This window comes from Sceloporus occidentalis, unplaced genomic scaffold, assembly GCF_023333645.1.
Source record: "Sceloporus occidentalis isolate IW3139 unplaced genomic scaffold, rSceOcc1.0.p SCAF_5, whole genome shotgun sequence".
Taxonomy (NCBI): Eukaryota; Metazoa; Chordata; class Lepidosauria; order Squamata; family Phrynosomatidae; genus Sceloporus; species Sceloporus occidentalis.
Genome location: NW_028316985.1, coordinates 95,081,526 through 95,225,704, shown reverse-complemented (window position 1 = coordinate 95,225,704; position 144,179 = coordinate 95,081,526). Strand labels below are relative to the sequence as shown.

Below are 144,179 nucleotides of genomic sequence, written 5' to 3'. Positions count from 1 at the left end.
TCTATTTACCGATTACATAGCGTTCTAAATAAATGCCACTCTAAATATCACTGTTCATTATAAATCTGCCGTATGGATGAACTCATTATTAACATAGTTCTATTTTTAAGGACACTGGGCTCATTTTCTTCATGTCGCCAATTTAATTTTCAGATTTCAAAAAGTAAAATTATAGCAATATTAGCTGTCGTTGGAAATATTGACCAACAGGAACACTTCACCATGTTATTGCAAAGTAACACTAGTACTTAGATAAGTTAGCTGATGCAAGTTATATCAACGGTAGTCTCCTTCCTTAGAGGTCTTCAAACAGAGAATAGATGGCCATCTGTCGGAGATGCTTTGATTGTGATTTCCTGCATGGCAGGGGGTTGGACTGGATGGCCCTTGCGGTCTCTTCCAACTCTACGATTCTATGATTCTATGAAACTGTAGACAAAGTCAAATTGATATAACATACTGTTACTGCATACTTGTTTATAAACTCATACTTGATCCGAAAATACACGTTTCTGAGGAACCTTTGAATGCTGTCAGTTGCATACATTTGTAGTTTGTTTTTTACCTTGCAATGTTGTTTCTATTGTTGTAATCCCGCCTCGATCCACAGGGAGAGACGGAAAATATTATTATTATTATTATTATTATTATTATTATTATTATTACATAGCCAGAATCACACTTACACAGAACTATATCTTAGAACTAATCTGATCAAATACACAAAATCACACTACATGCAATTGCAATGGAGAACATCAAAATTTACAGCAAAGCTTTTAAGAAGGAATCAGTTAAATCATGCAGGGCAGACTTCAGTACACTTGAAATGTGAAGCAAACAATAAAATGTGGTTCCATAAACCAAGATTTATGACAGTGGGGAAAAATACTAAAAGAGGCAAATTTACTGTAAAAGTGAAGGCTCTGGAGTTTTTTCCACCAAAGCTGCAGGAGACTAAGGAGACAAAGCCCAAGAAGTAATGGGAACAGGGAGTCTTGGCTAGCCAAATTTAGCCAAATTCATTAAAGAGAAAGACATGTAGAAATGTTGAGAGACTGGGAATGCCCAGCAGGGACGTAGCCAGGATTTTAGGAAAGGGGGGGGGGGGGTCCAGACTAAGTGCCACCATTATATTGGGGCTTGGGTGCGGCGGCACAGGGGCACGCACCATTCATTTTTCTAACGGAAGGGGGGTCCGGACCCCAAGAAACCCCCCCCCCTTGGCTACGTCCCTGTGCCCAGGCAGGTTGTTGAAAAGGGAAAGGTGTACATACCAAAATGAGAAGCAACTAGAAAAAAGTTCCTTTTGTCCTCCCCCTATAGAAGAAGCTAAACACCAGAACCATGTCTTGGTTGGGCTTCGGATGAAAACAAAAGGTATCAAAGAACAAAAGAAGACTGGCTGCAGTCTTTCCACTTAATAACTAGGAACTGAGTAACTAGGAAACTCTGAGTAACTAGTCCACTCTAAGTGGCTTTCAACTAAATTAAAATTGCAAAATAGAATTAAAGTCACCCTACAGTCCAGCGGCCATGATAGCCTTATAATATCCTGATGCTCAGAATGGACAGAGTTCTCATAGGTACTACAATGGCAATGGCAACAGTGAATACCAACTGGAGGAAACTCATGCTGTAATGTCAAATTCAAAGGTGTTTTTTTAAAAAAGTTTTAATGGGGAATTTGTGTTTTTCCATGTGCACATTTATTTGAACACTCAACACTTTGTCAGTGTTGCTGTATGAGCAATCCTTTACAACAGTCAGAGTGCCATGAAACTGGGGAAAGATTCAGTTGCATGCTGAGAAACTTAGTGGGGGAAAGAGAGAAGGTCATAAGGACTGAGACTATAAATCCTAGAAAGTTATTGTTGAACCAAAAGTAGATTTCCTCTCCTTTTGTAATAAGCTGAACACTGCAACTGGTTAATATTGTAGCAGTGGCAAAACTATAGCTTGCTTATCTTCTACAACTTTCTATGAGTGCAGAATGAACTGCTGGCTTCCTTGATGGTATTTCTTAACCATATAAAGAATTGCTATTTTCAGTCGGTCTATTTGGACTGAGAAAAGAAAGCTTTTTATCTGGTTGAGGGGTGCAGAGGAGAAGCTTAAAGGGATCTTTGAATGAACATTTCATGATGAAACAAATGTCCCCACTGCAAATTTGGCATCAAATCAGATGTCACATTGGTGATATATTTCCCAATATAATTCTGTGAAGTTTTAAAACTTTTGGAGGGGGGAATTTTAAATTCTTTCCTGTCTGACATTTTCACCACCCAGAATTCCAGCTTCAAGTCTACATTCCTATCTGCAGGAGAGAACTGTAAGTCCCACATATCTTTTCCCCTTGAAAGAGAAAAGCATTTGGAGATACAACTTTAGAAAATAGCAGGAAGGGTTAACTACCACTCCTCCTCTGCTGCTGCCTCCCAATTGCTCCTTCCCACTTCAAAAGGAGGCATATGCACCATTAAATTAATTCTATTTTAATGTATCACTTTTGAATGCTTTTATTTGTACTATTCTTTTAATATTGTGAGCGGCTCTGCATACCAATTTCGGGGAAAGAGCAGGATACAAATAAAAATAATAATTTAATAATAATAATAATTCTGGGCCTGACCTACTGTTAGGCAGAGTGAAGTATCCATATAAGGTCGAAGGCTTTCATGGCCGGCATCCATAGATTTTTGTGGGTCTTTCGGGCCACATAGCCCAAAAGACCCACAAAAAACTATCCATATAAGGCAGTGATTTTGGTTGTTCGACAAGTACATCAAATGTATATTTGTTATGACTGCATTTTTGCTGCTAGGAAGTAGTTTTTATAGGGCCTTTTCTTCCTGGGATGTCAGAATAACTCAGCCTAGGTAAAGGAACTATGAACCCAGAATTGGAAGAGTTCCCTTTCATTATTTCCTTTCAAGCATGAAAATGTCATGGGCCAGTCCAGTTCAAGCCTCAGACTCAGCATGCACTCAGCATTCATGCTTTATTCAAGCATCAGCAATATACATATACCACAGTTGACCGACACTTAAATTGTGGTGTTTACTTACTGTGTCCATTTGTTGTTGCCTTTTTTTAAAAAGATAAATTAGGAAAACCATTTTTCTAGAAATCTATATTTTAATTTCTAATCCCTACATATCTATTTGACCATAAAGAACAGGAGTGCGGAAAGGATGATCCAGTCCCTGAGCCCACAAATCACTCTCAACTTGCCCAAAGTGGCTCAAAGGCACAGTGGTTTTGTTTTTTCCATGACCCTATGAACCCTCTGAAATGGCTGAATATAGGCCAAAACAAGAAGTGACAGCACATCATGTCTGGGATGCCAAGAAGATAGTTGTGCTTGGCAAAAGTTGGCCCCCATACCACCACATTTATCCACCCTGATATAGCTTAAATGTCTTGTTTTACTCGACGACTATCAAAAGCCTTGACTCCACAAACAACTATACATAGTCATGAAAACAGGACTAGGAAATGTGTGCCCTCCAGATGATTTTGGACTGCAGCTCCAATCAGCCAATAGTAAGGGATCATAGGAAGTCACCAGTGTACCAATTCACCTTTTCAGTATGTTATAGAAATGGTGCATTTTGTGTGTGTGTGTGTGTTTTGTTTTGTTTTTTCAAAACACACTGGGCTTCCAGTGACTTCCAGGGTGTTCTGTTTGTTTATTGGCATTTTTGCCAGTCCTTGAAGCCATTGGGAGATGTCAGGGAAACAAAAATTATTCCCCCCCCCCCCCCCCGTTTCATCCACAGTTTCCCACCCTTGCTTTATAGAATCTCTCAGCTAGTTTACTTATTTATTTTACTTATTTAGAGTATTTATTGTCAGGGATAATGGGAGTTGTTGCTCTACACCTCAGGCTGTAACTCACCACCTTGTTATTGAAGCTGAGCTGACCAGCTTTGGTCAGTGGTTATTGCTTTCTCCCAAAGCAGCAGAGTTTTCTGAGAATAGGCTGAAGACCCTGACAATCTTCTCCAAGCCTTCTCACTCTTCTTCTTCAGATGTCTCCAAACACCATCAGAATTCTGCTGGTTCTTGTATCTTCTCTCAAGACACCAACACAACTCAGTAGTCTTAGATAAAAGATCTACTTTATTCTACTATATACAGTTACTATCTCTATATGCCCAACAATCCACAATATCTCTACACTCTACCAATACTCCACAACTACCCACAAGTTACATTAGCAAAACTGGCAATTATTATAGCAAATGTTTGTTACCACCCACTAGACAATTACCACCCAGTGGGTGTGTACATTCACAATGATTGGTTGACTTTTGTTCATCCCATACTCAAGTCCAACCCATGAACATCATCTGATCACCTTGTACATGTAACAAGTCTCAGGTGTTACCAATGTACATTCCTTAATTTTGTCCTTTTCCCAAGACTTCTAAATTATATCATCCTTTACATCTGTGTGATTTCTTAATTGTTCATGCTTAGTCATTCTGACTCTCACATACATATTTTATTTCTATAACTGCATGTCCCATGTTGCATTTCCTTGACATTTATATCCTGCTCTTCAGCCACAAAGGCTCTCAGAGCAGCTTACAAATGGTTAATTAGACAGTTCCCTGCCCTCAGGCTTACAATCTAAAAAGATATGACACAATAGGAGAATGGAATGGGTTAGGTCCAGCATTGCTTCTTTCCCTCTGTGGCCTGGACCATGGCAGATGGACTGGAGGGAGGGCTCTGCTTCTTAGTCCAGGCCAGGCCCTATGGAACAATGTTCACATGGGCGGGTTACAAACCGCCATTAGGGACGTCCTGAGGATGTCCCAGTTTGGAAAAGGGGCGTCTCTTCGATATGCCCCTTGCCCTATCACGGACTCAGTCCGTACAAAATGGCGGCGCCCTGTTCATACGGGCGCCGCCATTTTGACGTAACGGACGCTCTGCGTCCGCATGTGGTGCACCGGAAGTGATGCCGCGAATGCACCGTTTGGCAATTGCGGCGCCTCTTCTGGGGCCTGAGAAGGAGCGCGATTTCCGCGCTCCTTCTCTGCAGCGTCTGGGAGCCGCGCCGTTTAAAGGCTGCAGCTCCCGGACACTGCAAGCGGCGGCGGAGCCAGACCGCCGCTTTTCAGCGGTCTATAACCCGCCATAGTTCACAATGGTCGCTTACAAAGCATAGAAAATCTGTAACTGCCAATTTATCATTTAAATTTGTATGACACTGCATATGCACGGAACCAATAGCTAGGGCTGCCAGGTCAGCACTATCCCATGTCATGAAATCCCAGGTCTAGAGTGTAAGGCCTACAGACAGCCTCTTGTGGTTGAGAGGGAATGGGTTCTGGTGGTGACATTAAGCATCAACAATAGTCACACACAGTACACTATTCAGACAATAAACACCAGTCTAATAAATGAAGAATACACACACAGATAGCACTGCTTTCCCCTTGAGATTGCTCCCCAGAAGAAGAGGGACCAGGCCCTGAGGTTTAGGAACCCTGCCAATAGCTTTGGCTTAAGAGAGGTTTTCTAGATTCAGAATTCCATCTGTTTTCAAGAGTACTATTGTTGCAGCATGCCTTCAGATCATTTATGGCGATAGTAAGGCAACTCAATCGTCCAGGGGGGGCGAGGAGAGTGCTGTACAAGGTTTTTTTTTTTCAGAGAGGGCTTGCCATGGCTTTACTTTGAGGCTGACAGAATGTGACTTGTCCAAGATCACCCAGTGGGTTTCTAAAGCTGAATTCAGACCCTGCTCTCCTGGAATCTTAGTCCAATGTTCAAACCACTACACCTATCTTGCTCATTTGAAATATATAACACACACACCCCAAAAAACAAACCTGAAGACATGTAGCTTCTTTGGAAGTGGTGGTATGATTCCTCAACCAAGACAGCTGCCTTTCTTTTCTAGTCAGGTTGGCTCTTCCAAGAGGCAGAACAAAGACACACATGATGACAACATCCCAAAGTTTCAGTGCCTGTCCAAATTCCCTCTCCTTATCTTATTGCTCAAAGAACAGTGGTAGAACACAAATGAACAGTACAAAGTTAAAAGAGGGGAGATAATAAAGGAGTATAAATTGGTGCTTAATTAAGTAAAGACATTCCATCTGATTTTTTAAAAGTCTACTTATTTGGTTGTTTGTTATTTAAAGGGCTTATATATCACCTTCCAGCCCACCAGAGGCCCTATGCATAACAGGCAAAAATATTTAAAACAAAACTGCTTATTCATTGCATTCCATTTGGTTTCATTGAGCTTTCTAGTGCTGTTCGGAGGGGAACTAAATAGATATATAGTAAATGTTATATGCATATAACCCCATACCCACAACAGGTAAGCATTACTGGTTGCATGAAAATTCACTGATCTATTGTAAAATGCTAGAGTTAGAGAGAAATTCTACATCTGGTTCAAACACATCCTCCACCTTGAAATGTTTCAGAAGCATAAACATGTGCAGTATCACAGCTTGTGAATGACCCAAGCCTGTAAACTGCAGCAGAGTAGCAAATTTGCAGCCCCTGAGAAGATACTATTACATCTGATGCATTGGGCAAGGACTTAAATTCTCACTGTGAGAATTCACTATTTTAAAGCAATGGTATAAGCATTAAAGAAAGATTTTTATCCATGGGCAACAAGTTTCCCTGGCTGGCCTAGAAAGGAGAAATCAAACCTTCCCATGGGGCTGGAGGAATAGCAACTGTGTAATAAATTATTGTATATGCTGCTTTGATAATCTAACAGAACTATGTTGTGTGAGTTAACTAAGAAGTAACTGTGCTGTATTCAGTGGGGCTTATTTCCAAATAACAGAGCAATGAGCAGGGCCAGGTGGGAGTGCCAAGGCAGATCTTCTCTTTCACTGTCCAGCCTAACTGGCACAGGCAAGACAGGACATAAAATGGGAAGGGAGGGGATCATTAGGTTTGCAGTTTTACAAATACACTTGTCCCTCCATATTTGCTAGGGTTAGGGGCACAAGACCCCCATGAATATGGAAAAACTGCAAATAAGAAAAGCACTATGTTTTTACCTAAGAGGACACCTCTCTACGAATCTCTAGGTCCTCCAGTGCAACTCTGTGATCAACGTCTGATAGACACTGATCATAGAACTGCACTGGAGGAGATACAAATGCCTAGTAGAGTATTCTCTCTAGGAATCTCTAGGTCTTTCAGTGCAACCTTTAGTTAAAGTTGACCATCGAGTTGCAGTGGAGGACCTAGATATTCCTAGAGAGAACATATTAATCAAATCCATGAATAGTCAAATCTGCAAATATCAAAGCCGCTAATATGGAGGGATGAGTGTAGTTGAAATTTTCAGTTTCTCTTGCATTGTCAATGGGAAGAGGATGAAAGAGCTACATTAGCTACTGTTGTCTATAGGGACATCTGGGAGAAATGACCAGGACTGGCTCTAGTACCAGCTCGTTCCCTTCACTCTTTCAAGTTGTTTTCCAGTGGAAGCACAAAAGAGGTTTTTCCATCCAGCAAAGAGGCAACAAGGCACTACACAAATTGTATAAGTTAAAATTTTATGTGTCTGTACTCAATAGCTGCTGGTGACTCTTGCTTGTATGTTTTACCACACTCGCTCTCTTTCTGCATCACTCTTCTAACCTGCAGACATTTTCTCTTCCTTCTCTTCATTTTATTAGACCATGTTTGATTGCGAAGAAGGATTGTAAGTAACGCTACATTTATATGTTTTACCAAGGAGCTTTTTCTCCCTCTCTGCTAGAGTCTTGCACATATGGGTGAACATGTGACTTGTTGTTTAGCTTCTGGCTTGCTAATTTGATTACTCTACTTGAGAGATTCACTACTATCTCTCACATTTCCTAACACAACTCCTCTCCTTCACTGTTGTGGAGTAGGTTTAGGATTCTTCTCTATTTGGTATTTAGACAATGGAGAGCATCAGCAGTGATAGTGGGTGGTGGCTTCCACATTTCTTCACTTTTTGGCTGTTTGGCAACTATTGGCAACATCTGGCAAGTCATCTGATTCCCAACCCTAGTTTTTAATGTCAGCCTTAATGTATTATCAAAGTATGTCCTAACATCCCCCAGCAAATGGACAGTGTGTCCAGAATCCAGTTGGTATACTACACTAACAATTACATTTTTCCAGGGCCATGTAGCACTGGCAAAGGAAGATGGACAAAATCTTCCAGCTCTGAGTAACCTTTTTCTGTAGTGCCTTCCTTTCTTCATGGCCACTGTGCCTACAGCCTTTTTCCTGGTGTGGTTATATTGGCATTTTACGCCCGTCCATGTTTTCAGTATAATTAAATATATTAATTGTTAGAGCAAATTAGATTGCAGCACCATTTCAATCCTGCCTTTCCAATGCCTGCCCAATTGAAAAACAAAACGTGCCTTCCTTCTAAAACATGTCCAAGCTTAGATAACGCTTATTTGTCCATTTTTTTATACCCAACCATTCATCCATGTGGTATTTTACACAGCAATATCGGCAAAGGTGGGCCTCTACTTACAAGAGCATACAATCAAATTTTGATAGTGTGGGGAAACAGTGGTGTCACTAGGGGGTGCAGTGGTTCAGACTGCACCAGGTGACACCCCAGAGGGTAGTACACCGGGGTTAGTACACCAGGGGGTTGTCTTCTGTGTCCTACGTAGCCATGGCCATACAGGACTCGAGAGGTCGGAGGATTAGCTCTCTTGTGTCCAGCACAGCAATGGCCATATGGGACTTGGATGGCTATGGGGGTGGGTGGGTAAGGAGTGAGGAAATGAAACAAAGCCAACAACCTAATAGAAAAGGTAGGTTTTCAGGATGGCCTCAAGGCAGAAAAAATATAAACTCCATATAGACATTATGGAAGAAAGTAACAGATACTGCTCGTGTATTAGAGTATTTATGTCATTCTTTCTATCCTTCAGCGTGATGCCCCTCAGGCAGCTAGCAAATAAAGTTGCAAAACATTACAGTGATATTATGTTAAATCAAGACAATAATAGCAGCAGCAACAGAAGGGGGTAAACAAAGGAAACATCATTTCATTTGATCTGTATGCCAGAGGCATGACTGAACAAGCTAGTTTCCCCCATATTTTTCATTTAAATCCTTCTTCAGGCATCAAGCAACATAAGAGCATAGGGAACAGTCTAGTCATGCCTTCTCGTTGCAGCTCTCTTCAGCTGGAGAACTATACAGTGGTGCCTCGGGTTACGAAATTGATTCGTTCCGCTGTCAATTTCGTAACCCGAAAGGCTTTCGCAAGCCGAATCCCCATAGGCGCTAATGGGGAAAAGCCGCGATTTGGTGTAAAATAGCGCCGAAAAGCACCAAAAGTTTTTTCGTAACCCGAAAAAACTTTCTTAACCCGAAACAGTTTTTTTAAATTAATTTTTTTCGTATCCTGAAAATTTCGTAAGCTGGGTAATTCGTATCCCGAGGTACCACTGTAGTATGAAAATGAATGTCTCTGCTACCTGTGGTTGAAGCTATTATTTTTCAGCATATTGGTTCACACTGGGGACATTCACATGTAGGAGAGGCTCTGTTTTCCATATTGTCTCTCTCCATGTACAGGAATAGCACTTTCTGGCCACACATACAAAGTGATCCTATCTTGAAAGCCTGAACAGGGGCCAAGCAAGCCTCTCCCAATAAAAAGTACAACAGCCTGGGAGCTACTTAGGGGAAGCATGTTCTGTTCACTTACCAATTGCACTTCTGTGGCTGGTGAGATAGGAAAAAGGTATCCCTTTAAGGAGTTAGGCAGGATTGTGTTGAAGGAAACAGTCCCAAAATATTTAGTTTCAGAAAAATAATAAACCCAGTAGTCTGAATTCACAGAATGAAAGGGAGTAAATGCCGATTGCACAAAACGGGGAATGAGATGGTCTGAAATTGGCCCTGGTCAAATTTTCAGCTGAAGTATTTTGTGTCATCTAGAGCTTCCAAATGTCTTTCCAAGTCATCTCTGCATAGTGTGCATTGCAGTCACCCAAACTCAATTTGGCAGGGCATGTGTGACACTGACCAGTTTCCAAGAAAGTGGTTCACCAGCTAAAGCTTGCAAAAGCCCTCTTGGACATATCCGCCACTTGGTCATCTAGGAGCAAAGCTAGGTCAAGATGCTTTCCTTCTGCTTCTTGAAGGTGAATGTAATTCTGTCCAGAATTACATAACTATCCAGAATTACTTAATAATTTTTCCTGCTGACTAAAAGCAGTTCTATCTTGTCCAGATTACACCTCAACTTGTGACCAATCAATCACCTCAAACACTAGTTCAGGTGATTCCCTGCATCCCTGGAATCAGATGGAAAGAAAAGCTTGAGTTGTGTCTCCTGGGCATCGTAATAATTGCACTACAGCCCAGTTCACCTCACAACATCTCCCATCAGACTCATATACTGTAAATGATAAACAGCACTGGAAACTAGATAGATGTCCCTGGCATCCCATAGACATAAATGGACAATTTAAGGCCCTCTAGCTGTTATTGGATTGGAATTTCCATCAGTCTTAGTCCTCATAGCCAATGGTGAAGGATGAGGGAGCATCTGTGCCATAGACCAACAGCCAAGGAGTCGAAGAGTAATCTGTCAGCGTTAATCTGTGGGAGCTCTTGTCTTCCAAGAGGGATGGCAACCTCATTGAAAATGGTGTCTCAAATTCCCATCCTGTCCATACCATCCTTTTGAAAAAGAAAATAAATAGGCAGGGTTCTTTAACTATCAAAAGGAACTGCTTTTCGCAATTACAAAACAACTTCCCGCACACCTCTATGAGTCCTTGACCAAACTTGCTGCATGGATGCTGCTGTTTAGTGAACATAGGGAGGGTTTTTTTAAAAAAAAAAAACATTATAGAGCACACGTATAAGATATTATCTCATTAATAATATCCACTGGCAAAAAAGTATCATGGATGACAACCTTGGAGTTAGGGATGGAGGTGGTAGAATGTGTTCCACACCATTCTACCTTTTGCCCATCATTCATGCTGCCATTTTCGAGTCAGGAAGGAGAGTGACTGATTCTTTCTGCTCAATCCAGCTCATGCTCACTCTCCATCAATCACCTGTTATAATGCTTTGCAGGTAGGAAAGAACCCACTTCTGCTTTTCACACAGTTTCACATAGATGAATTTCCTTGTAAAGGGGGGCAGTGCATCTTTGCACCCACTTCTTGGTCATGTTCTCCAAGAGGCAGAAGACAGGGGGAAAGATATCGACATGGACAGACATTTTCAGTAATGCTGCAACATCACAAAAACATTTGCAAGGTTTTTTTAAACCCTCTAAACTCACATGTCAAGAATTTTAAGGCTCCGTTGGCACTTCTGAAATTATTCATAGTGAAATTTTGAGCCCATCCAAGCTCCACCAGTTCACAGTAGAGTTGATACATTATGCCAAAGCCTGGCAGAGTGTGAAGAGCTCAGCAAACATATGGCTGCACTGGAGGAAGTCTAAGCTGTAATGACCAGACTGATGTGGTTCAACAAGGTCACACACTCAACCAGTTTAGACTGCTGTTTTTGTAATCTCAGAAAGGTTACGAACTCCAACCAGACAGCTGACATTATTAGAAGTATTTTGGGGTGGGGGGGGGAGATGGTTTCCATGCTGCCTACTTTTTGAGAATGATCTGTTATTTTATAACCAGTCAGATGTAAGGATATTCTACAACCACAGTCAAATTAATATATCACTATAAAGAATATAAGGTTTTCTGAACCAATCTGACTGGTGTCACACTTGCAAAATGTCTGTTTTTCAGAGAAAAGCCTGTGTGTGACTCTTTTCTCTTTCAGTCATCCCTTTCCAAATGCTAGCATAGCACAGCAGAGAAAGGTGAATCATGATTTCCAATTTTGTTCAGATCTTGCCTTTGCCCTGAACTCACTGCCCTGAATTCAGGCAAGTCACTCTTTCAACCTCAAACTAGGATCTATGATTCTAGGAATAATGGCATACATACTTCACAAACCCATTGAAGGATACTCAAAATAATGTTTTAAAACTGAAATAGGGAACCATGATGCCCCAGATATTTTGGACTTTATTTCCCAGAAGCCCCAGCCTGCACAGTCTAGGATTATGGGTGTTATAGTTTAAAGCAACTAGAAGGTCAAGGAATCAACTCCTAATTTAAATAATCCAAAGTATTATTATAAATAAGGATAACTGTTATACCTACTTCATTTTCAGTTATGTGGTAATTATGCACTGAATTATTGTAGCATGAGTTGATTAATTCTGATTAATTCTTATATTTTATGGTTGTTCTTAATCCTTAATTTCTGGGCACCAGAGGTTGTATCTCATGGAGTGATCTACATGGGGAATATTTACAGCAAGAGACAAAATTCTTTTCTACATATTCCTCTCTAGCCCCTCAATAAATTAAATGGGTGGTTTTGAAGTTTTTCTGCCTACTTGCTACCTTAAATCTCTAAACAAAGCCTCCATGGTCTTTTCTGATACAACCCATCTTAGTGTTTATAAGGTGGTAGAACTTGTGGAACTTATCAACCAGCCTGCCAAGATCAGTGTATGAGTATAGCCCTGTTTTATTAGACACTGGAAGCATTCCCATTTGGAGGTACATTTTCAAATGCATAAACCTCACTTGCTAAAATACCGCAACCTTCTAGCAACTTCTGAAGCAAAAAAAGGGCCCTTGCCCTCACCTCATACATCAACATAAATTTAACATGTACCACCATTTCGGCCTCTCCCTCTGACTCTCAGTCATAATTGCTAAATTTCTCTTCTCAGGGGAGCATTTCTCAGGGACTGCTACTGTACAGTGCAGCAAGGATCAGTTCTATTTTACTAGGAGTTTGCAGCAAAGGAAAGAAGTTTTATACAGGTTAAAACTATGAAAAAATTGATAAAATAAATAATTCTAAAGGAACCACTCAGCTTGCATTTTACTGGAGGGGGCAAAAAGGGGAAAAGAAAGCTAGCATGATACACTGAGGCAGGCAGTGCTGGCAAGCTGGGTTGGGTGGTCTCCAAGAGCCAAATAGTGTGACCTACTCATGTCAAAGATCAAGGGGGCACCCACGTTTCTGGAATGGCACAGCCTCCAACATTTCACAGATGAAAACATGATATGTATGGCCAAGCAACATCAGAATATAACCAATATGGCAGACATGAAAGAAGAAGATCACATAAACTAAGAGAAGCTGCAGCCATTTGCTTTTGCCTGAGCCTACTGGGAAGGGCAAGATTCTGTCCCTCCTCTCCTCTCCTTCCCACTAAGTTGAGTGCAAACTGCTTTGCATTTTGAGTTCAGTTTGCAGTACTTAAACTAAACTGAAAATGGCAGCACATCCAGGAGAAACCAGTGGAGATTTGAAAGCTTGCAACATGTACTATGTGCATCTTGGTTGGCCAATAAAGGTATTGCTGTTTTGTGGATTTGGGATGAGTCCCAGTGCTGGGGAAAGAGTGGGATACAAATAAATATAATAAATAAATAAATAAATAAATAAATAAATAAATAAATGTAGTTTTAAAATGAAGGGGAAAGTGGGAGACGAGGGAAGAGAGAGAAATTAAGACAATTTAAAAGTAGCTGAAAAACTAGGATGACAGAAGATTAATTAGGAATATCTCTGCCACATCAGGACAGTGGGAGGGCCTGGAATAGGTTGCTGTTAAGATCCAAATCAGCTATGGACTTTCCCCTTTCCTTTGGTAGACTTGTACTGCACATGAATCAAAGTTGTGGCCTGCCACATCTTTCCATATACTTGAGTCTGGCCTTTCTGTCTTAGTGCAATTGGCCTTTCTGGCAGCCCATGTAATCCTGGAGGATACTAAAGGCAGAAGCACTGCCCCTGGTTTCCACCTCTGTCTGATATCTACATCCAGAACTAGACTTGAAGTTAGGAATGATCACCTCATCTCAAAGTAGGTGCTTTCATGTATGACAAAGGGATACATTTAAAAGCAGCAAGCATCAAAGTGGGGAGGAAGAACTGGAGAAAATATTCCAGGAGGCAATGTGACAAAGTAACTTGATAATCCCTTTCTGACACTGTGAATCTATGACTCCCTTCAAACCTCCTCATGCACTCTAAATTCAAGGGGGAGCAGTCTCGGCTGCTGCGACATAGCACAGAGCATGGCACACCACTATAATCTGACTGCTGTCTTCCCAGTGCTTTTAGCAGCACAGGCACCAAGCAAGGAGGTGCTTTACCCTGATGTGATGAAGACAGGCGCATTCTCTGCCCAATCCAAGAGCCAACCATGTACAACTGAGATAATTTTCTTCCATACCCACATAGTCCTTCTGCAAGCCAAGTAACTATAGACTTCATTGGGGTGAGTCCTGCTCATTCTGCTGACTGGAATCCTAAGCTTCTTCTTCAGTGTGAATGCTGATGCACCAGCAAAACTGCTCAAAACAATGCAAAGTCATAGGGCCAAGGGATGTTTGTGGTGCTTCAGGACATGAACTAGGACACCCATGATCATAGAATAAAATAATGGAATCATAGAGTTGGAAGAGACCTCAAGGGCTATCCAGTGTTACCCATTCCCATGAAGGAAGACACAAAGAACCCTCAATAGATAACCATCCAGCCTCTGTTTAAAAACCTCCAAAGAAAGAAATTCCACCACTCTCCAAGGGAGCATGTTCCATTGCTGAACAGCTCTTACAGTCAGGAAGTTATTCCTAATGTTGAGGTGGAATCTCTTTTCCTGTAGTTTGAATCCATTGCTCCAGGTCCTATTCTCTGGAGATGCAAAAAAAAAAAAATTGCTCCATCTTCAGTATGACATCTCTTCAAATATTTAAACAGGTCTATTATATCACCTCTTGATGTTCTCTTTTTCAGGTTAAACATACCCAGCTCGCTAAGTTGTTCCTCATAGGGCATACTTTCCAGACTTTCCATCATTTTAGTCATCCTCCTTTGGGCACACGCCAGCTTGTCAACAACCTTTTGAATCTGAAGCTACAGATACACCACCACCACCAAGAAAGCCTCAAGCTACAGGAAAAGAGATTCCACCTCGACATTAGGAAGAACTTCCTGACAATAAGGGCTGTTCGACAGTGGAACAAACTCCCTCTGAGTGTAGTGGAGTCTCCTTCCTTGGAGGTCTTTAAACAGAGGCAAGATGGCCATCTGTCGGGAATGCTTTGATTTGGATTTCCTGCATGGCAGGGGGTTGGACTGGATGGCACGTGCGATCTCTTCCAACTCTATGATTCTATGATTTATGCTGAGACCATTCTGAACCAAAGCAAGGGAAACTCTCCCCCATCACAAGAGCTCAGAGAGAATACATAAGCTCTCCCAAGTCTCCCATGCACAAATGCATTAGTGGGCAATAGATTTCATTTAAAGCAAAATTCAAAGTAGCCTTCATGGATCCCCAGGCAAAATATCTGAGCAAAATTGAGAGAAGACAGAAGTGATTTTGGGCAGGCTTGCAACATGTATGTCCCTCTTGCCTGAAAATTCCATGGCTTGGATATCTGTTGAGTACATTCATTGATTCAAAAAAGATGAATCAGGCAAAATTGCTCCCACTACTTAATGGCAGTTTTCAGTTTGTATTCAGATTCTTTCATGCTTGAAACAAGGGTAGACATGGAAAATAAACAGGGCAAATGGAATCAGGGATATGTATATTCCTTAAATAGGAAATGCATTTTGCTACTGATGGTGCTGAAGAAAAGGCCTTTTATGAGTTTGCTGGGAAGAACCTACATTTTGTCCTGACCAGAAGAAGAAATATTCAGCTTTTAAATCTTCCCATCAATTAGCACAAGCATTCTGAAAATAGATGGGAGGGTGGCAAATAGTCCCTTGGTGGATGTTAACTGCATGGAAAACTTGTGTGTTTGAAAATAATCCAAGTACACTGGTGCATCTAAATATATCTACATTTCCAAGATTGTGTACTATTGAAGCTCCACAAAAATGTGAAGTTTAATAGACACTGTATTTAATTAATTTACATTAATTATGTGCTACCTTTGAATAAGGTTTCCAAAGTCATTCTTAAACTCCAACAGTACAACCAATTTTAGCTTAAGGAAAATTGAAACACAAAAATTAAAGGAAATAATAGCAGCCAAATTAAAATGATTAAGACATCTATCCTATATGTGCTTGCCCCTGAAAAGGCATACAAAATTTCAGCACTCTTACAGGGCAATCCCAGATAAGCATGTATACGAGTTCAGCCTAAATCAGTTTCTAAAAAGGTGTTCAAACTAAGAATATTTTTATATTTCTGAAAGAAAACAGTGGGAGGAGAATTAATAAGCTTCACCTCTTAAGTTCCATGATCGCCAGAGGAACAGTTGCACCTCTTGCTGAAGGAAACCAACAAGAGCCCATGGAAAGTGAATGCCCTGAAATACGAGGTAAATATATATTATATAAAATAAATTAAAGACTCTGAATATGAGTAAATAAGCAAATGCACATTTGTTAATCTAAAATGTATTATTATTATTGTTATTATTATTGACATTATTTATTTATTTATTTATTTATTTATTTATTTATTTATTTATTTACCTAGCACTGTCAATGTACATAGAACTTATTTTGGGCTTATTTGGGGGTTAAGAAATCCCTAAGACTATTTAGTTTTAAAGGCTAAAATCAGCATCCTAAGTAAGATCCCTACCCATTAAAAAATACCCTGGTAAAATACACACAGTAACAATAACAAAATCCACCATGGGTGGCAGTTCCCAAGTATTCCTGTATATTGCACAGTCAGAAGAAAGCTAAAAATTGAGAATATGTATTTTATTATTTTGTTTTATTTTATTTTATTTTGGTCATTTCCAGACTGGTGGCTGTAATAAACCTAATAATTGCCTAATCCAATGACGGTAAGGATGCATAAAATCTAGCTTCAATGTACTTGTCCCCTGACTCAATCCAAATTACATGTGGTGGGTGCATAATATGCTTGCGATCAGATCAATGCATAGAAACCAGAGCTTCCACCTTTGGCTCAGCAAACGATTTCATAGCAGTGAATAAATGACAGGATGGGTACACAATAGTGTTTACAGAGCCCCAAAACACACTACAGAAATAATCCAGTTTGAGACTGTTTTAACTGCCCTGGTCAATGCTAGGGAATCCTGGAAATTGTAATTAATTATGGCACCATTGCTCTCTGACAGAGAAGGCTAAATGTCTCACAAAACTACAGTACCCTGAATTCCCTAGCATGTATGGCATTCACATGGTATCTGTATGGTATATTATTCATATTTTAGAATTTTTATAGTGTGTTTTATCTGCTTTTGTGTTATTTAGATATGGCCTAAGGGCTAATCAATAAACATTGATTGATTAAATAGCCCTAGCATTGAGCCAAGGCAGTTAAAGCAGTCTCAGACTAGATTATTTCTGCAGTGTATGCCCTCTCAGTTCCCTGACATTTTGGGTAACATGTGGAACTGACCCAGAAATACAAGGAGAGATAGATTCATGAAATCACCCACCACCATCCCCCAAAAAACTCTTTTGTTGCTTTTGTTTGGCTGGTTTATTGGCACATTTACTTGGGAAGGGAGTAGATATCCTAGAAACAGGGTTCGGACTATCATGTGGCAGGAATGCTCATCTACCAGCAGAGAGGAGCTCCAATAGAGGTGGCTGCATCTATCTCATCAGCTCCCTAAACTATAATTTCCTGGAAGTACTATTCCAGCCAACATTAAGTCCTAAAGCAAGATATTCCCGAGGTGGGGAAGAGGCAATTTTGGATCCACTTGATCCAAAGCCTGCCTATACTTTAAAAGAGGCATAGACTGGGCCCCTAAGCTACACCAGCTTAGCACACATGTTGCTTATTTTATTCTAGTGAGTAAATTCCAATTAAGTAAGATCTGGCCCAGCCAGCATGGGCTATCTGGATTTCAAAAATGTGATGAGAGCCACCATGTTCTCTCTTTCCCCGATCCAGTTAGGAGTTTCTGTATTGGCATATACAGCTTAATGCAGGGGTAGGCAACCTGCGGACCGCAGGCCGGATGCGGCCCGGCGAGGCCTTGGGACCGGCCCCAGCCCGGTCCTGCTGCCGATTGCCGCTGGGGCCTTTGGCCTCTCGCGCACAGGGGCAAGGGGGGCAATTGTCTATAGACGCCTCAGAAACATGCATTTATATTAACATTTTTTTAAAAATCAGCAATTTTTTTTGCGTGTCCTCCACTTTTTTAAAAAAAGTATCCACCATTTGAAAATGTTGTTCTACATTTGTCCCGGTTTATTTATTTAATAAATTTTTTAAAGAATTGTTTATTCATTTATTTATTGGCTTCGGCCCCCCAGTTGTCTGAGGGACAGCAACCCGGCCCCCGGCTCAAAAAGATTGCCTACCCCTGGCTTAATGAGACTCACTTCTGATCAGACTGACATACAGTTACATTGTTAATCTCTGACCTACCTTATGAGACACTTTTAAAAATACATTTGCATCTCTTTCTGGCTTTTTGCAAAATACTGAGTTAGCAAACTGGAGGAGCGAATTCTTTCTGACAAATTGTGACAGATTTGGAATGATTGCTGTCATTTTGAACCTACTCCAGTGAATAGCAAGAGAGTCTGCTTTGCCTCTGCGATGGTGTTATGGAATCACTCCCAGTCTGGAAACCAGACTTTTGGTAAAGTTTTTTATTTGAATCTTTTGGATTAGTCCATAAAAGTACCTTTCCCAAACGCTTCGAAAAACACAACAGAGCCATCTGCCATCAAACGAACAAGCATTCACTGAGGTGAGATTCCAATCTAAGGCCTGGTACATACCTCATAACATGTCTGGGCTAGTGGTGGCCTTTTTTTCCTCCAGAAGGAAGCCACAGTGCCAAACCATGCGGCTTCCCTGCGGAGGAAAAAGAACCCACAAAAAGCGGGTTCTTTTAAAGCCGCAGGAGTGACATAAGAAGTGGCCACTGGTGCACTCATTACGTAAGCGCCACACGGCAATGTATGAACCATAGAATTATAGAATCATAGAGTTGGAAGAGACCACAAGAGCCATCCAGTCCAACCCCATTCTGCCATGCAGGAAATCTCAATCAAAGCATCCCCGACGGATGGCCATCCAGCCTCTGTTTAAAGACCTCCAAGGAGGGAGACTCCACTACACACTGATGGATTTTGTTCCACTGTCGAACAGCTCTTACTGTCAGGAAGATCCTCCTCATGTTGAGGTGGAATCTCTTTTCCTGTAGCTTGCATCCATTGCTCCGGGTCCTAGTCTCTGGAGCAGCAGAAAAAAGTTAGCTCCCTCCTCAATATGACATCTCTTCAAGTATTTAAACAGGGCTATCATATCACCTCTTAACGTTTTCTTCTCCAGGCTAAACATCCCCAGCAACCTAAGTCGTTCCTCATAGGACATGGTTTCCAGACCGTTCACCATATTGGTCACCCCCCTTTGGACACGCTCCAGTTTCTCAACATCCTTTTTGAATTGTGGTGCCCAGAACGGGACACAATATTCCAGGTGAGGTCTGACCAGAACAGAATAGAGTGGCACTATTACTTCCCTTGATCTAGACGCTATACTTCTGTTGATGCAGCCTAAAATCGCATTGGCCTTGTTAGCTGCCACATCGCACTGTTGACTCATGTTCAATTTGTGGTCTATGTGGACTCGCAGATCCCTTTCACACATAGTCTCATTCAGCCAGGTGTCAGCCATCCTATGTCTGTTCATTTCATTTTCCCACCCTAAGTGTAGTACCTTGCATTTCTCCAACTTGAAATTCATTTTGTTAGCTTTGGCCCAGCTTTCTAGTCTGTTCAGGTCATTTTGAATCTTGATCCTGCCCTCTGGGGTGTTAGCTACTCTTCCTAATTTGGTGTCATCTGCAAATTTGATAAGTATACCCCCAATTCTGTCATCCAAGTCATCGATAAAGATGTTGAATAGCACTGGGCCCAGGACAGAGCCCTGTGGGACCCCACTGGTCACTTCTCTCCAGGATGAAAAGGAGCCATTGTTGAGCACCCTTTGGGTTCAACCGGTCAACCAATTTCAAATCCATGTAACAGTTATGCTGTCTAGCCCACATTTCACTAGCTTGTTTGCAAGAATGTCATGGGGAACCCTGTCAAAAGCCTTACTGAAACAAAGATATACTATATCCACAGCATTCCCTTCATCTACCAAGCTGGTAATTTTATCAAAAAAAGAGATAAAATTTGTCTGGCTTGACTTGTTTCTCTGAAACCCATGTTGACTTTTTGTGATTATGCCATTACTTTCTAGATGTTCACAGACTCTCTGTTTAATAATCTGCTCTAGAATCTTTCCTGGTATTGATGTCAGACTAACTGAACAATATTTGTTGGGATCCTTCCCCCCCCCCCTTTTTTTTTTTTTTTTTGAAGATGGGGACAATGTTTGCCCTCCTCCAGTCTGCAGGGACTTCTCCTGTTGTCCAGGATTTCTCAAAGATTATTGCCAATATTACATTTCCTAGTTCTTTTAATACTCTTGGATGTAGTTCATCTGGTCCTGGAGGCTTATGTTCATTTAGATTAACCAGGTATTCCTGTACTATCTCCTTACTTATTCTGTGCTGAATTTACCCTGTTCTACCCTCTGCTCCATTTTCCTGAGGTTGAGCACCCTTTTCCTTTTCTGAGAACACTGAGGCAAAGAAGGTGTTGAGTAATTCTGCCTTTTCTCAGGCCTGTTACAGACTGCCAAGATAAAGCTGCTTCGAGTCTCTTTGGAGGTATGCTGTTTAAATGATGCATGCATCCTAAGAATCCGGAAGCTGCACCAAAGCTGCACTCCAGCGCTTAGGAATGGAGTGTGGCTTTGGCGCGACCTCCGGACTCTTAGGACCCATGCATCATTTAAACAGCATACCTCCAAAGAGACCTGAAGCAGCTTTATTTTGGCAGTCTGTAACAGGCCTCTGTCTCCTGTTAGCATTTTGCCATCTTCTCCACATAGTGGCCCTATCATTTCCTTCTTCTTCCTTTTGCTGCGGGTATATCCAAAAAGACCTTATTTGTTGTTCTTAACCTCTCTAGCAAGTCTGAGTTCATTCTGTGCTTCAGTTTTTCTCACTTTATCCCTACACATGCTAGCTATTTGTTTGAATTCCTCTTTGGTCATTTTCTCATTTTTCAATTTCTTATACATGTTAAATCTGAGCTGGACAAGCTCTTATTCCCCCCTCCCCACATGGGGCAGAGTGAAGGAATCTCATGTTGTGTATGTGGCCCCCAAACTAGAAGAACTTTGGGGGCAGGGGCAATTACACAGGGTTCCTTCACCTCAACTATCAGTTTCCACAGCATTGCTTCTAGGCATAGTGGAGACTGTTGTGGTATGGAAGAGGCATGTACACACACAAGCAACCTCTAGATCACAGTGAGCAAGGAGAGGATATTCAGGCATCCCATCTGTGTATCCTGAGGGGAGGAATGCATTGATAAGTATGTGTGAATTCTTCCCCACACAGTTGATAATGAATGGAGCCTTTTCTAGAGACCAAAGACGATAACTTGCAATACAAGATATATATATATATATATATATATATATATATATGCGCGCACGTATATTAGATGGTACATTCAGTCCTTCAAATGATCTCAAGAAATTTTTAAAATCATTTTTTGGTTCTGGCACATTTCTAAGGCAAAGGGGACAGTTGGGGGGACTAGGGGAGGAAAAACAGCTGTACTTTGCAGTGGTTTTGAGCTTTTGGGGGTGAAAAATCATCTAGATTTTTAAAAAAATGTCTGGGATCTTCCAGCGTCTATATGTCAGGGATGCAGTTTGAGTTCTAAAGGCTCCATACAGCCTATAGGCAACATTTTTCCTACCCCATTGCCTATAACTAGTTCCTAGTTCAACAGTCCCAATTAACCCTCTGCCATCTCACTTTTTCAGCTGCTTTTAAAATATTCCAGTTTCTTTCTGTCTCTCCCTGCCCCCACTTCCCTCTGTCATCTTTACTTTACTTTACATAGGCCCGGTACATACTGGCAGTGAAACGCCGCCCCTCTTTGCTGCGCAGCATTGCCCCAGCAACCAAACCACAGGGCAGTGCTGCACAGCAAAAAAGAAGTTGCCTAGAGTGGCTTCTTTTTTGTGGCGTTGTAACAGCTGCGATGCAGCCCTATGATGCCGCTTCCTCTAAAAAATGTGTGGGCGCTCAGACACCCACACATCATCTATATGCCCCACATATGGATGGTGCCACTCAATAATGGCGCCACCCGCACATCATGAGGCTCAGGAGCATGTGGTTGCTGCATGTTCCCAAGCTCTACTATCGCTGCCAGGACACCGCTTCCTGGCATTGTGTACCAGGCCTTAATTGTAAACTAAGTTCAAAGTGCAAAAGTAGGTTGTACTCAGTTAACTCAGTGGGGGGGGGGGGGGGAGAGGAGAGGAAGAAGCTGAATATTGCCCTTTCCAAAAGATGCAGGCCAAAGCAACTTGCTTCAGTCCCCCCTAGCTTGTCCTTTCTTCCTAGTTAATTACTTTTGCTATTTTGATCTGGCCTTGCTTGGCCATACGTGTCCCAAATTTCATCTGTCCCATGTTGGAGTCTATGCCTACTCCTCCTTTACAGCATGACAGTGACTGAATAATCTAATAGTGCATGCTCAAGAGCTACAGTAGAATTATTCACCTCTAGCTGAAACAACTGAAAAGAAGAGAAGTCAGGACACAGGAGTGTGCAGAGACACAGTGAGCAGCCTATTCTCTGGATGGGTTCTATTCAGCAGTTACCTTGCCACACATGCTTTGGCAATGATTGACCCAATCTCCCTCCCAATTTGCTGAACAACCATGATGGTCAGGATAGTCACTCCGAAAGTCAAAGGAAGGGTCGACAAGATTCCCCTTATATTTTCACACTGGCCTCTCCTCTCCAGTCTGTTTCTATATGATCAGGTTAGTTTGGCACAGCCTGTGTTTCACAGCGCTCCGCTGGCAGTGGCTCACTGAGTTCCTCTGTTCCTTAGTCTACAAATAAACAGAAGTCAATCTATGGGGTCTATTTTGAAGAGATAATTCTCTCAGGACCAGTTCTCCTCAGACAGCGGTCAGTGAAGCCAGCCTGAATTTCAAAATTGTTCATGCAGTACTTACAGCTAGCTAAGCTGTTGTGAAAGAGCCAGTCATAGATTTGGAGGACTCTAGGGACAGGTTATTAGAAGACAGGGGGCATCATGAGCTGCATGATAATGAGGAGGGTTTGCAAAGTACTAATGGTTTTATGACAGAACAGTGAAATGGAAGGAGAACCAAGGGAAATATTTCAACAGAATACACTTTTCTGTATTAGAGTATTAAGGGGGGAAATGATTAACTTTAAATTTATTTTATTTTATTTTATTAATTTCTATCCTGCCTTTCTCCCCAAAGCGGCCCAAGGTGGCTCACAATAACAATTCTAAAGACATAGTACCATAACACAATTAAAACATCAGCTAAAACAATATAAAATTATAAACACTAAAACCACAATACCCATCCCATATAAAACCCATCCCATGTCTAGACATTAAAAGCCTGCCTGAACGGAGCCATTTTTACTTGCTGATGAAAGGCAAGCAAGGAGGAAGCCAGCCTTGCTTCTCGTGGAAGGGCAGAGGGCAGGAGCAGCCACCAAGAAGGCTCTCTCTCATGTCCTAACCAGGCGTGCCTGTGATGATGGAGAGACCGAGGGAAAGCTTTCCCCAGAAGATCTTAGGGCTCTAGCAGATTTGTATGGGGAGATACAGTCTCTCAAATAGTCTGGACCTAAGATGTGTAGGGCTTTATAAGTCATAACCAGCACTTTGAATTGTGCCTGGAAACGAATCGGTAGCCAGTGAAGATGTTTCAGCAAGGGAGTTATGTGGTTCCTGTAACTGGCCCCAGTCAGTATTCTGGCAGCGGCGTTTTGCACACACTGAAGTTTCCAAACAGTTTCCAAAGGCAGCCCCATGTAGAATGCATTGCAGTAGACCAATGAGCCAATATATACCAGGCCAATAACATCTGTATTCCAGTCCCACTCATTTACAGAGGAACAAGGCTGCCAGCCCTATATAGAGCACTTGAATATGGGTAGGTCATTTAAAAGAAGGTTTCTTGTAAGATAGCAATGACCAAAGGCATCCTAACCCAGTAGAGTAGGGATGGAAATCATGTGGTCCTACAATTCCCAGTAACACTAGCAAATGGAGATGAATGGTGGGAGTCATAGTCAGTGACATCTGGAAAGCCATATTAGTAAATAAGCTAGTAAAATGTGGGCTGAACATCACTACTGTTAGGTGGATTTGACCAACTGAACCCAAAGTGTGCTCACCAATGGTTGCTCTTCATCCTGGAGAGAAATGACTAGCAGGATGCCACAGGATTCTGTCCTGGGTCCAGTGCTGTTCAGCATCTTTTTCAGTGACTTGGTTGATTGAATATAGGACATGCTTATGAAATTTGCAGATAACACCAAATTAAGATTAAATCAATTAAATTAAATTAAATTAGGCTAATACTGCAGTGTACAGGATCAGAATTCAAAATGATCTTAAAAGATGTGAAGGCTGGGCCAAAACCAACTATAATAATGCTTGGAAAAACATTTAAAAGGACATGGTGAGGTGGACAAAGATAAAACTCTTTTTAGGAAGAATAGCTGCAATAAAAATGTCAGTATATCCAAAGCTCAATTTCCTATTCACTAACTTACTCATAAAAGTTACCAAAAAGCCTTTTATAAGTTGGAATTCAGATTTTTTTAAAAAAAATCATTTAGGAAGAAAAAAAATCCGGAGTAAGGTGGAAGACACTAACAGACACAAGAATCAAAGGAGGATACAGCCTTCCCAGTTTGGGAACCTATTATCAAGCTAACATTCTAACTAGTGTCATGGAATGGATTAAGCTAAAGAACAAGAAACTTTTGACTCTAGAAGGTTTTAATCATTGATATGGATGGCACACATACCTATGGTATGGGAAAGCAAAAATTCACAAGAAATTTAAATATCATTTCATACATAATCAACACGTGAGAAGAGATTAAAGGTCTTTTTTTTTTTTCAGAGAAAGAGCAGGCTGAGTTTCATCCCAAGAAGCTTTCTTTGGAAGGGATAATAAAGCAAATAACTGGTTCAGATATAAAGATATCATAAAAAAAGAACAAACATAACTACTATGAAATAAAACTAGTAGATGAAATAGAAGTTACACGGACATCAGAAATCATTGGGTTTTGTATAAACAACTGAAAGAAAGGTTTAAAGTAGATCAAAGACAAGGAGGATTTGCAATCAAACAAAATTGGAAGAAATACTGGAAGGAAAAGAAAATAACATTTAAATTATACAAAATATGAATGGAAAGGAAGATAGAACAAGAGGCCATCAAAGACAATATAATCAAATGGGACATTGAAATAAGCATAGATATCTACCTGCAAAGCTGGCATCAAGCCAGGGAAAAAACATTCCAATTCACAAAATGTTAGAATATTTGAGAAAATTATTTTAAAATGGCATTTTTCTGGCACTTAACTCCAATAAAAAATTGTTAACATACATACAAATGGACAGAATAAATGTTGGAAATGTGAAAAAGCAAACAATTCTTGGTTCCACATGTGGTGGAACTGCCCACAAGCCAAAAGATCTGCAGAAATCTTCATTTTAACATCTGTAAAATTTTGAAAATAAACTATCATATGACACCTGAGACTTACCTATTAAACATGACAGATAAAATAGCAAATCATGAAACCAAAAAATGGCAACAAATACTTTGTATGATTTCAGTAGCTAGAATAAACTTTGCAAAAAAAATGGAAGGGTAGAGATACCCCAAGCATAGATGAATGGTTAATAAACCTTATAGATGTGATTGAAATGGCCAAATTAACACAATGGTTGAACGGAAAATCATTGGAAGTAGTGGGGAAAGAATGGGAATTACTAAGTGAATATTGTAAGAATAAATGGGTTTGAAAACAGAATAGAACAGTCATAGACAGGATAATAGAAATATATTAATAAGCAGACATGAAGATCTCAAAGGAAATTAAGGCGCGTTACAGACCGCCCATTTGGGGCGGCCTGTATCCAGCCCTTTCCCCGCTGGATCGGGGCCTCAGCTGCCACAGTGGCAGCCTCTGAAGCTCTGATCCGCTGCTTTCCAGGCCATGGGGAAGCGGCAAAAGGCCGCTTCCCCACTGCCTGGAAAGTGGTGTCCTTGGGGCTTCATGCCCCAAGGACACCTGACGGCAGCAGGGACGCTGAGAAAGGGGCCGCTTGGTCCTTTTCTGCTTTGTGTTGGTGGCACAGCTGTCTGAAGGTGCCGGGATGTCACTTCCATGCCACCCCATTTGGAGGTGGCATGGTGGTGACGTGCCCATGTAGAATGGGTGCCGCCATTTTGTACGTCCCCAGGACGTATTAGGGTTAGGGCGTCCAGAATGGACGCCCTTTCCTAACCCTAGTACGTCCTGGGGACATACTTTACGTCCGTCTGTAATGGGCCTGTATTAATCTAAATGAAGCTATATAATAATGAACAAGTAGAAGTAGATAAATATAGGAGAATAATGTTGCACAAACCGGAAAAAATAACAGGATCAATGTGAAGTCAAAGGCTTTCACAGCCAGCATCTATAGTTGTTGTTGTTGTTGTTGTTGTTTTGGGGGGGGGGAGGTTTGGGCTATGAGGCTGTGTTCTAGAAGAGTTTTTTCCTGACATTTCACCAGCAGCTGTGGCTGGCATCTTCAAAGAATCCTGACATGGAAGAGAGTGGGGTATACACATATATACTCAACTATAAGTCAACCTCATGTATAAGTCAAGGGCAGGTTTTGGGGGCAAAATTATGGATATTGATATAAGTCGAGGATAAAACTTAGGGACATGCAACAAAGGATCTAAATGATGAAGCAAAGGAAAATAATGCCAAAGAATCTACAATATTATAGCAGGCGTATCCATTTTGTCCCCCACTAAAGACTGGATGGAAGAGAGAGTAGAGGGAGGTCAGTGCTTTCAAGACATATTGCACTCTTGCCTTTCACCAGGGGATGGTTCCCTTTTAAATAAGAGTTAAAGTATAGTATTTACTCTGACCCATTGGGGTAAATTTTTGGACTAAAATTTCTGGACTTATACATGATTATATGCAGTATATACTGTTGGTGGAGAGGAAGTGATTTATATGTTAATCTGTTCAGCAACAGTACAATGCACAGATTAACATGCATATTGCTTCCTCTCCACCAACAGTAAATATACCCCACTCTCTTCCATGCCAGCATTCTCTGTTATGTAAAACAGAATTATCAAATGTAAGAACGTATGTGCATAAATGACTGTTATAATAAAAATTAAATTAAAAAAAGTGTCCTTTGGTAATCTAATAAGAACTAAGGGCAAAATTCACCAGGAATTTCCATTGTTTGGTGGATGATTGGAGAGGCCTGTGGTCCAGGTCCAGGTCCCAAATCCCCAATAGAAGGAATGATTCAATGGACTCTTAAAAGCAGTGCCTCGTGTACCGTTTTTGTAGAACTCACACTTCTGCATCACATAGATTATTTTTCTTGCCCATGATTCCCCGGTTCCTTTCTATTCTGATTTCTCAGAATCTCGACACTGTTGTTTTTTGTTTTAATAATATGCAACTTAGACGCCAAGCCTTGGGCAAACAGCACATTTAACTACTTTTTCATGGCAATAGTCATTAAAGACATATCAAGAAGTGAAATCTATGGCCAGAGGTTGTTATTTTCAACCAAAGAATTTCTAACAGTATGGTAGAAGTGGCGAGAGACACAAGGAAAGGATTGGTTTTGCATTCTTCAAAGGAAAAGGGTGTAAAATAAATAGCAGACAACCGTGAATACACAGAAATTTTGTGGATGTGTTATACTGTATAATTTTAATGACTGATGGTGCCAGTTTATAAACTCAGCAGGCTCAAATGGTAAAACTTTTTCTGGTCTGTGCCATCTTCAGGATAAAAGTTAGAAAGCTGTAAACTGGAATGTTTAATAATCCAAAAAGCTCTCTAACACAGAATAACAGCATACTGAGAATATTCAGCCAATGTGTTCTTCCTGACATGCTCTTTTTCTGTGTGCGATGATTGTGACGAAAGGATCTTTCAAACACATACTCACCTGCAGCTTGGACTAGTTCCATCCCAGAAAAGAGTTACTGTCCTTGTATTCAAGTTTTATAAACTGTCCTTGTCACACTGTAGAATCCCTCTATTGCAAAATCAAACCTGCAAATATTTACTAAAGTACTAAAAGTCATCACATTTATCATTTTGGAGTAAAGATTTACATACAGAAATAAAACGGATATCCATATATGGATATCCAAAAGGAAAAACAACTACATCCCAACCATTTTAATGTTAAGATTTTTCAACAGCTTTAATTTAATTCTGAGTTAGTGAATCATTCTCCTTCTTCCTTCTTCATAAAGCAGGCAATGAAGAGAAGTATGTTCCAAACTCCTTACTTCACTTTGTGATACAAAAGCATTCATTCTGCAGAATCTTCCAACATTTATGCTGAAGACATATGGAAATATCTTTAAAATATAGATTTTTTTAAAAAAGAATAGGGAGCAAATGTGTTTTTTCTTTAAGTCTGCAATGGGACAAAATGGTTCAAAATGCATTTTGGATCCTTTGGATCCAAAAAAGTTGCGTTTGTCCTGTGCTTGGAAGTCCTATTTGATCATTGTCTCTTCAGTTAACCAACACAACCAACACACCATTTTTGAGGTAATTATGAGATTCTGCATAGAGCAAGAATTGTAAATACACAACTGCTAGTTTAAAAAATGGACACAGCTTCCAAAAAAAAATTTCCCAGCATTTCTGTTATTTTATTATCCTACCTTTAACCACCTTGCCATCCAATGGCCCAACTAGTGCCCTTGTCAGTTTCTTCCTTCTGGTATGTTGGTTTATTTATTTTTTAAGGTTATAGTCTTAAAACCATTACTAGTCCCAATTAGGGAAAAAACATTCTGATCTAAAGCAACAGGATTTACTAAGCAATGGGGTTTTACTTGGGACTTACCAACCATTCAGCTATCTGTTCAGTAGATAGATTCTAACTGAAACTAGCAGCTGGATTAGAGCCAATGTTATCAGTGATGGGCTCCATCAACTTATTTCATAAGACCCATGAGAGGAGAAACTTTTGTGTACCTTGAGGCAAGCATGCAACAGCAAAACAACCAAGTGCCCTTAGTGCTGAGACAACATGCTTTAGCCATGGCTTACTCACACTTAAGGCACACTTCTCAGCAACACCATCAATCCTGTTCGGCAATTTAAATTTCACAAGAGTAGCAGACTGGTGAGGACATTGCTGTTTACATTACAGAACTGGACTCTCTCTCAGCATTACAGTTTGGGCATTTCCTGCAGGACAAGTTGCAGGATCTCCTGCTGTCTGGAACTCATGATGAATCACTTTAGCAGAGCCCCTGGACTGAGCCAAATTTGATATTTGCAAAGCTCAAGGAAAGGCATTAATCAGTGAAACTGCATCACTGAATGCCCAGGGAGTAGCTACTAATATAAATTCCATTCAAGCAAGCAACCAGACAGTTCTTGGCAGCAGAGTCAGCAGAACACTCTACTGGAGGTTCCTACAGGGAATGCCCTACTAGTCACACCTGCATATAAGATCCGAAGTGGGTTGGGACATGCTAGTTCCTGCTTAGATTATGGAGTCTATTTGTAGGTGCAAGAAGGATGAGTGCAGATTTTGCAAGATGAAGGGACATCTTAAACCAAGTAGGCTGCTTAAAATCCAAGAGCATAAAGCTGTAGAAATTGTAACAATCATTCACATCAGCCACTCGCACCATGTTGTCTTGTCTTGACTATTCCCATGACAATTAATAGTATCACACTCAGAATGTTCATACTGAGGGCCTTTATGTTTCTGACTTGTTTGGAATAACACTCCTCAATATCCGTAAGATCAAAATAAATCCTGACTCTTCTGCTGGGGTACTGATAATCAATGAAGATGCCTACCATTATTTTGTTTCCACAACAGGCTCCCTCAAAGTTGCTGAGCCACAACAAATCTACTGGTCATGATTATATAAATCTATGTACAGCACTGCATAAAGTAAGCTTCTACTCATCTTCTCAGGCAGTGCAAATGCCTCTTAGGAAGGATTAGTTGTCTCAGATATGCATGTCATTAGTGTAAAGTTAGGCTGTCACTGAATTTCCAAGAGGAACTGAATGATTCCAAAGGGGGATCACTTCCATTCCGTCTGCATTCAAATATTGCATCCAACCATTCCCATTGCATCAGTTCCCTTCCATGTCAGGAATGTGTCATTGGTGTGTATAAGAAGACAATCAATCTAGCAATGTTACTAGAATGGGTTCTAGTCCCCACTGTGCCATGAAATTCACTAGATTAACTCATGCCATTCAGTCATCTACCTGAGGCCTCTTTCCCACAACAGTCACAGCACTTCAATATCAGTTTAACTGCCATAGCTTTCTCAGACAAATCCTGGGATTTGATGTTGCATGCAATATGAGACTATTCTGCCAGAGAAGTCCCCAAGTGTCCCACCAAACTACAAACCCCAGGATTCCACAGGATGCAGCTGTGTCAGTTAAAGGGGGATCGTAGTACTGGAACTAAATAGTGTGAAAGAGACCTGAGAGAGAACTGTTGTGGAGACAAAGTGCAAAAGCAGAGAGTCATGTGTGCCTCCTTGGGCCTATTGGAGGAAAGACAGGATATGCAAAAAGAAAGAAAGAAAGAAAGAAAGAAAGAAAGAAAGAAAGAAAGCTTGCATATGTACATGGTGGGGGGCACAGTTTGCTTTTCAGTAAAACACAGGCAACCTTCATGAATAGTGTTCCATTCATTAGTCTGTCTCTTCACAAAGAATTAAACCAGAGGCTTGATGCTTATTCGCCTAAAAATATACAGAAGCACAGCCCCCCACCAACACTGTTTTTCAAACAGTGATAATAGCCTCAGAACAAAGATGACAGATTTTACATTAAACAAGTTCTTCTCAGTCTGTTCCTCTGCTTTCGCTTCTCCCTCTCTCCACCCCTCATTCTCCTCTCTCTCTATCTCTTGTTTATTCAATGTTTGAACTCCAGGAAGCCCATTCCTAACCTGCAATATCTCAATTCCAAAAATGACTAAACTGGGGAAATGATTAAACTGAGAAAATATTTGCGGGGTTTTTATTTTTTAACCTCTTAAAACATCACATTGTAAAAATTTAAATAATCAGAGCAACACTCAACAACATTGCATGTTATCAAAAGTAAAATAGTAGCCTTTAAGTGAAGTCCAGTTTGTTAGAAGACAGGCTGCAAATCTATCCCTTAGACAACACTGTGCAAACACGTTATTTAGATTACATTCTGCACCTGATTAATGATAGCAGGAGATCAAATGTTAATAGCTTAAGAATCTCCTCTGCTCTGTGCACATAAGGAGTACTTTAAAGTGCACCATAATTTCACAGTAATAAATAAGAGCTCTCACCTAAATTATACAAGCATTGTCCTTTGGCTGCTGCAGAAGTGTCCATTTAAATGTGGAGATTTTATTGCTAGTTTGTTAGGTAGAAGATTCCCATATATGGCTGACAGGAGAACCAGAGTCAAAAATGATGTTCTTTGCAGGAACTTTTCATTCACATTCCTAGCCTACTTTGTGTACAGCTTTGGGGCGCAATGACAATTCTGTGCTCCGGTCTATACGGTTTATAGGGGCAAAAGATATATATAAAGATTTGCATTATTAGTGCAAATGGTACAGAATGCCTACTTCAAACTAATGTTATAGGATGAGACGTTGAGTGCTGGCCAAATGAAATAAGGGGCATTGTATTATAATCTGTAAAGCATGATTACACCCATAATGAAATGTTGTTTTCTTCCAAGGGCTTGTGGTAACTGAATGAGAGAAACAAAAATTGACAGACAGCTTAAATCAAAAGACAAAACTGAAGTGAAAGTAAAAATACATGATATTGCTTAAGGTCTTATCCCATTTAGCATCCTCCAGGCCTCTCAAAAAACATGTGAGTTAGAATGACCCAACAGAAACGGTGTATTTGGCTTTTCAAAAAACTTTTGACACTCAACTATATCATAGGATCTGAGAAGAGATCCTATTATGGCAGGGGTCCACAATCCATTCATCTCCAAGGGCTACATATACTGTATATACTCATGTATAAGTCTAGAAATTTCGGTCAAAAAATTGACCCCAAAAAATTGACTTGACTTATCCATGGGTCAATGTAAGTACTGAATCTTAACTCTTATTTAAAAGAAGGAACCATCTCCTGGTGTAAAGCAACAGTATAATATGGGAAGCATTTAGCATCCATCCAGTCTTAAGAATAAGCACAAAGAGTTATGTCTGATGGAATTTTATAAGTTCTTTGACATTGTTTTGTTTTGCTTCATCCTTTAGATCCTTTGCTATATGCCCCTAAATTTTACCCTCGACTTATCCACGGGTCATAGCAAAATCCATAATTTTGGCCCCAAAACTTGCCCTCGACTTATAGTCGAGTATATATGGTAATGCTGGCTTAGGCATCAAATTCAAACACATGAGTACAAACCAGTAAATCTCCTTTTCTGGGAAGGAATACGAAGCTTCTTCTTACATCCAGCAGCTATCTATATGAAAATGGCTGGAAATCAGTGGTGGAGTAGGGTTAAGTATGAGAGGTAAACATGGCCCCCAGGTCACATGTCTATACTCCTGTCTATAGGTTAATAGCTGGTTAAATATCTGGTTAATAGCTGGTTAAAAGCTGATCCCCTTCCCCACCACCTCTCCCTTCTCCTTTTGTGTTGTGTCTTTTTAGACTGTAAGCCTGCAGGCAGGGAACCGTCTAACTAAAAGATTGTATGTACAGTGCTGTGTAAATTTACAGCACTTTATAAATAAAGGTTAATATTACTACTAATAAAGTAATGAATAAGTATAAATAGTCTTACAATGGACAAGGGTTAAACAGTGAATCCCCTCATATTGGGGTGGTGTTTTATTAAGATCTTTCCCAGTTCTTTAAAGGTTGTGGTAAACAATGAATTATCCACATTTTGAGCTTTCACAAAATTATTTAGAGTGGTTAAAACCAAAAGAGGCCCTGAAAGGTCTTCCCAAAATGGATGAATGGGAAACAAAATGGCAAATACTGTTCTGTTTGAACATGGAGTGAGATAGACTGGTGCAAAAATCCTAACCTGGCATATCTATGGATTGTCAGAATCCACCTTCAGTCAGTCATTCAAGGTGCATTCTGCCATGAGGTTTGTAGAGATAGATAGATAGATAGATAGATAGATAGATAGATAGATAGATAGATAGACAGACAAACCACAGAGTGGGGGTCAGGTAATAGGTTCTCACACACAAATAGGGAAGAGATAGATACACATATAGAGAGAGGAAGTAGAGATATAGATAGACAGTCATTTTGGGAATAGGGGCTGTCACCATGAGGAATGGGCTGGATGGTCACGTATTGCAGATAGGCAGTTTTATGAGGGGTTGTTGGGTAACTGATTCCAAAGATGCATACAGTCTTAGATCTCTCCTTGGTAGAGGATCTAGGAACCAAATCGTCAACACCCCCCCTCCTTTCCCCCTTAAGAACAAAGGGAGAACTTCTACATCAAAGGCTGAACCGAAGGGAAACCAACTCAAAGGGAGGAGTCTGGGGAATTGTCAAGTGCTGTCTTTATTTGGAGTTCCTCAGATTCAGCAAAGACATGGCCAGGAATGCTTCTACTTTATCTTTATAATAAACTTTCTGGTTTACCTGAAGTTTGTTGTGGATTTTTGGTCAGAGCAATCCCAAATCTCACATGGATGAGGTCTGACCAAGAAAGGGATATTTGGATTACAGTGGAAAGCTTGATCAAAATGTTGATGTTGTATGGGGCACCCATGTAAAGAGTGAATTCTAAGTTAATAAGAGATCAAAAAATACAACTCACAACTTCAGTTCTAGTTGCTACTCAACAAGAAAAAAATATTATATAGAGTTGCAAAAAATGTGTGAAAGGGTACCAAAACAGTTAGGGAACTAGACAAATGTGAAATGTTCTATCAGGAAGTATTTTAGGAGAAGAGCTAAAGGAAGGGAACATGATAGAGATACATAATCTGGGCACATGGCTGAGAAGGTAGGTGGAAATAAGGTTTTCTTTGAATCTGTGGTCATCAAGTTAAGCTAAATGGTGGGAGATTCAAGACAGGCCAAAGGAACTATTATTCCATACAGCACACTATGGAACTTGGTTCTATGGGATGTGATGATGCCCATGAATTTAGAGTTTTAAAAAGTCAATCAGACAAATTTATGCATCATACGATTACCAACAGATACTAATTGCAATGGCTGTGTTGCTATCCACCAAGAACAGAGACAACATACCTCTGAGTATCTGTTTCTGGAAAACAGCAGGAGAGAGCAGTTGTCTTCATGTCTTGGCTCATGGGTGAAATCTCCAGGGACACATTTTTAATCACATTTAAAGGGAAGCCCTCAGAGTTCTGAAATATTTAGCCTTTGCAATTGAGTCCTCTTAGAAACATCCTACTAAAGTGACTAATAGTGATCTCATCTGGAGTGTGACCTTTCTTTTCAGCACCTCCGTGAGTTTCCATGCTTGCAAATGTTTAAATTTCTCACTATTTCCTCTGTGTAAGTGAATGTTTTCCCATGTTTTCCTAAGCCTTTTGCCTTGAGGCAAAGCCCAGTGAAGCAAAGCAGAACAACCTTTCTGGAACAAAGTGATAGTAGCCTAGCTCTCAATGTCTCTTGGGTGTAGAACTTCAAATTGCAGATGAGGGCTCTTCAATGTGGAAAAAAAATCTGTACACAAGTTAGATTTCAGGAAAGGTTCTAGCCTAGAGATGCCAATTTTCTATGTGCTGTGGTTCTGTTAAAAATATTCACTTTGGTGATCTCAGATTCTCATTAACACTAAGAGTTTGTGCAATCCTCATTGGTCAACCTAATATCTAGTTGATGTTCAGGCTTTTGTCTCTCAAACGATCCTCTCTGCAATGAACTCTGCATCAGCTCTGAAATCCAAGTAGGTAACATAAAACTAGTTATCACCAATTTTATTTCCAATTCTGGGTTGCCATGAGTGGTGGTCAACTCAAGGACAGCTAACAACAACAATTTATTTTTGAGGCTATCTCTTGTGTTCTCCTTTTTGCCTCACATAAACTCCTCTTTATATTTAGATATACAATGAAACCATTTTTAAAAGGGAACTTTTCACTAAATTCATTTCCCATGTGAAGGACTGCGTAGCTGAAAAGCTATCACTTGTGGTTCAAGGACTCTTACCAGGTGTTATGATATTGTTGTTAAACTCCATATTTTTAAGCTATGGACAAGAAAATACAAACCGCTGTTCTTTGTTTTCCCTTTTCTCTTAGATCTGAGTAGTAGGGAAGGGCCACTGACAATAGGGCTCAGAATTCAGGCAACCAGAGAGACTTGGGCCCGTTGGCGCGGTTCCCAGACGCTGCAGAGAAGGAGCGCAAAAATCACGCTCCTTCCTGGGCCCCGGAAGAAGAGGCGCTAGTTGTGCACTCGCGGCATCACTTCTGGGGCACGACGTGCGGACGCAGAGCGTCCGCTACGTCAAAATGGCAGCGGTCGTGTGGAACAGCCACCGCCATTTTGACGTAGTCATTACGCGCGAGGGGCAAGGCACGTCAGGAAGCGCCGCCCCTCACGCGTAATGACGGCGCCTCATGGGCCCATCTGTAACACGCCTTGGATGTATCAAGCGGTTTATTTTGACCGGTGTCAGCTTCTCAGTAATGCTTTTCGAGAGAAACAATTCTAAAGAAGGAATCTACCAAGGCTTCTTGCTTACTAGATCTGTAACAAGAATATTCATAATACCAGGTTCTTGAATTCAGCCCAGAAAGTGTCTGGAATAATAATAATAATAATAATAATAATAATAATTTATATTTCCCACCTCTCCCTAAGGATCGAGGCGGGATTACAACATAAAATAAAAATACAAAAACACAATACAAGGTTACAATTAACCCCTAAACCCTCCCACCATTAAAATAGTAAAAATTCCAAGAATTAAAATAGTGCATCAATAACAAAATCTTAAATGATCAAAATGGAATGGACCATTATAGACAGATGGGAGTATCATTCTTTCTTTGGGGGGTCAGTCTGGGAAGGCCTGCGAGAAGCCAGTGCAATACAGTCTATGCAATGCACACCAAAAAGTCATCTGGCTCTAGCACTTTGTACCAGGTAATTTTCAAATACATTTCAAAGATAGCTACACACTGAGCATATTGGAGTAGTTTGAATGAGTAGTGACTAGGATACACATCAGTGTTGCGAGGTCAGGAAAGAACACGGCAGCTGAATACTAGCAAAGACATTCCATCCAGTGAAATACAACTGTCATGGGAGCACACTGATCCTTGAAAGCAGACCTGCCATCCCATCCACAAGAGGCTATATAAGATGATATTCTTATCCTACATAAGGCTGTTGTATTTATCATGGGGATTTCTGTCTTGTTAACCCCCATCTAATCTATTCAACTTGTTAAGCCACGTCAAATCCATTAACACATCCAAGCAGTGGTTGGAGACTTCTACAGACTCCTTAGCTTCTGCTAAAAAAATAGAAGTAGAAATAGAAATAGAAATGCAGGTTAGTAGCATCATGGTGAGATCCAACATCAAATCCCTCCTTGACCTCTTCCATGTTGTCAAAGCAAAGAAGCTGAAAAGCAAAGAAGATAAAATAGCAGCCTGAAGAAACCCCAACAGCTGGGAGAAAAGTATCAAATGTCACTGCGAGGTCAGTTCCATGTCCAATTCTAGTTGGAGGCCTCACTCCAAAATACCCATAAATGTTTCAGTCCAAAACAAGGTCTGCATGCAGGTTGGAAATAATACATTTCACCCAAGAAAACTAAAGTTGTGTTGCCACCACCCATTTTTTCCTTCTTTTCAAATTTTCTTGAAAAACATCACATTACCAGACTTTAACTTTAAGCTCATAAAACTACATACATGTAAATACATTTAGGTTCTGCATATGATACTATACTTTAAAGGCATAGTTTTAAATTGTCTAGTTATTCATGTCACAATTATTACCATTACCATTGCCTTCAGTGATATACGAGAATTACAATTTATGAGTAACAGAAGTATAAAAGTATTACTAAGGATTCTGTATGGTGTGGTATGGGAGAAGCCCAAGGTGGTGGTGGGGGGGTGATACCATGAGTTACTGCACTGGGTGATGCCAACCCTAGTGATGCCATTGGTGTGGTGGCATCAAACACAGGCCCATGCAGAAAAACACAAGAGCCCTGCTTCCAGGGCAGATAGTCCCAGTTTTAATCTATAAGGTACATTTAAACAGGCCTTCATTATAAAAGAGATAAATATTATATCAATTCAGAACTTTAGCCCTAGAAAGGACCAGAGATACATCAGAACTTTTCCCTGAAATTTTGTTGTTGTTGTGTGTCTTCAATTTATTTCTGACCTACAGCATCACTAAGGCTGCATCATGGAGGTTACCCGGCAAGATTAATTCAGAGGGAGGTTGCATTTGCCTTCCTCTCAGGTTGAGAGAACTTGATTTGCCTAAGGACACCCAGTGGCTTTCTATGGTCAAGCAGGGATTCAAACCCTGGTATCCAGAGTCATGGTCCAGCACTCAAACTATTATACCATGTTGGCTCTCCCACCCTGAGCTTTTTTTCATTAAAATCCTGAGCCCTTTAAAAATTGCAACAAAAGCATGCAGGAAGCATTCTCATTTGCTCAACAAAACGGGCCCTGTTCCCTCCTTCCCTTGCTTAGACCAATAAGTAAGATTAAATGGCAAACACTTTCTGCACTGAGTCCCTCTGCCTCAGTGTGCTGCCCACTCTCCACAAAATGCATAGTTTAGAGGCCTGTATCTACTGATTAAAAAACTCTTGTATCATATACTCAAGAGAAAAACTAGAGACTTCGACACCTTCTGGCCACTTCGGAGTACAACATCCTCACATCCACAGCCCATGCAGCAATAAATCCAGATTTTTCTGAACAGTGGGAAACACCAAAGGAGAGGCTTTCCCCCTTTTTCAAGAAACTGGTGCATCGCCTCTGGTGCTGCTTGTGATACGTATTTGCACTGTAATTGAATTAAGAGTATTGTCTTCTTTTAAACTGACGTGTCAGCCACTCCAGAAGCCTTATTTAGTTGAAATGTAGAGCAAGAATATTTAAACATTTAAATTACCATTAGCATCTAAACATTTAACTAACTCATAGCTTAACATTAAATCTCCAAGGAATATATATAGTTCTTCTGATAGTCTCAAAAGCTGTACAAATGTTCCTGCCCAATTGATTGCCCTGTTGTTTAAGTGTTACTTACCTGGTTTCAGTCAAGATGTGAAGAAGGGAGAGTTTAGTCCTGAAGATGAGATACTCCTGTTTGTTTAGCTAGTCCTCACAAGAGCAAGAATGCTGGCAAATCAGGGATCTCACTGAGGAGGAGATGCTCAAATCTTACAGAAACTTCTCATTTGAATTGTCACGGTCCCAACGAGGAACAGATAATTGGGAGCATCCCTCTTGGACCTGGGTAAATATCCTAAAGATCCCAGATCCTGTCTGATCTTGGAATCTAAGCAGGGTCAGCCCCGGTTGGTACTTGGATGGGAGACTGCCAATGAATACCAGATGCTGCGTTTCAGAGGGAGGAACTGACAAAAGCACCTCTGAGTGTCCCTTGCCTTAAACAAACCCATGAAATTCATGGGGTCATCCTAAGCAGACAGGTGACTTGAAGGCACACACATACACACACACCTTATATACCAGCTAATTCCAGTTCAGTTCTTCTGTACATGTGTAACCCTGAGACATGAGAACAGAGATTTGTTTCTGTTCTATATCCCCTTGCAACCATCCAACAAAATGCAAATTGGCAGAGACAAATATCTCACAGCAGCCACCCATTGGTGGAGTACTCCATACCAGCACTCTTTCCACCTACCCACCCTTTCCTTTCCATTCTTTTTCAATAGCTTTCCCATTCAAACTCTTCAATTGCTTCCCAGCTATTCTTCTGCCAAGTTCTATTGTCTAGCAATAGAGTTATGTACTGCATTAACTCCAATCTTAATTCTTCTTTTTCCTAGGCTTTCCTGTTTTACTGAGGAAAGTCAGAGAAATAGCCATCTATTCTAATAATGTCTGGCATTCTAAAATTAGGTAACTCATTAAGGCACAAGAGTAACTCAGCATTTAACAAGAAACTTACTGAGTTAAGTGGTAGAAAAAAATGGTAGAAAAATCTAATGAGTCAATAGCTTAACAAGTCAATTGACCTGTTATTTTCAAGCTGATGGAACAGCAGAAACCTCTTAGTAATCTATATGGAGAGATATGTTTGGGGGATTTTCTGCCTCATTTGTCAAAGTAATTTGACTGGCTTTAGATACTATTCACTTTAATTTGAGTGATGAAGTGCCATTTGCTACTCTACTTCAGGCAGCAAAATATCTTGAGCCATCCCTGGGCCCATTCACACTATGAGATAACCCAGTTTCGAAACCAGGTTATTTCCGTCATTCAGACTTGCACTGATTGTACTCGATGTAATTTGCGGGGGGGGGGGGGGGGCAACTGAAAAACCCATTTAAACTGGTGCATTTGGCACCAGATCCCTTAGTAGTTCTTTTTTTTAAGAACCACAACAATCCGCATCTCCGATAGTGTGACTAAGCTATCAGATCTATTTGGATCACGTAGTCACCATTCAGGAAATGGAGGCGCCTCCATTTTGATCCTGAACGGTGGCAAATTGATTCACAGCTGCGAATCTCTCTCTCCATGCCAAAAAAAAACGTGTGACTGCTCCCCTGGTATATCTGAGCAGGGGCAATGTTTTAGCTTTATATGGATCACACAAAGATCCAAAGGTTGCTTAGCTCATGAATCTGTTCAACATTATTTTTAATACCTCACTGCCATGCAGGAATGATCAAACATGGTCTGAAACACAAAGGAAGGCAGTTTTTGGTTCTGTCCTACCTAGTACTTTAAAGAAGTGTGGAATGTAAATATGATTTTTTTTTAAAAAAAACAACACACAACTAAACACTTATATTTTCATATGGAGACAAATCCCCATTCCAAATTCTTCCAACAGTTTACTCAGAGATTCAAACTGAAGGCAAACTGCTAAGGGAAAGCTGAGTATTTCAACATTATACAGTTTATATGATAGCTGTCCCTAGGTACCAAATATCTTGCCACGGGGTTGGGAAGCCAAAGCTGTTACAACAGGAATGAAAAACACTAGATCTACATAAAGCATTAATATCTGGTAAAAATGTAAAGCAGTCATTGATTGCAGTTAGGTATTGATGTGGAAAAGTATCGCTCTTTGGCATCTTTATGGCTAGTTGCACTGGAGGTTAAGAGTGGTGAAAGAATTGAGTTTTAGGCCAGACTAGACTTATAAATTAAGATTGTATTTTCCTGTCTCTGCAGCTGTGTAATGCCTGCATAGTCTAAATAGTTATAATATTTTTAAAAGTGGATAGCAGTGGTATTTCTGTAACATCAAAGGTACCAGTAAGAGAGGGTCAACCCAGTCCCCAACTGGATTTATACACTTGTTAACAACTCATGTTTTCACACTGCTCTCCTCTCCTCTACACTGCCTTACCTTTCCCTTTCTTTTATATGGTTTGTGTCTTGAGTTTGTAAGACTAAGGCACTTTACAGACTGCCCAAAAAGGGTGGTCTGCCGGCGCCTCCATTTCTGTCGCCGGGAAGCCTCAGCCTCCAAATGGCGAGGGTTCCCGGCAGTGGAAAAAGAAGCTGCAAAAAGCAGCTTTTTCCGTTGCGCTTATGATGCCGCAAGGCACCAATGGTGCACTTGCAGCATCATAAGTGAGCCGCGACGTGCGGACGCTAAGTGTCCAGCATGTTAAGATGGCAGCACCCATGTAGAATGGGCACCGCCATTTTGTATGCGCTCGGCGCATACTAGGGTTAGGGGCATCCGGAAAGGATCCCTTTCCTAACCCTAGTACGTGCCGAGCACATACTAGGGTGCCCATGCGGAACGGGCCCAAGGGAGGCAAGTAAAGTCACTGTATAATTACTATATAGCTATAGCTAACTCCAGAATCTCGCAAGTTTATAGAAAACCAGAAGTATTTCTAAACAATTATTGCTCTTTATCTAAGGGTAAATTAAATCACATCTATGGAATACTATCTGAAAACCAAATGCAAATATCCTTATCACAGGTCATAACTTTCACCTCTTCACAAAGATGTAAATAAAGTGGTGCTTCTAATTACTATGCCTATAACATTTATCAATCACTCAGCTGGTTAGTATTCCCTTCCTTCGACAACTTTAATCAGTGTAATGATCTGTTTGACAGTTAGACACAGTTAAACGAGGAAAGATCCTTTAACAAGATGGAACTCCTAGGAACCAATTCATCTTTCTGTAATGTGTGTACTCCAACAGATGGACGAAACTCAAAGCAAGCATTTGACCAAAGGCATAAATCAGCTTGTGACATTGTTTCTCTCAAGCAGTAGCTACAGACATTAATGCCTTTTTTACAAGTCGGCCAAAGGAATTACAAACTCAGACTGTTGATTGCACTGAGTGATCTATAGTCTTAAGAATATTGCCCATGGCACAGGTAACATACCTGATTTAAAACAGGATGGATTTAAGAGCCATTAATAACCGATGCGATAATGTATGCTCCAAGAGCTTTCTGACTTGGAGAGATAACAAACACAGGCACTGACAACTAATTCCCAGTTGTAACTTACCCCCAGATAGGCATAGTGACAAGGCAACTGATCGGCTGAGCTGTTGTAGTGTTACACAGTGTCTACAAATACTACAAGCACAATGGCAAGGGGGAGCTGTCAGCAGCAATTCTGTTCACTGTTTAGCTTCTGTGGCTGAGATTAATACTTCACACAGCCAGTATGTCAAGAGGAGGTATGTGGGACAGGCTAAGGACTACAAAACTAACTGAAAGACTTCCCAGAAGAAAAGGATTGAAAGCCCATGACACAAGGTGAATTCTCTTCTCTGGATATCAGTAATATAGTAGCTCTAAATATGGAAATGTAGGATATTAAGTTAGTGGGTCAAAGTAAGTTTCTTTTAAAGTTCAAACAGATAAAACCTCAAAACTTCCCAAAACAGTGGATAAAATTATATCAAATATTAGCATTTAAAAAAAACCTCAACAATATTATTTATTTATTTATATCCCGCCTTTCTCCCAAAGTGGGACCCAAGGCAGCTAACATACACAAAACACAAGAATTACAATTGTACAATTAAAATTGTAAAAATATAAAAATTACAAATATAAAATTTAAAACATACAAAGTTAAAATTAACAATCCAAGACCAACCCTCTCGTCTCCCAATAAACCCAAGACTGCCAGATCTCAAAAAGCCTGTTTAAACAAAAATGTCTTTTATTTTATTCTTATTTCTATTCTTCAACCATATTAAATAGATTTTATTTTCGATAGCAATACATGGGATTCTCCATATAATTTTCTAACGTAAAAATCTACTACTTAATGTGCTAGAGAAATAAAAAGCAAAAAAAAAAATTGAAACCTAATTTGTCATCTTTTGCACTAGAAAAATCATTAACATTTCAGTTTGTGATTTCTAGGTGGCTTTTATTTATGCAAAGACTTCAAAAATATATTTGGCACAGATTATTTTTTACCCAAGCCAGCTGTGTAAATGTTCTCAAAAACTCTTGGGATTTAGTGTGCTTAGATGAAATAAACCAAAAGCCTGTTATTTTGTTGTCAACATAACAGTAAAAGCTAAATTTTCATTTGGGAGGAAGAGACATGAACACATCTCCTCTTTATTGATCTTTCCTTCAAACCATGTATAGTCTAATCTGTCTAAGTTTGGTCAGAATAAGAGGACTTTTAACTATTCATCTACATATGAAGGAGTGATGCAACAAGCCATGCACTCCCCCATTTCTGCACAACAAAGGAAGGTCAAGACACAGGTAAACCTCACAACAACTACCTGAAGATAGGAACACTTGCATGAGCTCATATATATCCAACCCTTAGGTTTTCTTTTTGGAAATACGTGAATCAGTTCAGAAGACAGACATTTTTGTAGTAATTGTTGGCCTGGCTCTGTTGGGTCCAAAGGATTCCTGGTTTCTGCAGGCTCTATAGATGTTATGATGAATTAAGACGGATGGCAGCTGTACAAGACTCGCATAGAATCGAAGCTTGGCATTTTGGTTGATCATAAATGCCTGACAGCTCATTTCAGCTACAATGTCTAATAGGCCAACGTACCACATTAGGCATGCAGAGAATGTAGAATCATAAAGCAACTCTTGTTGTTAGCTGCCCTTGAGTCAGCTCCGACAAATGGTGGCCCTGTGGATGAGACATCTCAAAGATTCCCTATCTTCCACTGCTTTGCCCAGACCCTGCAAGCCCTTGCATTTTTTTCCATGAACTAACCTCATACCATTTCCCCCCTTCACCTAGTGTTAAAGTGACTGAACATGCACTCTATTCCAATACAGATACTGTTCTCCAGAAATTTAACACAGGGGCTAAAAGAGAAAATTAAAAATTTACATCAATACAATTACTTACTAATATACTATACACTAGACTAGAATGAAAGCAATCTGATCCAACTTCAGAGATACAAGCATTGGTGACACTGGCAGAGTCCTCCAGGGGCTCCTTTTTTGCCAGTGATGAAGAAAGGATGGTCAGCCTGGAAGTGTTCATGAGCTTCAGAGTAACTAACACAAACATGAAGATGAACATGAACACCAAAAGTTTGGAAGGCTAACATGTACACTTGACGCAAGAATGAAGAACTCTGGTCTTGAAATGTTTTGCACTATATGTGAAGTCAAAGACTTTCATGGCCAGCATCCATAGTTTTTTGTGGGTTTTTCGGGTTATGTGGACATGTTCTAGAAGAGTTTATTTCTGACGTTTCGACTGCGACTATGGCTGGCATCTTCAGAGAACGCTATATAAATGTTGCACTATAATTTCTACAGTCCCTTAGCACTGACCATGCTGGATATGTTGATTGGAATAGTAGGACAAGACTTCTGTATTGTTTATAAAGGCCCTTCCCCTGGAACCTCCTCAAGTGACAACAACTAACAGCTAATGACTTACCAATTATATTAAAAGTAAGGTCTTATCTCCGGTCTCATAATTTTATGTTCCAGTTAGGATGTTATACAAAATAATGCAGCCTTGATACTGAATCTATTTCCTTGTATCATAAATTAACAAACTCACACAACAATTTAGGCATTTCTTTTGTTACTTCAATAAAGTGGATATTTTCAAGTTTACAATTAGCTACTTTCCAGTCTATCCAGTGCCGTAGGCCTTTTTGCATGAGAAAATGAATAAATGAATGAATGAAATTGCTACAGAAAACACTTCTGTAGGCATTTGTAGTCCAGCAGGATTCTACACTATCAACTTCTCACAGATGTTGACCACAGAGTTGCACTGGAGAGTCCTAGAGAGATGTTATCTCAGGTAACAAAATTAGTAGATTTTTTAATTTGCAGTTTTTACACTTTCATGGGAGTCCTGTGCCCTGACCCACAGCAAATGAGAAGGGCCCACTATATTCTCTTCTATTTGCAAAAAAGAAAAAAAATCCAATGCAAACATTGTGAAGTTATACAGGTGCTTAGAGTATGTGAATAGTTCAAGTATTTTGAGGGGGCAAAACCTACTGTTATATTCAATTGACATGTTATCAGTATGTAGTCCTTGCTTCACAGAGAAGCATTTTTCTGTCTCTACTAATAGTTGTCTAATTGAAAACATGTTTAATCTAAAAAATTAATTTATCCTAGCAACATTTTTTTCCATTTAAGTCACTGTGCTAATAACACGACTGGTAGGTAGCACAAGATACTTGCTGTTTTGAGGAATACAGCCGATTTCAAATGATAGGCCAAGCTCATAATTAACACCACAGGGATAAAATGGAAGATCTCCAATACCTGTTCTAATGAAATCAGAGCTAAATGGAAAATAATCAAACACGAAAACAAATATATTTTCTCTCCATGGCTTTATTTCAAGCATCACTTTTAATTTTGTATAATTTATACATTTTGCATTCACTCCCTCAAGTATTCTGACACTATATGTAAAAGGACATCTGTACACATAGTCACATGTTTTAAATGAAATATCATTTATGAGAAAATGGGTATATATCATAATTTTTCAAAGTGTGTGGTCCCTACATTTGAATCTTGGCTAGCCAAAGAAACTGCCTGCTGCTTTTCAACACACAAATGGGTACTAAGTTTTAGAAACTTCTAAATGCACCACAGTAATGTTCACAGTTAAAACAACATTCCTGGCAACCCCTCTGTCTGTGCAAAGGTAGCATGGATGCCAAGGAAGATCAATACAAAAAAAGAAAGAAAGAAAAAGAAAAAAGTTCACTGGATTGTACACATTGAGCTTCTGGGAGAGTTAACTGTTCTTGTCACGGGCTCCTGGCTATAGTTTACAATATCCGCCTTCACTACACTCTGTCAAAAAGAGAGAGAGAGAAAAGAAAAACAGAAGTTATAGCTAGAGAATCCAAAGGCAATTCTGTTCCACAGTGCTAGTAAAACATTTCACTAGTTAATGACAAGACTATGAAATATGGAACATTTTAGAAGAGCAAATATGCCATAGTCCTCTTTTCCAAGAAAGCAGGCATAAAAAATTTGGTACACAGCAGCTAGAGCATACGGCGCACTTTCCTAAATAATAGATGGTTATGATAATAAGTACTGATTCCAATCATAAATACTGATGCCTGGGTTACAAATTGGGGGGTGGGGGGAGTATGAGTTCTACCTCACAGAATTTTCTTTCAGTTTCTCTATGGCAAGCATGTGGAACCTCTGAATCACAGGCTGCCCCACAAGGGCTCCCCATCCACAGATACACTACCTACAGTCAAGGTTTAAAAGCCTATTAGCAGAAGCTTTTTAAAAACCTAACTTCAGTAGGGGCAGATTTTTAGGGGAGTCAATGCTTGAGAAGGGCTAATTCTCTCCTCCCTGCAACCTACTCCTTGCATCCGACTTTTTAAAAGCCCCATTAGTACCCCTAGAAGCAGCACAAGGAGGGGAGCAGTGTGAGTATGTACATAAAGGGAATATATGTCAGATCTGAAATGTTCATGCATGTGTATGAATGGAGTTTGAGTAAACAAGGCTTGGAACACATGCCAACAGTGGGGTCTTCCCCCACCACCACCACCTTTTGTTGGCAATACAGGCCTTGACACTCTTGCCTGGAGCCAACGCCTAAGGGGAAAGAAATAGTATGTCACTCATGAGAATAGCTTTTCCTTTTTAGTAAAGAAAAATGTTTCTCTCGTCCTTGGGGATAACCATCTGATACTCTGGAGAGTTTCACAAATACCTTCCAATCCAGCACAGAGACACTATGAGGGTTTCAGTTGCTGGCACCAATGTTTATTCCACTTAAACTCTTCTAAAATGAATTCCTGAGAGTTCATGAGCAACGAATATGTTTTAGTTAGAAAATTAATCAGAGGATCAAAATATTTAATTGTTTTATCCTTGTGAATATAGAAACCATTGCACAAGTATCACTGTTATTGTTTCATGTGAATGAAACATTAACATTTGTTTTTCAGAAGAACTGAAGTCTTTTAACTATACTACCTGAACTATTGCACTGAACAGATTTTACTCTGACAGCTGGCAGTGCTGTGTTGTTGATTATCTTCTTCAGGATACTTCACTAGTTCTGCCCTGACCACATGCTGCAGCAGTGTGTCAAATAGTAGCGTGCAAAGGATGAGTAAAAAAACAAAAACAAAGAAGAAAGAGATGAAGATCAATGATTAGAAAAGAAGAAATGGTCAACCCAAATGAGCAAGAGTAGCAAACAAAAGCCATCACATTCCACCATCATGCAAAGTGACCAGCATGCCCACTTAGCAGCAGTTTCTGTCATTTGTTGCTTATCAAGGAGAGATGGACAGCCTTTTTATGCTGAGGCCCACAGTCCTTCCAGAGTACTCAGGGGCCCTGTCTGGCAGTGGACAGAGCCAAAGCCACTGTGATCAGAGCTAAAAGTAAGTAAAATCTACCTTTTTTCCTTTTGTATTTTTACCCTCTTTTCTCTCCCCCTCTTACTCTCTTCCTTTTCTTACCCATCTATCAGGACATAAACTGATCACTTGCAATGAGCTTTGAAATTAGGTTGAGGGCTGCACAAAATCACCAGACGGCCCAGGACTAACAGGTTGCCCACTTTGGATTTGGAACATAGGAAAAGCCTCTTAAATTACTCCTCCCTCCTCCTCCATTCCTAGCAAAGGGTTAATTAAGCAAACCTATCCAGGGACACCAGTCCTCAGCTTGCACCCTTCCTCAATGTGAAGTGCTAGGAAAACACACCCAGGGAATCTACACAACATTATTGCACCAATGTGCATTCATGCATTCATGAAAGAACATGCATTCAGAACTTGCATTACAAAGCCTTCATGCAAATGTGTCTCACAAAAAAGCTTATACCAAGCCAATCAAAGCACTGAGCAGAAATTAATTTTAATGTAAGCATGAAAGATGTGGGGGGTGGGGGTAAAAGGAGGCAAAATGTGAAAAAGATGCAGAGCCAGACCAGGGGGGAGGGGATTTGAAACAGGAAAAGTATGAAAACTGTTAAGCAGGGATGCAGTGGAACCATGGCACATCAAGCTGTCATATGTGATGACTCTGCCACCGTTATTGGTTTTTAATAGTTATGTAAGTTTAAGCCTTATATTGCTTAATCTTTTTTAAAGTGCGAGATACTTTGTATATATGGATGTACTATTTTAACTGTTGTAAGCCACTTTGATTGTTTTAACAAAAAGCAGGGCATAAATAAAAGTTTTATTTATTATTATGTTTATCCACGGATTCATAATCCATGGATTCAACCATCCACTGTTTGAATTTTTTTTTAAAATATATACATTCAAAAAGCAAACCTTGATTTTGCCATTTTATTATAAAAGGGGCACACATTTACTGTGCAATTGTATTTAATGGGACCTGAGCATCCACAGCGTTTGTTATCCATGGGGAGTCCTGGAACCAAACCCCAGGGGATACCAAAGACCCACTATACTTGGGTATTGCTTTTAAGATTATTCATAATCTTGATGCAATACTGATACAAGCTATCACCACTCTCATGTTCCCTGCTACTTCTAGGTTAACTATAATAGTCACAGGATGGGAGGGGAGGTGGATTTTCCCCAACAATGTAATGTTTTGAGTTGTCCCTATTGTACTATTAAGTAGTTGGGATGTGACTTAATCCTAAACAGAAAATTAAGAACCATTAGTTTTATAAAACACCTGCTCCTGGTGGAAATGAAAACTCTGAGAAAATTTTTATTAACATGGATCAAAAGATGCCTGTATTCTTAGACTCTCCTTAGGGACCAAGCTATGGGGGCTATCATGATGAATCCCTCTACTATGCCACTGGTGCTTTGCATTTCTTTGCAATTGCAACCTATGGCTATAACTGCACATCAGCTCATGACCAAATGTTTTAACTTCCAATGTTACTGGAAATTGTTCTTCATTTCAGAAGCTGCAGATATACGTATATATTCTGCAATAAAAAGCAGGAAATTATCTTATGTCCACTGAACAGATTTAAAGTAGACTGACTTTGTAAGGATAAATTATTACAGCCCTGTTGGAAGGTTTTTTAACGGTTTGCTACAGCTATCATAGTTCTAGTATATTTAATATAAATTATTCTGAAGAACTGTAAACTATCCAGAACAAAACTACATTCAAAAGGATAGCATAAAATAGTAGGTCACAGAGGAATCACATAATTCTTCTTCTGCATGCCTTAATATTTGTTTTCTCAAAGAAGTCATGAATTTTTATTGAGCCCCTGTGAGGTTTAAGAAACCCCTTCCCCACTTTTTCCAAAAGTGTTTTGAAAGTATACCAAGCAGCCCAACAGAAAAATTAGGGAGTAAATGTGCTTCAAATGGCAGCCTTTCTGTTGGTTTCTGTTGGATTGATTTCACTGCTTATCCTTTTATGTCATTGTATAAAACTTTATTTTTGATGTATGCAACACATACATGTTTGCATATGATTAAGCACTGTTTTCAATTTATGAACAATTTTATCTAGTCTTTAATTTAAAATATATTAGTGGATACAAAACATGTTAGAGGAATGAATACTCTCAAATTCGTAATTTCTAATAACTTTAATTACGCTCCACAGGGTCCTGAAATTTTCACTGCTTTGTGTCTTAGATTTTTTTAAAGAAAACACAAGAATCCCTTATTATATAAATATTTCTTGTTGAAAATAACTTCTCTAAATTTTAAACAAGAAATGTTACTAGGGGCAGATGAAAGACATCTAAATTTATGACCTGTTGATATTCTGGGGTTGACTTTTAACTGATCAAGGTTACCTTATCTTATCAGGGAGGAAAGAGTTATATTCATTGGTTTCCAGGCCTCACCATATTATCAGAAAAACTCAATTCCATGAAGAAGTTAGCAGAGGAGCAGTATGTGCTCCTAAACAGTGTTATCTGACCTCACAAGACTATTTTGTGCACCATACTTCATGCTGGACTTAACAGAATTTTTAGACTGCCTGAGAAATTAATTGTTCCTCAAAATCTGCCTTAAATCCTATCTTGTATACAATAGCTAGGCTAGTGACCCATGGTTAAGCCATTACATAGCACAAGACTAAAACAATTGGACTTTAAAAAATCAGTTCAATTAACAGAGAAAGAGCATTACCCTTTCAGTATACTAGATAGTTTTCCCCATCTCAGAGATGTTCCCCAAGCTCCAGTTTCTGTCACTTACCAGATTCTTATGTGATTGATGTCTGTTTTATTGATGCAAAATTTAAAAGATTTGGAGGACTGATTATCTTATTTAATTGCAAGAAACAACACCGCATATTTAGTAACAAAAATACACTGCCATTATTTTATCATTAGTATTGTATTTTATTTATTAATTTTATGTTAAACATTACTTTAAAACCAAACAAAATGAAGGTAAGTAAATAAATGTTCTAATAGGTAATAAAGTGTGGAACTGAATCAAATAACCAATAAAAAGGAAGAGGCAGGAATTCCTGCCCCTTGTGGTAGCTTTGGTTATGTGAGATTACATAAGAAACAGAGACTTTTGCAAACCTCCATAACTCACTACACTTTATGGTCAAGCCTGGATTCATGTTTCTCAATCAGCTGCCCTCATGCCACATGGTAAACCCTTTTGAAATGGAGCTTCTAATGCTTTTTGTAAGATGCTATATTGGAGGTCTGTTAATCAAAGAACAATGTAAAATTCCACTGGGCACACTCAAGGTACTGGCCAGCTCAGAAATAGATTTCCAATGAAAACATAAGAGCTTTGCTGGATTTAACCAAAGATCCATTTAGCCCACATCATTTACTGCAACATAGATTACATTAAAATAATAGCCTCTCCTGCTATGACATACAGCAATTGGCATTCATCGATATTCTGCCATTGAAGTTGGAGGTTCCATATAGCCAACTTGAAGAATAGTCATCCTTCATGCCTTGTATAGCTTTGATCATATTCATCATCACCACATGTTGTGACAGTGAATTCTGTCACTGGAAGTAGTACCTCTTTTTCTTAGCCTATCAAATTTCACTGGCTGACCCAAATTCTACTGCTATAATCTAACCATATATTAATATTAGAATCAGTGTCTCAATCCCAGACAAACTCTATTTCATTTATGTCCAGAAAACTCTGAGATGCTCTGGAAGATTTTGGAGTTTTACTACAAGGAGCTTTGAGCTTAAAGGAGCATTTGAAATTGTGATTCTTCACTGACAGACGAAAGTGATAAAGTATATAGTCAGATTTCCAAATGTGGACCATAAGAACACAAAAATCCTAAATTACAGGTAAAATATAATAGTAATTCCTATTTAAAAGAAAATGTACCAGCTCATAAAAGCAATATACTCAAGAATATCACCTGTGATTGTTCTATTTCTGCTTTGTTTAATTTGACATCAAGGAGGTCAGCAGCAATTCTTTGAAAACACAGGAAGACCTATTTAAAAAAGGAAAGACTTAAGTGATTAGAAACAGACATCCTAAAGTTATTACAAATACCTCAGGAAAAAAATTCTGAACTCTAAACAGTGAAATATGGGGGGGGGGGGAATACAACCTGTTCAAGAGGTCTATCAACTCCTCCTTTCTTAATTCATGCCAGTAACTACAGTATGATTCTCTTACACAAAAAGAAAGCATTTTATAGCAAAAGCTAAATTGAATTCTAAGATGACATTTCACTTAGTTAGTTTTCAGAGTGCTTTCAAAAACGATTTTAGAATATAGATTCTAAAATGATAACATCAAGGAATTCTGGTTTCAGAAAGCCAGGACAATATAGCTGAGTTTTAAAACACTGGTTGCTCAGTATCTATAATGTACATACTTACACCAGACCACTGGCATTTAATATTATTTAAGCCTTGTTGGCAGCTAAAATTTGTTTCCTGTATTATTTAAATTAATGTAGAAAAACGAAAATATCAGAAAGAGGGGGAACATCTTCCATAAAGATCTTAGAAGTAGTGTTGTTTTAAAACTCAATTTATGTCCATTCAAGGAAAAAACTGTTCAGTGCCATTTCCATAATACACAGAGGTCTATCAGGCTGCCCTTCTCCAAAGCAGCAAGGATGGGGGTGAAGCAGACCAGTTGCTTGAAGCAGCTTCTGGTCACTCCAGCCCCGATCAGCAGGTGACTGCAGCAACCGCATGGCCCACTCTGAAAGTGGGCTGCCACCATGGTCCCAAATGGGCAGCTGGCAAGGAGCACTTTTTCTGTGCTCCTTTTTTCAGCAGTTTCAAGACGTTCCGGGGGCATATGTCATCTGTATGCCCTACCCCCCCAAAGCAGCCAGAAGCCACTCTTTTTGACCCATGTCTTTCAGGATGGCAAAACTCTGGAATGAGGGGGTGTAAAAAAAGTCCTTTTCAAAAGTGTTTGGCCATAAATTGCGTGTAAAACAATTAAAGTTTTTTTTTCTTTTGAGAATTTGACAGTAACACAGACTTCATAAAATTTGGCACACAATAGATACAGATGTCAATTTAAGACTGAAACAGGGACTGGAGTAAGCAAGCATTAACCAACTACAAACATATGTTGCTTCTATATGAATAATCATATATAACACTTACTTTCTTTTTAAGAGTTGCAGGACTCTCTTTTATTTAATATATATATATATATATATATATATATATATATATATATATATGCTTATTTATAAGTTTAAGCCTGTCCTATAAATCATATAGTGAATTGTTGAATCATTTTTTTTTAAAAAAAATCTTTTAACATCAAAGATTTACCTATACAAACTTTTTTAAATGAAATGAAACAAAATCAAATTGTGAATGCACTGGTTCTGTTTTCTAAAGCAATGGGACGAAATTATAGGCAGCTCTCTATCTGGGAACATCCCAGTTTGTCATTTGTAAATATGAAGCAACAGAAGGAAGAAATGAGCTATCCTATCTTTAGGTCCAACCCAGGCCCCCCTAAGGATCCAAAACTATCCCACCCCTGCAATTCCCAATTTAAGGGATAGATTTACTTCCCTAAACCTTGTCTTGCCAAAAGCCCCCCACCACCACCACCACCATATTCTAATACATCCCAAATAGCCATCTGAGAAGTTTTCATGCCAGCAACTGAATTGAGAAAGCGTGGGATGAAGGGCGGATAAGTACTCAAGAATGAATAATTTAAATGCTAGATGATTTCAGTTGGAGACAATATATAGATAAACTGAACAGACTTTTAAAAATGATTTAGTTTAGTTGCAAAGAAAATATTTTGGATAAAATAAAGAAACAGGTAAGATTACAGAGGTAAAGGTAAAGGTATTCCCCGTTGACAAGGTTGTCAAGTTGTGTCTGACCATAAGGGGCGGTGCTCACCTCCGTTACTAAGCCGAAGAGCCAGCGTTGTCAGAGACTACTCTGTGATCATGTGGCCAGCATGATGCGGTGGCTCAAGTGGTTAAGAGGCTGACTCTGCAAGATTGGCAGGTTGGCAGTTTGAGGCCCACGTGATGCATGATGGGAGGAGCTCCCATCACTAGTCCCAGCTTCTGCCAACCTAGAAGTTCAAAAGCATGCAAATGCAAGTAGATAACTAGGTACCACTTTGGTGGGAAGGTAAACAGCATTCTGTGCAATCATGCTGACCACATGATCACAGAGTAGTCTTTGACAACGCTGGCTCTTCAGCTTAGTAACAGAGATGAGCACCACTTCCTATGGTCAGACACAACTTGACAACCTTGTCAGTGAGGAATACCTTTACCTTTAAGATTACAGAGACAAGGAAGATGATATATTACAATGTGAACCAGAGAAATATTTAGAATAAAAATTTCTCAATACAGATCAATAGGGAGAAAGCCCTATTAAAATCAATAGCATTTACTTCTACGTAAACATTTTCCCCAGCATTTGTGTACTACTTTTTATTTTTAAAAGCCTAAAGCTCCTTGTAATAAAAACAAGTACAGTCGCCCCTCTATTTTCACAGACTTAGGATCTGCATCCCTTGCTTATGAGCGAGCAACAGATGAAGGGGGACAAAACTGGATGCTTGCTGCTATTCAAGCCAATGGGGCTTGAATATTGGCAGTTTTCATTTGTGCATGGGATCCGGAACAGATCCCCCACAAAAACGGAAGGGCGGTTGTACTATAAAATTGTTTCAAAGGACTGTACAAAAAACTACATTTTTAATGAGAATTTAGAAGACAAGACAGGAAAATGAAAAAAACTGAAAGTATAAAGCAGGGGTGGGTATATCATTATTGGACTGAAACACTCAGGACTCCTCACCAAGGGTTTTCATGGCTATGGCTCATGGAAGATACAGTCGAAGAACATCTGAACCTTGTGATACAGAAGACTACACAGCAGAATGAAATGAAATTTGAAATTAAATGAAGAGTAATATTATTTTTAAAAATTGCACTGAAAATACTGTAGAACTGATTGGGGGTATAAAATAGAAAGGAGAGGCTAGAAATTTACCTTTTAAAGAAAAGGTCTGGAATAGATTTTGAAATGGGGTTATAAAAGGAGCACTTAAACTTGCATTTAAGGCCAAATGGTTTTGTAATGGTCTACCACAGTCACCATGCCATCCAAAAACATATACCTTAGGTCTGGTGATCAGAGCTAAGATGCAGATTCCAGATAAGACAAAGCCACCATGTTTTCTCTTTTGTTGTTTTAAAAGCATCGGCATTTTCCCTAGTAAGTAAGCAAAGCCCACTGCAAGCCAAGCTGCTGGTGCTATCTCCTATCTTTATTTCTCCCAACCCGTGCTCTCCTCTGACTGACTAAGCTGCAGCATTTTAAATTCCACAACAGTACAGACCTATACATGACTACTAAAAGGTATACCCCACGGAGTTTAGTAAGACATATTATGAAATCAGCCATGAAGTTTGCACTCATGTATTTTATAGCTTGTTTTTATTTTATTTTATTTTATTTTGGGAGCATCACTCTAGTACATTGTCTAAACATGTGGGTTTTTTTAATTCTAGAAAAGACTGACTGTAGCTAGAAACAAAATATTGCTATGGGCGAGGCTAGCTGCCTATATCGTGTATCCCAGGTAAGATCAGATTAGATGCCCTACTGCATTATAAAATATGGGACCTGCACAAAAATGCAAATAGCTTTCTCATCTCAAGCAACCACGACCAATTTAACTGGGCCAGCCTTGTCCTCTTGGTAACTTTTTGTTCTAAGACCTTCTACCTGATTGTCAGACAGAAGCACTTATAATGGCTTTTGCAATGCTTGCTCAGCTTTAAGTGAATTAAGAGTGGACCACAGAGTCGGGGTATTGATCCCTTCCTTTCACCTCATTTTCTCTTGTGCTCTCTAGTTGTAGCTGTTTGAAACATTTAGTGTGGTTCCTCAGCACAGGAAAAAAATGCAATATATTAATCACTCCAGATAAATAATTGAGTTCACAAAAATGAAATTCACAGGAAATGTGTTTTTCACTCAACTCTGAAACTAGCAAATGTCTTTGGATAATATGAGTATAACAAAAGCTTAAGCTTATTTATATTACTTACAGAATCACCTGTCTTAGCTGAAACAAAATGGCTGCTAGAATGATTTTCCTGGCAAAATCGAAGATGTTTGTCAGTTTTTACAGCCCGTAGATGCTCCAAATCAACTAAAAGAAATCAAAGAAAAGGAAAGAAAGAAAAATTAGTGTAACACTGCTTTAGTTGGACACAATGAAATTATTTTCGGCTGGTCATCAACTGTGGATCACAACCTGACCAAATGTGAAGCACGCCAGAAGCATTATGAATGCCATCTTCTCTTTTCTTTGAAATACAAAGAGTCGATGGAATTAGGAGAAATACACAAAATGTAAGTAAAAAGCAGAACATTGTTCTGCAGTTTTGTGAGAGATGGCATTTAATAGATTCAGGTTTTCTCAGTCTTGCCTGGAAGCATGTCCATGCCAAAAGAACACAACAGGAAAGATAAACAGCGGCTGTCTCCAAAATCCCTTACTGATCATGTGTGAATAGCAAAGCAAGAGATAAAGGACAGATCTATCTCTATTCTTTCCATGTTGTCTCTGCCTTTGGTACAAAATGCCCAGGAACACACTGACATCATTTACTCAAGTATAACTGTATTATACTATTAAGTCAAAATTTTCCTTTAATAATTATACCGTCATCCCCTCCATTTTCACAGACTTGAGATTCGTGTACCTTGCATATATGAGAGAGGGAAATGGAGGGCAAAACGATAGAACATGCGCCTGCTGCCACCCGTGGGAGCGCCCCCCATTCAAGCCAATGGCGCTTGAATATACGCAAATGTTCATTTTGGTGGGGGTCGGGGGTCAGAATAGATCGCCAGTGAAAACGGAGGGGCGAGTGTACTCAGAAATGAAATCCACAGAGATAGTATGATCTACAGGGTTTTGTGTTTGTGCTTCTTCAGTAGAAGGTGTTCCCATATAACCAGTTGCTTTTTAAACTGAGGGAATTTTAAAAAGCAGTCTGCGATACGACATAGCATTTGCTCTTCAGGTGAACCAATAGGTCATGGGCATACGTAAATATTGTCTTTGGATTCTTGCTGAGGCATTTGAAAAATTGTTACAAGCAATTTATTCAAAAAGTTAATAAAAGGGAAAAAATTCTGATTTGAAATAAAGCATTCAGTTTTAACCTCTGGAACCTCTGGAAGTGGGGATCCTCCGTGCAAGACAAGATATCTAGGACTCTCTAACGTTTTAATGAAATAAAGGACACACTTTCTGATATGAGAAGGAGTATTTAATCTACATGTTTCCCATTTGTTTTGTTTAGTTTTCATTTTTTAATTATATAAAAATGTACAGAAAGATATTACATCTATCAAGCCAGCATTGTATAGTGGTTTCAGTGCTGGACTATGACTCTGGAGACTAGGGTACAATTCCTCGTTCAGCCATAGAAACCCACTGGGTGACACTGGGTCAGTCACATACTCTCAGCCCCCAAAAACCCAATTATAGGGTCACCATATGGTTGCCATAAGTCAGAAATTACTTGAAGGCAAAAGAACAAATATATATCTCAGATATACCATTAAAATCAATCATTAAATAATACTGAATCTTCACATCAAATATTAATAAAATTAAAATCTATACCACATTTTAAAGTGTCCTTTCTTGCTTATTATGATATACAAATCCACAGGCTTGATCAAACCCAAACTGCTTGGGAGCAGAAGTGCCTATATTTTAGACTTCTGGGGATATTTATGACTTTTTTTTCATTTGGTGTGGAATGTATTTGCGCATATATATATATATATATATATATATATATATATATATAATGGGATAGACTGAAGCTAGAGACAGAATGGTATAAATCCCAAACATAACGCTTGGCACAAATTTTCCGCCTCTTGCCATTTCACAGATGTTCTGATCTCTTTCCAGCCACGTCTCTCTCCAAACTTGCAATACGGCTCTATCTGGATTTTGGAGTATTTCAGAATTCCAGATAAGGGATATTCAACCTGTATTTGGCAGGACCAGAATATAGGCCACAGTACTCAGTCTATGAGTACTGATGACTTAGACAAGCTGCTTGGCAAGGTAAAAAAAGACCACTTGCCCTCTTGACCCCTGCCCGTCTTGTCTGGCCATTCAGGGAGGTGAGGCAACTACGAATCTGTTAAAATCTATAATTAATGCCTCCTTCAGGGAAGGCTGTTTCCCAACTAGTTTAAAACTAGCAGTGGTTACACCTATATTAAAGAAGCCTTCCCTTGACCTCCTGGATAAAAATAACTACCGGCCAGTATCTCTTCTTCCTTTTTTGGGCAAGGTGATCAAGTAGGCAGTTGCAAACCAACCCCAAGCAGTCTTGGATGAAACCAATTATCTTGATCCATTTCAAACTGGCTTCAGGTCAGGATACGGTGTGGAGACTGCTCTGGTCGCCTTGGTCGATGATCTCCGTTTGTGCATCGACAGGGGAAGTGTGGCCCTGTTGGTGCTCTTGGACCTCTCAGCAGTCTTCGATACCACAGACCATGGTATCCTTCTGGAACACTTGAGTTGGGAATTGGAGGCTCTGCTTTGCAGTGGCTCGGTTACTACCTCATGGGCAGATTCCAAATGGTGATGATGCTGACATCTAGCATACCTCAGGGTGCCATCCTGTTGTCCATGCTGTCTAACATTTACTTGAAGCCACTGGGTGAGATCATCCAGAGATATGGGGTGGGGTGTTATCAGTACGCTGATGACACCCAAATCTACTTCCCTATGTCTCGGACTGTTTCAGTGACCAAAGAGGGCATCTCCCCTCTGAATGACTATCTGAGCTGGATGAGGGAAAATAGACTTAAGCTGAATCCAAACAAAATGGAAGTACTGGTGATTGGTAACCCCAACCCGGGTATGGAGATAAGTTCGCCAGTCCTGGACAGGGTCACACATCCCCTACAGGACTGTGTGCGCAGCTTGGGGGTGTTCCTGGACTCGTCACTTCAACTGTCATCTCAGATTGATGCAATGGCCAGGAGTGCTTATTATCAGCTTTGGCTGATATGCCAGCTGCAATCCTACCGGGAGCTGCTGAACCTACAAACAGCTGTACATACACTGGTAACCTCTCATCTCGATTTCTCCAACACGCTCTACATGGCGCAACCCTTGTGCCACGTTCAGAAACTTCAACTGGTGCAAAATATGGCAGCCAGATTGGTCGCAGGAAAATCTAGGTGCGACCAAATTACACCTATCCTAAAATCTTTACATTGGCTGCCTGTTAGCTTTCAGGCACAGTACAAGGTGTTGGTTATTAACTATAAAGCCCTACATGACTTGGGTCCAGCTTACTTGAAGGAACTCCTCCTCCCATATAATCCTTCCTGCACACTCAGGTCCTCTGGGAAGAATTTACTACAGTCAAGAAAAACTAGACTGGTGATGACTTCCCAGAGGAACTTCTCAGTTGCCGCTCCAAAAATTTGGAATGACCTGCCAGAAGAGACTCGCCAGATCACATCCCTCAATGCTTTTAAAAGGCGATAAAAAAAACCTCTTCTAGCGGATCTTCCCAGACTGATCACTGCCCAGAAGAGAATTAATTGCGCATTTGATCTCACCTCCTAGGTATTGCCACTATTGTTAAACTGTTTTTAATCATTTCTGTACTTATATGGATTTTATTGTTTAATTTTGTATTGAAAGGAGTGCTGGTTGATGCGGTGGGGGGATTGTTTCTCTTGTCGTTATTTTCTGTATTTGTTTTAATTCTTGCTGTTACCCACCTCAATTCTCGAAAGGGAAAAGTGGGATACAAATAAATATTTTATTAGTAGTAGTAGTAGTAGTAGTAGTAAGGTTTTGTAACTCATCAGTCAATAACATCTGATAGCCCTCAAACAAAGGCTTTGGATTTCTGTGAATTTTGCCTTAAACTAACCTTGATTAAACTTTCCATTTACAATTAGGATGGCATTACAAAACTATAACTTCTCCTTCCCTTCAAAAACATATTTGGTCCATTTTGCATGGAACTTGGTGTGAAAATAATAATAATAAAGGATTGTAGGTGCTACCACTCAATATTTAACTCAACATCAAAAGCAATGCTAGGTAAGTATTTTGGTACTAATATCAAGTATAACAGCATACTGAACTCACAAATACAATAGCATGAGCAGACTCAACAAAAGGAGACATACCAGAAAAACATTGTATTCCACACAAAAACCTAAGCTAACAAATTGTAAATCTATCAGAATAAACAATTATTCACAAGCCAGAGAAAGACAAAATAGTAAACTATATGAATGTTCAGCTACTGCCATGAAGAAGGCTCTGTTTCTTGTTCTACCCAACTTTATTTCCACCATAGGTGCGCTACAGATAAGAGATTTTACAGCAGATTTTAATGAAAAGACAGGCTTGGTATAGAAGAAATTGTTTCCCATCTATCTTCAAAGGAAGCCCCACTGCAATAAGGCAACACAACTAACGTGACATGCCTTAACCATGGTCAGGATAGACCATGTTGGGAATGGGTTGAACTGGCACTCTAATTCAAGTTTGGCAAAAGTACTCCTGGTATTTACTCCTGGTACTTGGGCATCCTGAAGCAAGACCAAACGCAACAGCACACAGACATTGCATTTAGTGCAAAACAGGATGCAAATTCCAGAGTCTCTTCTCCAATTAAAACATCATCTCATCTGGATCAAGCTTGAATGTGGTAAATATTTTCAAATTCATTATCACTGCCAGGCAATGATTCAAAATCTCAACAAGTTCCTTGATATTAGGTGAATGGGGAAATGTGTGAAATTGCTATTACAGATGAGTTGTCACAGACAGAGTTTTGCTAGGTGAAAACAGTTTCCTTTAGTAAAACATTAGTCTGAGGATTAAAATGTTAGGTTTTTAAATTAGTTGTTAATGCTGATAGTTAGAAACTGGAAAATTCATTTTTTGTTGTTAATCGAGAATTTAACTGTTCTTATTTCTAACTAAATGGCTAAAAAAGTTGTTTAACAGGATTTTTTTTAAAAAAATCATGGGAGTTAAACAAAACAATGTTTGGTTATGATCACTGCCCATTAGCTGAACTGGCACCTTCAAAAGTGCTCTTTCTCTAGTTCTTTCAGTTCGCTTCCCCAACCTGACCCCTTCCAGATGCAATCAGATCCTACAATCTGATTGATAGCTGGGGATAGTGGGATTAGTAGTGCAAATCATCTGGCTGGGAATGGATGTCCTAAAGCAGCAACTCCCTAGCTGTAGTCCTCCAGATGTCTTGGACTTAAGCTCCCATAATTCCTGACTGTAGGCCAAGTTGGATGGGACTTCTGGGATCTAAAATCTAAAACAAATGGAGGACCAAAAGTTGGGAACCACTGCCATAGAGAATGAAATATGACCATTTGTTTTGCTACTCATCTGCATTTCTCTCCTTTTCACCCCAACTAATATATTGATCCAACATGGTGCAATGATTTGAGCACTGGACTACAACTAATAACCAGGGTTCACATGCCCACCAAGCCAGGGTAACCCACTGGGTGACCTTGGGCAAATCATACTCTCTCAGCCTTAGAAGAAGGCAGTGGCAAACCCCCTCTGAATAAATCTTGCCAAAAACTCAGAAGGCTCACAACACGAACATGCTGAATGAAATATAGTGCATTCATTCAAAATATGAGTACACTAATATGAGCAACACTGCGGTGCATCAATAAGTGGTTATGAAGGCCTGTTGACAAACCAATTCTTAATCAGAAATCTTTCGAATACCTCTGATTATATGAAGAACTGCCCTATTTTCATTTGCACTGTTGAACACCTGAATCATCTATTATTCTACAACCACTTTCCCTCCCTTGAGATCACATTTTCTAATGATAATGAGACCATGGTGCAGTACAGACCGCCATAATGCAGTGTACTCACACCGATACTAGGGTTAGAGAGCGCGCACCATCCGCACGCTCCCTAACCCTAGTACGGGACCACGCCAGCATCATGGTGGCCACCCATCTACATGGGGGCCGCCATGATGCCGGTGCTGTCACTGAGCACCCAAACGTGGCGCACAGGAAGTGGCGTCATAACGGCACCACTTCCTGGTTGCGGCGCAGCAACAAAGCAGCTGCTCTAGGCAGCTCCTTTTTGTTGTGGCACCACAAGCTTTGTTCCCGCACATCAACCAGATGGCTGCGGGAATGAAGCCATGGAATAAAGGGGCCGGGCAGCCCCTTTCTCCCATGGCTGCGCCTGTCAGGGTGTCCTGGGGCATGAAGCCCCAAGGACACCCCTTTTTGGGACCACAGAGAAGCAGCATTTTGCTGCTTCTCCATGGTCCCGAAAAGCGCCAGATTGGGGCCTCTGGGGTGCCAGTGAGGCTGCCCTGGCCCCAATCTGGCAAGAAAAGGGGTGGTCTGTACTGTGCCAAAATCTCTTATATATGATACTGCATCACAATGTGAAGAACGTTCACAATGGGGGCTTTGTTGGGGAAAGACAGAAATGAATTATTATATAGCTTACATTTTGTAAATGGCGCTTAATGTAGTATCACATGGCTATTCTAGAGAACAGTACAAATCTAAGGGGCAAAGGAGAAAGACCTTTTGAGGGAGAAAGAGAACTTTAGGAAAGTGTGGAGCTGAATAAACAGAGATCATGAGAAATGATGTAATAGGTAATAAAAGAAAAAAAGAAAAAGTGGCGAAGGCTATGATGAGTATTTCTTTTTTAAAAAAAACTATCTTGAATATTTAAAACAGGGCCTATTTCAATTGACTCTATAAAGTCTGTATCTGCTAGAAATGTAAATTATTCATTCAGGAAAAGCACATTATTCCTGAAAGAAACTTACTCATACATGGCAATTATCAGTACAAACATACAAATATCAGAATTATAACCACACCTTATATTTTATTATCACGAAATTCACATGCATTTTCAATATTTTCATTTGTACCACTATATATCCGCTGGGGGTAGATAAATTTTGAAATAACACAACTCAGACAACATGGAGCTCAGATGTTGCATGGGTTTTATTGTGCACATTCCAGTTTCTTCAAATTTAATCCTAAAGCAACTGGAAGCTATACTGAACAGTTTCTCTTTTTATTGCATTACAGTCCCTGGAAAGGTGTTGATTCTATGCTGTCAAATTATAAGGCAAGTACATTCACAAGGATTTAAGGACAACCAAGTTCTTTATGTCAACACAGGAAAAAAAGCCTTCAAGTGATTTCCTGAGGAAGGGACCCAGCTGACTTGTGAAAACTTGTAAATTTGCAAATCTAGTAAGTCTGAATAACAGTGTCATTTGATTATCAACTGAAAAAAAATGTCACATAAAATGCTTTATTTAAAAATGATACTGGAGGCTTTTAATTTGTAGGCTCAGGAGAGTTGGTCTGAGAGATTTGGGGTCTAGTGGGATTCCTACAGTTCATTTATACAGCATACCTTATTTAATGTTGCAGCTTCAGACATTTTGGCTATATTAATATAGAAGCTTAAACACTAGACGTCAAGGGGCCAACACAAAAATGGTATGTAAAATTATACTGAGCTGTTGTTCTCTGATTCATGCTTTACTGGTCATTTTACTATGTAGTCTGACTGCTAGATGAAATCCCTTCTTTAAAATGCTAGAAACATTCTTCTCACTATTTCTATGACTAATACTGATTTTGAAAATAATGACAGAGCCTCATTTGCGAGGTCTTTTAATTCACTAAAATATTATGCTACTTGAGTCCATAAGAAAAGGAAAAAATGCTCAAACTCATCACTCAGGTGAAACAGCTTTTTTATATAGCTATGGGTTTAAGGACTTGAATGTAGGAAATGTGGATGTAGCTATTAAAAGTGCAAGTGGTGGGAAGGACAGGGCTGTGGCTTGCTTGAATCAATCCACTTGTAGTACAGTGTCTCTCTTTTCCTACTGCCTTCACTTTACCAAGATTATCATCTTTTGCATTGAGTCATGTCTTATCATCTACTTACGGGCTAAATGGACAGACCCTTTGCAGCAGCTTCCTGGCGGCTTGGGGTCATGTTGTTTAGACAACACACTGCCCAAGCCAGCAGGAAGCCACCATGAAGCTACCCGACCAACCACACAGTGGGCAGATTTGCAGCACTTCCGCAGCATGGCATTTATACACTGCATGCTGCGGAATGCACAAAGACACAGCGGCGGCAGAAAAGCCAGCTTTTTAACAGTTCAAAAAGGAGCACTTTCTACCGCTTCTTTATGGGCCAGCAAAAATCTGGATCAGGCCCGCAGCGTGTGGTTGCTGTGGCCCTGATCTGGCAATCAAAGGGGCAGTGTCAAGCTGACCTTTCAGGGCTGTCTGTTTTGGTCTTTAGTCATCTTTGCATCTAATGAAAACTCAAGCTTCATTTGCTCTAAGACCCATTCATTTGTCTTTTTAGCAAATGAATGGGTCTTAGAGCAAATGAAGCTTGAGTTTTCATTAGATGGAAAATCAAGTACAGTCGGCCTTTCTTATACACTGATTTTTTATACACGGATTCAAGCATCCACAGTTTGAAAATGTTCAAAAAAAGTATAAATTTTAAATATCAAACCTTGATTTTCCATTTTTTATAAGGGACACCATTTTGCTATGTCATATTTAATGGGACTTGAGCATCCACTTACACGGGGGATCTTGGAACCAAATCCCAACGTATAACAAGGGTCTACTGTACATGGTATCCACAAAACTGTTCTTTAGCACCACATTTCAAAAGAATCATTTTTTTCCAACAGGAGGTGAGTGACCTTAGCAAATAATAGCCATGAAAAACCGTGTTGGCCATATAACAAATCCAATCAAAAATCCATCGAGCAGTGATACCTTTATTGGCATTTTACTGTCAATAAACTTTAACTATTTTAACTGTATTCATCAAGTAAAATTATCAAGGCCAGATTATTTGCAAGACCACATTATTTTGTATTACTTACCATACTCTAGTCTACTGAAATGTAGCTGTAGTGTGGCAAAGGCCTTCTCTACCATAAGGGCCACCACAAAAAATGATACCCCACTGAGCTCAGAGGTGGCTCCATCCAAGACCTATCGTATACACTTGACTATAAGTCAACCTCGTGTATAAATTGAGGGCAGGTTTTGGGGCCAAAATTATAGATTTTGATATGACCCATGTATAAGTTAAGGGTAAAATTTAGGAGCCTGTAACAAAAGATCTAAAGAATGAAGCATAGAAAAATGATGCCAACGAGTTTACAAAATTCCAACAGGTATTTGTGCTCTTTGTGCTCACACTAAAGGCTACATGGATGAGAAAGTAGAGAGGGGTCAGTACCTCCAGGACAGATTACATTCTTCCTTTTCACCTTTTAAAAAATAAATTGGTTCAAAAGTACAATACTTGTATTGACCCGTGGATAAATCAATTCGGGTTTTTGGCGTCAATTATTTGACTAAAATTTTTAGACTTATACATGAGTGTATATACAGTATTAATTTTGCCCAGACATTTTCCTGACTACAAAATTATTCTATAATTCCTAATTATCTTAGTAGTTTTAATTAAATATTTAATATCACCATTTTAAAAAATGTTTTATTGCTGTTATCTTCTGTTTTTTAACATGGGATTATTGTTGGATTGGAAGGAATGATCACCATGGAATTTCTTCTCGAATTAAAAGTCGACTAATAATAATATAAGCAAAAATAAAGGCCTCTTCTAAGATGTTATAAGTCTGTAGCACTGAAATGCCAAGAAAGCATGACTCTTGTTTGCCCAAATCTGACGCTATTTGTACACATATTTCATCATTTAATCAACAAAAATTTCCATTGTCAGTTAACTTATCAGGTAACAACTGTAGTTCTTAATAACAAAAATTGGTCAGTGAACATGTCCATGTTTCTGTGCAATCACAGGCAATGTTTATTGTATAAGTAGATAATAATCTATATAGAAAAATGTAAAATATATGATTTTGGAAAGTGTGTTTAAAAAAAACTAAAAAATGATCCCTTTGCAAAGCATTTGCAGCTGTTCATACAAGTTACAAAGTTACATAATTCTTAAATAATGAGCTATTGCGATTAGGCCACACCAATCTGACAAGTAAAACAACTTTCATGATTTATTAAATTGATCTACCTGTGCTTAATTATATACATGTTATATATATATATATATCAGCCTTTTAAAAATAAACCTCTGCCATAATAAAAAAAAATATAACAGCCTGCTGGTTTGCTATGGCACCATCAACACAAATTGTAACCCAACTAATTTGCCAAGTGAAGAGAACACTAGTTGTGACCCACCAAGCCAAACACAGCTCACTAGCTATATAGGGCAGCTGCTCAATAAATCTTTTTTGGGACTGCCAGCCTGGACTGCAAAAACAGGAAAGGAAGGATCAAGCACTTGAGAGGGCATAATATATAAAATGTGTTACATTCAGTGTGGCAGGTCACAAGTTGTGCAGGTGTGGCCTAATGTAAGCAGTCAGAAAACTGATTTTAAAAACCATGCATGGCTATTCATAGGAAAACAAATGTTGCATGACAAGAAAACTACCACAACTTTCAAACTTAATCTGATGGTTTAGGATTTCCTTTCTTCAGCAAAAAATGTATGGCTAAGCATAAATGACATGCTTCACTAGTGACTGATGTCAGAAGAAAAAAGAACTTCTCCTACACTCCTAATTACTTCTCTTCTCACCCAACCACTGCCAAAAAACCTATATTAAACATATAATTATTGTCTCTATAAACATCAGGGGTAATATCTTACTAGGGAAACCATATGAACTTATAAATAAAGAATAGAGCTTGTTTCTGAGCAAGTATGTTCAGGATCATTAGTGTGTAGTGAGAGGTCTCAAAAAGCTCATATTTTGTAGACACCTGCTGTCTATCAACCATCTTATCTCCTTATGTTAAGACTTGTGTAGAATTGCTCTTTAATTTATTTATGTCTTACCCTTCCAACAAAAATAGTCCAAAAAATCTGTCAGCAATAAAAAAGGAACAACATCACGATGAAACAACTGCACAGGACAACACCCCAAACATGTTAAACCCCAAGCATGTTAAACAGTGTGAGCTGTCAGTTGCATTCGTCCCCGTCCCCCCGTCCCCTGCAAGAGCCCCAATGAAGCTTCCAAGAGCCAACACCTTCCTCATAAGGTTTTGCCCCATGGCAAATCATGCACCTTGAAAGAGGGGTGCATCTGAGGGGTGCCTCGTCTGAGGCCTTGAAAGACCTTAAATGACCAAGTGGCCTCTTGTACAACTAAGCCAGTTTTGTGGCCCCCAGAGCCTCAAAAGCCACCATCACAAATAAATTTTTTCATTAAAAATATGTCTCTGGACTGTGTTCCTAGAAACCTCCAGCAAGTGCAATTCTCCTTTAAACAATATGCTGAGAATCAACACACCTTGTTTTGTTAACTTATATATATATATATATATATATATATATATATATATATAGTATGAAACCATAATTTGGACCTCTGGCCACTCCAGTTGTTTTGTTTTATTTTTCCTCCTCAAAGAATGGTGAAGGCCATGGAATATCCCAAGAAGGAAAACTGGCCCCTGGACTCACTGAATTGTCTCAATTTTTTTAATGCTGTTTCTGTCTCACTTACCTTTACCTTGGTTCCCACTTTTCCCCCACTCACTACAGTACACTGCCAGGAGCTAAATCTGGCAAATACACTGAATTACCTTGCAGACAGTCTTTTAGTATAGTAGCCACTCAGAATTGTTTTTAAGAATGAAAAACAATGAATATACTAAACAAACTACAGCCTTTTCTATTAACCTTTGCTAACCTCAGCTCTTGCAGAAGTAACATACTTTCAACAAAGCCCTAGTTTTAAAAGCAAAGATGCTACTAATTTGGTGTAAATCAGAACTAGGACAGATTTACACAATATTTTTAGATTATCAGGAAAGCACCTAGAGTCATCTGCTTTTGCTCATCTCAGCCAAACTATGTGTCACATTAACAGCCTCCAGGAAGTTATCTCCAATGCAAAATAAACTGTTTACACCTACACTCAGAGAGATAACATGACAGATAGTTATTGGGTGAAGACAGACAAAATTAATTTGATTGTAAGCATGTTTCTCATGTACATTCATGCTGCCCCATGCATGATTCTGAGAAAAATTTTAAATAAGAAAGACCTCCAATTTTTCACATACCGTACTAAGTAGGAAAGTCAAAATCAGCTATAAAGCTATAAAGATCAATGCGTAGCACAGTTAGGGTCCAAAGAGCTCAAGAGTAGGGCAAGACAGATAATCAAATATTCTCTATTCAGCCCTTGGTCCCACTGTAGAACTCCTGGAAGTGAAACAAAAGTGTGAGCTAAACAAAAGTACTGTTTTTTCTGAAATTATCAGTATTGGGAAAATGCAAATAAAACCACAAGTTTTCAGATTCTCAAGTTTCTACAAGAATTCTTCTGCAGAACTGCTTGCCATATATAAATTTTATTCTGACCTACAGGGCTGTCTTTCGCTGCTCTGAATTGTATATTTCTAAGAATGCCCAAAAAAATGGTTTTACAAACATTCTACAAATCTTTCATTTATTATCTCTTATATATTAAGATATATTAAGAATGTGGTTAACTTAGATTAGTCCTTGTACTTCTTTACACCAAAGAATGTACTCACACAAGGCATGACAACATCTTATATATTTCAGATCATAGTGGCAGTATTACTATTATAAACATCTAACACTAAACTATTTCAATCACAATCTGCAATCTTCCTACAACCCATTCATAATATACAAGCAATACTGGTGCATAAAGATAGCCATTGCTGCCATGGAATTTACTGTTATCCATCTGAAACACCATCGTTCAATTTTGCTTTATGACTCCACAGTGTGGTTTGCCACTCACTGCAGTTTGCCACTTGCTCCCTGTGGCAGGATTTCCAAACTTCCTTGAAAAAGTAGCAAAGGCTGTAACAAAGAGACTACCAGGGCTCTGTATCAAACAAAGAGCCAAATAATGAGAGTCACATGCCCATTAAAGAGCCATGGATTTGCTTTAGAACAGAGGGGAGGACAGAAAGATTTGCACAACCCCCTTTACTTCTAATTTTAAGAAACCTTACAACAATTGCTGAGTAAGGGACCCAGCCTAGGAAGGGGGCTGAATCCATTACTTCAAAGGTTCTCTAATCAGCACATTTCTTTATAGTGTGGATTCCCCCATGAACAACATAGAAGGATCAAGTAGGAGAGTAAGTCACCTTAATCTGGGTTGATTAATGCCCATTAAGAGATAAGATCATAAAGAGAGCCCTGCCAGCTCAGACCAATATCTACTCATCCAGCATTCTCTCTTTCCCATCAGCAACTAGCCAGATGCTTCTGACAAACTCACAGAGCATGAAAGGTGCACCAATTATCAGTAAATAACAGTCTACTTGTCCTGATGTTCTATCACAGGTATTACTATTCAGTGTATACCACTACCAATGATTAAAAAAACAAGAACATGCTTGAATTTAAAATATATTTGGAGTGCTTTTAACATTTTCCTACAGATTCATTTCTTCCTTTACAGATGTGACATCACTCAGATCTTGTGATTTTTCATATAAATTGATCAAGAAGATATTATTTATAGTATCTTAGAGGGAGAAATATGAAATTTCTTCTTCCACTTTTTCTAACAAACTTCAGAAAAATGCAAATAAAGAAGGAAGAGGAAGAAGATAATGATTATTTTACAGTAGAGATAGTTGCTGGAACGTGATTTCAGTAATGTCAGAGTGCTCCAGCAGAAGATTTTTATCATGTGACAACTTGTGGGACTGACTGCCCTTTCCCTACTCACCATCATCTCATATTCCTCTAGATCAGTGTTACTCAAACCATTGGTTGCTGGTCCACAGCAAATTTCCCAGAATCAAAATAAACAGTTTTAACCAATGGGCACAAATATAATTCCAATCCGTGGCACTGGGGGGGGGGGGGGTGTTTATTCACCACATGAGAATGCTTAGGATGTGCTTTAGGGCAAAAAAGAATAGCAATAGCCTATACATTTCTATACTGCTTATCAGTGAACTCAGCACTCTCTAATCAGTTTACAGTCAGTAAGCTAATTGCCCCCAACAAGCTAGATACTTATTTTATTGACCTACAAAACAATGGAAGGCTGAGTCAAACTTGGAGCCCCCTGGGATCGAACTCACAACTTTGTGTCTGCAGTACCAGCATTAACCACTGCACCACCAGGGCTCCTAATGAATAAGAATAAACTGTTCTAAGGATGGTTCTTCTGCAGAGGTGTGAGAAAAGGCATGAGATGCCTCATTTTATCTTATATCCTATTTGCTAACTCAGGGGGAAACTACTTATCATTATATTATCAAAGCATCAGTTGCCACTAACATTAAAAAAAAGTTCCAACAGATATGGGTTGAAGGAGTAGTATACAACAATATTTCACTGTAATAACAATTTACTGGCTGAATGGTTGTGCTTGAAAGAGTGTAGTTTAGAGCAGATCTGCAATTAAGTCCACTATTAAAATGGCAGGTTAGGTGTGGGGATGAAGCTTATCTGAATTTTCAATGAGAAAAAATCTCCTTATTTTTCTGATTTCAAATATTACCCTACCTAAATTGACCACTCTATTATTATTATTATTATAGCACTGTAGATTTGCACAGCACTGTACATAAAACAATAAATATATGAGTAAGCCTGCCTATGGCGTACAATCTAAGAAATAATAGGATAATATATATAAAATACAAAGCAAAGCACTCATAACTGCATGAGAGCTCCTCCCAGAACCAATGAGACAATAACCTAAGTGTTCAGACAGTATTTTTTAAGAGGCACATTTTCTGCCAAGTTAGGACCAGCACTTCTGTCCTTGGTGCTGCCTTACAGCCTTTTCATCTACAGACACAAGTAGGATATATATGCAGAGATATACTATAATGTTTTGTCCACTTCTAATGCCAAAGATGGATTAACAATTATGTAAAGGAATTCATGTTGGCTTTATCAAAAAAGATAAAGCATGCTCCCAGTGTGGTATAGTGATTTCAGTGTTGGACTAGGACTTTGGACACCAGAGTTTGAATCCCCTACTCAGCCGTGAAAACCCATTGGGCAAGTCCCACTCTGCCATCCTCAGAGGAGGGCAATGGCAATCCCTCTCTGAACAAATCTTGCCAAGCCTTGTGAAAAAAGCCTTATGGTCACCATAAGTTGGAAATTATTTGATATCAAACAATAACAACTTGTGTGACAAACAGATGCTTTGAGCAGAGACAAAACAAACTACAAAAAAGGATGTGAGCTGCAAATATTTTCAAATACTTACTTAAGCACCTGTTCACACAACCCTCTCCAGGTCATATTGACAACTGAAGACAGCTACAAATGATCACATAGATATTTGACTCAAGATCGCAAAAATCGTGTTGTTGCTGTTGTTGACTGCCACCAAGTCCACTTCAACTTATGATGACCCCATGAATAAGAGACCTGCAAGTCACCCTACCATCAATAGCCCTGCCCAGGTCTTCTAGACTCAGAGCTAAGGCTTCCTTTTAAAAAAAGTAATAATATTTGTATTAAACACAAAAACATATACAGGTATATTTGTTGTAGTGGAGTCACCTTCCTTGGAAGTCTTTAAACAGAGGCTGGATGGCCATCTGTTGGGGATGCTTTTATTGAGAGTTCCAGGATTAGACTGGATGGCCCTTGTGGTCTCTTCTAACTCTATGATTCTATGATCCTATTTTTGCATTCCAATAGTTTATGATTAACAACACATCTTGTTTTACTTCGTGATCCATTTCCTTTTGGACTTCAGCAAAGAATCTTTCAATTTCTTCTTTTTCTTTACTGTAGCTGGAGCATAAATTTGGATTATGGTTATATTGATGGGCTTTTCCTGAAGTCTTATTGACATGATTCAGTCAGACTTTGCATTATATCCTTTGACTACATTTGCTACATCTCTCCAAACTATTAATGCCATCCCATTTCTTCTTAGATTTTCATTTCCTGTGTAAAACACTGTGTAGTTATCTGACTCAAAATGTCCCATTCCTGTCTACTTTAGCTCACTCGTGCCAATTACTGCAATGTTTATATGTTCCATTTTGTGTTTTACTGCGTCTAGCTTTCCCCGATTCATGCTTCTCACATTCCACGTTCTATATTTGTTGTGCCGCTTCACTTTCCTTGTCCTCTAACCATGTCAACAGTAGAACATCCTTTTGGCTTGAGTCCAATTGTGTCATTGGCCACAGCTCTACTCGTAGTTGTCCTGTACTGTACCCCACAACTTTATTGAGTGCCATCCAACCTTGGAATCTCATCTTCTGGCATTATTTCATTTTGGATTGTCTCACTAAAGGCTTTTTTTGTTTAAAAAGTCTTCTAAAAGAGGTATACTATGCCTCACTCTGACCTCCCATGAAGCCCACCATAGCATAAGCTATGTGCCCCTGCCACTGAATCTGTGAGATCCTCTCTGCCAGTGTCCACCCTCTACTACTGCTGCCCGTTATCTGTTTGGCTTTTTTATTCTGACTTCAGCAAATGCCTGTCTGACAACGAAGACCTGCCCATTAGCACTGCTGCCATTAGCATAGCCTCTTAAGCCACAGGAGCACGCAATCCCATCACCACAGAACTGCAGTGCCATTGGCCAGTTCTCTTAGCTGTTTTTAAAAATAACAGTGCAAACTCTATCAAAGACTCTAAAGCCTTAAAACATGCAAGTGAAAAAAAACTACTCTGGCAATATCTACGAAAATGAGAGTCCTGCTAAAATGCAAAGGCAAATTTCAAATGCTGAATAATGTTTATACGAGTTTTCTTTTACTGATTTATTTGTGAGTTCTCAAAGAATCTTGACCAAATGGCAAGCTTCTGTAAAAAGCTATCTATTTCTAGTACCTCACTGGCATTTAAAAGTGGCTGGCATAGTAGTTTCAGTATTGGACTACTACTCTGGAGACAAAGGTTTGTTTTCCACTCAGCCATGAAACCCAATGGACAAGTCACAGGCTCTCAACCTCAGAGGAAGGCATTGGCAAACCTTCTCTAAACAAATCTTGTCAAGAAAACCCCATGATGGGGTTGCCATAAGTAAAAAATTATTTGAAGGCACAAAACAACAACAAGGCATGTCTTCACCCAGGCTGCTACATAAGTAACTTGCTAGTTCAGAACTGGTCTACAAGAGACCAATGCATCCACATCATGTGGAATAGAAAATTAAATACAAACATTGTGGACACAACTATATGTTTAGATGAGGTCTTCCTTCATATCAGATATCTACTTGGGATTAAGCAGTTAGAGAGAGGGTGAAAGGACACCTTGAACTACAGCTTGGAGGGTACAAAATAAACCACAGCTTGGAGGGGAAAAGGAAAGACATGAATGAAGGAAGAGTTTAACCACCTCCTCTCCTCTGCCTGTTTCCCTCAAAATTGCATCCTCACACCATTCAGTTCCTGCATCTGGTTTCTATCAAATCTGCATTTTCACTTTGTCATTTTGGTTCTTTTCGTTTTATTGAATAGACCATTTCTTTACCTGTTTCTTCTTGTAACTGTTCTGAAATCTAGGAAAAGCACTTTTTAAAAAATGAGCATATACAAGAAAGTATACGTTATAAAGTGATTTTCCTAGATTTCAGAGAAGTTACAAGAAGAAACAGGTAAAGAAATTGTATATTCAATAAAACACATAATCATAAAATTACTGAATAGCTCAATATAGTGTGAGTTCCTGAATATTCTTCAAGGAAGTAAAACCATTGAGGTGAATCTTTATTTTGTCATGCTTTAGAGCAGACCTGCTGAAATCAATAGGACAAGTTTGTCAATATTAGCTGAAGTCTCTCTGATTTCAATGGGACTACATGAAGCATAAATATGATCCATCAGAAATAAAGTAAATCAAGGTCTTAAAATATAAGCATATTAGGCTCATAAAAGGTGCACATTATATTTGTTTTTTATATCCAACACATTATATCCATTTTAATGAGATTACATAATTTCCTTTTTTTAAATGTTATGTTTTCCCATCAAGAAAAAAGGGCTAATAGTTTGCAATTACTTCTTTTCCAATGGAACAGAACTTATACTCTCTAACTAATAGTCTCTTGTATTAGTCAAGAAAACTATAACAGACAATAGCAAGAGTCCTGATATTTCTATTACAAATGCTCGTTTCTCCATGCCTGAAAAAGAAAGAGAAATAAAAAAAAATCAAAACCAGCTAACCAAAGTCAAAAAATGTTAGACATGTCAAACCTAGCTGGAAATGTAACTTTTTTAAAATGCTCACTCTCACTCTCTCTTTTTATACATAACTTTTTTCTTGTAGCTCTTAAACAGCTGTTCCATGTACCTCTGGGCTAGATGTGAAGTTTTATTTTCCCAAACCTAAGCTAGAACCATTTTAAAAGGCATTTGATTTAAAGTTTCTTAATTAAAAGTAGAGGTTAAAAGGGGAATGGCAACGGGTGATGCAGCTGTGCTGATGCCAGTGAAGTACAGAGAAAGAAGTACGGTAAAAACACATAAAATTGTTCCACAAAAATTAAGTGGGTGCTTTAAACAGCTGTTTTGTTTTAATTAATGGAAAGTTAACCCTGTGTAAATATTCCTATTTCAAAAGCAATGTTCTCTGTAGATTTCTCTAAACCTTAGCCGGTACCCTGCACTGATTCACCAATATCAGTTTAAGTAATATGTAAACAGGACACTGAAGACATGCCTCCTGGATTCAGCAATCCCTGCCTGCCAAGATTTCAGCAGGCATTATCCATACAGAGCCAAGCCAACCTTCACACCCATAAGGTGCTAGAAACTGGTGTGTGGTTTAATGAAAACTCAGACTCTCAGGAAGATAAATTTTGCAGCCAATACCACACTTGAAGGCTTTTCAGTACTCCGGCAAGAATGCAAGGCACAAACAGACCTGTCAGTGGACAAGCTGCATTACTATTTTGCTACTGATATCATTTTGGATAGGCAAAATACAAATATTCATAGCTCAGGCATTGCTCAGCATGTCAACTTATTGAAATAAACGAACATAAGCATTCCACTACCACCTCATACCACCCTGGGACTCTAACACTGTGATAGCACTTGCTTTTTGGCAAACAACAGAGTAATTTTAACAAGTGTGTAAAGGGGGGAAAGTCTGCTTGCAAGGTCAAATAAGAAGTTTATGAACTGCAGAAAAGCACAATTAATATGAGAAGGCAGAAAAAAATACCCTTCACACTTTTGTTATAAAGAGCATGAGTATTGCACAGAAAGTGCCAGAACATATGTTAATAAATTTGGCCCTTAATCTAGAACACTTCCCAGTTTTACTTTAAACTATATCCACTGCTCTGTAGAAATTACACCTTTCTTTTTAATATAATTCTTCTGTTTAGATTTTTTAATAAATAAGTTTATTGCTTTAGTAGTGGTGCCAGCTGTTCAGTTGTGATTTACTGTCAGAGCCTGCTTTAATATAAAGTGGCTTTTGTGGCTTACCCATACAGATTACATTTTAAGCTTCAAGATATCACTGTAAAGCAGCTGGAAAAAGTACTGGCTGTGCTCAGAAACCTACATTATTGCCCATGTGATCAACCTCCTGAAACATGCAGCTACTCAAACTCTCTGAAAAATCTTTGGCTTGGCTTTGTTCTCACACTGGAAGTTATAAACACCAAAGGGAGTCCACTGACTTTGCAGTTATGCTTTTTACCAGGAAGACAGCTTAAGAAAATTATTAGTTTTCTAATGAGAAAACTACCTGGTCATTTAAAAGTTCCGTTTACAAAGAATATTTTTAAACCACATTTTATTCCTTTTAAAAAAGTCTTCAAATTTCTACATAGCTTGCTATTCTAAATACTCACCAGACGCAAAAGCGGATATTTTTTTTTTATGGCACACCAAAGTCTCTAAATGGGGAAGAGCTACAGACTATCTCTTTTTATTCTTTTTATCAAGCTGACCAAACGCGAACTAGATAATATAACTGGATCTGTGGTGGGCAAACGACCATATCCAAAGAGTGGCAATGAATGGTTCCTCATCATTATGATGAGAAGCAATAAGTGTGGTTTTGTCCTGGATCCAAATACCAATAACCTGAACGATAATATGGAACGGGGGAATGCTCTTCAATTTACAGATGACACTAAACCAGTGGTTCCCAACCTGTGGGTCAGGACCCCTTTGGGGGTCGAATGACCCTTTCACAGGGGTCATCTAAGACCATCAGAAAACACATATTTGCATGTAGCAATGAAAATAATTGTATGGTTGGGGGTCGCCACAACATGAGGAACTGTATTAAAGGGTAGTGGCATTAGAAAGGTTGAGAACCACTCCACTAAACCAAGAAATGCATTAGATGCCAGGAAAAGGATCAAGAGGATCTTGTCAGGATGGAGAATTGAGACCAAACTAGCAGAATGAATTTCAATGGTGATAAATGGACCATATCCAAAGTATTCAGCATTTAAGCAGGAGAAATCAGATTTACAAATACTAGATTGTTGACACATAGAGTAACAATAGTGGACCTAGGGGTTGTTTTTTTTAGCAGACTACAAGTGAACATGAATCAGCTGTACAGTGCAGTTTTTTAGAAAATCTAATGCAATTTTGTTGATTCAAATGCATCAACAGAAACATATAGTCCAGATCACAAGAAGTAATAATATCTCTCTGTTCTGAGCACTGAAATTTAGAAAATATATTGACTAAGTGGAATGTGTCCAGAGAAGGGTAACCAAGTTCTTCTGGAAGAAAGGTGGAATACAAAGGAAATGAATAAATAAATAAAATGAATAAAAATAGAACAACTAGATGTTTATAGATGATGGAGAAAAATTGTTTTCCAAACAATCATGTTCCATTTACAAGAAAGGAGATTTTGACTAAAAAAAGGAAGGACCTTCTGGAAGTACAACCCCATTTTCTATTGACTTGCAGTTCCAAGATTACCTAGGAAATTAGCACAGTATGTTCTTTTTGTTGGGCATGTTTAAACAAGAGCTGCATGGTGACTTACCAGGCAAACCTGGATGGATTCTCTGAATGTGTGGCAGTTTAAACTAGGTGACCACTGAAGTACCATATAACAGTCAGATTACAAAATTGGTTGAAATGTAGATGTCAAATCAATCTAAAACATGTGATAGTCCCAAACTCCCCATTAAGGTATCATTAAAATTCTAAGATAGTATTTTGTGGTTTCTTACCTTGAGGCTCATATTTATTCATTACATAAATTTTAATCTTTTTTAATTAAAAAAACTTTCACAACTTCCAAAGAGAATGGCTTTTATATGAGGCAAACAAAAATCTCTATAATTACGTCATGTAAACAGTTCTGCACTAACTGAAAAGTGTCACACAATTTCTCTTTTTCAACCCTAAAACTCTCAACATCACTTGGAAGTGCTAAACCAAAGTTCTTGAAGGTATCCTTAAAGCATAGTTTCTGCATAGAGTTACTCCATGTCAGCAACCCACATTGGAACTGAAGCTCAGCCAAGCCAGTACTGATGCTCATATGCCAACTGTTCAAATCAGCACCAAGCTGATATTCTAGTAACATATGGCAACCATTCAAGATTTGGCCTTTATGTAATACTCAAATATAAAAACTATAGAATACTGATAAATAAATTAAACAGAAAATGAAAATTAGTACAGTGGACCCTTGTTATACGCTGGGGTGTGGTTCCAACATCCCCTGCGTATAACAAAATCCGTGGATGCTCAAGTCCCATTAAATATAATGACATATATAGTAAAATGGTGACCCTTACAAAAAATGGAAAATCAAGGTTTGATATTTTAAATTTATACTTTTTTGAACATTTTCAAACTGTGTATGCTTGAATCCGTGTATAAAAAATCTGTGTATAAGAAGGGCCGACTGCAGTAGCTTAAATAATCAGTTTGACTGTATAGAGAAAAAGGCACACATTCAAAATAAAAGATATAGCTAACAATCTTCCACACTAACTACTCAAGGTATGAGATGTCTTTTTAAACTCTATATCAAACAAAAGCATTAATACTGTACTGGAAATAAACTTACTGTTTTAATGTATTTTAAGCATTTTAATCTTTTTGAACTTGATTTTAGCATTGGATTTGTTTTAATTATTGCAGTAATTTAATTCTATTTTAATATACTATTTATGTATGTTATTAACTATATAGTGTTTTTTAATGTTGTAAGCTGCCCTGAGTCCCAGCCTTGGGAAAAGGGCAGGATATAAATAAATATAATAATAATAATAATAATAATAATAATAGTTCTGTAGAAAAAATGAACCATGTTTCCTGCAAACTACTTCTGTGAAATTTCTACAAAATAATTAATTTTAAAATGCCAAACCGGTTGGGAAAAACAGAAAAGCAATTGTATCTTTGAAAAACAACAAAAGAAGCCATAAGGCCTACAGCGAGTCATGAGCAACTAACCAAATTCTTAAATTTCAAATATATTTCCCTAAGTTCCTTTGCCTCTTTTAAAACCAGTATCTCCGTACATAGGTTTCAAAGTGAACTAATGTCTGTTCATCAAGAAGACAATTAATGTCTGCACCGCGCGGTCACTGTGTTCTGTTGCTAACCAATGGACAACAAAAATGCAATAAACAAATTAAAATATTAAAATATTTCTACTAATGAAGTAATTAAGACAGAACTACATACAACAGCAAACAGAGGATTCCAAATGCTGTATGACCCAGTAGTATGGGAATCAGTGATAGCTGGCTCTTGCAGGAGAGAAACTGAATGCAGAAGGGAGTAGTTAACCATTTCCCACTGGACACTGTTCCTTTGCAACCCTTTCCCCAAACACTTTTAACCCACAGGAATGGCAAATCTATCTCAGAACCCTGGGTGGGAGGAAGGGCAGCAGGAAGGAGGGAAGATAATGAAAAGGAAGAACAGGAAACAACGATGCAAACACACACTCTACCACTTGCTACTTCTTCCCCATTTTCCAATTTGCATGCTGCTAGGAAAAAAAAGTGGTATTGTATGCCCTATGGAGCATTCACAAGCATCCATGCACAAAGGGCACAGTCACAGAACTGAATGCAGAGCTAATAATATTTATTCATTGTTCATTTATCATGCCAACTTTCTCACAAGGCAGGACCCTGTTTTACAGGTAGAACCGAAGCAGCACAGTGAACAAGCTGAATCACCATAAGCTCAGTAAAGTCTGAGCTAACAATATTATAAAAGCTGGAATGTAAGAGCATCTTTATCAAAAGAGCATTATTTAATCCTTTTATATAATTACAGTCAGCCCTTCTTATACACTGATTTTTTTATACACGGATTCAAGCATACACGGTTTGAAAATGTTCAAAAAAAAAGTATAAATTTCAAATATCAAATCTTGATTTTCCATTTTTTATAAGGGACACCATTTTGCTATGTCATTACATTTAATGGGACTTGAGCATCCACGGATTTTGATATACACGGGGGGTCTTGGAACCAAACCTCAGCGTATAACAGGGGTCCACTGTATTTATTTATTGTCCAGGAGAAACTACGCTGAGAAGATTTTTCCTCTTGAAAGAGTGGACATATCCCCCCTCCACCATCCTCAGCTCAATGCTCTTACAGCTACCTACTATAGCAGTAAACATTATACTTGATGAATGTCCAAAACAGATGAATATGCAACTTGAGCAACAACACTGTATACTAGCTGAATTTTTTTTACTACTGTTGCTAATTTGACTCACTTTTCAATGAAAGAAACAATTGTAAAAATATTTAATGGCACATTCAGAACAAGATTTATAGAAATTCTTGACCAGATTTTTTTTACTTCTTTTCAAACCCTGTCCAAAAGCACAGCATTAATGTCTCTCTCACAATCGAACATTCGTTATCCTCTATCATCAGCTTCCTTTGGTGCAGATATATTTCCACAGTAGCTAATGGAGGCATTCCTACAAATCAATGTGCTGCAGTGATACAGAAATAAAAGCTCATTTCACTGTAATGATGCTTCCAGACTTCCCTCAAGTCAGGTGGTTACTTGCAGTTAATGATCTGTGACATGCCACACAAGTAGTCCTAAAAAGACTTATTATCCACTGCATGTGCAACAATATTTGCTTTATGGATGGCTAAATGAATGAAGACATTCAATGTAACTGTAAAAGTAAAAATCAAAAGAAAACTTACAAGTAACATGTTTTCTTTGAGTAAAAGAGCTGTGAACATTTTCCATTAATACTTAACCTTTTGCTGCAGTAGTGCAACCACATATAATGCTTGAATCCATAAAGCCAAAACACTGTGCAGGGTTAATGCCTATTACCCTCAACCAAGCCAAATGTATTTTGCAAAAATATAAATTATGCCCAACTGTTTGTAATTATAACTTTTATTTATGCCCTGTGATAAGCACAGATGACCAACTTTGTAAAGAACAAGTATAGAATATTTTCCTTTTATTTGATGGATAATGTTGCATCAAATTATTTTAAGCCAAGAATCATTAACATATCAAAGGAGAAAACTTACAAATTTTGCTTAAATAAGGAAAAATAAGGTACTACTGTCAGATACCACAATATCACTTACAACCAGCTTTCTGAGAACACATTCACACATTTTTTTTCTGCTTACAATTTTATTTCATTCACTATTCACTACATGTCCACTACGTGTCTCCACTTTGGATTAAATAATACTTCCAATGCAAAGTAAAAAAGATTCCATTTGAGTTTGAACAATACTTTCAGAAAACATTTCTACTTGAACACAAAAATACCTTTATCCCAAACTATGGTTTGTTATGAAGCCTATCTGTTTATCAGAATTATGTCTCCGATTCTAAACACTGCCCATGCTTCTAAGCACATCCCATTCAAATGAATGGGAACATTGGAAAAAATCAATGGAACTTGGAAAAGTATCTTCTGATTTATGGTGCCCATCCTCTACATGAATCTCAATTTTCTATTAGTCCTTGTCACGTTAGCATCATCTCTCATGTTATGCTGTTCAATTTTAGTTATCAACTGGATCAAGGATATCACTGCCACTTGTACATTTCAGGTATGTATAAAATTCTAATTTTTCAAAAACAATGTTCTATCAGCCCGCTTCTCATCTGAGGTGGGCATGTATTGCAGGGCTAGAGATTACTTTTCTGGTTGGCTGAGTATTTAATGCCCTCTCTTTTTTGTTCTGCTTCATTTTTTAAAATCTTATTATTGAAATATTATCAAAACATTAAAAATTCCTCAGGGGTCTCTGTCCTTCTCAGACCCCAAACCACAATAGCCTAGTACACATATACAATAACTGAGGAGAAAATAGTCATTTCAAGACATATAAAAGTTAATACTTGTATGTCCAGCAACATTTCAAAATGTTATGCCCTTAACATGTCCTTCAATTAAGCTGATGAAAGTGAGTTAGGACTAAGCTTTTAGTGGTAATTGTGAGTACTACACACAATGTGTAGCAATTTCTGTGGATTTATTTTCATATAATATTTTCTTGTTCTTAGTAGTAAATTTGCATTAAGGCTCTTTCTGATTAACTGAATTCCATTTTTCCTCCTGTTCCATCTATCACCATTAAAAGATGAGGAGGCTTTTTTCCTACTAATGTTGAATTTTCATCCCTCTAAGGGACAAACTAGGAGTGAGGGCTCAGTAAGCACCATTTCCACATATCCAGTAGTGTCTTCATTATAAAAGTAAATTAAAAATTAAAAATAGGTAAATTCCAAAGAACTGGAAAATTACTTCACTACACTGTTTTAATAATCAGCACTCAGAAAAGTTTTCCTCAGACTGTAAATGAATTATGGAAGGCACTGAGGAGTAATTGTCAAAATACAAATTTAGCAATGAGTGTCTGGAACGCTGGTTATGGCAATTATAATTTCATTATTAAAAAATAAAAAAGAAGTAACTTAGCAGCTATTCAGAACGGCACTGTCTTCTGTACAAAGGTTTCAAATTATTAGCTATAATGTAAGAAAAATGGAAACATATAATAAAAATAGATTAACAATCTACGCGGCACCACAACTATCCAGTATACTGGTATCACACTGCATCCTGAGAATTTCAGTTTATTTTATTTACAGTATATGCAACCCTTCCTTGTAAGAACTTAAGGTGTCTAAAAGGTTTGCAATAAAAAACATAGTTCAAATCACAAATTACTTACGATACTTTAAAAAATCACAAGTCTGAAAATCATAAAATTACACATTTAAAATTACAAATGTCTAAAAAAATGTTATTAGTAATTAGAAATGTAGTACCATTAAAACAACACAAACAACAGTAGCAATCAGAGGCAAATCAGTCAAATGCACTGTTCTACAAAAGTATGTATAAATATAAAGGTAAAAAGATAAAGATTTCCCTTTGACAAGGTTGCTGTGTCCAACTGTAGGGGCCGTTACTAAGCTGAAGAGCCAGCGTTATCAGAGACAATTCCATGATCATGTGGCCAACATCACTGCATGGAACACTATTACCTTCCCATCAAAGTAATACCTATTTATCTACTTGCACTTGTACATGCTTTCAAACTACTAAGTTGGCAGAAGCTGGGACTAGTGATGGGACCTCACTTGGATCTTGAACTATCAAACTGCTGATTTTGGAATCAACCGAGTCAGCGTCTTAACTGCTGAGCCAATGCCTCCCGACGTATAAATATATTAGGTATTATATATGAATAATATATAATAAGAGGAATCGGAAGATTGGAACGTTGGCAGTTTGAGGGCAGAGTGCTGCATGATGGGGTGAGCTCCTGTCACTAGTCTCAGTTTTGGCAACCTAGCAGTTCAAAAGCATGCAAATGCAAATCAATAAATAGGTACCACTTCGGTGGAAAGGAAACAGCGTCCGATGCAGTCATGCTGTCCACATGACCACCAGAGCAATCCTCGGACAATGCTGGCTCTTTGACTTAGTAATGGAGATGAGCACCGCCACCTACAGTTGGTTGCTACTAGACATTCATGAGAATTCGATATCAAAGAGAACTGGATATCATCCACTATTATTATTATTATTATTATAATTATTATTATATTTATAAAGTGCTGTAAATTTGCACTATTGGTGACACCATGTTCCAAAGCATCAAACGACATGCCATAGTGGCTTGATATACATGGGAACATTTTGGAGACAAGAGGGACCTTTGTGGAATTTCTATATCATAATCACCACAGAGATCTCTCCTAATACTACTCTACAGCAACTCTGATGGTAGGGAATAGAACCACCACCAACTCTCAATCCAGTGAGCCACTCCAGGAAAATACTATTTTCAATACTATCAAAAGCCACCAAGGGGTTAAGGAGAATGAAGAGGGTAGCACTCCCCACATCTCTCACGTGAAGAAGGTCATCAACCAATACAGCCAAGGCTGTTTCTACACCGTTTCCAAACCTGAAGCCAGACTGAGATAGATCTAGATAGTCCATTTCGTCTAGGAACTTTTACAGTTTGTTGAATAGGATATTGGCAAGTGAGAAATGATGCTCTGACACAGAGATGAGCAAAGTGCAACCCACAGGTGGCATGAAGCCCTTGGAACTCCTAAGCATGGCCCCTGAAGCCTCCCTAGAAGCCCCTAGAAGCCTTCCAACTATTTTTTTTAATACAGGCCAGTCCCCCCCACCAAAACTACACAAAATGTGCCCAAACCACAGTGGTTTGCTTCCCCGATCTTCCAAAAACCCCAAACCTCTCCAAAACACAAATCTAACAGACTCTCTTTCAGTGTGTTCTCATTCTCCACAACCATTTTCAGCAACCCATCTTTTCCCCTTCCAATCTCTGCATTATAGCCAGCAAAGGGGAGGCAAGAATGTATTACTTTACTTATATTTCCTAACCCAGGCCCTGGGAGCAGCTTACATTAAAAAAAAAAACAGTCCTAGCCTAAGGTTTACAATCTAAAAGAACACAAAAGAGAAAGGAGATGAGTACAGAGTGGAAAAAGCACTGTCAGTTGGAAAATAGGAAGGGAAAAAAACCCTATTTCTTAAAGCTACAAAATTCTTAGAATCTGTGAAGCCTAAATGGAGTAATATTTCAGAAAAGAAGCAAGACTTGAAAATCACACAAAAAAATCTATTTTCTCCTCTGGCTCCTAGTGGATAAATAACAATGTGAGTCCTTTATTTTTATGTGTCCTTTTCGTTTCTTTTTATGTTGTGCTGAAGCTTGCCACTACATGTATGCCTCTTCTATCTTTTATTACTACCCTCATGAATGGAGGGATCAGGGTTCCCCTTTGAGACACTGGCATAGGCATAGTGAAGATGTTTGCAGCAAATTCTTTTCCTTGCCATTACTCTGTAAGAGAAAAAAGGTGTGCTGGACCAGCAGCAGTAATGATTAGAAGATTCGGGATTTAGTGTGGATCCCACTGGCTATACTCTATTTCTGTGGGACCTGCGTGACCTAAAGAAGAGGAAAAAAGTTGGCTTCCCATGAATCTCTCAAATAGTTTTGTTTCCAAGATGACTTGGCAGGAACCAGGGCAAGGGGACAAAACAGCAGCACAAAGGCTAGACAGAAGGCCAATCCTTTAAGAGCACTGGCTAAACCCAAATGCTCTCTTTCCTAAGCAAGGCCAGTCTGGGAAGGCAGGGCAGCCCCCATCCTTCAAAGAAGCAAACACAAACAGCCCTGCCTGTCTACCCCATGGAAAGACACCATCCCAAAGCTGTTCCTGCCTCTCCAGAAGCATCAGGAGAGTAGTAGAAATTTGTGAGTATCAAGAAACAATGAGAATCTACAGGTTCAAGTGCCATTTTGTTGCACCAACAGATCAGACAGCTCTATATATTAACCCTACCAGTTACATTAAAATGTAACCTTTACACTTCACACCACAACAGTGCATTTCCAGTTCAGAGACAAAATTCTAGCTTCAATTAATCACGACAGACAAAAAACACCATCAACATTTTTAATTAGTATTGAGGCACTCTCTTTTTGGGCTCATCCATCACTACGGCTGTTTAAAAACCTGACTTATTGGACTCTGCTTAGGAAAGGATCTGGTTAATATCTGTGAAAAAAAGATACCTTAATCCATCCCCCCTACCACCGGCCTGATAATACCCACCCATTCTATAAGTTACTGATAACAACTGCCCTCTGGCTAATAAACCAGCTGTAAATCAAGTAACAGAGGCTCCTATGCAGCCTGGGTTAATTTTAGGTCACAATTTATCCAGCAGGAATGTTGACTTGACACTTACAGGGTTTACTTATAATTGTGATAAAGGAAGAAAACACTGATTTTGTCAGGAACAAGGGCAAAAACTGAAAGAAGTTTGGTTGGTAATCAATGGTGAACAAAATAACTAGATTTTAGGCAGAAAGATATTATTTTTGTTGTTGTTGCTAAACATGAACAAGAAAATCTGTGCGAAGGAGCACAAGTAGAAAGCTATTAAGATCTGCGACAGATCACTAGATGATGATGAAGAAGCCACTATAGCACTTCCTAAATGCCACAACAACATATGATTGAATACAATGCAATTCAAATTATTTATGGGATTGAACTTTTCCATGCTCTCCTAAACATCCATGCTCTGACAGCAAGAGCGCACCATTGCAGATCAGCCAGTTGGTCCCACAAAACAGAGAATGAAAAGAAAAGCTTTAGATCATAACAGAACTCAGTTGTTCCGACAAACCTACTACTGAAGCCTCACTCCATCACAGTGGAACAACACTGCTGTTTGTGCATGTTACTCTACCATGCCTTTTGGAAGTATACTCCTGGTCCTTTCTGAAGAACAAAAATAGAATTTATTTTATTATTTATTTAGTTAGTTTATATCCTGTATTTTTCCAAGTACAGCACCCAAAGTGGTGTACACATCTTTAAAAAAAACTATTTTAAAAGAAATTCTCAATACAAAAGTTAAAATACAGCTAAACTAATTTTGATTTAAAACACAAGTTAGCAGCATTAAAAGTTAATTAAACACATTAAAATAGAAACTCTCTATATGCTCCCTGCATTAGCAAGCTCTATGTACCACCAACAAATGCCTCCTTAAATAAAAACATTTTCACCTGTTGACAAAAAGAGTGCAGGGAGGGAGCCAACCGGACCTCCCTTGAAAGAGAGTTCCACAGCCTGGGAGCAGCCACAGAGAAGGTACTCTCCCCCAGGTTCTCAACCAAATGCACCTGTGAAGGCGGTGAGACTAAGAGAAGCCTTCCCTTGCCAATCTTAATGCACACAATGATTTTTCAAACAGCCTGGATCCAAGACATGTAGAGCTCTAAAGGTCAAAACAAACACTTTGAATACCAGTCTTGGAAATGGACTGATAGTCAATGGAGCTGTTTCAATAGGCGGTGGGCTATATGATCCCTCTACCCAGCCACAGTCAAGAGCATAGCTGCAGCATTTTGGAGTTTCCTACCAGTTTCCAAAGGCAATGCCAGGTAGAGTAGGTTACAGTAGTCCAAGTGGCATGTGTCACTGTAGCAAGATCTCTCACTTCTCAAGGAGCAGGTGCAGCTGGTGCATTAGTTTTAATTATAAAAATGTACTACTGGCCACAGCCAAAACTTGGACATCCAAGCGCAAATCTGAGCCCAGGATAACACTAAAGCTGCAAAACTGAGATTTAAGGAGTGTGAACTCATCCAGCATAGGCTGAATTCCTTTCCTGATCTGTCCCATAACTGACCAGAAGGACTTCTGTCTTAGCTGTATTAAGTTTTAATTTGTTTACCCTCATCCAGTCCATTACTGATATCAGACACTGATTTACTACAGAAACATCTTCCTAGAAATCAGATGGCAAGGAGAGACAGAATTGTGGATAATCACCAAACTGATGACACTGGATCCTAAAACTACAGATTACCTCTCTCAGCAGTTTTACCTCTCTCAGCAGTTTTAAAACAGCATGGTGGACAGAACCAGGCCCTGAAGTACACCACAGAAAACTAGCCAAGGTATTGAGCAGGTGTGCCCATACTCCACCTTCTGAATCCACCCCTCCAAAAAAGATCAGAACTACTGGAAAAGACCCCTGAGCCCAATCTCAGAAAGGCAACTCAGAACGATATTATGGCCAGAATATCCTCAGAAGGATATTACGGCCAATGGTATCAAAACCTGCAGTCCAATATTGATATCCTTCCCCACCCACATCTAGTTCCCTGCATAACTAGATGTACAAAGGCTACCAAAGCTGTCTCCATCCCATAGCCAGGCATGAAGAAATGGATCTAGATAATCTGTTCCACCCAGGAGCTGGGAGGCCACCACACAATACAGTATTTTGCCCAAAAAAGGGTTATGGGAGACTGCCCAACATGGAGGACTATTTTCAATAATTGCCTTGCCAAACCCTCTTTAAGACAAGATGGAAACCTGCCTTGTTGTAACAAGGCATTCCCTATTCCTCATACTCAATCCATCAACCCCTACCCCCAGGCTGCTTTCAACAGCCAAGTAGGACATGACTCCAGTATTCACCTAATGGCTCTCACTTTTCCAAGTCCACATCCTCAGGTTGCACAAATTGAAATATATCCAATAGCACTAACCAAGCAGGAGCCAAGACTACATCCACTGGACCTGTAACAACTATAGCATCCAAGTCAGAGCAGTTCTGAGCAATTTTATAAACAGAATCGTAAGTTGGAAAGATCACAAGGGCCATCCAGTCCAACTCCCTGCCAAGAAGAACACCCATCAAAGCACCCCCAACAGATGACCATCAGCCTTTGTTTAAAAACCTCCATAGGACTTGTCCACTCTCCAGAGGAGTGTGTTCCACTGTCAAACAGCTCTGACAATCAGGATGTTCCTTCTGAGATTTAGGTGGAATCTCATTTCCTATATGAAGTCAAAGGCTTTCATTGCTGGCATCCATAGTTTTTTGTGGGTTTTTCGAGCTATGTGGCCATGTTCTAGAAGAGGCTATCCTCAAACACGCTGTTTTACAAATGCTAAGGTTCCTCCACCAAAACTCTGGTTATTATGTTAGAATGTAATTAAGCCAGTCTTTTAACATAGGACTCTATCTGTGCTTTCATTTTTATTGCCTAAGTGCAGTACCTTACATTTCTCTCTGAATTCTGATCTTGTCCTCTGGGGTGTCAGCTACTTATCCTAATTTGTCCCTTTTTTGTGATAGAGAACATTTGCCTTTCTCCAGTTTGCTGGGACTTCTCCTGTTCTTCTATAAGGAATACCAAAATGGCTGCCAGGTAGACCTTGAAGCAACATCCATGAGGAGCAGAACTGGAAAACAGGCTGCAAAAAGGCAGCAAACCTTCACTTAAGGTCAAATCTCAAACATGTTTCTGTAGGAACACTTGGCAAATGCCTGTGTGGAGCTGCAGAGTCACGCAGTGTAATACATCCTCTGGGAAAGCTATCTCAGTCAATCCACCACAATATTAAACTAGTACTGGTCAATACTCTTAGTGCAGAATCTACAATGATGCAGTATACTATGGCTGATGGTAGCACCAGGATAACCTCTGTATGGTCCCTGTGAATACTGGCAATGGTCTCAGTCATAGCAGGTTCTTCTTCGTGGTCATCTATGAACTCACACAAATGAGTTATCAGCACCTGTGCAGTGCATCATTCAAAATCTAAGAAGAAAGCAGAACATAACAAGTGGAGGGTGGGTGGCGTTGTGTGAGTTCACAGATGACCAGTAAAAGAACCGAAGAAACAGTTAAACAATATGTTCTTATTCTTCATGGTTTCTGTGACTCACACAAATGGGAGACTAGCAAGTTACTAACAGTAGGAGAAGGGAGTGTCATGCCACAGAGGAAAACAGTATGGCCCTCCCAAATGCAGTATCTGCCCAAGACCTCCTGTCTAGTTTGCAATGGGAAAGACTGAAAGCATGAAGCTGCTCAACAAATGTCTTGCAATGCGATGCCATATAGGAAGGCCCTCAATGCAGCCAGAGCCCTGATGAGTGAGGTCTCACTTGGGAAGGAGGTTGCTTGCCAGCCAGTTCATAGGCCACACAAATAATAGCGGCAAATCATTTGGAAAGCCTCTGGGAGGAAATGGGCAGTCCCGTCTTGTTAGTCAAATAGCATATAAAAAGCTTCTGACTTTTTTGAAACAAAGACATGTAGCTGACATAAAAGATAAGAGTCCTAAACCAGTGAAGAGAATTCTCCAAATCAAATGTAGGATTCTGCATGCATGCAAGGACTATAACATCTTGATTTAAGTGAAAAGATAATACCACTTTGGGAAGAAAGGAAATGTTTGGTCAAAGAACCACTTTGTCCTGCTGGAAACACAAATAAGATGGATCAACCCAAAGGGTGCAGAGTTCTCCAGCCCTTCTAGCCAAAGTGACAGCAAACAGAAAGAGTTTTCCAACTTAGTAACCTGATATCATAGACTCATAGAGCTGGAAGAAACATCAGGGACCATCCAGTTTACCCCCGTTCTCTTTTCCTTTAGTTTGCATCTGTGTCCTAGTCTCTGGAGCAGCAGAAAACAAGCTTGCTTCATCATCAACATGCCATCCCTTCAAATATTTAAACTGAGATATCTTATCACCTCTTAACCTTCTCTTCTGTAGGCTAAACATACCCAGCCGCTCCCTAAGTCGCTCCTCATAGGATGTGGTTTCCACATCTTTCACCATTTTGGTTGCCCACCTCTTGTCAACATCCTTTTGAACTGTGGTGCCCAGAATTGGATGCAGTATTCCAGGTGAGGCCTGACCAAAGCAAAATAGAGTGGCACTATTACTTCCCTTGATATAAACTCTATACTCCAATTGATGAGTCTAGAATGGCATTGGCTTTTTTAGTTGCCACATGAAACTGTTAACTCACATTCAACTTGTAGTCTACTAGGGCTCCTAGATCCCTTCCCCATATACTGTTGTCAAGACAACTGTCCCCCATTCTATATCTGTGCATTTCTTTTTTTTTTTCCCCTAAGCGTAATACCTTACATTTCTCCCCATTCAAATTCATTTTCTTAGTTTTGGCCCAGATTTCTAAGCAATTAAGGTCACTTTGAATTTTGATCCTGTCTTCTGCCTAATTCGGTATCATCTGCAAATTTGATAAGTATGTCCTCTATTTCTTCATCCAGGTCACTGATAAATATGTTTAATAGCACTGGGCCCAGGACAGAACCCTCTGGCACCCCACTGGGCACTTCCCTCCAGGATGAAGAGGAGCCACTGCAAAGCACCCTTTGGGTTTAGTCAAACAGCCAATTACATATCTACCTAACAGTTGCATTGTCTAGATCACATATTACTACAGTAGACCCTTGTTATACGCTGGGGTTTGGTTCCAAGATCCCCCATGAATAACAAAATCCGTGAATGCTCTGGTCCCATTAAATATAATGACATAGCAAAATGGTGTCCCTTATAAAAATGGAAAATCAAGGTTTGATATTTGAAATTTATAATTTTTTTGAACATTTTCAAACTGTGGATGCTTGAATCCATGTATAAAAAAATCCATGTATAAGAAGGGCTGACTGTAGTTTGCTTGCAAGAATATCATGGAGGACCTTGTCAAAGGCCTTATGAAATCAAGATATGCTACATCCACAGCATTCCCTCCATCTACCAAGCTGGTAATGTTATCAAAAAAGGAGATAAGATTCGTCTGGCATGACTTGTTTTTGAGAAACCCATGTTGACTTTTGCAATTATGGCATTCCTTTTTAAATGCTTAGACTATTTATTTAATGAGCTGCTCCAGAGTCTTTCCTGGTACTGTTGTCAGCATAGTAATTATTTGGGTCCTCTTTTTTCCCTGGGACTTCTCCTGTTCTCCAGGAATTCTCAAAGATTATTGCCAGTGGCTCCGAGATTACTTCTGCCAGTTCTTTTAATACCCTTGGATGTAGTTTGTCTGGCCCTACAGACTTGAATTCATTTAGATTAACCAGGTATCCCTGTACTTCCTCTTTACTTATTCTGTGCTGTTTTTCCATACTGTATCATCTGCTCCACTTTCCTCAGGCTGAGCACCCTTTTCCTTTTGTGAGAAGACTGAGGTAAAGTAGGTATTGACAGTTCTGCCTTTTCTCTGTCCCGTTTGCATTTTGCCATCTTCTCCACACAATAGCCCTACCATTTCCTTCTTCTTCCTTTTGCTGCAGACATACCCAAAAAGCCCTTTTTATTATTCTTAACCTCTCTAGCATACCTGAGCTCATTCTGCACTTTAGCTTTTCTGACTTTCCCCCTACACATGCTAAGTATTTGCTTGAATTCCTCTTTGGTGATTTCCCCCATTTTCCATTTTTTATACATGTCCTGTTTAAAACATAGCTCAGTTGAAAGTTCTTTAGTCATCTATCCTAGTTTCTTCAGACACCTCTTATTTTTCCTTCTCACTGGAACTTTGAAATTGTGCCTTCAGTATCTCCTTTTTGAGAAACTTCCATCTGTCCTGATCACAGGAGGCCATATGTTGATATGGTGCATGACAGAGCTGGCAGAGAACCAGCTCCAGATTTCACTAGGGAATAGGTCAAATGTAAGTTTCTGCAGCCCCTTAGGAACTGCTTTATTAAAGGGTTCAAAAAACAAGAAAATTTGCCTAAGTGTTTACAATGGCATAAGATGGCTGACTGACGGAATTTAATAGAGACCAAAGACAGGCCCTTTTCTAAAAGTGACACCAGATAACCAAGAACATGATGCCTCATGTTACATAATGTGTATAGAATGGAGAAAGTCGGTATACTTAGTCTATTTATAAAGCCACCATCGCATATGGGCAACCTCAATAATACATTTGACTGGAACAGACAATGATGTTATAGGCAAATTTTCCAGACTATGAGCCAAAGAATCTCCAGATTGGGGTGCCTCACCCCTGCCATTTTGAGGGGTGAGGTGATCTGGATAGATAACGTCCAGTTATTTGTCTTGCTCTAGAACTGGGTGTAGCTCCTGCCTTCCCAAGAATTCTCCCAGTGGTGAATAATGACACATGTTACTGTTATAGTATATAATAATAATAATAAAATAATAAAATTTTATTTCTATACCGCTATTCCAGCGATCACAGCGGTTTACATCAAAGAGTAAGACAATTGAAACATTAGCATGAAATAATACAAAGTTAATAATTAAGAACAGTTAAAAAACAAACAAAAAAAACCAACAACACCCTATACAAGTGGCTGTGTAGAATGGAATACACAAAAACATTGCCACGGGGAAAAGAATGACCACAAGGCTCACGGGGGGAAAGCCTGGTGGAACAAAAAAGTCTTCAAGTTCTTCTTGAAAGCATCGAGGGAGGTGGAAGTACGGAGCTCATTGGGGAGGGAGTTCCAGAGCTGAGGGGCTGAAATAGAGAAAGCCCTCTGAGCTGATACATATCGAGCGTCTGGAACTCTTAAAAGATGTCTTTCACCCGACCTGAGAGTGTGGGGCGGATTGTATGGGGAGAGGCGGTCCTCCAAGTACCCTGGGCCCAAGCCATTTAGGGCTTTATAGGTGATAACCAATATGCTTTATTGATGGCAAATGATGTAGCAAATGGTACAGAGCAGAGAGGTATTCCAGCTCTTTTACTGATAGGATCCAGCACTCCTCACAGTCAACAGTAGCACTGGGCCCCTACACAAATATCACCCAAACTTATCCCTACAGCTGGCAATCAAATCAAAACCTCATAACTGGACAAACAGAGCATCTGGATCAGTGTATACTCCCACAATGAGACAAATGGAAAATGGACTCCCAAGGGTTATATAGAAATAAACAAAGAAAAACAAAGTGGGCAAGCATTCCAGCCTCAAATGTCAAAGCAAGTGCAAAAAGTATCACTTATACCATAGGGCCCTTTTATGCTACTGAACTGCTCTTAATATTCAGGTATTATGCTAATAAGTACTCAAAAACTCATCTGCCTGACAGCAGAGGTCCAACTCATTTCAACTTGGAAATGATGGCCTCATCGGTTTGGAATAGTTTTTTGGTAAGGATGACAATTCGCTAAATGAAGCTTTCATTCTTTAGGATAGTATTTCATAATATGAAGTACTGAGGATGAGCAGCAAGGAAAGGCTCATGTCTTCATGCTTTAAATGTTTACGGGCTTCCTGGAAGCATGTGGTGGGCCACTATAGGAAATATACACAGACCTTGGTCTAATCCAGTAAGGTGTGGTACAAGCTATATAAATATTTGTGTTTTCACACATTATGGGTCCGATGTAAACAGATTTGAATCCTTTCTGATTCCCACACCTAGATGTACATGATAATTTACTAAAAACACCAAAGTTCAAAGTTAAGGAGAAAGTAATACTGATGTAGCTAACACTAAAACATTGTTTCCACGTGGCTCTCGTGTGTTAAGTATCAAAATCCATGCATATATGCTGAAACAGATTGGATTGGAAATTAGCAGCTCTAGCTCGTCCCAATGTAGTTGATTATATGCTCCCATCAGATCAAGGCAACATAGCTACATAGCAGTGGGAACAGGATAACTCAAGTCTAAAAAGATCTGAATTAGATATTTAACTCCTTGCCCACCCTACATATACTACTTGCTGGTATTAAACAGATGTTGAAAGTTTGTTTTTCTGTTCCTAGATGCATAAATGGCTGTTTGTTTGTAGCTGCTTAAATTCAACTCCAGTTTATGGCAACTTTAAAGTGATCCTGGCTTGTAGGATTAAGATGCACATGTGTGCCATTTTTGTAGTTATTAAAATTTACCATTTGAAAAACAGGAAGGCAAATGTTGCTTTTTCAAATTATATGTTTTGGGTGGCCTCACTGTAATGAACCAGCATGGTGTAGTGGTTTGAGTGTTTGGCTACAACTCTTTACTAAGGATTCTGTATGGTGTGAGAGGAGGTCAATTGGGAGGGGGGGGTGTTTGTGTGTGACAGCACAAGTTATCATACCAGATGATACCAACCCGAGTTAGGCTACTGCTAATATGCTATACACTTAGATGGTCCATAGAATCAAGTAATAATATCTCTCAAGATGTTATTAATAATCTAAATATTACAAATCAGAGGGCAAGATCAGACTATGTTTTGTTGATCAATCATGGGTTGTTTATTTTAAAAGGGGAGTGATACCAATAATAATGTACCCATTTTGTGTGAGAAAAATAAGGAATCCAAACTGGCAACATTTCCCAAATTTTATAGGTAATGTCATGCTGCTAATCACTGAAGCAGGTTATTTCCATGAAGTGATACGCCTCAGCAGACTAAACATTATGATTGCTGTCACAATATAGCACTCCCCATTTGGTCTAATGCATGAAATATTACATTCTACAAGCCAGAGCTTGCCAAAATCAATGCACAATGGTGCCAGTAAATGAAAGGGACCACACATGTACCAGTGTCTAGAAGATTGGGACTCACATAGTTGCACTGCAGAGCTGTGAATAGGAACATCCTGCTGATCAGCATTTTAGCTAGATCACCAAAACAGTCCAACTAAATAACAATTTAACAACTTACTTTTATTGCCTACCAGGGCCACATGTGGCTGAGTTTCTGACTCTTCATTGACCTTCTTTACAACATTATACCAATCTTCTAAATTTTCAAAGCTCTGTTGGTTAGTGATATCATACACCAAAAGGACAGCCTGCAGAGGAAATATATGTGAAGCACAATATATTTTTTAAAAACATATTTGAACTAGCTGTTCTGTCTTAAACATGAAATGGCTGCTTCTATAAGTATATTACTACTGCACAAAATTAACAGTGACACAGTGTAATGCACACTGGACCCACAACATTTAGGGTCTACACATAGTAAAGCAGAAAATAGAATAAAAACATGAGACCCTTTACTCTTCCACTGAATGTTCTATAAAGATACAATGTATTAAATCCAATGCACCATTAAAAGTGAACAAGCAGGGTTCTGCAGGATTTTCAATCATGCCAAATATAGCACATGCATGCACTAGCAGATCACACTCAGTTACAAGAAAGCTGTGTGCATGCACTGATTTATTAGAAATAAGGCTGCATATGTAAAAACTGATTTGCCCTTTGTACACAGTGTAAAACTAAACTTTCACTAGTACTACAGTAGTAGAACTTGCACAATGTAACCACTGGATATTAGCCAATGCTTGAAAAACAAAGTGATAAACTTTACCAAAAAGAAAAAGAAAGTAATTGTACATATTAACTAAAATTGCACTGCAGCAAAGAAGTCTGCATTATAGTACTCATGTGGAAGTCATGTCTTCCCTGCTGGTTTCTGAACTGTGATTAAAGCAGCTAGCCAACAAAATTTTGTCAGAGTTCAACAAGTCAAATAAAGCCCTTTTCTTGCACATATAACTCATTTGTAGTTCATGGAATTTAATCCAGTGTGCAAAATTACCAGCACACTGGAGCTACCATAACACACCAGCAAGTCCTGATTGTCACTAGCCACAAATTATGGCACAGTAAAATCAGTAAAAAAGGTCAAACAATAGTCTATCCTAGCAACAGATTGATTCTTTAAAAGATAATAAAGAAGGTACATAGAAGATAAAAATATATGCTAAGCTCATTCTTGCTTCTGCTTTGGATTGATTGAATTCAGCTCAAGCAAAGAAAAATAAATGCTACCAGGTATATTAAAATTTGATTTAGGTTATGGATTCCCACAGTTTTACCAATAAATTTACTATAATCAAAATAATGTTCAAACCAATTTCTACCTATTTCTAGCATGCCTCCTATTACAGGTCAGCAAATATGAAACAGTGTGGCACCAAATCAAAGAATGTGAAAGGAAAACAGAAGTTGGCTGACGGCTTCCTACCAAAACTAATCACCCTGCAGAGATTGCGTAAAGTAATGGCTAAAACTGAGTAAGAAAACCAATGATTCTGAACATTTGCCTTTCATTAATTGGCCAATTGGCTTCAGACAAGACAGTCTACCAACCCCAAAATCTCATGTGCAAAAGGAGCATAACTATAATTTTCTGGACAAATAAACTAATTTATATTAGGAGCAGGACTATTCAAAAGCTTTGTAACAATACATTCATACATTTTAATTGGAAGTGAGTTCTATCAAAATTCATGACAGCTACTTCCAAACAAATATTTTTGTCCTAGCACTTTCTAATCCTCCATGTCCACTGCCATATTTTATTTTGTGCTTATGTAAAAACAAACAAAGCAAACAGGAAAATTCCCATAAATTTGCAAATTGTCACATTCCAGGTTCTTGTGTGTATATATGTGTGTGCATGCTTATAATTTATATGTTTATGAACTTCATTGTTTATAGTGCAAGCTGTCAAAAAGCTACATAACTGTTACATGTCTTGTCTTCTTTTCAAAATAAAAAAAAGAAAGAAAAAGGAAGGAAGGAAGGAAGGAAGGAAGGAAGGAAGGAAGGAAGGAAGGAAGGAAGGAATATTTGTACCATTATTGCTAACTTGAAAATGTGCCTACTTGTAAAGCAGTTCATTTTCACTGTTCTGCAAAAATATTTAGCTACCTGCTTGCCTTCTTTTGTTTGCCCTCCTAGAAGCTCAGCTGGCTGAATGAATTTAATGACACAGGATTGCTCTTAATTTCCTCCCTCTACCTTTGCTCCCCAGGAAGCATCTGCACTCAAAACAGTCACTATGCCTATTTAGATATCCATGGGGATATCTAAATAATCTTAACGAAAGTGCCATTTTAAGCCACAATGCAGGACTATGAACATCTGTTTCAGAGAGCTGTTAGGGATACACAAACTAGCACCTTTCATTCATAAAAGGAAATACTGTTCCAAAGAGTCTGAAACAAAAAAATCAGTCCACAGAACAAATGTTCAAAACAGTTTAACTTAAGCAGCTGTTTACATTTTTACTAGACTTTTAAAATTACGCTGCTAGCTATCATTTTTACAGTGAAAGTTTTAGGAAAGCAAACAATAATCTACAGCAATTTATAGGGTATTTTTTGTCATACCTGTGCACCATAAACATATTTATCCAACATCTTGCCTCCTATTGTTTGGCCTCCAATATCCCATACTTGAAGGGTAACATTGACATTTCCTGAAAGAAGAAAAAATTAAATGTATTTGACATTGTTAGATTACAGAAATTTGATGCAGTATAAATAATCTTTACAATAGCATATTGAAACAGTATACCATATGTTCTACCTATGCCAGATGTTCTGCTGTTAAGGTATTTGTCTTGTAAAAAGAGATGAACATCACATACAGCCTATGGCAAATGATACCCTGTATCAGCAAAAAACATGCAACCTGTCAGACACATTTAAAGGGGCTCATGTTCCTCAAACAGCAGCTCCTCATGCCATACCAGTATACTGTTCTTTACATTTAACTGTAGCTTCAAAAACTACAGTCTTTAGCAATGGATCCTTCTATGGACGTGGCTTTATTTTTCCATTTACTATTGTTGATATTGTAGACTATATTTCAAAGGAAGGAACTAGCAGAGCCACTTCTGAGTATTCCTTACCTTAGAAAATTCTATGGGATTGCCATAAGTCGATAGGCAGCTTGAAGGCATGTATACACTTCGTTGGTATTATTGTTATTAGCATAATTTACTTTTGCCATTATCATCATCATCGTCTCCTCTCCCATCATTACCAGTTCTATCTACCTGTCCATATACTGTATCTTCCTCAAACAACAAACACAAAACAAAATATAAAACAGAATATTGAAATACAAAGTAAATACTCCATCTTTTAGGGGAGAAATAAAATACAGCTTATGACCTTCCCTTCTAATGGAGAAAAATAAAATCACTTGCAAACCTATGTCTCTCTGCTCTAAAGGCCCATTGTTCTGTAGCCTTAGCAGCTTAGATTACTAAATACAGTTTACACCAGGGGTGGGAATTGTGCAAACTTTCAGATGTTGTCGAACTTCAACTACCTTCATTCATCACCATCAGCTATGCTGATTAGGGCTAGTGGGAGCTCAAAATCTGGAGAGCTACACAATTCCTATCCTTGCTTACATACATAGTCTAGATCTTGTCTGTGTAAAGTGTAACAGTAGTTCTTCAAGTGGTCATCTGTGAACTCACACAAATAGTCATCCTGCACTTACACAGTGCACTATTCAGAACCTTCCAGAGTGTTACATAAGCATTTTGGCAGTAGCTCTGCCCACCTCCAGCAGCCCTATATAGTGGGCACCAATACAGCAATCCAATGGACAGGCAGGACATGTCAACGGAAGGATGGACAGGGTTGTGAGAGTTCACAGATGACCACTCAAAGAACTACAGTTACAGGTATGTGACCTGTCCTTCCTCTTCATGGTCTCATGGTCTCTGTGACTCACAGAAATAGGAGTCTGCTGTTATTGTTAACTGCCCTCAAGTTGGCCTCAACTTATGGCGACTCTGTGAATGACACATCTCCAAGTCTCCCTGACTTCCATTACTCTGCTTAAGTCCTGCAAATTCAGGCCCATGACTCTCTGCTTAAGTCTATCCATCTGGTGTGTGACCTTCCTCTGTTTCTGTTGCCTTCTCTAGCATTATCATATTTTCTAATGAGTCATGCCTTCTCGTGATGTGACCGAAGTATGATCACCTCGGTTTCATCCTCTTTGCTTCAGGATCGAGTTCAGGATTGATCTGTTCAAGAACTCATTTGTCTTTCTGGCTGTTCACAATATCCTCAGCACTCTTCTCCAGCTCCACATCCCAAGGGAGTTTATATTTTTTCTCTCTCAATTTTCTTCACTGTCCAGCTCTCACATTCACACATAGTAATGGGGAATATAATGGCTTGGACAATTCTGACTTTAGTGCCCTGCTGTATACCTTTACACTTTAGGATCTTGTCTAAATCTTTCATAGCTGCCCTCCCCATTCTTAGTCTTCTTCTTATTTCTTGACTGTAATCCCAGAGCCTATCAATGTTTGATCCAATGTCCTTGAATTTACAGGAATACATTTTTTATTTCCTCATTGTCTAGGACCTAGGCTGAACTTACGTAGATCCTCCATGGTAATTATTTTTGTTTTCTTTGTGTTCAGCAGTAAATCTGCTTTTGCACTTTCTTATTTGACCTTTCTTAGTAAATGTTCCAAGTCTGTGATGTTTTCTACTAGTAGTATGGTGTCATCTGCATACTTTAGATCACTGCTGTTCCGGCCTCCTATCCTCATTCTTCCTTTTTCTGAGTCTAAACCTGCTCTGCATATAATATTTTCTGTGTACAAACTGAACTGATATGGTGTTACAACTCCCATTCTCCTCTTTTGATATCAGAAATGTAATAAAACAGAGCTGGGCAACCATTCCATAATCCCAATTGTGGAACCATAACCACAGAATAGCTTTTGCACATAGGCTAGCAAACAGGAAGCATTGGAGCCCCAGAATGATGGATTAATTCTGGACATTCTGAAGAGGTGAAGAAGCTCAGATCCAGAGAACAAAGGGCTGCAGATATAAACAAAAGTCCAGGTGATTTTGCGCGCTAATCCTCTTTGCCTGGAAATGCATGGCTATCGTGCCCATTCACATCTGAGTGTTACCCCTTTGGAAAACTGTTTCAAAGTAACCCAAACTACTTCAAAGTACTTCCTAAGTACTTCAAAACCTATTTCAAAGAACCTCAAGACCATTTGGTCTTTTCTATAGGTTGGATTCTGCTTCAATGCATAATTCCACTATAAATATGGGTGCCCATTCTTTGTGTCTTCAGCTTAATCCAGCTGCAGGCAGAAATGCTGATGTTTTTGTCTGGCTAGCACTTCTTTCGCTCACCACCCTCTGTTTGCCAAGGAGCAATTGAGTCCTCACTCTATTCCTGGACCAACAACACTGGAATCAAGATCCGTGCAGGTGTAGTATTACCATTAGAGAAGCCTCTTCTGTTCCAATGTAACACTTTTGATCTCCATAGTTCTTGTCTACGTGCGTGGTTGTTTGCAGGTGTCTGCATGTTGATTTCCCCTTCAAATAAAACTCATTGCATTTGGAAACTTGTCTCTGGATTTCTGCATACTTTGGGGCCCTGTAAAGCTGTGATAGATCCCTCAAACTGTTTTGCTCCGGTCACTCTAAATCTACTCCCAGATAGTCTCTGAGCCCACGCATTCTGCAGGTCATACTCTTGATGTGGTCTTCTGTACCGAACAGGCATATCCATGGGCAGAAATAACTAGTATCTCCGCATTATCATGGACGGATCATTTCCTGGTTAAGGTTGGTCTGGAGACTACTATTCCTCCCTCTAGGGGTGGAGGACCAATTAAAATGGTCCGCCCTCGAAGGCTGATGGAACCCATTAGGTTCCAAGAAGCCCTAGGGGGTTCTATGGTTGGCAGTGCCAGTGACTCTGTTGAAGTTCTGGTTAATTTATGGAATAACAACATCACCAGAGCTATAGACATGATCGCTCCCAAGCGTCCCTTCCAACCCAGTAAAAACCGTAACCCTTGGTACACTGAAGAGCTTAAACAAATGAAGCAGGTTGGACAACGACTAGAGAAGCGTTGGCTGAAATCTCAACTCATATCTGATAAGATACTTCATAGGACTTTTCTTAGGTCCTATCAAATGGCGATAGATGCAGCCAAAAAATCTTTCTACGCTGCATCTATCGCATCTGTGAAATCTCGTCCAGCTGAGCTGTTCAGGGTGGTAAGGAGTTTAACACAACTGCCTCCCACCCAGAACCCTCTATTAGAGTCAACCATAGCTTACTGTAATGCTTTTAATGATTATTTCACAGATAAAATCTTTCGGATAAGAGCTGATTTAGATGCCAACTTTAAGTCAGAAGCAATGAGAGAGGCATCCAACGCCTCCGCCATTACTGTTAGACTGGATCAGTTTGAGTCGGTAAGTACTGAGGACGTGGACAAGCTCCTTAGTAGTCTGAAAAAAACGACTTGCCCTCTTGACCCTTGCCCATCCAGGCTGGCTGTCCAGGGGGGTGATATAGTCAAGCTGATGCTGAAAAATATAATCAATGCATCCTTCAGGGAGGGTACCCTGCCTTCTTGTCTTAAGGAGGCAGTGGTCAGACCACTCTTAAAAAAGCCCTCCCTGGACCCTCTGGATAGAAATAACTATAGGCCAGTCTCGTTGTTGCCATTCTTGAGCAAGGTGATCGAGAGGGCGGTCGCCAATCAACTACAGGCAGTCTTGGATGAAGCTGATTATCTGGACCCATTTCAAACCGGATTCAGGGCAGGATACGGAGTTGAGACGGCCTTGGTCGCCTTAGTCGATGATCTCTGTCTAGGCATCGACAGGGGAAGTGTGACCCTGCTGGTGCTCTTAGACCTCTCAGCGGCCTTCGATACCATCGACCATGGTATCCTTCTAGAACGCCTGAGAGAGTTAGGTATCGGAGGCACTGTTCTACAGTGGTTCCGGTCCTACCTCTCAGGCAGATTCCAGATGGTGGCGCTAGGAGACAGTTGCTCTTCTAAAAGAGAGATAAAATTTGGTGTACCCCAGGGCGCAATATTGTCTCCTATGCTGTTTAACATTTACATGAAGCCGCTGGGAAAAATCATCCGGAGACATGGGGCAGGATGTTATCAGTACACTGATGACACCCAAATATATTTCTCTATGTCTCAAACTGATGCAGTGTCTATGGATGGCATCTCTCCTCTGAATGCCTGTCTTGGGGCGGTAATGGACTGGATGAGGGAAAACCGACTCAAGCTGAATCCAGGTAAGACGGAGGTACTTGTTATAGGAAACCCAAGCCCAGGTATGGAATTATGTCAGCCAGTTCTGGATGGGGTCACACTTCCCCTGAAAGACTCTGTCCGCAGCTTAGGGGTGCTCCTTGACTCGTCGCTTCACCTGACAGCTCAGGTAGATGCGACAGTCAGGAGCACTTGTTATCAGCTTCGGCTGATACGCCAGCTGCGCCCCTTCCTGGAGCAGGGAGACCTTGAAACAGTTGTACATGCGCTGGTCACCTCTCGATTGGACTTCTGTAATGCGCTGTATATGGGGCTACCCTTGTGCCAAGTTCAGAAACTTCAACTTGTACAAAATATGGCAGCCAGGTTAATTACAGGTACTCGTCGTACCGATTACATAACACCGGTTTTGAAATCGCTTCACTGGCTGCCAATTAGTTTCCGGGCAAGGTACAAGGTGTTGGTGATTCCCTTCAAAGCCCTACATGGCTTGGGTCCAGAATACTTAAGAGATCGCCTACTTCCATACTGTCCGTCCCGCACTCTAAGGTCCTCGGGGAAGAATCTACTTCAGCCAATAAAATCTAGGCTAACTTCAGTCACCCAGAGGGCCTTTTCCATCGCAGCTCCGAAGCTATGGAATGACCTGCCGAAGGAGATCCGTGACATTTCTACTCTTACAGCCTTTAAGAAGGCTCTTAAAACGGATCTCTTCCGGCAAGCCTTCCCTACCTAGTTCTACTCCCCATTTACTGTGACTTATGTCACTCTGTCCACCAATTCTTCTCTTAAATTTAATGAGAAGAATTAAATTAAAATTAATTAAAATAAAATCCTTGCCTCAAGAAGAAGAGCCCTCCCTCCATGACATCATCATCAGACCTGGGAGGGAGTGAAAAAGAGAGGCCCAACTTCCATCAGGCCTAACTGTGAATGTACTCACTTCACTCTCTTTAATTTTATTGTATTTTATTTATTTATTGTATTGTATTGTATTTTATTATCTTTATTTTTACTGTTGTAACCCACCTGGATTCCTTGTGATTGGGCGGGCTATAAATAAATTATTATTATTATTATTATTATTATTATTACTACTACTCATTTGAGCTAAGTATTAAAATTCCCCTAAATTCAGATTAGTGGTAGAGCATCCCCTTGGGCATGCTTCATTCATAACAGAATGCAGCCTTGCCTGGCACCTTTGTCAATTGGGAACCATTTTGTTTCTCCATATTCTATTCTAACAGTAGCCTCTTGTCCTAAGTATAGATTTCTCATCAGGACTACAAAATGTAGCGGCACTCCCTTGTCTTTAAGACCACTTCATAGTTTTTCATGGTCCAAGCAGTCAAAGGCTTTGCTATAGTCTATAAAGCTACTCCTGATCATCTTCTGGAATTCCCTGGGGCGCTTGATTATCCATCGTGTTTGCAATGTGGTCCCTAGTTCCTCTTAATTTTCCTGAAACTCTGGGATTTCTCTCTCCATATGTGATTGGAATCTGTAATTCAAAATTTTGCTTGCATGCAATATTAGTGTTATAGTCCTGTAGTTGCTGCAGTCTTTTGTGTCTCCTTTTTTGTGGATTGAGATATATATTGATCATTTCCAACCTGTTGACCACCATTTTGTTTTCCATATTTGTTGGCATATTTTAGTTATCGCTAGAGTTGATTCTGTCTTGTAGCAGTTCTACTGGAATATTCTAGTGATTTATTCTTCCCAATTTCTCTTATTGCAGCTTCCACCTGCAACAGGATTTGGCGTTCATCTTCATATGGTTCTCCTTTCCATGTGTGCATTGTTCCTTCTTTTTTGTTTAGCTGTTCTGTAATGGGAGACTAACAAGCTACAAAAGCAGGTTCATAACACTCCCTACCCATGCAATGCAACAGCAAAGCACAATGACTTTCAGAAGACAGATATAATCTGAAACATTTCAGAAGGCAGTTGTTCTGAAATAATAATAATAATAGTCATAGTAATAATAATAATAATACATTTTATTTATATGCCGCCTTTCCTAAGGATCAAGGCAGTTTACAAAATTACATAAGCAAATTAAGAAATTTTATTTTGAACATGTTATTTCAGTTCATATAAACTAATAACTATTGTTGTAATCCTAAATTTGTTGACATCTGTTTAGTCCCAATTTGAGGAAATGTATGCAGTAAGCAACCAATACAAATGTAGGCCTTCCTGTTTGAATACCTTTTAAAACTCACCCTCTAAATTATTGCATTTCCAATAGATTTTTGTACATTTAATGTGGACTGAGTAGTTAATAAAATACAGGGAGGCTTTCAACTGTATGATAGTTATCCAGTTTCCACAATGCATGCCTGCAGTAAAGACCTATATGTAATGAATATATATATGCAGTGCTCAAGCAATCTTTCTACATACTACAATCAATATAAATAATATAAATCACTCCTCTCCTTCAATGTAAACATGAGTTACCAGCTTGTCTCCTTTACAAACCACGCACAAAAGAGAATTCCCCACAGGCCTTATACAGAATAACTTTTCTGTAAATTGTCTCCAAATATCAAACTGTTGATCTATAAAATCTACAACAATGCTACAAACAAACTATGCAAAATCATAGTAAAATTGTTGTTGTTGCTGTTTGTCTTACAGTCAACTCTGGCTTATGGCATCCCTAAGGCAAATCTATCATGGGGTTTTCTTGGCAGGATTCTTCTTCAGAGGGGGTCTACCTTTGCCTTCCTGTGAGGCTGAGAGAGTGTGACGTGCCCAAAGCTATTCAGTGGGTTTCCATGGCCAAGCAGCATAGTCTAACAATCAAGCTGCTATACCAGGATGGCTCTCAAGTGAAATTATAATCTTAAAAAACACAGGTGGGAAAAGACATAGACAGGACAATGGGAAATTATTTGTATGATCTTAAAGAAAATTATTTAAAAAACAATGTACTTTAGGTAGTATTTGACACCAGATAAGTTCCCAAAAATGTATAAAGGGATAAATAATAAGTACCAGTATTTGAAATAATGACAGAAGATTGGAACATTTTTCCATCTCTGGTGAAGGTGTAAAAAAAAAAAGCCAGGAATTACAGAAATGAAAATTACTATTATTCAAAAGATCTTGGGTAAAGTTATCATCCTCAGACTCAAACTGTTTTTATTAAATATAATTGATTTTGAAAGTAAGGAGGAAAAAGAACATAAAACCCTAAAGTTACAGCTATAAGACTAATTTATGCTACAAACTGGGGTGGGGGGGGGAGACTTTGAATATCTCAGAATGGCTGGGAAAGATGGATATTGCTGAGCTAGCAAAATTGACTAACTTTGTTAATGGTAATGGCATAAATGATTTTAAAAGAGTTTTGAAACCCTTTAGAGAGTATGTCGAAGATTTAAGAGGCGACATAGCAATATTAGGATTCAGTTTATACGTAATGTTTGAAAGTTTATTCTTCAGAAGAAAATATAATTGGAATAGTGAGCATAATTTATTTCTAAGAGGAGTAATACTATGATATGTATGCAAGAACTGCATTACAGATGAATAAGTCATAATTCATTTGGGAAGTGGGATTTGGAGTGCTAATAAGTACTGAATTGCTTGTATCTTTTTATTCACATTATCTTTTTTCTTTTCTCTTTCGTTTTTCTTTTCTTTTTTACATGTTTTATATATAACACCTCCTTTTACCTCCTGTTTTCTATGTAATTGTTGTTTATATTTCACTATCAATTAAAAAAAAAACAACAACACAGATTTCTACGAATAGGATTTCTTCCCCTTCATCCCATCCCCCTCCATGCGTTTATATTATCTGCAGCTATACTATTCCATAATCCTGATCTTGAGTTTCATCCTCCTCCTCCTGAAATAAATAAATTTAGCTGCAAATACATTTATTTAAAATGCGTAATGAGACATACACACAAACAAATATAAATTTTCGCCTCCAAAAAAATCAGAATGCTTCCGTTCTGTTCAAATTTCCTGGTAGAATGAAAACTAGGAAGATTACCACCTATTCACACAATGTTAACTATATTTTAATAGCCACACACCAAATGTTTCACAGATCTGTATGATTTATGTTGTGGTCATTGGCAGTAAAAGACAAAAGAAAGCAAAATAATTGTGTTTACAATTAAAGTTTTATTACGAGCTGAATGTGAAAAAAATCTGCCGAAATTTTGCTGGAACTTTGAGGGGAGGTTACTCAACAGAAAATAATGTTCAATTGTAAGAGAAGCAGAGCTCATTAGGAACACAGGGCAGATATCCAAACTCTTTTGGTTTGAATCAATACCACTAACAGGATTGAACAGCAGCCTTCTAAAAGTATACTTGGGCACTGGTTAACCTTACTTAAAGTTCTATACAGTCAAGATGGAACTAAAAACATGTCTGTCCACCTCTTTTACTGAGGCCTTTTAAAAGCCTTTTCATAGTGAAACCCTGTTTACTAGGTTATACCCACAACCTTCCTGAAAGTATTTTGACTATGGCTCTTAAGGAGCTCTATCTCCAAAACCTCAGACTAACAGATACACTATTTTAAGCATTGAAATCTGTACAGTGGTTGCATGCAGACTATACAGCACACTGGATCATGAAACTCTTCCAACTCTGTGATTCTATGATTCTATCTAAAGCATAATTACGCTGAACAAAGACAATTAGATTACTTTAACTTTAAAAAAACATATTTTCCACAGGTAATCTATAGTATCTGAAAGTACCATATATAATCAGCTATAAGAAGACCTCATGTGTAAATCAAGGGCAGGTTTTGGACTCAACATTATGGATTCTGATATGACACATGGATAAGTCGAGGGTAAAACTTAGGGGTATGTAATAAAGGATCTAAAGGATGAAGGAAAACAATGCCGAAGAACCTACAAAATTCTGGCAGACATAACTGTTTGTGCTCACCCTAAAGGCTGGATGGATGAGAGAATAGAGAGAGTCCGTACTTCTTTTAGGTGCTCCCAACATACTTTTGCCACTCTGCTCAGAGATGGGGATGGTTCTGTACAGCACTTATCTATGTATACACTTATGTACATGTATGTGTATACACTGACCCATGGTTAAGTCGACCCAGATTTTTTGTGTCAACTGTTTTACTAAAACTTCTAGACTTACACATGAGTATATATAGTATTTGATATCATGTGCTGAAAGAGGTGTGCCCTAACTCATATACAACAGAACCAAAGGAAAGAGCCTTGTATGCAGAAACAGACTGAATGTGGGAAGGATTCACCCGGCAAAACAGATGGTTAACACTATCAGTTTCGCCAGCATAAATAATCTAAATGGATGGAAAAACTTCCAGAATCATCCCCACCCTAAAATCAATGCAAAGTTCTATAAAAGCAAAGCAGCACACATGCTCAGCAGTGGCTACTCCAAAGGCAACACATGGACTAGCACAATTGCTGGATGTGTATATGTTCTACTGCCTTCCCTTATGCAGACTCTGGAAGGAAGTCAACTCTGCCACTCAATTTGAAGAACAGCTTCTGATCCACCAAATATCTCTGCTAAGAAAAGAGGAAGGGGCAATGTTTAGAATTTACCCTCCTTCCTGCATGTGCTTAGTACTTTCCATGCTATTCTCTGAAAGGTCCACCAACCTCTCAAACAAATTCTCAGGTGATCCAAGAGGAAAAGAATATCAGCAAAAATCTCTTTATCTTCAAGTCTCTTCTCTTTGCAAGCTGGATCAAAAGCTACTCTGCAAAGGGAACTGCATCAATTTATTTAATTCCGAATCTAAAATTGCAGAAAAACCAGTACCAGACATAGAACACCCCAACTGGAATGGAACAAAGGCACAGAACAAGTCACATTTATTGCACCAAAACCTATGTATACTAGCACTGTGGTTCTGTTCTGAACCTTGGACACTTGTATAATGAAAATATCAAACTCAACACTGGCATATGTAAGATTATCAAATATGAATTGAAATAAATATTCAGTTTTGACAAATTAAAGGTGTTCATAATAATGGATGCAGAATTAGGATCTGTGCTAAAAATAGTAGTTCCAAATCAAAATTTCAAAATATGCAAGCATTTGCCCAAAATGCTCACAGTTCTTCAAGAAACTACAATTTATAACCATTCCTCTAACAAAACTAAACAGAGTAATTCTTTCTTCTGGCATTTGCAACATTAATAATTCACATTTAAGAATATTCAGTGCAGCTCTTCTAATTAAATTTGTATTGACCTCTATGTCATAGATCATTACTCATTTAATTATAAAAGACTACTTTTCCAATAAGAGTTATGTGCCCACACTGAGGAGCTCTTCTATCACTGGGAGAAAACTATTCTACATATCTACTAATGGATAAACAATTACTTATAAGAAATATGCAAATACTAAGTGTACACTACTTAATAACTTTGTAAGAATTAGAAAGAAAGAAAAACAAATGTACACATCACTGTATGTTATAGGGATGGAGCAAAAGATTAATATTTTTCCAAGCATTCAAAATTCAGTAATGAACTAATACATTGTATATGCTTAGTTAGCTATAATCAACAGGGGGGTAGAAGGAATAAGCAGAATTCACGTTTTCAGTACACAAATCCTCATGTGCACAGGGCATACATTCCAGTTGCTAGTGCTACTGTAAATATTATACATACCTATACTTCTAGACGACAGAGTAGGTCACTCCATTCACAGTGAAATAAGCATTCAGACTTGGAATTCAGTCGCACAGTCGCACATCCATAGATCTACACACTGAATATTGCTGGTAGAGTTGGAAAAGTTCTGGGACCAATTTATGTTGGCACTTATATATGTGACCTATTTTTCAGGCCAGCTTAAGACTGGCACCTATAAACTTGGTATTAGCTTTTCAGAAGCTAAAATATTTTGGAGAACTAATTGCTAGTGCTGTAATTTCAAATAGTGTTCAGAAGAGAGCTTCTATGATTTATTCAACAAACAAACAAAAGCCAAAACTGGTTTATCAAACCCTCACACTTACACACTGTTCAATTAAACCATTCTTCATTTATATTCTTTCTGAAACACTCCAGAAATAATAAAAGTTCAATCTTGCACCAACGTTATCAATTCACCCTGAAGTCCCAATGAAAACACTCTCTCCAGCTCTGGCTTTTTAAGTTCACTAGGGAAAAATACATTTTGTTGTATATTTTTATGCTTAAAAGTTATGATAAAATGAACAACAATTTTTAGGCCCTTAATTGTTCAGAAACAAATTTTAAGATCCTGCCATTCTTTTTTAATTACTACTTTATGTTTTCCACGCCGTGTGCTACTACTGGCATCTAAATAGTTTCTTTGCATCATGAAGTGAAACATCTTGAATGCTGAAACTGTATTTTTATGAGTGCCTGGGGACTCTGAATTTTAGTGGTCTATTAAATGCCAGCAATTTCATGCTGCCTTGCATAAGACAGCATTCACATATCACAGCCAAGCAATTCCATAGCTACATTATACATGTATCCCTTCAACTTAACCAAAAGTGGGGAATATCTTATTTTAAAATGTCTTTTGAAAGGAAATATTTTTCCATCACTCTATGTGGAGGGTTTTTTTTTCTTCTTCTACATGTTAATATTTAAATCAGGAACCTGGGAGAAACAGGTATTCTTCAGAATGTAATATTTCACACTCAATATGAAATGATGCAACTGTAAATAGACAATGCTTTAACACTGAGGTTGTTCAGCTTCTTCAAGTGTTACATTAAATCTTCTTATGTACTTAAGAGCAAACACCTTTTCCAAACATTTTACCATTACTTTCCACTTCTCAGTATTGTCCATGTTACTCTCCTCTTACCTGGGAGCGTTATTCTTTTCAAAAAGAAGTCAAGTCCTATGGTTTGTTTGTACTGCTTCCCAAAAGCTTCTTGAGCAAAACGTGTGGCTAGGGAGGTCTGAAAACAGAATCGCATCAAATTCACTTGGTATTTTAAAGGAGACACAGATGTATAATATAATAAATGCTATTTTAAAAAAATAGTAGTTTCTTAAGTTCCATGTAACTTCTTTCCCTAAAACAGAAGCAAAAGGCATTTCTGTAGCAAAACTGATTAGTAAAGAATATTGGCTCACAACCACATTACAATTTTTGGGGGGAATTAATTAAACTAAGTTAAAATACATTACTCCTTAAAGCATTCAAACAAAAGGCCCAGGAGGCTTCAACACAAAGCATAAGAACATACCTTCATTTAACAGGAACACAGAAATCCACCTAGTAGTCAAGTCCTCTAGCTCAACTGTTATCAAAACTGACTGGCAGTGACTCACCAAGATTTCGGACAACCCTACCTTTAGATGCAAAGGACTGGACCTTTTGTATGCAAAGCATCTGCTCTGCCATTAAGCTGTTCTAGATCTTGTCTGGATTAATTAGCACTGCCACAAGCAAAGCACTTCAGAATGTTGTTTGTGCTTACAATAACACTGGCCAAGATTCAAAGGACCACACAAAGAGTTCATGAGCCCAAGAGGTTTTGGATTTGTGTTTGCTGAGTGAGAGCACCCTCCCCACACTCAAGTAACTTAAGAAACTGAGGTGCATTGCAAAAGCAGTTTCTTGTACCATCGGGACAGAAAATACAAATGTTTCACTGGGCTGAAACTGAGGCAGAAAGATAGCAGCTTGACCAAGACTACAGACAAGGATGAATATCTCCGTGCATTTCAAAAGTCCATGTGAGTTTTATGTTCTCTGCCACAGGTCTATCTATTTGTCTGCTTTTGAAAAAATGCATCAATATGCAAATTACAAACATTTCCCCTTTTTTGAGCAAAGAATTATACTATAAAATTTAGAGAATCTGAAGTCCAAAGGATAATTACATTCTGATCCACAAAGTAGTCTCGTAAGTATATATTGGTACTTCTACATTTTATTCTTGTTCATGAATTTCTCCTTCACTCATTGCCAGTTTGTTTAAAATACAGACCAAACTAAATTCTCCAGCACCCCTTACCACAAAGGAAGCCCATGGAAGAGCTCAGGTATGAACCTAGAATCACTGTACTAGAAGCCAGTTCAAAATTCCATCTACTATTATTTTGCTTCTCTCAATATACGGACTAATCTACTCCTCCAATTTTAATGCACACGTAGTTTCATCAAAAATTATAAATGTATCATATGTATCCGAATATGCCTAGACAATAATGAAAAAATATATATTTTTTAGTATTGCAATGATGCCCAGTTTCAGGTATCCATTCCACCAAAACAAGATCAGCTAAAATCACTAGAATCCATTTCTTTACCAAACCAAAAAAAAACCCCTAAGATCATAATTTTAAACATGATTACACTATTGCTAACTCAAAGTACAAAATGTGCAGGAAACAGCAAAAAAAAACCTATTTTAAACTATGAGCTACAGACCAATAGAACAGGAAATAATAATGTGTTTTCTCATATTCTCTATAGTTAAATAAAGAAAATACACAGAGCAAATTTATTTGGAAAATTTAATTTCATGATATATTCAAAGCAATATGAGATTATTTCAAAAACATAATACTGGAAAGGTTTATCGGAAGTAAATAAATATGGTATCAGGGGGGAAAAAACTATAAAAATTAAGATGACAGCAAGCAAGATATAGAGGAAATCATTTAAACTGTTCTGATCCTCCAAACGGATTCTTTTTTTAAAAAATAAACTTCTTTTTAACAAGAAATAAAATATATTTAAAAGTAAATATACATAGTGAACATTCACAAATGTTATATATGATAGTCCTCCCTATTCTATATTTACGGAGATTGTAAATATTAACTTTATCACTATGTGACATTCAATATTCCCTAAAAGGTTCCTAAAGGCATTAATGAAAATACACATTGGGTTAACAGCTGCCAATAAGAGAAATACGTTTTCAGCAGCACAGAAAAGTTCTCTGAAACAACATTCATTAACTCCTCTCCCTGCTGCAAAAGAGCACAGAACAGAAAATCAGGAACCTGGTCCCTTTTCATTTTGTTACTAATGACTGTAATACCACACAGAAAAAGCCTGGAAAAGCAAGGCTTCTAGCTAAAGAGCAATTCTTTATTTGCCTGAACTACAATAGCATCTGCTGTTAAACATCTTAGGCTTTCTTCTGAAAATCAAGAAAAATAATTTCCCTATGGATTTTTTAAAATGGACTCTTAAGTTTGAAGGATCCCTGATACCCATTTTTAACTGGCAACTTTCTGCCTCCATGTATTTAAATATCTGGCACAGTACCTTGAAATCAAAAAGCACCACAAAAACGATGGAGTATTCAAAAACAAGCTGATTCCTCTACTTTTGACATTTTAATTTCTCTAGAATTTTCATATTACAAATTATTCCTGAAGAATTACGGATATATCTCTTACACACAAAAGGTTTCACTCTTACTTAGCTTCAGGGACCAGCATAATACATTGCAAAGTTCCATGTTAGGCCATACCTATGACTGACCTTCATGCACCAAGCCTTTGCAAAATCCACACAGAACTAGGCCTGTAGCATAAACATTCTGTGGCATTGTCACTCAAATACTGTAGCCGTAAAACAATTTCCCCAATTTTAGTACTTGCCATATATTGGGTTGGGGGGGGGGGGTTGTTTTAATTTTAAAAGAAACACTGTGAGGTGTTTTTTTTTAAAGCCCCACAATTCTTATTGTGCTGCATAAGCCAATGTAAATGTGGAAGGAAACATGTCCTATGCTATATTTCAGAGAATGATGAAACAGCAAAGTAAAAGTAATATGCTCTGGTTGTCAATAGGTTTTCGCACTCAGAGGAAAGCAAGAGTTCTCCATGGGCAAGAGGTATTTTCACGAGGGTTAGGAAATATAAGTAGCACCCATTATAAATTCTGACTCTAATACATTGGAATTCTCCTTAGGCTCAGGTAATACCTTACAGTTCACTCAATGCAATTTAAAAACAAAATCCTAGGGCATGAGGGTTAAAGAGCACTGTTCTACCAGTTAAAACAAACACACAGAAGCGTACCTTAAATGCTAAGGGGTGTCTTAGGATCTCCTGGTAGGAAAAACTGCATTATTCAGTTACGACTGCTGTCAAACCTGGAAATGTTAGTCATTTTTAGAGTCCTCAATATAGCCCTCAGCACCCCCACTTCTTTCATACCATTGAATTTTTCAAAGAGTTAACTGTTCAGCAATCCCTTCCTTGTAGATTGCAGGTATGTCTGTTTTAATCCTACAACCTATTCTTTGCACTAGTAGTTATAAAATGGGGTGGTTAATCATTGTCTACTGATTCTTCTCCCATATTATTTACTTATCCATTTACATATTAATTTATTTTTCAACTTGACTTCAAGTCAATATTTTTCTTGCATCCTCTTCTCTTGGACTTGAACTAGCACATGGGCTGAAAAAAAAATTTCCTACCGCAAGGCTATTGGCCAACAGATAAAAACAAACAAAGAAGTCACACATTCTCTCCAGGCCACACACAAGTAACTATTTGTTTAAGTAATTTGGGTTTAATCAACTGCATCATAGGTTTTATAAATACCATAAGTAAATCCAAACATCTTCTCAGGTTCTGGCAACTCAGGCTGGGATCCACTGACCAGTCACAACTACAGTCATACAGTCAGTTAACAAAGCCTCTGACAAAAAAGCACCTTTTTTTCAAAAGGTATGAAAGGGATCTAGGAGTCCAAGTAGACCACAAGTTGAACAGATGCGGCAGCTAAAAAGGCCAATGCGATTCTAGGTTGCATCAGTAAAAGTATAGTGTCTAGATCAAGGGAAGTAATAGTACCACTGTATTCTGCTCTGGTCAGGCCCCACCTAGAATACTGTGTCCAGTTCTGGGCACCACAATTCAAAAAGGATGTTGAGAAACTGGAGCATGTCCAGAGGAGGGCAACTAAAATGGTGAAGGGTCTGGAAACCAAGCCCTATGAGGAATGACTTAGGGAGCTGTGGATGTTTAGTCTGGAGAAGGTTAAGAGGTGATATGATAGGCCTGTTTAAATACTTGAAGGGATGTCATATTGAGGAGGGAGCAAGCTTGTTTTCTGCTCCTCCAGAGACTAGGACCCGGAACAATGGATGCAAGCTCCAGGAAAAGAGATTCCACCTCAACATTAAGAGGAACTTCCTGACAGTAAGGGCTGTTCAACAGTGGAATAAACTCCCTCAGATTGGAGTGGAGTCTCCTTCCTTGGAGGTCTTTAAACAGAGGCTGGATGGCCATCTGTCGGGGATGCTTTGATTGAGAGTTCCTGCTTGGCATAATGGGGTTTGACTGGATGGCCCTTGTAGTCTCTTCCAACTCAATGAAAAAAAAATTACACCTGCTCGCCTTCCCCTCTTCTTCCATATTATCCATCTGATTTAGATATTTTTACCAACATTAACACAAAATAGTGAAGGAGAAATGGAGAAACACAGAGTGTTTGCATTAGGTTGCAGCAAATGGCACGCAATAAACCAGTGTTTCCCATACTTTGGTCCTCCATATGTTTTGGGCTTCTCCTCTCAGAATTCCTGATTGTTGGCCAAGCTGGCTGGGGCTTCTGGGAACTGAAGTTCAAAACATCTGGAGGACCAAAGTTTGGGAACTGCTGTAGTAAATCATGCAAAAATGCTTGAGCTGGGAAAGAATGGGATTCTACTCTGACCAACCCTATTGTAGCTGTGCATGTTTGCCAACAACTGCCAGGTAAACAGCCACTGCTTCTAGAATCCCTTATGGAGCAAGGGCCAACACCAAAAGAGAAAAACTGGTAAGCTTCCCCTACCCCAGCATGTTAAAAAAGTTTATCTGGCCAAAATATATTTTAAAAGTATAGAGTGGTGAAAGAAAAATCATCATCCCAAAGCGTTTTCGAAGAAGCTTTCAAGTAATCTCCAGAAGGTTCAAAATGTTTTTGTTTACTTCTGCAAAGCTTCCCTGACCTGGTTGTTCCATTGGACATGTGCATCTTGTTAGATCTGAACAAAAGGTCTGCTGAAACATGCTGAACTACTCTTCTATTCTGTAGTGTAGGAACTTATTTCTATTCTTTCTTTCTTATTTCTGTCTTTGGTACAGGTTGAGGCTCCCTTATTCAAAATGCTTGGGACCAGAGGTGTCTTGATTTCAGATTTTTTCAGATTTTGGGAGATTTGCATATACATAATGAGATATCCTGGAGATGGGACCGAAGTCTAAACATGAAAATTATTTGTATTTCGTATACATAGCCTGCAGTGAATAATATTTTTAATAATTTTGTGCATGAAACAAAGTTTGCATACACAGAACCATCAGAAAACAAAGATGCCAGTATCTCAGCCACCCACATAGACCATTTTGGATTTCGTAATTCCGGATAAGGGAAACCAAACCTATACCAAATGGTCAGCAACACATCTACTTTTTTAATGGGGATATTCCAGGTATTCCAGTTTAAAATAATTGTGCAAGTAAAATTACGTAATAACTCTCCCAGTTACATATCATGGTGTTATTACAGCAAAAAGGAATAAAGAGATGTTTATACTTTCCTTTTTTTAGGGAATATTTCCACTGTAACAGGCACATACACAGAGAGAGACAATGCTGTGTTACCTGGCCAAATATTTTCAGTTATGCACTGATCGTCTGCCACAGAAATTGTTCATCAGAGAAAAATATTCGGGGCACACAAATTTCACATACACAAACAAGAGTATTTCTCTCGGCACTATTTACTGCTAGCTCAGGGGAAAGAGCTGCACCAGTTTACCAGTACAGCACCATTTTAAAGAATAAAAAGCTACCGTATCTCCCCCTTTTCAGCACTAGCCAGTTTTACCCCATCACACCTTCTCTTCAAAATCTAATGAGGTTCATGAAAAGCATCCTTGAAATCCTTGTCTATTTTCTAAAAGCCCTTTCCCTACAAATCTAAGCTTCCACCTCTTTTGTAAGGTCTTCTCTACCTTTCCCTTTCCCCATCTCTCTCTCTCTCTGGCTTTGTTGTTTTTTTCAAGCAGAGGTGGGCACACAAAGAGACCTGTTTTGACGTCCTTCCAACAATGTGTGGAATGCTGTTACTGTGTGCCTTCTAATCATTTCTGACTTATGGAGACTCTATCCCGGGGTTTTCTTGGCAAGATTTGTTCAGAGGGAATTTGCCACTAACTTCCTCTGAGGCTAATAGAGTGTGAGGTGCTCAAAGTTGCCCAGTGGTTTTCCATAGCTGAGTGAGGATAGGAACCCTTATCTCCAGAGGGTTCAGAAGAATAGGAATGGGAAAGGAAGCAATAAAAGAACTAGAAGAGATCCTAAGGAGTAAAGATATAGAAATATGATGGCTTCACCAAGCCATGGTATTCCCCATCGCCATGTATGGACGTGAAAGGTGGAGAATGAAGAAAGTAGACAGGAAGAGTATCAACTCCTTTGAGATATAGTACTGGAGAAGATGGCTGAGGATAGCATGGAGAGTCAAAAGGACAAACAAATGGGCCCTTGAGCAGATCAAGCCTTAAATCTCCTTGGAAGCCAAGATGATCAAACTGAGACTGTCATACTTTGGTCACAACATGATAAGGTATAACTCTAGAGAACCCAATGCCATGAAAGGTAGAAGAAAGCAGAAAGAGAAGAAGACTGCATGCCAGATGGATAGACTCTATTAGCAAGGTCATGGACATGCATTTGCAAAAACTAAGGAAAGCAGTGGAGAATGGAAGTCTTGGAGATGTCTCATCCACAGGGTTGCCATGAATCCGGTCTACTCGAGGACAGGTAACAAAAACTCCGGAGTCCTGTTCCAATACTCAAACCATTAAACCACAGTATATATTTCACATAGGAGAACCATAGGCTCTCCTATGTGAAATATATACTTTCTTCAAAACTAGAAGTGACATTCTGATCACTTCCAGTTCTTTTTTTCCCCGTGATCTTTCTTTGACTGATGAGGGTGAAGATCAAAACAGCAATTAAATGCTAAATAATGCCGCACATGCATCTTCACCCTATTGGTTTTTGGTGGAAAAGCATTTTTGTGGGTTATGTGGGTTAAGTTTGTGGGTTATGGGGAGTGACAGACATATGACAGGCCCAGGCCATACCTGGGCAGCAGGCTGTCAAATTCCCTCCCATGTTTTGTTGAAATTCTGTTTTTAAAAGCAATCTTGGTTGGGAGACCAGCTACTTAGGAAAGCCTTTTCTCTAATGATCCAATGCAAAATGTAGCCAGACTCCTTGTCAAAGATTTAGTTCTTTAGTCCATCCTTGTCTTTCCAGGTTCCCTTAAGAAAGTTTGCCAAGATGCCTGGAGTCATTTTGGTACCCAAATATGCACCTATCAGCTTCTGAAGCAGAAGATAAGAATATGAGCAAGATGCACAAAGCACATAACCCTAAATGAGAGCGCACTGGAATCAACTGTCCTCCCTACCATTTTTGCCAGTGTGACCCAGCATGAAGATTGTATGCCTTTCATGCTCAACAAATAACTTGGAATCCTTTATTTTTATATCGGTTTCTGAAACCATTCTCTAAGCATTTTCCTCTCTCCTCTCTTACTGGAAGCCTGAAATCACTGAAATTGTTTAGCCCAATCCCATAGAACTTCCTGGAGTGCAATCCAGCCTACTTTATTCTAGGCTAGCCCTGGAATCACAACCTGGAATTAAAAACCTTCATAGCAACGGTACTTCTCAGAATATATTTTGCTTGTCTTTAACGCCTGCTTCATGACACTGTACTTTTTATTCCTTGTAAAAGCTTTTTTAATGTTTTTCTATGTCATTTCTATTGCCATTTATGAACTCATTCCTTTCCTATTAGATGTCACTAATTGACAATGCAATACTGTGTATATTCTTATTCTTGTGTGTTCAGTTTTAAGAAAACATGAGTCATAGCTCTGTATGAATCAATGTGACCAATCTGCCAGGACGCATCATTCCAAGATTCAAAGATCTCTTGTATGTGTGCATTCTCAAAGCTCTGCATCACATTTGCTGCAAACTCCTATTTCTTGCTCCTATTTCCTGCTCCAGTCCAGCCCCATTGCGAATTGACTGTTTATTATTAGACACGCCGACTAGTTTGTTATTACCTCGAGTGATATGAATGATGACCCCAACACATGAATTCCTAAACAGAGAACTGGAAGCTAAAAATCAAACTCATGAACATTGTTGCTATACATTTGTATTTACATTAACACATTTATATTTACTGCCAATTACAATTTACAATAGTTTAGACTACTAATACACTTTTTAAATAATTATATTGATCTCTCACTTTTGTTATGGTTTTAGACATCAAGCACTGTGGCTTAAGAAACCAGAAAATTTCCTCTACTGACTTCTGAGAAGGTAAAGCAACACTCCAGTCTGTCCACATTCAAACTGTGCTTTGTTAAGCAAACCCCCATTATCTCTGAACCATTTATCTGTATGTATAAATCAGACTGGCATATTTGGGGCATAAAGCCTGATCAGTACAGCTCTCAAGTAGTTGAATCCCTTTGCTCAGCCCAAAACTCTGCCTTTTCTTGGAAATCATTATCCCTCAGTCTACACAACTTTCTATGAAACAAGACTAGTGGTGACTTATCACACAGGAAGCCTTGTGTATATGTGTGTGTGTATATATATATATATATATATACACACACACACACACACACACACACACACACACACATCAGCCATAGGCAATGAGGTGCTACCTTGTGGCCATAGTCTCAGATAACTTTTCAAAGGGGAAGAGTTAATGGTTTATTACTCTTTGACACAGGAAAAGGACATACTAGTCACTGGAGGCTTGTCATGACAAGTTAATAAGCCTCTTTGCAGATCCATTATCTGCAAACCACCACCTTCTCCACCCACCTTGTCTAATTATTCATAGTAACTTTGAAGATCCATATTAACTAGGCCTTGAAAACAGATAAAAGTTCTAAATTGTGCAGAATATGACTGCTAGGATTTTCAGTTCATACTTCGTGGATGACTTACACTAGCAATTTGACAGGAGGAAGCATATCCCTGTCGCTTCTGATGGACTTCAACACCTTTCAGTACCATTAATCATGGACCACATTTTTTTAAAAAGGAAGTATTTTACCAGGGAAAGGTAGCAATAAAACCAGGGCCACACTTGAAAAATAAGAGTGACTGAACTAATGCAATGCCTTCTCCTTTCAATAGATTAGCCTGTGGGGTTTGCTCTTCTGACATCTTTTTCTTCATATTATCCATTTGTTTTATCATAAGAGAGAAAGAAGAAGAAAAGTTGTTACAGAGGAGGATTTGACCACTGCTTACAAGTGAATAATGTGATGGGATATGTTTAATAAGTCCTTTAAAAATGTTCATTTTTGCCAGCCTGTTTAAAATCAATATTGTATTATTTTGCTATTGTGTTCACACTTATTTCTCAAACCAAGTTGTCTAGCAAGGATCAAAGGCAGATGGAGTGCAAACACTGATGGCCAGGTCCTAATGCCAGGCCTAAGCATGCTACCATACAAACCCAAGTGTAAGAACAGTGAAGTGCAATGTAGCATGTTGCCCATCGTTTTTTAACACTACAGTTGGTGAGGCTCATTTTGAAACACTATACATTTCGTACACTGATTGCTGTGAATAAGTGGAAGTGATATGCCTCAGAGATAAAAGAAAAGGGCACAGATCCATGGCAGATATTTGAGAGACAGGTGAGAGTTTGTATCTGTAGTTGGAACTGCATGGCAACATAAGGTAAATCTGCACATGTTGCCCTCCTTAAAAGGATTAGCAAATTTGTTGTCTGCTCCAGGAGTACCTATTTGTTTTTGTAATTCTCCCTTTGTATATTAGCCACGAAATTACTGTTGTCCAAAGAGAAATTAAACATTGCCTGTGGAACCTCTCAGCATTCACGACTGGAAGTGTAAATTGCTTGTAATCCAGTGTATTTTTAGTAGTAGTAAGAGTGACAATAGTCTTTCATTCCACTTTAGAAGAAATGTTATGGTAGCATAAATGTATACATGAAGTATAGTGGGTCAAACTCCCTTCCACAATATATTCACACTGTGTATCTGTAAAGACAGCTATTTGCCTGATGGTTAAAAATCTAATTTTCCTCCTTCAATTGTGCAATTTTTAAATTTACAACGGTATTTGCCTTAATTATGATCTGCTATGTCTGAAAAGCTTTACAGTATACTCATCTATTCAGAAATAACTTTACTGTGTTGAGAAGGGAGAGTATCTGTGAGTGCAGCATTGCAACCATCAGACCATTTTAAAGCATCAATAATCCATGCTTATTTTCAGTATGCAAAGGGGTAACACCTTGAGACTAATTGAAAGAAAGAAGTTGGTATCATGAGCTTTTATAGCTTTGAGCCTACTTCCTCCATAGCTCGGGCTCTCCGCTTCTTTCCTTCAGTTAGGCCTGTTACAGACTGCCAAAATAAAGCTGCTTCAGGTCTCTTTGGAGGCATGCTACTTAAATGATGCATGGGTCCTAAGAGTCCGGAGGTCACACCAAAGCCACACTCCATTCCTAAGCACTGGAGTCCAGCTTTGGTGCAGCTTCCGGATTCTTAGGACGCATGCATCATTTAAACAGCATACCTCCAAAGAGACCCGAAGCAGCTTTATTTTGGCAGTCTGTAACAGGCCTTAGTCTCAAAGGCAGGGTGCCAACAAGTCTTCCTTTTCCGGGACTTGTCCTACAGTTCAACCTTCTGTCCAGGAGGAATAAATGTCCTCCGTTCTGAGTATGACCAAGAAGCATGGATTTACATTGAGATGAGTGTTTTTAGCTTTCATTTTGTAATGTCTCACATTTTACAGTGCCTTGTCCTCCTTGATGGTTATGACACCTGGCCAGCCTGCTCAAAGGGCTGCAAGATCACTTTGCAGACTGATTTTCCAGACTGACACGACAAGGTCTTTGAATGCCATGCTCATGGTGTGCAGTCAATATTGGGAATGACACTACTTTAAAAAAATATATTGCAATGAGTTCAGAAGGGCGCATACCCAAACAGTTTTATAAGGAAGGATTGTCTTTTTCACATACATATTTTAACTGGGGAGCTCTGAGATCTACCGCAAGGGAACATAAATAATAATACCTAGAAGTGAAGGGAATCTGAGGAGTTTATCAAAACGGGAGGAATTTCTAAATTCGAATGAAAAGAAAGTGGGGCCAGAATGCATTCATTTAAATGCGCAATTACGTGAATGTGCATTGTGTTCGAACAGGCTCCCCATTGCTTGAAAATAGCATGCCATTGCCCGAATTTGCGTGTGGCAGTCTATCACGCAATAATGTGAAACCACATGATTGCGTTCGGACTGACTTCCCAGTGCCTGAATTTGCATGTAGTGGGTTATCACGCAATAATGTTAAAGCCCATGTTTGCGTTCAGATTGCCTTCGGATTATACTTCCAATTCCCCTTGTCTGATAAACTCCTAAGACTTAGCAAGTCTGTGATATCAGTATGTAGAGATCGTGTAGCACCTTTGAGACTAACTGGAAGGAAGAAGTTGGCAGCAGCAGCTTTCGTAGACTTCGGCCTACTTCCGCCAAATGCACCTGAGAAAGTAGACTTTAGGCCCCATACAGACAGGCCAAAATAATGTCCCTAGACTAAAGGCCCTATATAGACAGGCCAAAATAAAGCTGCTTAAGGTAACTTTGGAGGTATGCTGTTTAAATGATGCATGCGTCCTAAGAGCCCGGAAGCCGCACCAATGCCACGATCCAGTACTAAGGACTGGTGCACAGCTTTGGTGCAGCTTCCGGGCTCTTAGGACGCATGCATCATTTAAACAGCATACCTCCAAAGTGACCTGAAGCAGCTTTATTTTGGCCTGTCTGTATAGGGCCTTTAGTCTAGGGACACAGGGACAACTGGAAGCGTAAACAGGGATTATTGTGTGAAAATCACGCATTTGCAATTAAGATTTTCACACGACGTTGTGATTAAATGGCCATTATCCCCGGAATATCATGCAATTTCGATGAAGCTTTCGAAAAGCAATTAAAGCGCCATTAACAGCAACAAACCATTCACATGAAATGCCTGAAAATACTTTCTTGCTGTTTATTGCCTGGTTATTCCCGGAACAGTGGCTCTTTTAATCGAGCCGAGTCTGAAAATCTTAATCGCGATTTAATAGCAATTGTGCGATTTTCACTGGATAAACTTCCAATTTTCCTTCATGTAATAAAGTCCTAGGAAAGCGCATACTACCAACAACTTCTTTCTTTCACTGAAGGCACTGCAAGATCTCTCTACATCATCATCATCATCATCATAGCCAAATGCATCTGAGGAAGTAGACCGAAGTCTAGTAAAGCTCCTGCTGCCGACGTCTTTCTTTCAGTTTGTCTCAAAGGCGCTACAAGATCCCACTACATTATTATCATCATTATCATCATCATCATATCCAGATGCATCTGAGGAAGTAGACCGAAGCCTAGGAAAGCTCCTGCTCCCAACTTCTTCCTTTCAATGAGCCTCAAAGGCGCCACAGGATCTCTCTTCATACAAACACACTGCAGAAATAACCCAGTTTGAGACCTCTTTAATTGCCCTGGATCAGCGCTGGGGGATCCTGGGAATTGTAGTTTCATTGCGGCACCAGAGCGCTCTCTCTCTCTCTCTCAATGTAAAACAAAGAACTACAGTTCCCAGGATTCCTTAGCAACTGAGCCAGGGCAGTTCAAGAGGTCTCAAACTGGGTTATTTCTGCAGTGTGTTCTGGATCTAAGCCTTCCCTAAGGCACAGTCATTGGTTTCAATGGAAGGAGGCCAGTGGAAAGAGTCTCCTCCTTAGGATCCAACATTGATGGGCGTTATCTAAGCCTAATCTGCCTGTGACCTTTAGGAGCAGCTTGGAAAGTGGGTCAGAGGAAGAGGAGCGGGGCTGCTACTCAAACTGCATCCGCATTGGGGAGATAACCCGGTTTGGTACCGCTTTAACTCTCATTCTGGCTGTTTGCTATGGAATTCTGGGAGTTGGAGTTTGTTGTGGGCCCAGAGCGGAGCTCCGCTCCGCTCTGGGCCCACAACAAACTCCAACTCCCAGAATTCCATAGCAAACAACCAGACAACAAGTTAAAGCGCGATCAAACCGGGTTATCTCCCCCAATGCGGATGCAGCCCGCCTGGGAGGGCGAACTGACCTTGCCTGAGGCTCCGTCGCCCAACACCACGAACTTTAGCAGCCGGTCAGCGCTCTCTTCCTCCTCAGAGTCCGACATAGCCCCGCTAAACGGCGCGCATGGGCTCAAAGGGGGACCGGCACCCGGGCGGCCGCCGCCATTTTGTGTGTTTTCCCCCCTCTTTCGCAGAGACCAGCTTCGGACTAAACCATTGGAGCGAGAGAGGGGGGAGCGGGAGAAGGAAGGCTTCGGGACGCCGCGACAAAAGGCAAAGGTTGGAAGGAACAACTCGCGCCCCCCCCTTTTTTCTGTCTCCTAATGGTTTAGCCCACACAGCCCTGGAATGGGAACAACGGCAGTCTATGGGTTTCCTAAGCTTGGTAACCAGGGCCACAAAGGGTGAGCGGAGCAAGGAAAGGGCCGCCCCTTTTTACCTGAGAGAATGGGCGGGGCGATAGTCGCGCCGGCCAATAGGAACGGAGAGGGGCGGGGAAAGTGCTGCGCATGCGCCTTGAGTTGTTTCCAAACAGGGCTTAGGTTGTGGTTTGAGTGCAATGGAGGAGAGTTGTTGTTTAAGCCCATGTTTTGGTTGAAAGATTATTCTCTCTCTTGCCCTCCCAGTTTCCAATATGCAATAGAATTAAAAGCCCTTGAATTAAATACTATTATTATTATTATTATTATATTTATTATATTTATTATATTTATTTATTTATTTATTTATTTGTATATCCCACTCTTTTCCCAGAACTGGGACTCTCAGTGGCTTCACAACATTAAAAACAATACAATTAGAAATATAATAATCTTTTATATATATATATATATATATATATATATATATACACACACACACACACACACACATATATATAACATTATTATTATTAAATTATTAAATTAAATCATGAAAAATTACAGTAAAAAGGAATTAAATTATTACAGTATTAACACAGTGAGTTATTAAAAGAAATAAAACACATTTTAAAAAGATAAAACTATATATATATATATATATATTACATTAAAAATGAATTAAATTATTACAGTATTAAAAAGATGGTTATTAAAAGAATTAAACATTTTATGATAAAACTATATATATATATATATATACACACACACACACATAGAAAAAAGTGCATTAAAAAGGAAGTAAATTATTACAGTATTAAAACAAATAGTTATTAAAAGAATAAAACACATTTTAAAAAGATATATATATATATATATATATAGTACATTAAAAAGGAATTAAATTATTACAGTATTTAAAAACAAGATGGTTATTAAAAGAATTAAACACATTTTAAGATAAAGTTATAGACAGATAGATAGATAGATAGATAGATAGACACATACATAGAAAAAAGTGCATTAAAAAGGAAGTAAATTATTACAGTATTTAAAAACAAGAGGGTTATTAAAAGAATTAAACACATTTTAATATAAAGCTATATATCTATCTCTGTGTATATATATATATATACACACACACACACACACACACACACATACATAGAAAAAAGTGCATTAAAAGTGCATTAAGAAGTAAATTATTACAGTATTAAAACAGATAGTTATTAAAAGAATAAAACACATTTTAAATATATATATATATATATATATATATATACACACACACACACACACACATACAGTCTTCCTGAGGAACCCTGGCTGATCACCCCCCTACAAACATTCAAAAAGAGGCTAAAAACCTTCCTCTTCTGTCAAGCTTTCTCCTCTGGAAAATGAAGTTGTTTATTTTGATTCCATCAACTTCCTGGCTCACCCTTTCAAATGATTGTTTTAGATTTGTATATTGTAGATTGTGTTATCGGTTTTATCTATTTTATGATGTGTTTGCAACTGGTTTTAAATTCTGTGTACACCGCTTTGATCTTCTGGAAAAGCGGTATAAAAATAAAATTTATTATTATTATTATTATTATTATTATTATTATTATTATATGCAAGAGATTAATAAACATCTGATGAAGTAGACTGTAGTCTAGGAAAGCTCATGCTGCCAACTTCTTTCTTTCAATTAGTCTCAGATGTGCTACAAGATCTCTCTACATACTGATTCTAGACTAACACTGCTATATCTTTGAATTATAAACCTATATAAACCTATAATTCTAAACTGATATAAAGTGATAAAGCATTTACTGCAGAGTTAGAGCCCATACAGGCAGACCAAAATAAAGCTGCTTCGGGTCAGTTTGGAGGTATGCTGTTTAAATGATGCATGTGTCCTAAGGAACCAGAAGCAGAACCAAGCCACGTTTCAGTCCTAAGCACTGGAGCGCAGCTTTGGCGCAGCTTCTGGCTTCTTAAGATGCGTGTGTCATTTAAACAGCATACCTCCAAAGTGACCCAAAGCAGCTTTATTTTGGCCCGTCTGTACGGGCCCATAATCTCCTTTTCTAGTACTACCTACATTTTAAAGGCAAACTCTGACACCTACAGATTGCCACTTAGGGCATTTACAGGATAAATCTCTTTTAAGGGTCCATGCCATTGCAGAGTGGGGTTGGGGGCCTTTTGGCCTTAGAAATTTTGGAGTTCAACTACCAGAAGTCCCAGCTAGCATGGGCAATAAGAAGAGGTTATTGGAATCCTATTTTAAAAGAGCATATGGCCTGTTACCGACTGCCAAAATAAAGCTGCTTGGGGTCTCTTTGGAGGTATGCTATTTAAATGATGCATGCGTCCTAAGAATCCAGAAGCTGCACCAAAGCTGCACTCCGGTGCTTAGGAATGGAGTGTGGCTTTGGTGTGACCTCCGGACTCTTAGGACCCATGCATCATTTAAGTAGCATGCCTCCAAAGAGACCCGAAGCAGCTTTATTTTGGCAGTCTGTAACAGGCCTATTTGACCATTTTCTCTATATTTGCTTTGTTTCCTTTTCAAAGCCTGCCCATACTCTGAGATCCTGAGGAGAGGCCCTTCCTTCAGTCCTGCCATCTTCTCAGGTACAGTCGGAGGGGAAAGGAGATAGGGCCTTCTCAGTGGCTGCCCCTAAACTCTGGAATTCCTGCCCTAAAGCAGGAATGCCACCCTCCTTGCTGTCCTTCTGTTGTTGGATGAAGCCTTACTTTTAAAAGAGCAATACAAAAGCGTATTGTTTTAAATTATATTGTTTTTTTAAAAAAATATAATTTTTAAGTAAACATTTTAATCATTTTAACATTAATAGTTCAATTCTATTTTAAAATTGATCTTTTGCGTGTTTTTAACTATGTTGTTATAATTTTAATTTCGTGGCTTCATTGAGCTCTAATTCTGATAAGAAGTGGGGTATAACAAAATATACTATTACAACTGGTGATGTTTGGAACTCTTATATGTAAGACAAAAATCCCAATCCACTTTGAGTACAGAACTGGGCAAAGATGTCTGTGTTGTCATTTCAGATTAATCATATATGATACCTGGATATATTTTTGTCATGCTGAGAGTTAAAGAACATCTGACAATCATCTCTTGGGAGAAATAAACTTGGGCTCTATACAGACTGCCAAAATAAAGCTGCTTCGGGTCATTTTGAAGGTATGCTGTTTAAATGCTGCATGCATCCTAAGAGTCTGGAAGTTGCACCAAAGCTGTGCTCCAGTGTTTAGGACTGGTTCGTGGCTTTGGCGTGGCTTCCGGACTCATAGGACGCATGCATCATTTAAACAGCATACCTCCAAAGTGACCCGAAGCAGCTTTATTTTGGCAGTCTGTATAGGGCCTTGACAACCACCCAACAGTTAACAACAAATCAGTTCTAACCAGAATCTGCATATTTCCAAACGAATTATGAGCATTTTATAACAATGATCTATTAATCATATTTGCCTGCTTTTTCAGATTTTTATTTGGATTTCTGCAGTGCGCTATACATTGGGCTACCAGGTTCGGAAACACCAACTGTTTCAGAATATGGCAGCCACACTGATTACATGCACATCTAGGAGTGATCACATTACACTGATCTTAAAATCACTCCATTGGCTGCCAATTAGTCTCCAGGCAAAGTACAAAGTGTTGGTTATTACCTTTAAAGCCCTACATGGTATGGGTCCAGGTTACTTACAACAGGTTCACCTTCTCCTGTACAATCTACCCTGTATTCTTGGGTCCTCTGGGAAATGTTGGTTCCAACCAGCCAGCACTAGACTGGCAACAGTTTCCCAGAGCACCTTTTTGTCTGCTGCCCCCAGACTGTGGAATGACCTGCTGTAGGAGATATGACATCTGAAAATGCTGACCGCATTTAAAACAGCATTAACGATATATCTCTTCCGACAGACCTGTCTAGGCAATTTTAAATCATTACTTTTAAGTTTGTATGTGCGCTCTTACAAGCGTATTTTAATGGCTATATAGTATTGTATTTTAATTGCTCTTTTTTGTATTTTACCATGCTGTACCCCGCTTCAAGCCTTAAGGAGAGAGAATATTTTTAAATTGTTGTTGTTGTTGTTGTTGTTGTTATCATTATTGTTCATTGGAATTGACTTATCATGTAACTATCTTCCATCTTTCTAGGCCAAGTTGCCATGAATATCCTTTCATCTTCCTTGATACTTCGATGCACTGTTCTTTCAACATTTCATAATTTTTCAATTATCTTCAGAATGTCTCTACATTATTAAAAATACCCAAACCCAAAAAAAAATTAACTCTCTTTTGAATAGATTCAACTTCCATCTCAAAAGCATTATTTTAATTCTCTTTAATATACAAATTCACTTCTCCATTTCACCACAAATAATAACGAAGGTCATCATTGGGTACTGCTAGAATTTTGCCTGTAGCCAGTAAAGCGCTGTTGTTTCTGATGGCACATTTCAAAAGACACAGAGCCGAACTGTGGAAGGATGGGAGTAGGGCATATGAATGTCCATAGTCTCAACTTTCATCATGACATGAGTTGTTTTAGTAAACTGAGATAACAGTATTTAGAATGTTCTGCATTTAACTACATTCTTGCCAAGAATTCTGTTTCCCAAGAGGACAACTCCTTCAGATTTTATGAGCTCTGCATTTACTGTGTGGAAAGGAAATTATATCTGTGGACAGTGCCTTGTAGATCAAAGGAATGGAAAATCCTCGCTATCATGTCTCAGTTTATTATCTGAAGACAGATTTTCCAAATAATTCAACACCGACAACTGAGGTTGGATTTTCAAATAAATCTTCAGACAACTATATCATCCCCCTTTAGGCAGCTGTACTTTTCCTCCAGAGGACATTTTTTGTTTGAACTCCATTTTCTTTTGAACTGTACTACTAAACTGAAAGCCATTGTGGTATACTGGTTGGAGTGTTGTACTAGGGCTATGTCTCCACAGGGCAGAATATTCCAAGAGCATCCCAGAGTGTTCTGGACCCAAAGCTGCCCCAAAATACCCATTAATTGGGCACTCTAGGAGAGAAGTCAAGTGGCTGTTCCCACATGTGTCCTCCTGTGACAACCATGTGTGGCAGTGGCACAAGTTATGCCCTCTGAGGGAAAAAATGAGATGTCCAGCATGGACCACATGATTTGGCACCTTGGTCTAATCTCAGAGGGATTGACTCAGAGTGGCATCAGAGTGGCACAGTAGGATGTATTGTAAACACATCACTTGGGAAGGCTCCAGATCATCCAAGATGACTTTCTGTGTTAAAGGTAGTATAAAGGTTCAGAGCTGAACTGGCCTTACATTGTCTGAACATAGTTTTTTGTGGTTTTTCTGGCTATGTGGCCATGTTCTAGAAGATGACCACATAGCCCAAAAAACCCACAAAAAACTATGGATGCCGCCCACGAAAGGTTTCAACTTCAGTGTCTGAACAGTTTGCACTAAAGTTTTAGACCGAGCCCTGGGTTGTCCGGACTGATTGCCATGAGGACAGGGGGAGGTTGTGTTATTTGGCCTATGCGGATACAACCTAGGACTCTGGACACCAGGTTTGGAATCCTCATTCAGCCATCGAAACCCACTGGGTGATGAAGTCGAAGGCTTTCATGGCAGCAAGGAACACGAGAGACACTGCAGACTGGGCCAGCCACAAAAATCAGCAGTAGCAGAACATGCCACAAACCATCCTGGGCATAAAATACTGTTTGAAAACACTGAAGTTCTGGACCATGCCAACCACCACCATGTCAGGATGCACAGGGAAGCCATTGAAATCCACAAACATGTGGATAATTTCAACCGGAAAGAAGAAACCCTTAAAGTGAACAAAATTTGGTTACCAGTCCTGAGGAATAGCAAAATAAGGAGTCAGCAAATGCAAATGGGAAACCATTCAGATTCAGCGGCTTTCCCAGCAGATATTGATCACCAATTATCAGACGTTAATCCTCGTTTGCATTAGCCTCCCAGCCTGAGGCCTGCCATCAGCACTGAACAATACACATGCAAATCACTCCTGCATTCCCAGGCTCACACAGTATATATAGACCCACTTTTCCCAGGCAAGCATTCTCTGAAGATGCCAGCCACAGATGCTGGTGAAACGTCAGGAAGAAAATCTTCTAGAACATGGTCACATAACCCGAAAAACCCACAAAAAACCACTGGGTGATACTCGGAAAGTCACACTATCTCAGCCTCAGTGGAAGGCAATGGCAAACCCTCTTTGAAGAAATCCTGCCAAGAAGTCCTCGTGATAGGTTCGCTTTAGAATTGTCATAAGTTGGCAATGACTTGAAGGCACAGAAAAACAACTAAGTTGTTTTGATTTCTGACGGACTCCTTTTAGTCATAGGGAGATGCAAACGTAGTGGGAAAGATTATGTGGGAAAGCTCCACACAGGAGTATAATGGCTTTTCCTGGAAATGCAAATAGAAAGAAACATCAGTCATATTTCCTCCTGCATGTCCAAACTGTTTTCTGTATGCTCTGTATATGTTGATCTCAGTAGTGAGGATGGCTGAAAAAGATAACAGTGATTCTGTGGCAAATTTTAAGGGAACTGGAACATAATCAAACACACCATGCTCCAAAGACACTAGAGAGAGAGGCTTTAAGGTGACTGCTCTAGGAGGTTCTAGGAACTATAGTCCATGAGAACACCTTTTTGCCGGCTCTATCATGCAGTGCATCTTGATGGGCCCTAGTAAATTATATGACACAAAATAAAGTGCAATGTGCAAAGCTGTTGTGAGGAAGCCAATATGGTGTCACCAAAAAAAATATAGTCCATGCCCCTGTGATGTTCTTTATTAGCCATAGGTGGGATACAGACTGGCAAAATGTAGCATGGCGGGTTAGGGTTAGGGAGAGAGCACCATTCAGACGCTCCCTAACCCTAGTACATACTAGGGTTAGCCTAGTATGTAGTGGCGGTGGCAAAATGGCAGCGCCCTGTCTACATGGGCACCGCCATTTTGACGTGACAGACGCTTAGCGTTCGCACGTCCCGGCGCGTTTGTGATGCCACAAGTGCACCATTGCCGCATTGTGGCGTCACAAATGTGCCGCAAGAAGAACCTGGTTTTTAAGGTGTTTTTTTTTGCTCTGCGGGGAAGCACCGTGGTCTGGAGGCTGCGGCTTCCTCACGGAGCAAACCAGGGTGGCAGGAGACCATCCTTTTTGGGCAGTCTGTATCCCGCCATATTTTCATTACCTTGTACAAATGGATGGTTGACATTCACTGCTATAAGAAAAGCAATGCGTTGACAGATGTTGATCCTGGCATAACCATGATCCAGCCTCCACAACTGGGTTCAGTAAATACCCCTGAGATTCCTGCAATGCTTACATGTACACACCATCACAATGACAGACATCTGATAATGCTTTTTATGTGGCAAGATTTTATTAATGACCAGAGATGGGAAGATGGAATATAATCCCTTTTTTCTCAAACAGTGGGGTAATCCCCCCCCCCCCTGAGTGGTGCAAAAGTTGCTCAAGAGGGATGTGAGACTAGGAGGAACTAATCTCTCCTCCTTCTCTTCTTCCTAAACTTTGTTTATGTTTAAAGTGTGTGAAATCAACATATTAATTTAAATATTGAACTTATTTAAATAAATATGTTCTATTTTTGAACAATGTTGTTTCCTTATAAAATGTTAAAATGTGAATAGTTAAATGTTAAAATATACACACTAAACAAAAATATGTTTATTCATGTACTATGTTAAGTGGGGGGACAAGACGTCTGCATGTAAAGGGGTTCACAAGGGTAAAACAATTGAGAACCACTAATGTAATTCATTCATGCATTAGCAGGTAGTGGCTCTCATGTTGATGCGATGGTGAATCCTCTCCTGTTTTAGTCCACATTTCAAGGAGCTGTTCAAAGTATTAAACTATTCTGGGAGATAAGGCTCACCACCATGGATGTCTGTTTTGAAGCTCATACTAAAATTTAGACTGCATCTGCACTGCAGAAATAATCCAGTTTGACACCACTTTAGCTGACATGGCTCAAAGCTATTGAATTTTGTGAACTGCAGTTTCATGAGACATTTAACCTTCTCTGTCAGACAGCCCTGGTGCCACAGTTACCAGAATTCCATAGCATTGACCCATGGCAGTTAAAGTGGCATCAACTTGGAGTATTTCTACAGTGTGGGTGCAGTCCAAGGCCCCATTCCCACTAGCTCCTTTGCCCATGGTAGATCTGGTCTGGATTTGCTGAGCTGGTACCGAATCTCCCCAGAAAGAAGTTCCCTTCTTATGACAACATTTTATTACAGTCCAGCGACCTAGCAAGTTCAAATTGACAAATTCATTAGGAACTTATACTGAAGAAACAGGAAATAATCCACTTTTGGAAAATCTGCTCTCAGGGGGATTTGCCCTTGATCTGGTGTGCAAGACCCTGATCCTGATGTGTTAAAACCAGTGCCAATGGGAACTTCCTAGTTTTAATCCGGGTTACAATTCGGTACAAAAGGTAGTCTGAATGGCCCCCCTAGAGTGGGCGCACCAGTTGCCACAATATTCACATTGGCACTGGGGAAATGAAATTGGGGGTAAAAAGTAACATCTCAAAAACACTCTTGTGTGGGAAATTGTAGAAGGGGCAGGAAAAAATGAATATTATGCTTTGGTTTACACCCAGCAAGTGGCAACTTTGTTTTTGACCCCTTCAAATGTGCTGGGAGTTGCAATTGCCTTCTCCAGCTTGGCACTTTCAAGATCTGTACTTTCAAGACTGGGGTTGGTAAAATTTGTGCTACAACACATCTTGGAGTTGTTGGGTTGAAAAAGGCAACCCAAAAAGCATAGTTTATAACACCCTGCACAATTATATTTTGACACTGATCTGTTTCATCTCTTCTCTTTTTCCCATCGCCAGACCCCAGAAACATGTATACCGTTCACTCACCTTTCAAACACTGGATTATTGGAAAGCAAGTGAGGTAAAGTTTGAAAAATTCCTTCCAAGGTCACTCTAAAAATGCCCTTAAAAATGGCTTTCAAAAATAATTAGATTACCTTATGCAACAAAAAAGACAATATCATTGCCACTTGATACGTTACTTTAAAAATGAATTTCTGTTGTGTACTCATTTTAAAAAAAACACTTTTTCACAAATAACTATATAACCACAGTTGGTTAGTTTGCATCTCTGCTAATGATCCAGAAGGGCTGTTGAAAGAAAGAGCAAAGGAGTATGTAATTTAAAATTGTAGATTGTAAGCCTGCGGACAGGGAAATGTCTAATTAACAATTTGTAAGCCACTCTGATAGCCTTTTGGCTGAAGAGCGGGGTATAAATAATAATAATAATAATTATTATTATTATTATTATTATTATTATTTGTAAGCCGCTCTGATAGCCTTTTGGCTGAAGAGCGGGGTATAAATAATAATAATAATTATAATAATAATAATTATTATTAGTAGTAGTAGTAAGCCGCTCTGATAGCCTTTTGGCTGAAGAGCGGGGTATAAATAATAATAATAATAATTATTATTATTATTATTTGTAAGCCGCTCTGATAGCCTTTTGGCTGAAGAGCGGGGTATAAATAAATATTATTATTATTATTATTATCATTATTATTATTATTATTTGTAAGCCGCTCTGATAGCCTTTTGGCTGAAGAGTGGGGTATAAATAAATATTATTATTATTATTATTATCATTATCATTATCATTATTATTATTATTTGTAAGCCGCTCTGATAGCCTTTTGGCTGAAGAGCGGGGTATAAATATTATTATTATTATTATTATTATTATTATTATTAAAACAATACTTACATTTGATTACCAACAATTCATGTGTACTGCAGATTTCTAAAAACTTCACTAATCATTTTTGGTTAGTCAGAGCCTTTTTATAACATTTTCTCAATGTAAACTGTCATGAGAGAACACAGATTTGTACTGCAAGATGCAAGATATATGAAATTTAATCCCTATATTAAAGTGCTTAACCACATAATACAATACACTACCTACAATAGCTAGTATTTCTTTTTCCACTTTATGGTTTGTGTGTGTACTACTAATACATACATACAAATATTGTTTAGCAATGGCTTGCCATTTCCACTGGAGCAGGTAAAGCAGGTAGGGCTGAACCTTGAAGATCACTTGTTTTTTAAAATATATATATTTTATTAAGAGATTATACAAAAAACAGAACAATAAAGGGTAGCTAAAACCCTACAAAATTTTACAATTATAAAATAAACTTTCAAAAGTTTTAAAAGCATCACATATATATAGTCCTATACAGTTTAAGTTGTTTGAAATAGATCGGACCATAGTGACCACTGGCATGTTGGAGGGTGGACAATTATAAAATTTGTATTAACAAAATCAATAAAAGAAAGCCATTTTTCATAGAAGAACTCTTGGTTTGGTTGTTTTAAATTACATTTCATTTCATGCAATAGCTTCTCCATTAGCCATAGGTCCCATACTCTTTTCAACCAGTTATCTAGGGACACAAGTCCTGTCTTCCAAAATTTTGGCCACTTCAAGTTGAGCTGCCGTCAAAAGAAAAATAATCAGTGTTGTGTGTCTTAAAAATTTATTGCCCTTGGTGTAAATTGAAAGTAACAAAAGAGCTGGGCAGAAGTTGATTTTTTGTTTTGTAATTAAAGCAATCTGATTGAGCATTTCATGCCAAAAGAAATTAATTTTGGTGCAGTCGATCCACATATGGTTATATGTCCCTGGAACTGGGCATCTTCTCCAACATAAAGGGGACTTGGACATGATAGGAGTCATGTACCATTTGTGGACCAGCTTGAAAAAATTCTCTCTGGTTAAGGTTGATCTTGATTTCAACAAAGGAGATGACCAGATAGCAGCCCAGTCAGATTCAGATATTAATATATTCAATTCACTTACCCATCTTATTTTGGTACTACTAGTGCCTTGATATGTGTCAGTCAAGATATATTGGTATATACAAGAAACTGAATGCTTAGCATTTCCAGAAGGATCACTGCATAGCATTTCGAAGGGGGTTATAGTTCTCAACATTTCCCCTTTCCAAAGTAAGCTAGAGGAGAATGTTTTAATTTGATTGATTTGATACCAAGAAATTAACAGTGGGTCTAGAATTGATATCAAATCTTCAGTTGACCTGGGTTTACCATTTGTAAAAAGATATTTAGTATGGTAAGAACATCACTTGTAAAAGCCACCTCATTCCCTTTGGGGCACTGTCTCATCCTCAGGCCCCAGATGTTCTTACATGGTGATTTCCATTGTAATAGACCAGTGGACATGCTGGTTGGATAATGTTGGGACTGCAATCCAATAATATATGGAAACTTAAGGTTGGGAAAGGTTGCAGGGAAAGCGACGTCTGGAAAAGGCTGGCGGCTGGTGGAAATTAAGTGGTTCCGCGCCTCTGCTTTCGGGCCGCAGGAGCAATGTTTTATGTACTCCCTACAATATTTTTAAGAGCCACAAAATGCCAGGCCGTCATCCCTACGTGTGATATGAGACATACGTATCTGGATCCTGCAAAGGATATTACATGAGTGAGTGTAAATAATGAAGCTTTTAAAAGCTCCAGTTTTAGACTGCTGCCTGGTTCTGGCCCCGCACTTGCACAAGCTGTAATTTAAAAGGTTCAAGCCTTTTATTCAAAGTGACAGAAACCTACAAATTTTTATTGCTGTGTATTTAATAAAATTTACATTTACAAGCTGTCAGTTTGTAATGCTGAATAACTGGTAGTTTAGAGTGCTGCACAGCAGACCGGGGGTGTGCTCCAGGTTCATTACTGGCTACTTCTGATGTTTTTCAGATACATGGAACAATCCTTCACTCCAAGGAGATTTTTTGTTGTTTTTTGTTATCTCTATTAATTCAGCGCTGGCACAAACACATCCATTGACATTGCAGCGAGGCCAGGAAAAGGAATTTATCATGCCCCCATAAAAACGAGGCATAATTAAGAAGTCCCCTTCTGCTTGTTTAACGTGCTAATATGAGAACATTAGGGCCAATGTCCCACCTAGGGCTCGGTTTCTGCAGCTGTCTGGGTGTTTGTTAATTTACAGACTCAATTATGTGGAGTCCCTTAAATCCACAGCGGTGGTGGGTGGTAAGGTAGATGGCTAATGAAGAAACATAAGGTAGAAAACCACTTTAATGCCTGTTTTATATGCATCTTGGGTACTCGTTTCTTGAGAACAAAGATCAAAGATTGTAACTTTAGGAATTCTCCAGGTGGGAATAAATCTACGTGGTATTAAGGCACACCTAAAAAATTACAAGATGGCCAATATCCTTTGGAATCTGCAGTGCGTTCTGAAACAAAATGTTAATCCACACAGTTGCCTTTAAATAATAAATACATAGGCTAGGGTCCAGCCAAACTTTCCACATTTAGGCCACATTTCTTTCAGTAGGTTAAGCCCATCTCTTCCATTAAACAAAATGAGGGGAAATGGCCTTAATTTGGGGCAGACTCTGCTCATGTTATCTGGCATCCAAAGGGGGAAATCATCCAGATCTGTCTTTAAAAGTGAGTGTGGTCCTTCTCAACTTAATTTTTAAATCCCATTGGTTTCATGGCATTTAATCATGTGTTTAACTCCCTCGGATAATTGGGAGCTAAAGGCCTTTTAAGCTGAGATCATATACCAGTGAGTCCCATTGAACTAAATGAGACGTAGGCCTGGCTGCAGATGTGGCTGGTTTGTTTTCAGAGCAATTTCAAAAGAACATTAGTAAAGTGATATCCATAATCACAAACTCTAGATGTATAAAATCAGCATTGGTACTGTGCAGTTCTCATACACTGGTTTTTTATTATTATTATTATTCTTTAGCAAGGGTTTTTAAAAAAATAACTATAGGCCACTTCAGCTATTCCCAATGACCAGGTTTAAGGACAGCCCTGTTCTTGTCCTTGAAAAAAATACTTACTGTTTGTTAAGGTACAACTATGTCATGGAACATGGCACAATTATATTAGATGTAAGGTACAACTATGTGGTGTGTAATGAAATATTTTGGACATTTTTCCTTTTACTTAGTATAATCACTGTATAATTTAATGCTGATGTAATTTTAGGACATTAATGTGGCGGAAGGTAAGGACGCTGGTGCTATATAAAATGCATAAACAGAAAAAAACAATACTGAACATATCCACTTTACGGTTATGGATATTTACTCTGAAGTAAATCCTAGGTAAAAGCAGAAGTTATCATGTACATGTGGGATTGTGCATAATATAGCTGCATGCTGTATTTGGGTGAGTTTGCTTTAGGCTGACCCCTACACTTATCTATGAAGTCCTTTTTAATAGATTAAGCAATTCAGATTTATGTGAGATGGAGCCAGTGAGGGCTTGGTTTTGGATCATCAAACAACAGTGGAAGAATCCAGCCAATCTCTCAAGGAATAGGATTTGCTTCCATCTTGAGTTCTGTATACCTGGGATCTCCATTCACACAAACACCTGGGCCAGTGGAAGACAAGACTGAGCAGCAAATGGGGATGCTCCTTAGTGGAAGCCTCCAGCAAACTCCACAAAGGTTTTGTTGTTGTTTTAAATGTGGAGGGGTGCCCCAATGTCCCAGGCGTTGACTGTCACTGGGACCCAGTGAGATGTTGCACCCTCTACACTTTCATTGCTTCCAGGTAAAGGTGGAAAGGCTTGCTCCTGAGCAGAACCATGGCCTGTTCTTCGCAGGTAATTTTGGTCCCTAACAGACAGGCCAAAATAAAGCTGCTTCAGGTCACTTTGGAGGTATTCTGTTTAAATGCTGCATGCATCATAAGAGGCCAGAAGCCATGCCAAGGCCATACTCCAGTCCTAAGGACTAGAGTGCAGCTTTGGCACAGCTTCAGGCCTCTTAAGATGCATGTGCCAATTGAACAACACACCTCCAAAGTGACCCGAAGCAGCTTTATTTTGGCCTGTCTGTTTGGGCCTTTTGACTTATCCCTATGAAAACACCATTAGGTGGTGGAAGCCATGCAAAATAAATTCCTATGTAAGAAATAACCTGTAAAAAAACTCCAGGTAACTTCTTACTTGTTGTTGCTGTTTTGCTTAGTAACACCAGGGCCATCACCACCCCAAAGTTTTGAGTATGATCTGGGTGAGAAGCTGAGTTTGGAAACCTTAGAGGGAACTTTTTTTTTTTTTAATCTCCCATTTATTCGTGGTTCCTTTTGGGTTTTGAGAAACAGTGTTGTGGTTTGAGGTTGGACTAGGACTCTGGAGACCAGGGTTCGAATCCCGTCTTGGCTATGAATAGGAGACCTTGGGCAAGTCACACACTCTCAGCCTCAGAGGATGGCCATGGCAAAAAACCCTCCGAAGACCTCTTTGTGTCACCATAAGTCAGAAGCCACTGGAAGGCACACAACAATATTGCATTAACTACAACAATAATTTTATTATTTCATTTATTATTTCATTTATTTATAATAATAAATTTAATATTTATATTCATTCATTCATTTCTATACCACTTTTCTCCCAGAAAGGGACCCAAGGTGGTTCACAAGATTCAAAAAAATTAAAAGACTTTACAATCCAAACTTAAAAACAATTAAAATCATCTATATATCCAAAACCATCTGAACTAAGGACAGCGACTACAACAGCTTGATCAAATGCAAGGCTATGACTATTGTTTCCACTTCTGTATCCTTTTTTTAAACACCTTTGCCTGATGAAGAAGCCAGTGGAGCTTGAAAAGCTTGCAAGAATTTTCTAATGGATTCTCTATGGGTAAGAATTTTCTAATGCATTCTCTATGGGTAAGAATTCTCTAATGCATTCTCTATGGGTAAGAATTCTCTAATGCATTCTCTATGGGTAAGAATTCTCTAATGCATTCTCTATGGGTAAGAATTCTCTAATGCATTCTCTATGGGTAAGAATTCTCTAATGCATTCTCTATGGGTAAGAATTCTCTAAGGCATTCTCTATGGGTAAGAATTCTCTAAGGCATTCTCTATGGGCAAGAATTCTGTAATGCATTCTCTATGGGTAAGAATTCTCTAATTCATTCTCTATGGGCAAGAATTCTCTAATGCATTCTCTATGGGTAAGAATTCTCTAATGCATTCTCTATGGGTAAGAATTCTCTAAGGCATTCTCTATGGGCAAGAATTCTCTAATGCATTCTCTATGGGTAAGAATTCTCTAATGCATTCTCTATGGGCAAGAATTCTCTAAGGCATTCTCTATGGGCAAGAATTCTCTAATGCATTCTCTATGGGTAAGAATTCTCTAATTCATTCTCTATGGGCAAGAATTCTCTAATGCATTGTCTATGGGTAAGAATTCTCTAATTCATTCTCTATGGGCAAGAATTCTCTAATGCATTCTCTATGGGTAAGAATTCTCTAATGCATTCTCTATGGGTAAGAATTCTCTAAGGCATTCTCTATGGGCAAGAATTCTCTAATTCATTCTCTATGGGTAAGAATTCTCTAATTCATTCTCTATGGGTAAGAATTCTCTAAGGCATTCTCTATGGGTAAGAATTCTCTAAGGCATTCTCTATGGGCAAGAATTCTCTAATTCATTCTCTATGGGTAAGAATTCTCTAATTCATTCTCTATGGGCAAGAATTCTCTAAGGCATTCTCTATGGGTAAGAATTCTCTAAGGCATTCTCTATGGGCAAGAATTCTCTAATGCATTCTCTATGGGCAAGAATTCTCTAATGCATTCTCTATGGGCAAGAATTCTCTAAGGCATTCTCTATGGGTAAGAATTCTCTAAGGCATTCTCTATGGGCAAGAATTCTCCAATGCATTCTCTATGGGTAAGAATTCTCTAAGGCATTCTCTATGGGCAAGAATTCTCTAAGGCATTCTCTATGGGCAAGAATTCTCTAATGCATTCTCTATGGTTAAGAATTCTCTAAGGCATTCTCTATGGGCAAGAATTCTCTACTGCATTCTCTATGGGCAAGAATTCTCTAATGCATTCTCTATGGGTAAGAATTCTCCAAGGCATTCTCTATGGGAAAGAATTCTCTAAGGCATTCTCTATGGGTAAGAATTCTCTAAGGCATTCTCTATGGGCAAGAATTCTCCAATGCATTCTCTATGGTTAAGAATTCTCTAAGGCATTCTCTATGGGCAAGAATTCTCTACTGCATTCTCTATGGGCAAGAATTCTCTAATGCATTCTCTATGGGTAAGAATTCTCCAAGGCATTCTCTATGGGAAAGAATTCTCTAAGGCATTCTCTATGGGTAAGAATTCTCTACTGCATTCTCTATGGGTAAGAATTCTCTAATGCATTCTCTATGGGTAAGAATTCTCTAATGCATTCTCTATGGGTAAGAATTCTCCAATGCATTCTCTATGGGTAAGAATTCTCTAATGCATTCTCTATGGGTAAGAATTCTCCAAGGCATTCTCTATGGGTAAGAATTCTCTAAGGCATTCTCTATGGGAAAGAATTCTCTAATGCATTCTCTATGGGCAAGAATTCTCTAATGCATTCTCTATGGGTAAGAATTCTCTACTGCATTCTCTATGGGTAAGAATTCTCTAATGCATTCTCTATGGGCAAGAATTCTCTAATTCATTCTCTATGGGTAAGAATTCTCTAATGCATTCTCTATGGGCAAGAATTCTCTAATTCATTCTCTATGGGTAAGAATTCTCTAATGCATTCTCTATGGGTAAGAATTCTCTAATGCATTCTCTATGGGTAAGAATTCTCTAATTCATTCTATATGGGCAAGAATTCTCTAATGCATTCTCTATGGGTAAGAATTCTCTAATGCATTCTCTATGGGTAAGAATTCTCTAAGGCATTCTCTATGGGCAAGAATTCTCTAATGCATTCTCTATGGGCAAGAATTCTCTAATGCATTCTCTATGGGCAAGAATTCTCTAATGCATTCTCTATGGGCAAGAATTCTCTAATGCATTCTCTATGGGCAAGAATTCTCTAATGCATTCTCTATGGGTAAGAATTCTGTAATGCATTCTCTATGGGCAAGAATTCTCTAATGCATTCTCTATGGGTAAGAATTCTGTAATGCATTCTCTATGGGTAAGAATTCTCTAATTCATTCTCTATGGGCAAGAATTCTCTTATGCATTCTCTATGGGTAAGAATTCTCTAATGCATTCTCTATGGGCAAGAATTCTCTAATGCATTCTCTATGGGCAAGAATTCTCTAATGCATTCTCTATGGGTAAGAATTCTCTAATTCATTCTCTATGGGCAAGAATTATCTAAGGCATTCTCTATGGGTAAGAATTCTCTAATGCATTCTCTATGGGCAAGAATTCTGTAATGCATTCTCTATGGGTAAGAATTCTCTAATGCATTCTCTATGGGCAAGAATTCTCTAATGCATTCTCTATGGGCAAGAATTCTCTAATGCATTCTCTATGGGTAAGAATTCTCTAATGCATTCTCTATGGGCAAGAATTCTCTAAGGCATTCTCTATGGGTAAGAATTCTCTAATGCATTCTCTATGGGCAAGAATTCTCTAATGCATTCTCTATGGGTAAGAATTCTCTAATGCATTCTCTATGGGCAAGAATTCTCTAAGGCATTCTCTATGGGTAAGAATTCTCTAATGCATTCTCTATGGGCAAGAATTCTGTAATGCATTCTCTATGGGTAAGAATTCTCTAATGCATTCTCTATGGGCAAGAATTCTCTAATGCATTCTCTATGGGCAAGAATTCTCTAATGCATTCTCTATGGGTAAGAATTCTCCAAGGCATTCTCTATGGGAAAGAATTCTCTAATGCATTCTCTATGGGCAAGAATTCTCTAATGCATTCTCTATGGGCAAGAATTCTCTAATGCATTCTCTATGGGTAAGAATTCTCTACTGCATTCTCTATGGGTAAGAATTCTCCAAGGCATTCTCTATGGGAAAGAATTCTCTAATGCATTCTCTATGGGTAAGAATTCTCCAATGCATTCTCTATGGGTAAGAATTCTCTAATGCATTCTCTATGGGCAAGAATTCTCTAATGCATTCTCTATGGGTAAGAATTCTCTAATGCATTCTCTATGGGCAAGAATTCTCTTATGCATTCTCTATGGGCAAGAATTCTCTAATGCATTCTCTATGGGTAAGAATTCTCTAATGCATTCCCTATGGGCAAGAATTCTCTAATGCATTCTCTATGGGTAAGAATTCTCCAATGCATTCTCTATGGGTAAGAATTCTCTAATGCATTCTCTATGGGTAAGAATTCTCCAAGGCATTCTCTATGGGTAAGAATTCTCTAAGGCATTCTCTATGGGAAAGAATTCTCTAATGCATTCTCTATGGGCAAGAATTCTCTAATGCATTCTCTATGGGTAAGAATTCTCTACTGCATTCTCTATGGGTAAGAATTCTCTAATGCATTCTCTATGGGCAAGAATTCTCTAATTCATTCTCTATGGGTAAGAATTCTCTAATGCATTCTCTATGGGCAAGAATTCTCTAATTCATTCTCTATGGGTAAGAATTCTCTAATGCATTCTCTATGGGTAAGAATTCTCTAATGCATTCTCTATGGGTAAGAATTCTCTAATTCATTCTATATGGGCAAGAATTCTCTAATGCATTCTCTATGGGTAAGAATTCTCTAATGCATTCTCTATGGGTAAGAATTCTCTAAGGCATTCTCTATGGGCAAGAATTCTCTAATGCATTCTCTACGGGTAAGAATTCTGTAATGCATTCTCTATGGGCAAGAATTCTCTAATGCATTCTCTATGGGTAAGAATTCTGTAATGCATTCTCTATGGGTAAGAATTCTCTAATTCATTCTCTATGGGCAAGAATTCTCTTATGCATTCTCTATGGGTAAGAATTCTCTAATGCATTCTCTATGGGCAAGAATTCTCTAATGCATTCTCTATGGGCAAGAATTCTCTAATGCATTCTCTATGGGTAAGAATTCTCTAATTCATTCTCTATGGGCAAGAATTATCTAAGGCATTCTCTATGGGTAAGAATTCTCTAATGCATTCTCTATGGGCAAGAATTCTGTAATGCATTCTCTATGGGTAAGAATTCTCTAATGCATTCTCTATGGGCAAGAATTCTCTAATGCATTCTCTATGGGCAAGAATTCTCTAATGCATTCTCTATGGGTAAGAATTCTCTAATGCATTCTCTATGGGCAAGAATTCTCTAAGGCATTCTCTATGGGTAAGAATTCTCTAATGCATTCTCTATGGGCAAGAATTCTCTAATGCATTCTCTATGGGTAAGAATTCTCTAATGCATTCTCTATGGGCAAGAATTCTCTAAGGCATTCTCTATGGGTAAGAATTCTCTAATGCATTCTCTATGGGCAAGAATTCTGTAATGCATTCTCTATGGGTAAGAATTCTCTAATGCATTCTCTATGGGCAAGAATTCTCTAATGCATTCTCTATGGGCAAGAATTCTCTAATGCATTCTCTATGGGTAAGAATTCTCCAAGGCATTCTCTATGGGAAAGAATTCTCTAATGCATTCTCTATGGGCAAGAATTCTCTAATGCATTCTCTATGGGCAAGAATTCTCTAATGCATTCTCTATGGGTAAGAATTCTCTACTGCATTCTCTATGGGTAAGAATTCTCCAAGGCATTCTCTATGGGAAAGAATTCTCTAATGCATTCTCTATGGGTAAGAATTCTCCAATGCATTCTCTATGGGTAAGAATTCTCTAATGCATTCTCTATGGGCAAGAATTCTCTAATGCATTCTCTATGGGTAAGAATTCTCTAATGCATTCTCTATGGGTAAGAATTCTCCAAGGCATTCTCTATGGGAAAGAATTCTCTAATGCATTCTCTATGGGTAAGAATTCTCCAATGCATTCTCTATGGGTAAGAATTCTCTAATGCATTCTCTATGGGCAAGAATTCTCTAATGCATTCTCTATGGGTAAGAATTCTCTAATGCATTCTCTATGGGCAAGAATTCTCTTATGCATTCTCTATGGGCAAGAATTCTCTAATGCATTCTCTATGGGTAAGAATTCTCTAATGCATTCCCTATGGGCAAGAATTCTCTAATGCATTCTCTATGGGCAAGAATTCTCTAATGCATTCTCTATGGGTAAGAATTCTCTAATTCATTCTCTATGGGCAAGAATTATCTAAGGCATTCTCTATGGGTAAGAATTGTCTAATGCATTCTCTATGGGCAAGAATTCTGTAATGCATTCTCTATGGGTAAGAATTCTCTAATGCATTCTCTATGGGCAAGAATTCTCTAATGCATTCTCTATGGGCAAGAATTCTCTAATGCATTCTCTATGGGTAAGAATTCTCTAATGCATTCTCTATGGGCAAGAATTCTCTAAGGCATTCTCTATGGGTAAGAATTCTCTAATGCATTCTCTATGGGCAAGAATTCTCTAATGCATTCTCTATGGGTAAGAATTCTCTAATGCATTCTCTATGGGCAAGAATTCTCTAAGGCATTCTCTATGGGTAAGAATTCTCTAATGCATTCTCTATGGGCAAGAATTCTCTAATGCATTCTCTATGGGCAAGAATTCTCTAATGCATTCTCTATGGGTAAGAATTCTCTAATGCATTCTCTATGGGCAAGAATTCTCTAAGGCATTCTCTATGGGTAAGAATTCTCTAATGCATTCTCTATGGACAAGAATTCTGTAATGCATTCTCTATGGGTAAGAATTCTCTAATGCATTCTCTATGGGCAAGAATTCTCTAATGCATTCTCTATGGGCAAGAATTCTCTAATGCATTCTCTATGGGTAAGAATTCTCCAAGGCATTCTCTATGGGTAAGAATTCTCTAATGCATTCTCTATGGGCAAGAATTCTCTAATGCATTCTCTATGGGCAAGAATTCTCTAATGCATTCTCTATGGGTAAGAATTCTCTACTGCATTCTCTATGGGTAAGAATTCTCCAAGGCATTCTCTATGGGAAAGAATTCTCTAATGCATTCTCTATGGGTAAGAATTCTCCAATGCATTCTCTATGGGTAAGAATTCTCTAATGCATTCTCTATGGGCAAGAATTCTCTAATGCATTCTCTATGGGTAAGAATTCTCTAATGCATTCTCTATGGGCAAGAATTCTCTTATGCATTCTCTATGGGCAAGAATTCTCTAATGCATTCTCTATGGGTAAGAATTCTCTAATGCATTCCCTATGGGCAAGAATTCTCTAATGCATTCTCTATGGGCAAGAATTCTCTAATGCATTCTCTATGGGTAAGAATTCTCTAATTCATTCTCTATGGGCAAGAATTATCTAAGGCATTCTCTATGGGTAAGAATTGTCTAATGCATTCTCTTTGGGCAAGAATTCTGTAATGCATTCTCTATGGGTAAGAATTCTCTAATGCATTCTCTATGGGCAAGAATTCTCTAATGCATTCTCTATGGGCAAGAATTCTCTAATGCATTCTCTATGGGTAAGAATTCTCTAATGCATTCTCTATGGGCAAGAATTCTCTAAGGCATT

At 38.9% G+C, this 144,179-nt stretch overlaps 1 protein-coding gene across 3 annotated transcripts; it reads right to left on the bottom strand.

Annotated features, from left to right (window-relative positions):
* Positions 1–45,244: 45,244 nt before the first annotated feature.
* LOC149312518 (ras-related protein Rab-28-like) lies at positions 45,245–122,656 on the bottom strand. Of its 3 annotated transcripts, XM_089526894.1 has the most exons (8): positions 122,335–122,653; positions 108,993–109,089; positions 96,439–96,527; positions 93,975–94,104; positions 55,400–55,503; positions 51,236–51,313; positions 46,877–46,977; positions 45,636–45,721 (listed from the first exon to the last, which is right to left on the bottom strand). In XM_089526894.1, exons 1-7 carry the CDS (start codon positions 122,410–122,412, stop codon positions 46,882–46,884), a joined length of 672 nt encoding a protein of 223 aa, XP_089383020.1. In that variant the 5' UTR covers positions 122,413–122,653; the 3' UTR covers positions 45,636–45,721; positions 46,877–46,881. The 3 variants fall into 3 exon arrangements, with proteins under 3 accessions (XP_089383021.1, XP_089383022.1, XP_089383020.1); XM_089526895.1 differs by lacking the exon at positions 46,877–46,977 and having other exon boundaries at positions 45,245–45,721; positions 122,335–122,650; XM_089526896.1 differs by lacking the exons at positions 46,877–46,977; positions 51,236–51,313 and having other exon boundaries at positions 45,245–45,721; positions 122,335–122,656.
* Positions 122,657–144,179: the final 21,523 nt, after the last annotated feature.

Excerpts from the sequence above, each read along its gene's own strand:
- LOC149312518 (XM_089526894.1), bottom strand. The coding sequence starts at position 122,412 with ATGTCGGACTCTGAGGAGGAAGAGAGCGCTGACCGGCTGCTAAAGTTC. Across the intron at positions 96,528-108,992 it reads GAAAAGAATAACGCTCCCAG|GAAATGTCAATGTTACCCTT; the intron begins GTAAGAGGAGAG and ends TTCTTCTTTCAG. Across the intron at positions 46,978-51,235 it reads CAGAAATAGAACAATCACAG|CATGTGGTCAGGGCAGAACT; the intron begins GTGATATTCTTG and ends ACACTGCTGCAG.